Below are 144,179 nucleotides of genomic sequence, written 5' to 3'. Positions count from 1 at the left end.
TGAACATTTGTATTTATAAACTGGTGAGCTTTATTTGACAAATTTCATCGAGGATTTTAATGGACTCTGGATTATAGCCAGGGAAGATAAAGTAGAGGTGACAACCATGTATTAAGTACAGTCATTGTTAAAAAGAGGATGATGAAATTGCTTTTTTAGTTTTACCACTGGTACATGAGTTAAAACATAATTTAGATGAGACTTAACAGTTATTTAAAATAATGAATGGGGGGCCTGGGTGGCTTAGTCATTAAGCGTCTGCCTTCGGCTCAGGTCATGATCCCAGGGTCCTGGGATCGAGCCCTGCATCGGGCTCCTTGCTCAGCGGGGAGTCTGCTTCTCCCTCTCCCTCTGCTTGCCGCTCTGCCTACTTGTGCTCTATCTCTTTGTCAAATGAATAAATAAAATATTTAAAAATAAATAAAACAAAACAATGGAAAGTGAACCAGCCCAGGTGTTAGGAGTCAAACATGCTCTTGTGCAGGGCAAGAGGCATTTCCACATACCCCAGTTAAGATACTAGGCAAGTCATTTAGTATCGTCTTTTCTCTCATGTGTATCTATATCTGTTAAACAAAAGATTCATGCACATAATCTTCAGTTCCAAATTTATTGGAATCTGTTAATGACTATAGAGGAGTCCCCCACCCCACCACCCCTCATCTCCCTCCCCTGGCAACCTCACCATAACCTCAGTGTAGACTGGATATTTTCAGCTGATTCAGAGTTTGCATGTTGTATTATATTGACTTTTACACTGTCAAAAGTGCTAAAAAATTTTAAAGTCAATCTGGTCATGTTACATAGTATGTTAAAGCCGGCTGCTATAACAGGCAAACCCAGAAACAGATGAGAAGACAGTTGATTTTTCATTCAAGTAAAGACCAGTAGTTAGGGGGGAGGGAAAGATTCTGCTCCATGTGGTCATTGAGGGACGCGGGCTAATGGGGTCTCCGCTGACGTCGACATGTGGCTTCCATTTTTGCCCTTGGTTGCCCTTAGTGCCACCATTCAGCGAAAATTTGGAGAAAACAAGGCACATGGAGCATCACATGGGAGTTTCCATAGGCTAGGACTGAAAGTGTTCTGTATAACTTTTGCTCTGCTCCTGAGAGGAAGAGAGGTAGATTTAGGGAGCGGCTAACTAGTTTGTGCCACATACCCAGAAAGTCGTTTCAGAGCGGAATATGATGTACACATTCTCTAAGCCCCAGCTCAAGTCCTCTCTGTTCCATAAAAATTTGCTTCTTTACCACTGGCAACAACTTACTTCCCCCTCTAAACTTTTTATCTGTGTGTTTTGACACTTCATCATTTTGTCTTGATATTTTGATGAAAATATGTCTCCTCTGTTAATACCAGAAACCCTGGATAACAGAGACAGTCTTAAGCTTTGCACATCCTATCTCCTACCCTCTCACTTGTCATCCAGCACAATGCACTTAATTAAAGCCATTAAATAAAATAAATTTGATTCATTAATCTTGGTGGGTTCTTTCAAAATACAGATAAATGTAAGTATATTATAGGAATGGTGGGAGGAAGCAACTATTTTTTTTTCCCCAGGCCCATTGCCAAGGACAGTGCCTGGCATGTGAAGGGCACTCAAAATTATTTGTTGAATGAAAAACAAAAGTTCTAGGATTCTACATTCTGTGATCATCGGGCCCTGCTATTTTTCTTGTGGTCAAATACTTACGACAAATTCTAGTAGTTTAAAATAATAATAGCTAACACTTCCATAGTGCTTACTGCATGCTAGACATATAGAAAAAAATCATTTAAGACAACAATATTTTGAGATAGTTACTAATGTAAGTTCCTTGTACATATCTACCTTTTGAGCCGGTGCCGGCCTCTAGGGAGGCTTTGTGCAAACTAGAAAAGGCACCAGAGGCCGCACCATTCACTAATCTATATTGTCAAAGAACATCCAGAGCAAAGACTTGCTCATAAATGTTGAATGGATGAATGGATCAATGAAAAAACTATACTATTTGAGTAGGTCTGAGTGATAATAATTCCTTTACTATTTTTTTATTGTCTGATTTGTTCTAATTTTTCTACAATGTTAATATGTTATTCAGTGTATAAACTTATTTGATAGAGACAAAAGAAATCTATAAATAATAAGTGAGGACAAAATTCATCAATCTGGGTGAGTATATTTTTAATTAAGAAAGAAAATTAATATAATGCTTATACGTAACAACATCCTTTAGTTTCCAAGATATATTCTTTCTTTGATAGAATTTATAGTTACAAATGGTCATTTGTAAATCTTCTTTTTTTAAGATTTTATTTATTTATTTGATATAGAGAGAGCATGAGCAGGGGGAGAGGGAGGGAGAGGAGCAGAGGGAGAGGGAGAAGCAGTCTCCCTGCTGAGCAGGGAGCCCAACACAGGGCTGGATCCCAGGACCCTGGGACCAAGACCTGAGCCAAAGGCAGAAGTTCAACTGACTGAGCCACCCAGGCGTGGTCATTTGTAAATCTTTTTATATTTCATTTCTGCAGTTAAAGTTCGTAGAAGTTGAGCTAAATGATACTTATAATTAAGTTTTCATTTTTAAATAGTTATCTAAGTTACATAAAAATCTTACAGAGAATTCACTGAATTTCTCCCTGAATCTCCACCAATGGTAACATCCCACTTAACTATAGCACAATATTAAAACCAAAAACTGATGTTGGTACAATCACAGACTTAATTCAGATCTTAGATACTTCAGATATTCAGATTTCACTAGTTTTATGTGTGTGTGTATGTAGTTCTATGAAATTTTATCACATGTGTAACCACCACCAAATCAAGATACATCTAAAGAATACAATCAAAGAGTATTTTAAAATTAAAATACCCCAAAAATAAAATTGTTAAATCTCTTTTCTAATATTGTCATCAGACAGTTGGTGGAATTATAATTAATTGCCAAAGTAATTCGGCAGTATTCTCACCATTTTTCTATTTAAAGGTGTATTGAATTTTTTAGAAAAAAAATCATTTTAGATGCTCTCAGGGATTTCTCTTTTTAGAAAGGAATCTGGTGGAGAAGACGTACACAATGAGTAATCATCTCTTATTTCTTTATCATTTTATAAATAAAGATTAGCAGTTTGAAACTTCAGAATGTTTATGCATCTCTTAATAACAGATGATGCAATGTAAGTACTCTGCCACCAGGTGGTGGTCCCTCCAATATTTGCTTTGAGATTCAAATCAAAACTAGGAATCATTTTCCATTTAACTCACCGAAATATAACCTTTCATGCTCTTTATAGTTAGCTGCTTTAATAATCAGATTTAGTCTAGCATTCAAGGATCTCTATCATCAGTCTCCAATTTCCTTCTCAGGTTCATCTCCCACATTTTCCCTCTATAAGAAACATTTGCCAAGTCCAATCTGACGTATTCACTATTTCTTACATATGTTTTTTTCTCATTATACTTCTGTATCATATTCATCTTTTTTTTTTAACTAGTGCAAGAATATAATGCCTAGTACATAGAGGGGGCTAAATGAATGCTTACTATAAGCCTTTGCTCACTCATTCCTTGTATCTAAAATGCTTTGTCATCTCCTCTATCTAGCTATAAAAATCCTTCAATGAATGCTCAATTTCAGCATCACCTCTTCCACTCTTTCATCATCATTCCAGTAGGAAGTGATCTTCCCCTGCCATACACAAGAAATGCTCTGTGTTTAGCACAAATGTGGCTCTTCCACATTGCCTGAAGTTGTAGCTTTTGAATATTAATCCCATATTTTAATCTTCCATAGCCCTTGGCACAGTACTTGGGTATTCAATGACTACTAGTTGAGTTCGTGCATTTCAATAACATATTTTAGAGAAAAATGTGCAAAAGGAAATCCCTATACCTATTACCTTTTTTTTATCGATCCTTAACTTTCCTTTAGCATTTATTCTGAATTCTAACTTGCAGTCAAATTCCCTACCTTGTAGTTTAAAAGCCATTGAAGTGTCAAGTCTTCAAGAATTGGGTGGGCTGGAATCAATATTCTTTAAAGTATTAACACTTTCTTGAGATAGTCATTCTGTTGGAGCAAGTCTTCATTCAGCCTCTTTACAGTTTACCAGACAGGTAGCTTTCTCTTCTGTCCCACTTACGACTTGAACCAAGTAAAGAGACTCTTCTTTTCTAATTCTAACACCCTCTTTGCTCAGGAGTTTCTCTGCTTACTGCCTAAGCTTACTTTTAATATCTAACACTAGAATCTTTAAGAAAAATATTTTTTTTCTTAAAAAAATATATTTCTTTTCAAATTACTCTTTTTTTTTCTTATTAAAAGGAAACATTACAAGCACTGGCTATGTTTTTCTTTTATTAGAATTAGTAGCTGGGTGACCTTGAATTGTATGTCCAATAGATCTTCTTCCAGAAACACTCTAGTAATAACTTGAGTTCCCAACCTGTCCTAGTACAGAGTTCCCAGAGCTGTTTCCTGAAAGAGTTTATGTTCCTCCTGAAGAAAAGAACATTTAAAATAGAACTACTTTAAAATGAGGTTTGGGGATGGAAATTTAAGGCAGTTTCATGACAGTAACATTGATCTCTTTTGGCAGTTCTGATATTTATGTATTGGGTTTTCTCAAAGCTAGGTCACCTTTCTCTGCAACCATTTGGTCTGTTTTAAAAAGTGATTTCCTAAAGACCAAAGACTACCTTTTTCTATTTAGAATCCAACTTCACACTGTCAGAACTTAAAATTCTCCAGACTCCCATGGCAGAGCTGCTTTAGGTCAAAGTACAGCCAGGAATAAATGCCCAAATGTACCCTCAGAAGGGTCTCAGTTTTCAGAGGGGTTAACGGTACCACTATGACAGACTCCATACTGCTCCATTCAACTGTTGCGACTACAGACCCCCATATCTAGATCTCAGACTTGGTTTTTGTTAGTTCAGCAAGTACTGAGTTGGACAAATATTTACTCAACACTATACCACATACAGTACTAGGCTCTGAGAATGCAGATTTAAATAAGACATGATTCCTGCCCTTGAGAAATTGACTATATTTTGGTCATTTCTTTACTCTGCCAGATATTCTACCCTCACTTCTGTGTTTTTCCAGGTCCCTGACTCCTCACCTAATCTCACCTAAATAATTGATTTCCCAGACATCCTGAATTCTAGAAGATTCCAGAGCTCATTGGTGCCATGACCCGTGACCAGAGGTTTTTCTTATAGTCTTAATCCATTGAAATCTGATACTGACCCAACAGAAGGAATAAAAATGCTTAGCAAATACTAGATAACATTATCTGTGCTCACTCTAATGTTTACAGATTTTCCAAAATAAAAACCCGCGAGAAATCAAAGTTAAAAAAAAAAAAATCAAAGTTGGTGCTCCACATGCATGCATTTTAGAGTGAATAACGATCACCTAGAAAGGTCGCTAAAATGCAGGTTCTGATTCAGTAGGTCTGAGATGGGGCCTGAGACTCTGCATTTCTAACAAACTTACAGCTAATATCCATGCTGCTGGTCCATGGATAAGCTTTAAGCAGCAAAGCTCTATGGTTTTCTTCCCACTTCTGAATGAAGGCAAAGCCATGAGAGATGTTCAGGATCCAGTCAATATGGTTTTAAACTCAGAAAAAAATAATAAACATTATTAAATGAATACAGTCAACCAGTACAAGAATTAGTTTTAAAAAAAAAGTGGAGATGCAGTGTATGAGCGGAGTTCTCTTTACCTAATCAGGACATAAAATTAAAGGAAGTTAAAACTATATGACAGTTTGTTTAAAATTTAAAAATAGAATTACTGTATGATTCAGCAATTCTGCTTCTGGGTATATACACAAAAAATTGGAAGCAGACACTCAAAGAGATATTTGTCCATCCACGTTCATAGCCAAAAGTTGGAAACCCCCAATTGTCTATTGACAAATAAATGATATACTATGACATGGACAAACCTTGAGGACATGATGCTAAGTGAAATAAGCCTGTCACTAAAGGATAAATACGGTATGATTCCACTTATATAGGGTACCTAGGGTAATCAAACTCATAGAAACAGAAAGTAACAAAACAAAGTGAATGTACTGAATGTCATTGAACTGTACACTTAAAAATGGTTAAGATGATAAATTCTATGTTCTATGTATTTTGCCACAATTATATTTTTTTTAATTTAAATGAGGTTGAAAAGGACTTACACGAGGGTGTGAACTAACCAATGGAATAACATTAAAGGTCCCTTTGGAGTCAGAGTTGTCTTTTGAGGGTTCAAGTTCAAACCAGCAGCAGAGGAAGTTATAAGACTTCTCTTTATTCAATTCAGACAGAAAATCAATTAATGGTATAACTCGTACCCAGGATTATGAACAATAGGACTAACTTCTTTATAGCACACCAGCGTTGTGGAGACCACAAACAAGAATTCAATACATCTGTTAGCATTGTAATTAGAATTACCCTGTGTATCTGTAATCCTAGATTTCATGCCCTGGCCAAAATTCCCTGGGCCTAAGTTTCCTGGAATTGATAGCCACAACTTTCTCAGAAAGATAAAATTGTTCACTGGTAGATAAATGTCTTATAACTCTGATAAGTCTTTTTTTTTTTATTCAAGAAGATGTATTAAGTAAATCAAAACTCTGTGAATAATTTGGTAAAGATTACTCTGCAGATTTGGTATTTAAACTATTTGTAAGTTAGATAAATATCTTTAAGATTCAGGCCCATGGTTGAATATGTAAACGTGAATATATAATCAAATATGCAAAATACGTAATTAAATAATTGATTTCAGCTTTCTGATTTCAAGTTGAAAGGTGTAAGTTTATTTAATGATGTTTGTAAACATTCTTGAAATGATAAAAAAAATGTGGTTCACTATATTTATAAGTTTTAGTTGTTAGACGTAATGGCATTTAGTACTTGAATCATCTTACTTGCTAAGTTGAATATTTGAAGTATTTATAAATGAAAGTTGAATATAGGGGGTGCCTGGGTGGCTCAGTCAGTTAAGCGTCTGCCTTCAGCTCGGGTTATTATGTCAGGTCCTGGGATCGAGCCCCACATCAGGCTCCCTGGTCATCCGGGAGCCTGCTTCTGCCCCCCTCCTCGCTCACGTTCACTCTCTCTCTCTCTCTCTTAAATAAATAAAATCTTTTTTAAAAAGTTGAATATATTGAACTTATAAACACAGTTTTAAATGTTTAAGGATGTTAAACTAAAGAACTTTGAAAATGAACTGATTATTAAAAGCATTTATTGTGTTCTATCGAAGTTGATTGAACATTGATCAAAAGCTCCCTTGAAAATAATTGCTAAAATTTACTACATATGAAAATCAAAAAGCTTAAGTAAAATAAGACTTCAAGTTTGATACTGTAATAAATTTAGCACTAACTTAGAAGACTAAGGAAACATCAAAATCTTTTCTGTGCTCAAAAACCCACCAAAATATTTCACATTGGCACTCCTAAACCATGTCAGATAGACATTCAGCCTGTTTGACAAGATGAGGGAAGTTGATTCCAAAAGCTTGTTTGATGGAGTTACGTAACCTTCAAACATTTCCTCATTCCACTTGTGGTGGTCGTGTAGCAGGACAGGTTGAAAGCCTTGAGGCAACACTGGGGCCTGTTGGAGAGGACCCTGGGTCTAGAGGAAATCTGAGAAATTAGTTGTCAATGCCCCACTGAGCGTCAGCAACCATGTAGCACGAAGGATTTGAAAGTCAGAAATCAGTTATGTAAATCATAGCTGAAGAATGGATAAAATATCAGTGTTAGAGCTTGCAGTGGGGATAACAGCCAGGCGGATGGACCAGAAGCCCAAAAGCAGACAACAAGCTCCTCGACAGCAAAGAAAGCCTCGTTCTCGTTCACTATTGGACCCACAGGCCTTCAGGCAGGGATCACATCTTATTTATCTCTTATATCACCTGTTAGCGTGGTTCTGAGCATAAAACTGTGCTCAAATATCTGTTGAATGAATGAAAGATAAGATAACAAGGCTTAAAAAGGATTTGGTAAGCAAAAACTAGTGGAGAGGAAAAAGTAAAAAGAATGTTGTGCATACAAAGACGTTCATAACCAAAGAAATTAACATTCTGCCCCTTGATCTGCCGTCTAGTGTGGTCAGCATTGATTCAACAGGTAATTGAAAATGAGATGATTGGGAGGGTTTGTGGACAGAAGCTATTGCTGGTGGACAGATAATATCTCTAAACTAAATGCAATCATCACTGAGGATCTCTATAGGCCTTCAGCAACCCTGATTTCTGGCATAGATAGTCATTCCCTGATACCAGTATTTCTGGGAATGTGTTCTATACACCATAAATCCTGTGGGATGGTAGTGATTGTAACTTGAGAAAAAGATGTCCATACAAGATTGCTAAGGTAATTAATTCCTAAGCCTAAGATATTCAACTTTAGTTAACTTTTTTAAACTCCCTGGATGAGCCTATATCCAACTTAAAAAAAAAAAGAAAACAGATGTGAATAGATGTTACCCTCTGCCAACTAAAAGTGAGAGGGGGTTCCACTCATCAACAAGTTTAAGAAACGTTGGTTAAACAAAAATAAACACAATGGCTTTTTTCTTTGCAGGACTCCTCAGTCAATAATATTTTTATTTTCATTGTGAATTTTTAAAGAAAGAATACCATTGTTTTCTAAATTTTTTGACCCTTGATTCCAAAGTGACTTGAAGAAATAATGCTTCATAGAACCTGCTTAGGTCCTTGAAACCAAGTTCAACTTGGGTTTGAAAATCAATTAGCAAACAATTCTTCATAAGATCTAATGAAATTTGGCTTTGTGGGATGTAAAATTTTATTTAATGTTTTAGTTCATTGATTTAATTGTTGGTAAAATTCCCCCCTTCAAATATAGCTATCATAGGTTAATGATACAACTTCACAGAGAAATTTTAAATGTAATGCCAATTTTTAGGGACTTTACAGTAATAGACGAAGTCTGCATGTGACTCTCACATTTTTCAAAGAACTTTCCCTCATTTATTTAGGTGTCTCCAGTACTCCTGTGAAATAGTCATGGTGTACATAACATCAGTAGAACCAGAGCTGTGGCATCTTATGGAGAAGTCACATCTCAGCAATATTTCTTGATTTAGAAGCCAGGCTGTGTTATCTGTTCCTGAGTTGGGTTTGTCCATCATCAGCTGTGCAAATGTTTATTCGCTACCCTTAACAAGTATAGTATAAAAGGGACTATGATGACCCACTGAAATGCAGATTTGAAGAATTAAATTTATACTTAAAGAATTTTGGGGGGCAACTGGGTGGCTCAGTCTGTTAAGTATCTGCCTTCGGCTCAGGTCGTGATCTCAGGGTCCTGGGATCAAGCCCTGCATCGTGCTCTCTGTTCATCAGGGAGCGTGCTTCTCCCTCTCCCCCCTGCTTGTGCTCTTTCTCTCTCTCAAATAAACAAAATCTTTAAAAAAAAAAAAAAAAGAATTTTTCACAGGCAGAACAAGTAGGAGAGTGATCAACCTAGCACCTTTGATTCGAATTTTTTCCAAATGAGTTGTTCTCTCACTCAGAATATGCAAAGTAAAATTTCTCCCATTTCTGTGTACTTTGTTTTCTAAATCAATTTTCTCAACTTTTGTGAATGGCACAATCAATTAAACCAATTCCCCTCACTGGTCTATCTCTTGAACATTAAACTAGCCAGCTCGTTCTGCAAAAATACATCCCAACATGATTTAGAGGTTTTCTCAATAATTTCTCTTTCTGAAGTTTGGGTGAAATGTCAAAAAGGCTGGTCAATGCTCACATAAGATGTCAAGGTCAGAACAGAAAAGCATCCTAAATTCTTGATTCTCCAGGTGACCAAATCTAAACCACTCACCAAACATCTCTTTGGGTAATGGATATTGCAGGAAATGTTTCATTCCTAAAGATCCCCCAAATCAAGTTGGTAGTTCCATGCTTTGAGCACCTAAAGGATTCTAAAGTAGTGATAGATACTCATATAAATTCCCCAGCATCTCAATTTCTTCTCTATAGACTATGAATAAGAAATTGTTGATGCTTACAGGATAGGAATCTTGTTTTATTCATTTCATATTTTCCAAGCACTTGGTACAGTGTCTGGCCCAAACTATGGGTTCAAGAAAGGTTTATTATTCGTATTAACTTCTCTGCCTGATAAAAATAAATAAGTTTCCATTGTTTTTTGGCCCAATCCCAGCCGAGGCACTAGGATAAATCCGGCCCCATGATACACAAAATTCCTTTCCCCAAAATATTCAGAACATCAGATCAGCTGATGACACACAGGCCTGAGATAAGAGAGCACCCATTAGGGTTTTGGTGTTTGGATTTTATAAAAACCTTGAGAAATTCTGTTTTGAAGCTGATATTTTCAAAAAAGTTCTTTGAATTTTTTAGAACATTTCAATCACTGCTTTTCAAGGGAAATTTTAGTAATTTTTTCCAACCAAATGGAAAGCTGTGCTATGCAAACAATAAAGATTTTTTTCTTTTGAAAGTTATTCATGTCCTGCTTCTAGGGTTGCCAGGGGAATCGAATTTTCAAAAAAATTTAACCAAGCTGAATTACATTGTGCTAGAAACAACCTAAACTCTAAAGTTCACAAGTTTTATGTTTCCTCCTCAACTTGGAGCCCATGGTTTTCACATGGGTTCTTAAGTTAGCTATATAAGTTTGCATGACCTATAGCAAAATTTGTCTTATTTTTCAGTGTGTATTTGTTTTTACTAATTTCTTTGTTCTTCCTTTAGTCTTATGTGGGTAATACAAAAAGGGTTTGAATTTACACTTGCCCCTCAGCAACAGGGCAAACTCACATTTGGGATAAAGCTATACTCAACATTTTTTTAAGAAATCACTTGTTCACTGCATTTCCTCCCGCACATTAAAAATTTTCCGTAATTGCATGTTTTAAATACAAGAACACTGAAGTTCAGTGTCAAATCGCTTTGTAGAACAACTCTGCCTCAAATCTAGAACTGTTCAGCTCCAAGGCCTAGCTGCACTCTACTTTCCGGTGGTTCTCAAACTTAGGTATGCATAAAATCACCCGAGGTAGTTTCTACACAGATCCTCAGGCACTGTTTCTGGGAATTGTGACAGTGGATCTTCCTCGGGCTCAGAAATCTGAATGTTTTTTAAAGATTTTGTTTATTTATTTGACAGAAAGAGACACAGCGAGAGAAGGAACACAAGCAGGGGTAGTAGGAGAGGGAGAAGCAGGCTTCCCACTGAGCAGGGAGCCCGATGCGGGGCTCCATCCCAGGACCCTGGGATCATGACCTGAGCCGAAGGCAGACGCTTAACCAACTGAGCCACCCAGGCGCCCCAGAAATCTGAATATTTAACAGCGATCCCCAATGGTTCTAAAGCAAGTCATCCACATTCCAATTAACTGGATCACATTCCAATTAACTGGATCACATTCCAATTAAGATTTGCCTACACCTGCTTCCTCTCTTCTGCCCCTAGAGATGAAGCAAGACTATACATATCCATAGTCTCAGCTCTACCACCAGTCACCATACGGTATAAACCAGAGTAAACCACTTTCCCTGTTTGGATCCTGCTTCCTTTAGTCTATTAAATGAGAAAAAAAAAATGTATTCTCCTTACCTCAAAGGATTGATACAAAGATAAAATGCCATGATAGATACCGCACATTTATAACAGCAGAAAATACTATTTAAATGTTTTAAAGATATTCTAATGACAAAAAAACATAAAATGCAAGCTTATTTGTATGTTTTGATACAAGGTTGATCACAATATTGCAAAGAATAGTTAGGCAGTCTACGTTTATAATCACTTCAATCTACTTCCCCTTCATCTATAACCACTATGGAGTGCAGAAAATCCTTTGCTAATGTGTGCACAGATGCACACACGCACACACACACACACACACACACAGGGTTGCCACTACTAAGTTAGTGGCAGATTTTCCACTGTCTCCCCTCTTAGACATCATCAAAAGATTAAAGATATCTCTTTTTAAGACAATGCAGGTGGGTTAACACCCAAGTGTTACTAACCATTACAACTGTTACCAAGACTCCCACCAACCCACACGGGAATTGTAGGACGCCCCCTCCCCCCACCAAGATGACCCCTTTCTCAGGTGTATGGACTTCTACTACCCTTTCAGTGGAAGGAAAGTTCTGAAACAATTGGTATGATAAAAGAGACTGACACCAAACTGACACAGCTTGATTTCATGGCACGCCACATGGAATTTTTCTAAAAATGAAGACACTTTAGCATTTCCTTGTTATTTGGGGCTACAAAGCCATAAGCCTCCCACCTATCCTGGTCGGCTTTGAAATGAGCAGACCGGCTGGAAACAAGAGGCAATTTGCATGTGAAGAATAAACAAACAGAAGTCTGCTGCATACCATGTCAAAAAAACAGTTGATGTCTTTGTTTAGAAAGGAGAAGCAGCAAAGTTTAGCAGGTTAGTAACATAGCACTTTTCTCTTCCTGTCTCCTAATACATATTCTAAATAAACCTGATTTGACCTCAATACATCATCAGTAGCCTTCTCCCAGTCCTCACTGATTCAAAGCTTTTGCCCACTCCAATATCCCAGGCACACAGCATTAAATGTCTTAAATAATGATCTCACCATCTCCCCTGCAGTCCGATCATGAAATCACTTTATACTCGTAGCACCAAGTCTGTATTATTTACCTTCCACAAATTTTTCCTCTGTCAAATTTCCAATTATTCCTCCATTTGCACTCACCTCCCACCCCACCCCACCTTGCATTCTTTAATTGTTACTCATTATGTATCATCCTTTTTATGTATTAGTGAATTCAATTTACTCAAACCAATCAAGAAGTATTCAGTGATGGGGCACCTTGGGCAGCTCAGTCAGTTGAGCGTCCAACTCTTAGTTTCGGCTCAGGTCATGATCTCAAGGTCCTGAGATGGAGACCTGCGAGGCCTCAGCACTCAGCTCGGAGTCTGCTTGTCCCTCTCCCTCTGCTCCTCCCCCCTCATTCACTCATGCATGCATGCTCTCTCTTTTTCTCTCTCATAAATAAATAAATAAATAAATAAATAAATAAATAAATAATCTTTTTTAACAAAGTATTCAGTGGGACTCCATGTGCTTAAGAGATGTGCAAGGTCAGTAGGGAAAGATTGCAAATGGTAAGATTTAAGTTTCTGGTCTCTGACACTGAAAGCAAGACATTTATTCATGCACATGATCACAAATATATGCCAAAAGGACAATTTATATGGTCACTAAAATCCACTTTCTATTTCTCCTGAGCACACACTGCTTATTTTCATGTCCCAGGAAAGTGAGGCTATATGTCTGAGTTCTGGCCAGAAGACTGGGACAGAAGTGATATACATCTCTTTCAGGCCTGGCTCATAAAAGCTTACAATCATCTGTACTGTTTTTTCCATCTTCCAAGAGGATCTCTGGGACAGTACAATCTAACAGAAATAAAACAGAAGCCACATATGGAATTTTAACCTTTCTAGTAGCCACACAAAAAAGTTCAAAAGTAAGGGGCGCCTGGGTGGCTCAGTGGTTAAGCGTCTGCCTTCGGCTCAGATCATGATCCCAGGGTCCTGGGGTTGAACCTCGCATCGGGTTCCCTGCTCGGTGGAGAGCCTGCTTCTCCCTCTCCCACTCCCCCTGCTTGTGTTCCCTCTCTCGCTGTGTCTCTCTCTGTCAAATAAATAAATAAATAAGTCTTTTAAAAAAATTAATTTCACCTTTACTTTTTTTTTTTAAGATTTTTTTATTTGACAGAGAGAGACACAGCGAGAGAGGGAACACAAGCAGGGGGAGTGGGAGAGGGAGAAGCAGGTTTCCCGCTGAGCAGGGAGCCTGATGCGGGGCTCGATCCCAGGACCCTGGGATCATGACCTGAGCCAAAGGCAGACGCCTAACGACTGAGCCACCCAGGCACCCCTGAAGTTAATTTTAATAACATATTTTATTTAACTTATTATATATAAAATATCATTTCCATATGTAATTTTAAAACTATTAATTCAATATTTTACTTTCTTTTTAATTATACTATGTTTTCAAGATCTGTGTGTATTTCACGCTTCCTGTACATCTTTGTCCAACAGTGCATCACATTTCAAATGCTCAATAACCACATGCAGGCTACTGACAACAACGTTGGACAGCATGTCTCTAGGGGATGGTGAAGTCCCAAGATAGAAGGAGCTTTTTCTTTCTTTTTCTTAGCTTATTCCACCACTGGTACTCCCAGTACAATGTTGAATACAAGAAGTGAAAGCTGATGTACATTTATACTTAATGATTTTAAGGGAAAAGCATTTAGTCTTTCACAATTAAGAATGATGCTAGTTATAAGTTGTATATAGATGAACTTATTAGGTTGTGAAAGTTTCCCTCCATTCTTAATGTACCAAGAGCCTTAACTGATGTTAGATTTTATTAAATGTTGTTCTGTAAATAATAAGATAGTCAAATAGATTTCCTCTTTTGTTGGTTAATAAGGTACATTATATTGATTGGTTTTGAATGTTAAACCAACCTTGCATTCTGGAATTGGACCCCTGTTCTCCTTATGTATCATCCTTTTTATGTATTATTGAATTCAATTTGCATAAATCTTGTTTAGAATTTTTCATCAATGTTCACAAGGGATTTTGGTCAGCAGTTTTCTTTACTTCCTATATCTTTGTCTAGTTTTGGTATCAAGGTAATGCCCACCTCATGAAATGGGTTGGGAAGTATTTCCTCCTCTTCAATTTTATAGAAAAGTTCACATAGAATTGGTATCAAATGTTTCGTAATATTCACCAGTAAAGTCATCTGGGCCTAGAGTTTTCTTCATGGAAAAGTTTTTAACTTCAAAATTCAAAATGTTTACTAGGTATAGCGATATTCAGGCTATCTATTTCATCCTGACTAAGCTTTGGTAGTTTGTGCATTCCAAAGAATTTGTTTATTTCATTAAAGATGTCAAAGTTATTAACACAGTTGTTGATAATATCCCTTATTGTTTTGGTCATATCTGGATAGCATTAGTGATATTATCTTTCAGATTTCTGTTATTGGTAATTTGTGTCTTTTCTGATTTTTTTTTCTCATCAGTCTCTCAAGATGTTTCTTAATTGAATTAATCTCAAGAAAGCAGCCCTTAATTTCAATTACTTTCTCTATTGTGTTTCTATACTGTATTTCATCGATTTCCAGTCCAGCCTTTAATATTACTTTTTCTTTGGATTTTATACTTACTTCCCTTTTTCTAGTTTTTTAAGGTGGAAGCTAAGGTCATTGATTTAAGACCTTCCTTCTTTTCTAATTTAAGTGTTTAATGCTATAAATTATCCCTTTAAGTACTGCTTTAACAGTATCTCATAAATTCTATATTTTGTGCTTTTGTTTTCTCTCAGTGCAAAATATTAATTTTCCTTTAGATTTCTTCTTTGACCCATAGGTTATTCAAAAGTATGTTATTTGATTTCCAAATCTTTGGTTATACTCCAGAGATTTTCTCTTATTAATTTCTGACTCAATACCATTGTCACAACATATTTTGTATGACTTGAATACTTTTAAATTTATTTGCACTTGTTTTATGGCCCACCTCTGATCTACCTTGGTAAATATTTTGTGTGCATTTTTAAAGAATAAATATACTTCCATTGTTAGATGGACTGTTCAACAAATACTGATTAGATCAAATTGGTTGATAGTATTCAAAATATACTGATTTTCTATTCATTTTGTCAGTTATTGAGGGGGGATGTGAAATCTCAACTATAATTGCGATATTGTCTATTTTTTCTTGCAGTTCTATCAGTGTTTGCTGTTCTGTTATTAGGTATGTAAACATTAGGATCGCTATATCCTCTTGATGAAATAATTCCTTTATCATTATGAAATGACCTTCTTTATCACTGGTAATAGTCTTTGCTCTGAAATCTACTCCCAAACCACTCTGGGTTGTTTTTTTGTTTAGTTTTTCATTACTGTTTCCACGTTATATCTTCATCTAACCTTCATTTTTAAAGTGGCTATGTCTTTATGTTTGAAGTGACTCTGTTGTACACAGCATATTGTTAGGTCTTACTTATTTTATCCAATCTGACCGTTTCTGCCTTTTATTTTTTTTATTCATTTGACAGAGAGAAAGAACACAAGCAGGGGGAGCAGGAGAGGGAGAAGCTGGGCTTGGTCCCGCAACCCTGAGATCATGACCTGAACAGAAGACAGACAATTAACTGACTGTGGCCCCCCCACAGGCGCCCCCATTTCTGCCTTTTAATTGAGGGTTTAGACCATACTTATGTTTAATGTGATTATTAATATGTTTAATCTGTCATCTTGCTATGTGATTTCTAATTCTCCAGTCTGTTTTTCTCCCATTTTCCTCTTTTCCTGCTTCCTTTTAGTTTTTTATGATTCTGTTTTATCTTTTTTGTTGGCTTATTTGCTGCAATTTTTTATTTTATCATGTTATAGGTGGCTTTAGGTATTTACATCTTTATACATCTTTAACTTATCATAGTCTGCTTTCAAGTGATAGTACACCTTATATAATATAAGAAACTCCAACTATCCCTCTTTCATGTCTCCACTCTCAACCCTGTGCTGTGGCTGTCATCCATGTTACTTTTACACGTTATCACCCCATACAACATTGTGATTACGTATGTTAAAATATTCATGTTTTAAGGTGATTTAAGTAACAAGAAAATACTTTGTGTTTATTCACGTTGTTACCATATCTGATAGTCTTCATTCCTTTATATAGATCCTTATTTCCATCTGATATCATTTCCCTTCCGCCTGAAGACCTTCCTACAATATTTCTTGCAGTGAGGGTCTACTGGTAATAAATTGTTCAAATTTCGTTATATCTGATATATTCAGATACTCTGATTAATGGCCAAGATTAACACACATTCTCAAAGGTAACTTTGTAAAAGTCCCTCCTTCCTTTTTTTTTTCTATAACTTTAAGGTTGAGTTTTTGCATTACAAATATGTATCTTGCAGATCAAGTCATCATCCTCATTGACGCTGGTACCATTTATTGAGCACTTAGTATTTCCCAAGAGTCCCAGTGAGTACTGTAACATACAGGATCTCCATTCATCCTTGTAATAAAGATGAGGCATTTTTATCCTCACTTTACCTATGGGGAAACTGAAACTGAGGTAAATTGTCATTGTCAAGTTTACACAATAGCAGAGAAAAACAAAGCCTTTCTGAACTCAGGTCTCATGCTCTTTAGTCAATATCTTACACTATCATATACTACCGCTATAAAGATGTCTTATTTTGCTGGTTTCCAGAAAGGTAACTGGGTGAGATTCTAATTAACTGAGATAGAGTACAACTTATTAATTTTAAAGCACTAGCAATTGGAATTCATTTTATGGTAGATCTTATAATTTATCTTAGAATTCCAATTAGAAAGTTAGTGGTCATGATGCAACTATGATTGCTTCTGCTGGTGCAATGTTTTTCAAAAAGATGAAAAGAGCACTATAGTCAAAATTTGAAGAATGGGTATCTATACCTTGAAAGAAAATCATAACAATAATGGTAGGATATAATTTTAAGAAGTACTAAATCACCAAAACTCTTGATGACACAGAAGACAGTGTTGTTCAGAAAAACACAAACATTGACAACTCTAAGTTTAAAAGTGATTCCAAATAGGATAGACTCAGTGTGAAAAAAGTTTAAGAGTATCTTGAACAATTCATTTTATTTATACTTCTCCTTTATTTACATGCCCAAGTGTGATAAAATATAAAATTTGTGTCTAAATAGATATCAAAACCTGTTTTTATATATATAAAATAAACATTTAAGCAGTAAGGATGCATTATATCATGTATAATTGGCATATTTTTTCTTTCTTTATGATACATGACATGAAGGGGCATCTTAATCATCAAAGGCATTTTAGATACAATAAAATGTGATACCTCACTGGACAAGATATGGCTTGTGAGTTGTTTTTCCAAAATGTTAATAGAATCAATCGTATCTGTACACATTACAACCCCTGGACATCTTTCAAAAGAGGGCATGTTTTCTCAAAATAAAGAATCAAGATTGAAACTGGGCTGTGCTCTATGACTATAAAACATAATATTGTTGAATTAGAATCCCCAAACTTGGCCTCATTAATATTATATTAACTAGTGATAAAAAACATTCTTCTCACATAAAAACTGTTCTACCAAATTTATTGTTATTTTATTCTTTCTTTTATTCTTGAAAGCAAGGGGTAAAGTATAGACCAGGCTGCTTAAATAATTCATAAATTGACCCCCTTGCCCTACCAGCAAAACCCTTAAGCATGAAACTTTTCAAAACAAGAAGAACAAAAATAAAGAGGACAAAAACCCAGCTAAATGCAATTCCCTAAGGAAAATACCGACCATAGAGTAAGATTAAGATAGGTCTTTCTCTTATTTCCATCAAAATAGTCATCTTCTCATTACTGAATCGAACTCCCAGTGATATACCTCAGTATCTCTCAAGACATCAACTATGCCAAGCTATCAATAGTATGTTGGGGCAAGGGGGATGCAAATGGTATGCCCGGGGTGCCAGCAATAAGAGAGTATGTTGTCTATTGAAAAATCTCAAAACAATGATAAAACCAACTAAAAGTTAGAGTCTGCTTTTCTTTATCATCATGTACCAACAATTCTGAACAATGTGAGTAATACTCCTCCCTGCCACAGTAAAGCTACTCTTACACATCATTTCCCCTTGGTTCCCAACTGGATCATCAGGGAAAGAAGAAAGAAAGAAAGAAAGAAAAAGAAAGAAAGAAAGAAAGAAAGAAAGAAAGAAAGGAAGGAAGGAAGGAAGGAGGGAAGGAAGAAAGAAAGAAAGAAAGAAAGAAAGAAAGAAAGAAAGAAAGAAAGAAAGAAAGAAAGAAAGAAAGAAAGAAAGAAAAAGAAAGAAAGAAAGAAAGAAAGAGAAAGAAAGAAAGAAAAGAAAGAAAGAAAGAAAGAAAGAAAGAAAGAAAGAAAGAAAGAAAGAAAGAGAGAATAAAGAAAGAAAATGTGGAGAAGTATGGGATAATAAAGGATCCTTAGGGGAGAAGCTTGTCAATCAATCACTCCAGGGACCGTACAGAAGCATTAACTGATTTCCGGTATATAGAAATCCAAATATTCACAGAGCTACAGCGTCATGCAGAAGCTTTCTTTAAAGATTTCTCTACCCACACCCAATACAAGAATAAGAAAATTAATATCAAGCATTTGTGTAATTAATGAATTAAAATTGGCACTAACACACTTCCTTCTTGTTCTTTTCTGTCATACACCACACCCTAAGGGGGAAGCAGATCTCACAGAACAGCTTTCTCTGCAGCCTGGAGGACTGCTTGGCACCTGGATAATGAGGCAAAAGCTTTAAATCCAAGGGTTTTGAAACCATACAAACTGAAGAGTAACACAATCATTGGTCAGGACCCAAGGAAAGTGGAAAAGCTGTGATCTTAATACATATAATTTGCATTCTTCTGGTCCCTGGAGTTATGTACACAGTAGGTAATCAATGTAGACAAACTATGTTTTATATACTTTGTGGGCTAGTTGCATAGGGATATGTGTGAGCTTTATTGTTGTTGTTGTTGTTTTTTTAATTTACCCCTCTGGAACCATGTGGGTAGACAGGTGTTAGGGTTAAAAATTCATATGGTATGTGATAGGATTTTGGTGAGGAAATGGAGCAGAAGGGATGGACATTTTAACAGCTTGTGAGGTTTTAGAAGTGAAAAGGGAAGGGGGAGAAGTATTTTGCCTATTGAAAAAAATCATTGAAATATACAATTGTGCATACCGAGGAATCAAAAAGGTCTAACTCTAAAGTTAGAGAAGAAATAAAAAGTCAAAAATATTTTATAGAGACTAAGAGACTATTTAAACTAGGGATTTTTTTCTCCAGAGATTTTTCTAACAATTTAGCCCAAGGACAGATTAATTCCGTTATTAATCAATAAATCAATGTGAGATACAGACAAAAAGAAGAAAACAGATTCTTGTTGGAATTTTATTTCTTAACATAGATCTATTCATTTATTCTAAAAATATTTATTGTGCTCTTCATATACGCAAAGAATTCTACTGGCGACTGAAGTATACGAAGAGATTTCTTTTAATTAGTAATATTGTAATTTATAAATAGGAAATTATGTAATAATAAAAGCAGTTAGCATCTTTGAAATCCTATATATATACCTTTGGGTAAGCATTTTACATGGATAGTTTATAATACTGACAATAATGACACAGGCAGGTATTTATAATTCTTATTTCACAGGAAATTGCAGCTCAGAGAGTCTCAACGATCACAGGACTGGTATATGATAGAATTAAGATTTGAACCCGTATTTTTTTTTTGCGTTTTGCTATATGAATAACAGCAAAGGTATATGTCAGAAGCACAGTATCACAATACAAAGTAATTAAAAGCGCAAAGGAAAGAGAGAAGTGCATTTTCAATCTTCCTCTCTGCATCCTTTTATGTCTTTCTACATCATTGACATCAACTTTTATTTTTCCATGTATTCAATAATTCATTTAACACATACCAGTTGAGTCCTACTGTATATCTGGCATTATTCTAGTTTTGGGAGGCATGGTCCTTGCCTTTATGGAGCTTACATTCTAATGTGAGAGTCAGCCAATAAACAAACAACTATAGTGTCAACTAATGTGCCATGAAGAAAAATAAAGTAGCAGAGGAATAGAGAATCAGTACTATTACAGACCATTTAGGACAATCGTCAGAAGGGGCCTTTCTGGAGAAATGGAATTGGAGGTGCTGTGGTATAGTGAGTCCTGCATATACCTGGAGATGGGCATTTTGAGTAACAAGATATACTAGTTTAAAGGCTGTGGAGAGTTCAAGGACCAGCACGGGGCCAGTGTGTGTGTGTGTGGCTACAGCAGCATGAGTGATGGAAAGAGTGATGGAACAGGAGGTCAGATACGGAGGCAGGTTACCTATGAACCGGGTAATGTGGGTTCTTATGTGTCATGGGATTCTTTAATTTCATTTGTAGTGTGATAAAAAGCTATTAGAAAGGTTTAAGCATGGAAATATCATACAGTGCACAATTTTAAAAAATCACCCTGGTTGCTACATGAAGAACAGACTCTCTAGAAGGCCAAACTGGAGGCAAGGAGACCAGTTAGGAGATTGTTTTAGTTCTGTAGGGAAAGGATGACCCATCCCATGGATCTGGGATGCAGGAATCTATATGGGAAAAGAGTGAATCTTTTTTTAAAAATTTTTTTATTGTTATGTTAATCCCCATGCATTACATCATTAGTTTTTGATGTAGTGTTCCATGATTCATTGTTTGTGTATAACACCCAGTGCTCCATGCAGAACGTGCCCTCTTTAATACCCATCACCAGGCTAACCCATCCTCCCACCGCCCTCCCCTCTAGAACCCTCAGTTTGTTTTTCAGAGTCCATCGTCTCTCATGGTTCATCTCCCCCTCCGATTCCCCCCCTTCATTCTTCCCCTCCTGCTATCTTCTTAAAAGAGTGAATCTTGATCTCTAATATATACCATATACAAAACTTAGTTTGAAAAGGCTCATAAATCTAAATGGGAAAGTTAAAAATATAAACTTCTAGAAGAAAATATAAGAGAATATATCCATAACCTTCACGTATCCAAAGATTTCTTTTAAAAGAACACACATGGGGCGCCTGGGTGGCTCAGTCCTTTAAGCGTCTGCCTTCAGCTCAGGTCATGATCCCAGGGTCCCAGGATTGAGACCCGCATCAGGCTCCCTGCTCAGTGGAGGGCTTGCTTCTCCCTCTCCCTCGGCCATTCTCCCCACTTGTGCTCTCTGGCTCTCTCTATCTCTCTGTCAAATATATAAATAAAATCTTAAAAAAAAAAAAGAACACATACAACAAAAAACATAAATAAATAAATAAGCGAACACACCAAAAAACCTAACCATTAAAGAAAAGATTAATAAATTGGACTTATTTAAAATTAAAAACATCCATTCATCAAAAAGAATAAAATTAAGAGAATAAGAAGTGCGTAGGTGTAATCCAGAAAATACAAAGAATCCCAATATAGTAAAAACAAGGCAAAGAAAAATAATATAATTATAGAAATGACAACCAGTCACCTTTGTCATATTCTGTTGTTGCAAACAAGTCACAGTTCCCACCAACATTCAAGGGCATGAGAACCAGGAGGCAAGGATGACTGGGGGTCATAGTAGAGTCTGTGCATCACATATCTCACCCCTTTCTTACACAAAAGGAAGCCTTCTATACACACTATTCTCACCTGGCCTTTTTTTTTTATGACACTATATATTCTGTACTCACTCCATAACAGGATATAGAAATCTTTCCCATTCCTTTTTACAGCTTCGGAGTACTCTTTTGTGTGAATGTGCCATATTTTTTTAATCAGTCCCTTATTAATGGACATTTTGGTTGTTTCTAGTCTTTTGCTATATAAATACTGTGGCAATGAATAGCCTTGCACATACACGATTTGTTTTTCCTTTTTTGTTTTGTTTTGTTTTGTTTTGCCAGTTTATCTATGAGATACGTTTTTAGAAGTAATTTCTTGGTCACCAGATTAATGCATATGTAATTTTGTAATCCCTTCAGTAATATATGAAAGTGCCCATTTCCCCACATCTTTGCCAACAGAGTGTGTTCTCAAACTTTTGGATATCATATCTCATTGTAGTTTTCATTTGCATTTCTCTTATGAGCAACATTAAACATCTTTTCATACTTTTTTAAAAAAGATTTATTTATTTGAGAGAGCAGGAGAGAGAAAGTGAGATACTTTTCCAGATAAGTAATTATATTCATATGTAGAAAAAAGGTTTTATTTCTTCCTTTCACATTTTTATGCTTCTATTTGCTTTCTTTTTTATTTTTTTATTTTATTATGTTATGTTAATCACCATACATTACATCATTAGTTTTTGATGTAGTGTTCCATGATTCATTGTTTGCATATAACACCCAGTGCTCTTCTCTTAACTAAGTTTGTTGAGTAACATTGTATTAAATAGTACATTGTGGGCATCCTTGTCTTTTTCCAAACTTCAGCCAAGATGAAAAGCCTCTGGTGTTTTCCCTTTAAGACTTTCTAGGGCTAGGGTCTGTATGTGTATACAGGTGAATGTAAATGTAGGTATATAATCAGGTTAAGGTAGTAACTACCAATTGACAATTGATTGTTTATTTTTAATATTAACAATTCTTGAATTTTGTCAAGTGTTTTTTTTTTGTCAAGTAATAAAATGTTTTTTCTCCTTAGCTCTATTAATAATTTGTTGAATTATATAATGGTATTTTTATTATTGAACTGCCCTTATATTCCTGAAGTAAACTCCACTTGATCATTATGCATTTTTTAAAGATTTTATTTATTTATTTTAGAGATTGAGAGTGAGTGAGCGTGAGTGGGCGGGGAGGAGCAGAGGGAGAGAGACCAGCAGACTCCATGCTGAGCACAGAGCCCAATGTGGGGCTTGATCCCAAGACTCTGAGATCATGACCTGAGCTGAAATCAAGAGTCAGACTCTTCACCAACTGAACCACCCAGGTGCCCCAATCATTATGCATTTTTGAGCGCTCTTGGAATCTGTTTGCTAATTCGTGATTTGTAAATTTGGCATTGATAATCTGTAGTTTTCTTTTTGGTACAATTTTTGTTAGGCTTTTATATCTATTTATAGTTGTTTCATTAAAAGAATTAGGAAGTTTTCCTTCTTTTACTAAGCCCCCCAAAATATAATTAGCTTTAGGATAGTCTTATCTTTACATATTTTATAAAATTTTGTATCTTGTAGCTCATACTCATACCTAGAAATTTGAGCAGTTAGGTGGAAAAATAGCATGAATTGTGCTGGCTACTTCAATAAGGTGTTGCTAAAAAAGAAACTTTTTTTTTTTTTTAAGATTTTATTTATTTGACAGAGAGAGAGACAGCGAGAGAGGGAACACAGCAGGGGGAATGGGAGAGGGAGAAGCAGGCCCCCTGCCAAGCAGAAAGCCCGATGCAGGGCTCAATCCCAGGACCCCAGGATCATGACCCAAGCCGAAGGCAGAGGCCCAACGACTGAGGCACCCAGGCGCCCCAAAGAGAAACTCTTCAGACTGATACAGCATCCTTTGAAAAGAAAGAAGGTTAACAGCAAGAATCTTTGTTACAAAAGATCTTTTTTACCCAGACCAAGAAATTCAAGACTACTATGGGTCATATTAATCATGCGTTTTTTAGAATTTGCAAAAGCCTAATAGGCAATCTCAAGACAAATAAAGTGTAAGCAAAAATGAGGTGTAGAAGGGAAGGACATGGGGCAAATTAAGCTGTGATATGGGAAGGGTCAGAGCAATGGGGGAGCATGATCTGACAGGACTCTCCAAAGCCCTTCCTGAAATGTGCTCCAGCCTGACTAAAGTACTAATTATCTACATTATGAAAATCATCTATAGAGAAAAAGCTTAGGGGCAGGCACTATAACCCTGTTCTTTCCTGTTGATTTAAGGATCAGGCACAGACTAAAGCCAATGTTAGGAGGATTAGGGAAATGGACAGAGTTCTGAGGCCAGTTGCTAAAGAACAGAAACTATAAAGGGAGGCCAAAGCGAAGATTATGATGGTAGTCTGCATTCAAGGACCATGACTGGTTAAGAACACCAAGACTGATGAATAGCTAACAGTGTGGAAAAGAAATTCAATAAAGTAGCAAGGCAATTAATACTTTATCTGCTGCCCCCAACAAACCGCACCTCCAGAGGGTGAGAGGCTCAAGGGGTGTAGCTTCTAGAATAGAAATCGTTCTGTGTCTACTTCAATTACGGTCATGGAAAACAATGAACAAGGCAGAGGCTTCTCTTGGGCTCACCAAGAAACCATCAACCCTGCCACAGCAGAGAGATTCCTTGTTCTTCCTGCCCAGGAGAGTGTTAGAGACAGTGAAATTTGTAATTGATTCATTGTCAAATCCTGTGGAGCCAATCTGGACCCAACCTCAAGGAAAACTTATCATCTAGAATTGGGACTAGATGCAGTAGCAAGAAGTGACACAATGTGTCTCCCACTGGGGAGGAGTGAGTATATTTTTAGTTACAATCTGAGATGGCTCTTAAAATCATAAATGGCAAAAAGCACACAGGTGCAACTGTATGTGTTGCAATATGTATGTCTTAGCTTAAGGGTGTAAGAAAGCAGTAAGTCAAATACAGTAGACTGTTACTTTATCTGTCTAGCATCTCTTACCTTCTGGAAAAAAATTCCTCCTTTTCAATGGAGAATCTTTATGTATTGCTTAGATAGGGCTGACCTCACCTTTTCCCTAGCCTAGGTTCTGGGTACTGGGGCTACAACGGCGAACAAAATATATCAAATCCCTGGCCTCTTGGAGCTTTCATTCTAATCATTAGAGAAAAGCAGTAAACATAAAAATTAATACATATCAAATATGTCTGAAAATGTTATATTCTAAGAAAGAAAGAAAGAAAGAAAGAAAGAGAAGAAAGAAAGAAAGGTGATGGAAGTGAATTATTTAATGACTCAATAAATGTTCTGGAAATAACATTTATTGGATTTTTATGTACAATGCACTCAATTTTGAAATGTAGGGAAACAAAAATCGTACATTAGTAACTTTTGAAAACTTTTCTCCTCTTGGGGCACCTGGGTGGCTCAGTCAGTTAAATGTCTGACTCTTGGTTTCAGTTCAGGTCATGATCTCATGGGTCGTGAGATCAAGCCCTGTGTCAGGCTCCTTGCTCAGCGGGAAGTCTGCTTGAAGTTTCTCTCTCTCTGCCCCTCCCTGTCCCCTCTCTCAAATAAATAAATAAATCTTTAAAAAAAAGAAAAAAAGAAAAGTTTTCTCCTCTCTATCAAAAAACTTTAATAAGTTTTCTCCTACATCTGAAGCTTATTTGGTCAATATTGAAAATATTTTGAAGCTGATGTATTATAACCACCAAAATATGCCTTTCATCTCATTTATGAGATAGATGTTGAAGAGATCTGCAGATATTCCAAAACTCACTTTTCTTTGTGTAGAACTGTCAAAGTAGAGTCTGTGACTTTTAAGTATCTTAAATCCATTTCTGCAGACTGTTTCTACTTTTTCAGAAATATATCATTCATGTGTAATCATTTCGTTTCAACCCATGTGCAGAGGAAACAATAGAAGGAAAGATTTGCCATGTAATCATTTTTAAAGAATGCATTTTAAACCATATTCAAAGAAATTCATGAAGCTTTAAGAAGAAAAAAAAGATTGTATGTCATCAGCTTAGCCATACCAAATAAGAAAACTCATGCATTAAACATCGCAAAAGGAAGTAATACAGCTTGAGTTCAATCTGTAATTTGTGAGCTATCACAGAGATTCTGGCTTGGCACCACTCAGAAATGTTCACTGAATATCATTGTAAAGGTTTGAGAGGACTCTCCAAGGACCAATTAAAGGAATGGAGAACTAGGGAAGATTGTTCACCAGTAGGAAAAAGCAAGAATAATGGTGCAAGATGGATGTGGTTTTCCAATTTTCTTGTTTTGACTGTAAAGATGGAAACCCAAGTCAAAAATAAATAATAATAATAAACATCTCATCCTGTTATTTGTTTATGATCATTAAAAAGGGATTTTTTGTACCCCAATCTGTCCTTGTCCCGTCTAACTCCCAGTAGCCTTCACTCCCAAACACCAGACTACGTCATCGACTACATTGTCACTGCTCCTTTACCATGTGTGAGTGTACACACACACACACACACACACATTTTGAGCTTATCTTCATTTTATTAGCAAGCAGTATATGATGCAAAAAATAGAAACCAAATATTCTTATTTAAGTATGTGAACAGAAAATTTTTTTAAGAAATATTCTTTACCAACATAAACTTATGATTAACCATCAATTTTTATGTTTTATGTATTATATGCATAGGCCCCATTGATACATATATGTTAGCTTCCCAAACAATTCAGGGCATATTATAGACACACAAATGTTGATTTAATAGTTAGTCAGCTAATTGAGTAACTGGACTAGTTGGACTATGAGTTTTTACTATGTCCTTTAGGAAAAAAGTCTTTCCTCTTTTTCATACGTCTTGTTTACCCAAACCCAGTTGATATTTTCAGAAATTTAAGGAGAAAGTTGCTGACTAGTTTCATTACACAGAATGCTATGAGTTTCTGTAAGTCTGGAATATGAATGGAGGAGACCACAAAAGGAATAAAGACAGAAAGGACAGAAAAGCAGGTTCTATTGGTCCAACGATTTTAATTTTCTCAAAGGTGAGGACCTTCTTCTGTAATTTTCTATATGCCTGGTGATAAATAATAGACCTTCACCAATTACATGTTGTATGAAGAAAAGGCAGAAATTTAGAGAAAATTTAAATCCCCTGTAGTAACTCTTCCCTGAGGAGCTTTTCACTTTGTTTTTTTCTTTTGTCTCCTTTTCACCTCTGGGTTGCTTTAGTTCTTTTGGAGTTTAGCCTCTGAAATATACCAGAGCAATTTCTGTTCTCAAACCACAGAAGGGTGGAAAGTCTTACAAATTAGGATAGTGCCAATTCCAGTTAGAATAATAAGTAAGAATGACCACAGAGCCTTGGGTTGAGTGAAGTCCTGGTCTGGAGATAATAAGTGGTGAAGTGGAAAGAGCCCTAGGCTGAGTAACCAGGCATGTCCTTTTATACCATTTGCCTTCCTTGTCTGAGATCCAGTTTCTTCATTTGGAAAATTAAGGAATGAGTCTTGTTTCATTCCAGCTCTGATTTTCCATAATTCTAACAATTTCCCTAAAGTGCATACTTTGCAATCATTTACAAATACCACAGATTCATTTTGCACAGACATGCCAAATATCAAAGTGAATAAATATTCCCTAAAGATCTTTTTTTTTAAACTTTGCTATGACCAATTGGTATGTAAAAGACTGAGTTCCATTCAGTGTAAAGTTATGGCATGAACATACTTTGTACAACTACTATAGAAATTGTCACAACACTTTTTTTTATCATCAGTTTACAGGTCCTTTAAATTCAGTAGACTAGGAGCTTCTCTGGGGCAGTACTGTTTCTTCATCATTTTTATATCCCCAGTACATGACATTTAGCATGAAAAAAATTAAATGTTTTTAATAATTAATCTGAACAGCTAATCCAGGCTGGAGAAAAGCTTGTGGAAGAAAAGCACGTTGACTGACCTCACTTCCAAGACATGACCAAGAGCCTTGGGGGTCCTCAGTGTTGCCTGGAAATCATACTATATTTCCCTAGCTCATATTTCCCTACACTCATAGGTGTCTATTTCAGACTTCATTTTCTATCCTCTAATCTTCCAACACTTCCTACCTCATACTTGCTTCAAAAGAGAACATTCACAAGCTCCCATATGCATCCTTATCAGCATCTGTACCATATGGTAAGTTTTCCTGTTGCTATTAGGAATGAACTTTTTATGTTCTTGGGCAAGTCAACAAATCCACCTATACAACAGATCCATCCTCTACATCAATACAAGAATAATCATTCCTTCCGGAATTCCCCTCGCGCTCTATTGAATCACATGGATTCTCTCTCTCCACTGGATCTTTTCCATCAGTGCACAAACATGCTATTGTTTCTCTCATCTTAAAAAAAACTGAAACAACAACAAAAACTCTCTCTTGACCCCACCTCTCCCTCTAACCACTGCCCAATTTCATTTTTTAATTTATTATTGTACTATAATTGCCATACAATATTTTATCAGTTTCAGGTGCACAGCACAGTGATTTGACAATTCTATATATTATGTTCACCACGGTAAGTATAATTATCATCTGTCACCATATAACATTAGTACAATATTATTGACTATTCCCTCTGCTTTACTTTTCATTCCCATGACTTACTTATTTTATAACTAGAAGTTTGTACTTCTTAATCCTCTTCATTTATTTCATGTATCCCTCCTATCCCCTCCTCTCTAGCAATCACCAGTTTGTTCTCTATATTTATGAGTTTCTATTTTGTTGGTTTGTTCCTTCATTTGTCTTGCTTTTTAGATTGCACATATAAGTGAAATCATATGGTGTTTGTCTTTATCTGTCTGACTTATTTCATTTAGTATAATCCCTCCAAGTTCATCCATGTTGTTGCAAATGGTGACACTAAGGTTGCTTCCATATCCATACCTACCTCACGATATTCGTCCTCAACCTCTTTTATGGATCTCTCCTCTTCTTCCCAGACTCTAAATAAACAGTGGTGAACACCAGAGCTGAGGCTTGGGACTTCTCTTTTTCTATTTCTCTGTGTTACCTGAGCCAGATCCAGGGATTTCTAAATCATCAAAATGCTCATAATTCCAAAATTTATACCAAATTTATAATGCAAGGGCCAACCAAACTCCCTATATCCAAACTTGTATATCCAATTGCCTTCTTAACATCTCCACTTTGAAGTCTGATAGGCCTCTGAAACTCAGTACATCCTCAAATAAAAGTCATAAATCTCTACTTCAATCTGAATAATTATAACTCAACAATTCCAATTTCTCAAGCCAAAAATTTGGGAGTTGTTCTTGAATTCTTCCTTTCTCTCATGTCTGTAATCAAATCCTATCTGATACAGCTGTAAGCTATATCGAGAATACAACCGTCTTTCACAACTTCACCTTCACCCGTCCGGCTCAAGCCACCATCTTCTCCCATCTGAACTATTGCAATAGCTCATTCTTTTGCCTGTGTTTGTCTCAAGAAAACTCTCAACTAGCAGCCAGAATGATCCCTCTATGTCAAATTAGGTCAGAATTCTGCAATCTGGTCTCATCTCACTCAAAGTAAAAGCACAAGAAAAAATAAAAAATAAAAGCCTCATCAAAATCGTCAGGCTCCTTGGAACTCCCCTGACTTCCTCCATTCTCCCCTGCTTTGTCCCACTCAACCACAATGATCCCCTTGCTGTCCTCTGAACACCCCTGGTACATTCCAATTCAGGCCTTGGCACCTGCTGCGTTGCACAACCTATCACATTCCTCTCCCATGTAGCTTGCTCCCTCCCTTACTTTAGGCCTTTACTCAGATGTCAACTCAATAAGATCTTCCTTGTCCTACTTATCTAAAATTTCAACCCCTCCCCACCAACCTCCAGCAGTGTCTCTCCTCCTTTCCTGCTCTATTCTGAAACATAGTAGGATCTTACATAGCTAGTGAATGAACTGAAAGAAAGGAAGTCACCATAACACACAGTCAGTATTAGAGATAATTTTTGAGAAACGAAACTTACTTTCAAATGCCTCCAACATTCGTGGAGAGGCCTCTGAAGTCTTTCTACAATTAATAAATAAGAGTTGTTCATAATGAGTACATAAACCTTTTGGCAACAATTGGATATTACTAACATACTTACAATAGTTTGAAAAAAAGTCTTGAGAATGAGAATGTTAACAGATGAAAATTTCACAGAATTAATGATTGTTCATCTTTGCTACCGACAAGCAGGAATTTATTCATTTCTCTGTTGCAGGAAGACGTAGGAAGAAGAGGAAGCACTTTAAGTCTAATTTGAATTTTATCTTCACCAACTAAGAAAATAAAACTCGATAACACACTGAACATATAACACCTACCTCTTACATGCACAGTAGGGAATTAGTAAATGGAATTTCCCTTCCTCTAGTGTATTATATATATTATTATTTAGTAAAGTGTTTTTACAATTTACTATCTAAACCATTTGTCATATCACAATCACAGTGCTTTCTTAAGCAATTGAAAACTTTTTTCCCACATATATAACTTTCTGCAAGAAAAAGATTTGGCCACTAAGTAGAGTAAAACTGAAGACTTTCTTTTTTACTCATTTCATTGTTTTTTTTTATGGAAGGGCATTTGCTACTTCAACACTGTCTTCCTGAATTATCTTATTTAATTACTACTGCGGATATTTAACCTTTTCAATAGTAAAGGGTCCAAAAAACAAAAGTCATGAACACAATAATAGTTGAATTCAAATTTTTAACTGCACCCTGGGTGTTAAGGATTGAGAAGGTGGTCACTTGGTTAGAAGCGTTTCATCATATCTTGTAAGTAAACGTTAAATAAAAAGAAATGCAATCATTATTTTTTTGAGGGAAGGTGTTTGGCCACCTTCTGATGATTTCTTAGCCAGGAAGGAAGCTTCTGAATATAAGCTGCTAGAATGACAGTGGAGAACTGAAGTTCAGCAAAGTCTGGAGAGATTTAGGAAAACAAAGAAAGATGGTTAAACAACAAAAAAAAAAGAACTCTGAAATTAGTTCTTAATCCAGAAGGCCAAACTCTCCTGGTTTCAAATGAGCTCTTGAACTGCAGTCAAGCTGCTCAAAATGGGGGTTGCCAATTGAAATTTTTAGGAAGCAGAAAGTGACTTGCTGCCTCTGTTTGTTTTAGTGATTTACCCTTCCTCCGGACATTGTATTACTCCCTTTCAAAGATGTAGCTGAATCTATTGTTTAGTAGATGGGGGTTTTTCATTTACCCATCAAAGCACCCTCTCTCCTTCTTTTCAGAGTATTGTCCAGGGGTGCGTCATCCAGGAAGATGAAAGGAAGGATATAAGGTCCATGGTCACAGGCAGAAATTAGCAACAGTTATAAAAATAAATAGTAGATATCCAGTGGTTTTGACTTTCTGCTCTTTGAAGGTCTCCCTGGAGAGATGAGGAAGGGAGAAGAGTGTCCCTTTAGTTCCTACAGAGTTTTCCTCTCTAGTTAGTCATAAACCTGAGTGACAGAGAAAAGATGATCCAAGGCCCCTGCTGCTCCTAGAAAAAGGAATCAGTATAAGAATGTTTTTACATACCCTTGCACAAAAACCATCATTATGTGTGTGTAACCTCTTGCTGTACCCAAAACCAGTCCCAATTAAAGTGAGAACAGGACTAAAAATCACCCTGAGAATCATTTCTCCAACCTCCACAGTGCTTCCTTTTCTGAATAGAAGAAATAATTTCTCCTTTCTAGCTTTTGGTAATATCCCTGTGCATTTCCACTGGCAGATGAAGTAAAAACCTTGAACTATTGTTCTAGCCTCCATTCCATGACAAACTGCCATATAATGGATGTCACATCCCCCATATTTTCATATAAGGCTGTGAGCCTTTCTTACGAATATAAAATATTAAATGTAAAAGTTACATTTACCATTAAGATGGATGAAAATGGATTTTTCAGACTTATTAGTCTCTCTGTTTGCACTTCTGATAAGCCAAGAAAGGGGATGAAAATAAAATCTATCTAGAGTAATGATATTCTCACGATTGGTCTTGAGCCCTTGGACCCCACCCAAATCACAAATTTGTGAAAAGCTGGCTCCAAGGAATAAACATCTATATTAGTAGTCCAGTTGGCAGGGAACTCAGGCCAAGTATGTATGAGGGGCTGTGTGTGTGTGTGTGTGTGCGTGCGCATGCATGCATGTGTGTTTGTGTGCGCGTTTATCTTGTTACTTTCTACATTGACACTTTGGAAGGCCTACTTCATCACTATGTAAACTATCCAACACATTCCCACTGAAGCAATGAGAAGTCAGATAAATCATAATTAACAGATCCTATCCTCAACCAAATCCCAGCCCCCAATCTAACCAACAATGTTAGATTTTGCTCTGCTTTAGATTGTATATTATTTTTTTTGATTGGCCTGAGGAAACATGAATCACCTGACTACTACCATATTTATGTGTCCTCTCTTGTGTTTGTCATGGCTAAAAGAAGATTGTAGCCAAGCACACTGTTCACTTTTACTCTACACCTCACCACCACCATCAAACATACACTTTGGCAAGGACATGCTTACAATCCTCCTATTACGTGGCATTTGTCAGGAACGTTTCAAAAGTAGCTGTAACATATATGGATAATCCTTCAATATTTGCATTATCAAGCCAACAAAATCTTGTAATCTAAGCATCCTTACCACAGAGAGAACTGCAAAATGGACTCACTGTAATTTGATGGAAAGCTTATTTTAGGAAAAGTAAAGTACCATCGGTGAAATGTGACCTAAGTGCTGCTGAATAACTCAGAAGGTGAGCTGAAGTCTCTCTAAAGAGTGCACATCCCCGAAGATGATAAGGCCAAGGCCTGAAGGTTCAGAATAATCCTGGAGATTTCCAGAAGGGCAACTGGAAACAAAATTGAAAGTACTACTTAACTCTGATGCAAAATAAGGACTACTCCCTGAAAAAAAAAGGGGGGGACTTAGTGGAAATTGGACAGAAGATAATTAACTAGAGAGATGGAGGAACCTTAGGAGAATAAAATTTGAGAAGGTAACAATGTTTGTAACTTGTGCTAAAGCTATGAGTAAGGTCAATTAGACTTCCACCAAATCTGAAATTTTCACAACCAGGACCTAAACCATGAAATTTGAAGGAGATATTTTTAGGGTAAACAAATCACCTTTGTGAATAGTGAATTTATCAGACAGATTGCATCAAGTAGTTGCATAAATAAGAGATATAGACATATACATTGAAAAGAGATCAAAATAATAAACATATAACTAGATACAGGAAATCGGTTTTATATCTCTGAGTTTTTTAGGTGAAAGTAAATAAAGACAGTGATGCTTTCACACAAAATACTATTTTGCCTTCCTGTCAGTGTGTCAGGATGGGACACAATGGGCTGTTTGTCTCACCCAAAGAAGTGTTTCTTTATCATGTCAATGTCAAGAGATGGGCTTTGAGTCTACTTGCCTCTTCTATGTTTGAATCCTGGATCCATCACATGCCATAAAAGAACTGCAATTGTTTCCTTAGCTCCAAAGTTGTAATAACCTGGCCTACCTCTCAGAGTTATGGTGTAAATTAAATGAGATACTCTGGGTAAAGCATTTAGCACAATTCAGGATATATAGGAGGGGCTCAATTAGTTTTAAATATCATCCACAATAATGTAAAATAAGCAATTTACTCTCAAAATAATAAAATGATACCCCAGTGTCTTCTTAACAATTCAGTTATACCCTGGAAATTCTTTTTCCTTGTCTTGATCAATGACTTTCCCCTCTGTATAATCAGCTATTGCCACAATAATGCTGCATAACAAATAACCTCATATTCTTGATGGATTACATCAACAAGTACTTGTTTTTCTTGTTCACAAGAGTTGAAGTTTCGTTGATTTCAGCCAGACTCAGCCAGAGGTGACTCTAAGACAAGGGCTAGGTTAAGTCTGTTCCATGAGTCTGATTCTGGGGTCGGGCTGAGGGACAGCACCAGGACATATTCTCATGGAAATGGCAGAAATCCAGGAGCCAAGCAAAATTATGAAAGCATGTTTTAGACTTTTATAACAGTCCATGGGCCAAAGCAAGTCACATGGCCAAAGATGACCTTAAATGGGGGCAGTAAGGCATACTCTACCCTCAGTAAGAAGAGAAGAAAGTGAATATATGTTGAACAATAATCTTAACTATCACACCAACTGATATCGAAGGTGAGAAGAATTTTAAAAGAAAGAGTAGTGTGGGAAGGCAATCCAGCTATTTGCAATAACATGGGTGGACCTTGAGGGCATTATGCTAGGTAAAATAAGTCAGACAAAGGCGCATACTATGTATCACTTATATGTGGAATCTAAATAACTTGTAAAAACAGACTAGACTAGAATGGTGGTTACCAAGGGGTAAGGGGGTGGCAGAACTAGGGAGGTGTAGTTTAATGGTACAAACTTTCAACTAGTAGATAAATAATTTCTGGAGATCTAGTGCACAGCACAGTGATTACTGTCAAAGATACTATATCATAAACTTAAAGTTGCTAAGACACTTTATCTTCACTTCTCATCACAAAGAAGGAATGATAATCATGTGACATTATAGAAGTATTAGATAATGTTAGCATGGCAATCATATTGCAACATATAAATGTATCAAACCAACACATCACATACCTTAAACTAACACAATATTATATCTCAATTAAAAAAAAAAAAAGAATAGTGTGGGGAAAGACTCTCATTGTCTCTCATAGCCCAGAAATCATACTCAAAATCTGCTTTTCACAGAGTCAAATTTGATAAATACAGAAGGAAAGTATAATGGGAACATCAGGCTATTCCCAAGGAGATCCAATAAACCCCAGTATCTAGAGTTTCCAAAAGGAGAGTGGCATGATCTCAAAAGTGCACATCACATTGATATCACGAAAATGGTCATACTGTTACTCACTTAAAGAATATGCTCTGCTCAACATTGTGTTTATGTCTTTAAATTAATACTCATTATAGGAAATATCTATACTATTCAAGTAAATGTAATAGAGCTTGAGGAACCATGGCATGGCCTAATTTGTCTTGACTATAAAATACCATTCTAAAGTTTGTATATCAATAATAGCAGCAACACAAAACAACAACACATAGCCCCCTCTCATTAAAAAATATTGGAAAGAAGCAAGTCTTGAAAGAGATCAAAGGATAGAGGGATCCCGAAGCAACTGCATCACGCTGGGCCCTCTGGTCAATGACATCAGTTACTTTGTAAATGAATTGGAAGTCCTAATTCTGCTTTAGCTTAGAAATCTGATTATCCTAGAGCTTGTAAGAAATCAGCTTTAATCCTCTTTTAAATGTCATTCAACAGGTTCTCTGTTGTACATGGGATGTAAATGAAGTTCCCTTATCAGATCCTTTCTAATTCATTTTTCTTCCACAGGACATTCTCAGAAATAATTTAAGACTGGACTCTGAAAATTGTTCCAATCTTGAATAACATGTTTGAAGCATATTGTCTCTCCAATCAGCAAATCACTCCCGAATCATTATTCAAAAGCAGAAATCCTTGTTACTCTACAGGAAAATTAAACACGAAATTTTTCTGACATATTATGTCCACAATTAAGCTGCTCTCTGTATTTCAGTGTCAGCTCAAAATGAAATTTAAAAGTCCCAGCATTGTCTACCCTATTCAAAATACACCAGATTTTCTTATTATTGGTGTGATTATAGCCAATATTGCAAGGAGATGGGGGATGTAACTCAAGTTGTGCCTTCTTCAGACAGAGAAAAATTGTACTAATAATTACTCTTCAAACAAATCAAAAGGAAAATAAACACGGACATGGAGTCCAAGTCCTGGTTTCAGTCCCAAATCTGTAAGAAAACATGGGAAAAGCTACATCTTCGTAAATTATTTTGAGTTGGAAAACAATGAAATTTTGCTGTTGTATTGATAATAAGGTCCTTTTAAGAGGCATAGCTGCTGAAATGTCACATTAAACAGTATGAATTTTATAATGTGTTTGGTCTAAAACTAAATCCATACAGTTGTTGAATCTAATTTGGAGATTTAAGATGAAATTTATAAAGTGTTATTAATCATATGTTAGACCTTCTAAGAAAGCCTTGGGATGCATGATTTGTATTTCTCTCTTTGCTTAGATGTAAGCACTCATATAAGTGTTAAATGATTTCATTTACTCTACACCAGTGTTACCTTTTTGATCTTTTAAATAAGTTATCTTATCATTGAAGATCAATATTACATTTAGAGTTGGGAGAACATCAGTCAATAATTGTCAGTGTCCTTTCCCCCTAAGACAGAGTTTTTTTGTATCACCCATTTTATCAGTATATATGTATATAAATATAATATGTATATAATAGATTTTATTATATATAAGATATAGATGCAAAATGGATACCCAGGTGAAATTAACATGCATGACCCCCAATATTTTAATCTTATGTCTAGATTTTAAGAATTCCTTATTTTGCAGGTCCTGGTAGGAGGAAGAATCTGTCCCCTGGTGGGGGCGGAGAACTAAAAATCTGGATACTTGCATTTTTGGCCTCTGTTACAGCTAAGTAGGACACATGTACTAGTACTGGCCAATCAGACACAGCTCTTCCAGGTCTGATTCCCAGAACGTCTAGTAGAAGAAAACTCAGGAGTGGTGGAGAATGCATGTTGGAGGTAGTAACAATGGTTCAAGATAGGCTCCAGTGTTTAATAAGCAGAGGTAGTCTTGCCCTCAGCAGAATGGTTCTAAGCCATGATTTGTGCCTGAGGTTCACATTTCTTGGCTCCTTTACCTTGCCTGTTCTCCAAGTCAATTTACCCAATCTTCTGGCAATTCAGTGAGCCACTCAAAATCTTTTTAATAACTTCCTTTCTGCATAGGTCGCTACAATCAGTTTGGGTTGCTTGTTACAAGGAATCTTGACTAGTTGCACCATTCTGTGAACAATGAGAAACTTGGGCTTTTCAGGAAAGATATCAAGGTATGACATATGCTAGCTGTGGTATCTGGCAATCTCTGAGGGAACCATGACATACAAACTCCTAGTTGTAACTACCTTAATAAAATAGTAATAGTTGGTCATCTAACATTAAACTAAATAAGTAGTGGATAGCTCTCCCTTGACATGCTTCTTCCACCATGACTTACTGAGTTCAATAGGCCACTGGAAGCCTGTGTATCTATTTTATGCAGTAATGAGGGTAGATTTTAGGTAAAGTTAAAGACTTAAAATACATTTTTAAAATTACATTCTGTCTATCAACACATTTGGTCCCTGCCCCACTCCCACCTCTTAAAATAGACTATAAAAGTCCTGTGCTAGTTTTTCTCAATTAGCTTCCTCTGGTAACAAAAAGATTATTCTCCACCCTTCTATGCCCTTCTCTGTACCCCAGTAGGCTCACCCTATAATCTGGACTCTGTGGCCATTTATTTTTCCCTTTGGATTGGTCAATGGGTGGCAACAATGGCACAATGTCTTCATCAGAAGAAGCTGCAGCTCAGCTCCTGCTCAGAGCCCCCTTCTATCTGACTCAGCTCTCACCAGTCTCTAATAACACTAGTTCCTTGATTTTCCCCTTCAGTCTTAGCAGTGGTCTCCTACTATTATATCTACTGATTGTTTTCCCTTGGGTAACTCAACATCCTTCATTCCTTTAACCCTAGCCACAACTCTACAAATAGTCCCTTCATGAAAGTCTCATTATTTGCATCACCTTACCTGAATTTCCTTTCCTGCCATAACCGCGACTGACATGGCAGTCCAAAGACAGAGGCTGGATCTTACTCACCTTTTAATCCCAATGATCAGCAAAATACCTATCACACACAAAGTCCTCAGAATATGTTGATGGGTCTGAACTAAGTATACAAGAAAAGCTCCCAGACAGCTTCTACATGGAGACTATATATGTCTGATTTTCAGCAAGCTCCCAAAATCTATTTCACTGTAGCTCCTAGGACTCTTCCCATTGTGTCTGGAACTGGTATGCTGGAGTAGAACAAGCATGGAATTTGAAGATAGGCAGATAGATCTGTGTAATCTTAGAATAATCATTTAATTCCTCTCAATCATTTAATTTCTCAGTAATAAAACTGACCTTAAAGGACTGAATTGACTATTTTATAGACTAAACCATGGTGTCAAATAAATATAAAAATACAATGGCTTTGATGAGAGTAGTTTATTTCTTTCACACATAATAGTCCACATGAAAAGTGGCTCGTGCTATTGGAGCAAGTCTTTCAGTGTGGTCATTCAGACCATGGTTTTTGCCATCTCATTGTTCTTTCACACTTGGGATAGTGTTTTCCTCTGCTTGGTAGAAGCTAAGTGATGACTACCATATGAGTGGTTAAGCAAGAATATGGAAAATGTACAATTTCTTTTTAAAATGTTTTCTTCTTTTTCCATTTTTTTATTGTGGTAAAATATGCATAAGAAGATTTAGTATCTTAACCATTTTCAAGTTTACAGTTCAGTGGTATTAAATGCATTCATATTGTGCAATCATCATCATCTATCTCCAAAATACTTTTCATCTTGCAAAACTAAAACTCTAAACCCATTAAATCATAACTCCCCATGACCTCCCCACCCCAGCTCCTAGTAACCATCATTCTACACTCTGAAACTATGAGTTCTTCTTTGTTTTTTTCTTCAGATACAATATATAAGTGATATCATACAGTGTCTGTCTTTCCATGCCTGGCTTATTTTACTTAGTATAATGTCCTCCAGGTTTATCATGTTGTCACAAATGGCAGGATTTCCTTCTTTTTTAAGACTGAATAATACTGTATTACATCATATTATATTAATATAATAATTATAATTCATACAATGGAATATATACAATAAAATTCCATATATACATATATATACACTTTCTATACACACATCCTACATTTTCTTTATCTATTCACCCACTGATAGACATTTAGGTTGTTTCCATAACTTGTTATTATGAATAATGCTAAAACATGGAGCTGCATATATTTCCTTGAGGTAGGATTTTATTTCCTTTGGATATATACCCAAATGGTATTGCTGGATCATATGGTAATTCTATTTTTACTCTTTTGAGAAACCTCCATGCTATTTTTCATAATGGCTATACCAATGGCTCTGTGTGTGTGTGTGTGTGTCTGTGTGTGTGTGTGTATGTGTGTGTTGCTTGACAAGATTCTAAGAAAATGAAACAATCCCAAACTCTGGAGTAAGACAGGTTTAAATCCTGGCTCCTGTCTTTACTATACAGGTCACCTTGGGCAAGTGACTTAATCTCTTTAAGCCAATTTCCTCATTTATGAATCATGGAAAACAATAATGAATACTTCATAGAATTTTGGTGATAAATAAAAAGACTATATATATAGTTAGCACAGTATCTAGAACATATTATGTGCCAAACCAATCATTATTAAGAACTGCATTTCTGTGGGAACTGAGTAAGGCAAATATAGGTCTGTTTATTTCCCAAGAAAGGCACACTGGAGTGGGACACCATGGCAGTCACCACCTCAGTCAGCTCTTAAACCAAATAGCTTAAAAGTAGTATTAAACCTCATAAAGATAGTCATATTGTTATGTTCACCTTCACCTAGGCTGAGGATGGTATAAGGACTTTAATATATCTAGGGAAGGGCATCAAAGGAAAGACAGACATACAAACATACAAAAACAAGAAGAAACAAAAAAAATGACCACCTTAAACTATAAAACTTTGTCTGGAGAATACTACAAAACTCTAGCATCACTTATAGCTTCTTCCCTACTTTAACTTTTTTTTAGAATAATATAGGAATTCTTAGGCTGAACAAGAAAATAAAAAGCTCCAAAGTGGAGTGCCTGGGTGGCTCAGTCAGTTAAGCTGGATGACTCTTGATTTCAGCTCAGGTCATGATCTCAGGGTTGTGAGATCAGATCGAGCCCACCTCAGCTCTGCACTGGGCTGGGCATGGAGCCTGCTTAAGATTATCTTTTCCTCTTCCCCCACCTCAACTTTCTAAAAAAAAAAAAAAAAAAGTTCCAAAACAAGAATCCCCCCCACCTCAACTTTCTAAAAAAAAAAAAAAATGTTTCAAAGCAAGAATCCCAGCCCACAGACAGGATGGAAGCTTTTCTGGTTTTGTAAGTCATGCAGTATCTCCTCCACAGCATTCTATTAGCTGAAAAGAATAACTAAAATCAGCTTAGATTCAAGGATAAGTAACACACACAGACTTCTTGATGGAGTTTTAAAATCTCTATATGATGTATTATTACATTTTTGGACTCAGGTCGTAAGTTGTTATATATGTATTCTGGGTCTATACTGAACATTCCACATACTTTGAAATTTAAGACTACAGCTCAAACATTATTTAAGCAAAGCCATTATATAACACATAACGTATATTTTTAAATTATAATGGCATCTATTACCTTAAATTCTCTTTCCAGAGTTTGTAAATATGTATCAAATGTAATGGACAGAATATATTAGCAAAAAAAAGTGTTTGTCATAGCAAGAACTTTCTCAAAATGATTGTTAAAAATACAAATTAGATGTAAATGCTATGTATTTTTGTAGACAACAGATGATATTAAATAGTCTTGTAGATGTTTCCCCAAAACTTCCCTCCCTAGAACTACCAGTGCATTAGAAATGATGCACTTGCTAAAAAGCAGTATCCTTAACTTAAAAGCTCATACAATCAATTTTATGGTTCACGTATTTGAATTGTCATTAATTTAATTAGGAGTTATTTATCTCAATTCATCCCAGATCACATCTAATTCCTGAGTGGGTGGTACTCTGCTAGATTATTGTTTTAGAAAAAATTCAATTTATTGTTCAGTGGCAAGAATATTATCCTTATCTGAGGAAGACTAAATAGTAGAGCTGGCCTGAAAATGATCTGATACAAGGAAAATTCACCAAACTTGACTCTAGCCTCATGTTTTTGGTTTGATATGGTATGACCCACACTTCTACCCTAATGTAATTCTCTTATCCAGTTACCATCCAAGCAGTCCCATGGGAAGCTGGGGTTTATGCTTTGAATGTGAGTATAATTTCCCTCCTTAGAGCAAAGAAAACATGAGATTTTCCTGGAAAGAGAAAGGCTTAATGTAAAGGACAAAATAGAAATGATACCCATGTTCCAGTATAAAAATGGGAGAAAAAATTATCTGTCCAATAAGAGTTAGAGGTAGAAAATGTGAATTAATTATTATGATTCTTTATTATGATTTATTTTGATTATTATGATATGTAACTTTGATTTTTAATGCCATATATCAATGCTTAGGCTATGACCATGTTGTTTTAAAATACCCCTCTTCACCAAGTCCCAGAAAACTAACCTAAACCATTCTGCCCCATGTTATTATGTCACATCTGTTACATTTTGCCATTCATATAATTGACTGCCATTCATATAATTGATTTTACCTGTGAGTATTATTTCCTCAACTGGATTGTAAGTTCCCCAGATTCTGAAAATTATGCTTTATACACTTCCTCATGCCTTCCTACTATCTAATGAGGTATTAGGTATAAATAAAATAGGTGTTTACTTAATTTTTTAGAATTTGATTAAACTATTGAGAATTAACATGTTAAACTTACATCTAATAGAGGGCAAAATACTAGGTTTGAGTACCAGAATCAGTTTAATTTTATATAATCAGTCTCTTCAAATAAAAACAAAACTTTGATGATAAATAAATCATCAAGACCCTGAATAACTTTAAGAAAGCAAGAATAATCATTTATGTTTTGACAAAGAATTCATTATTCAGTAATAATACAAGATAAAGGAGATGGGAGTAAAAATAACAAATAAACCATAAATTGTCAGAGAAAATAAGTAAAAGCTGAAATAATCTGATGATTTCAGTTCTGATTGTTGACCAAAATTTCCATATTATTTATCCATATTTGAAACAAACTAAAAAGAGTGACTCAAAGAAGACACCATGTTTTTAAGATTTTATTTTTAAGTAATCTCTACACCCAGTGTGGGACTTGAACTCACAACCTGGAGATCAAGAGTCGCATGCTCCTCCAACTGAGCCAGCCAGGCATCCCAAAGAAGACACCTTTTAACTTAAAAAAGAATGTCATGATAGGACATGGAATGAAAACTTCAGAAGTTGAAGATGTTCAGTTAGACTCATAGAAGGTCAGAACATGAAGAAATCTTAAAGATATCTGATATACCTCCTTAACATAAGAGATGAGGATCAGAGACCAAGAGATTTGCTATGGGTGTGAAAATTAGTGACTGAACCAGGAACAGAAAACACTTCTAACTCTGTAAATGAGCTTTTTACCACAATGTGCCCTTTTTATCACAATAGACAGACATTCACTCATCTATTATATATAATAATGCACATTGGCTCAATTTTAAATGCTGTTATTTTGAACCCCCTAAAAAACTTCTTCTGTTCCAAGGAATGCCTCAAATTGTGCATTTATCTTCTTTTTTTCACCACCTGTGTAATATATCAATAGAGTCTTTACAGCTAACCAATTGTCGATGTCATACAGTACGTCATGGACAAAGGGAAAACCTAAATTGAAATGGACTCTTGTCTAAGGCTACTTTTTCCCAGTAGATAAAGTTTGGGCAATCAAACGTTGACTTCATGTTCGAGTATCTTGTTGAATTCTTAAAAATGAATTCTACTAAAATTGATGCAAAGTGATTTTTTTAAAAAAAATGCATTTAATAAATACAATAGCTTGTATTCCATGAGCATTCTGGCAAAAGAAAGCAAGAATTAACCCAAATTAAGGGCTTCTTTTGTTAATTTGGGAGGTGTCCCAAATATGTAAACAAAAAATAATTTCAGAAAATATACTATGAGTAAAAACCAGCAGAGGGCTCACACAGAGTAGTTAATCAATAAACATGTATTTAATAAATAAAATTATTTTTCTAGATAGTGTTGGGGTTTTGATCCCTTTTGCCTGGGGACTTACTGTCCAGTAAAATTATAAGAACTGTGTACAAAAATAAGTAGGAGCACCAAAAGGTAAATTATCAGGGCCAGATGCAGATGCATAATACAGACAACAGTGCATGCTCTAGTAGTTCAGTGAAAGAAGAAATGTTTGGCAGGGGGTGGGGAAAGGGATGGCTCATATAACTGGACTGGATGTTGTTGCTACAACAGAAATGTCTCAGAAGAAAATAAGAATGATTCTGCAATAAAATCCCTTGAAGAGTTGTTTCACTGTTTCCATATAGACAGCTTTTGAATGCAATATGTAAGACAGCATACCAACTGAAGTGCGAAAATCCTTCTCAAAAAAAGCATTTTCCTTATTACCTGAGGATCAAATAATAAATAATAATAATAAATGCAGCTTGAGGAGGAAAAGCCACACTTACATTTATTCTTCTTTGTGTTTTACCTTAAAAGAAGCTTTGATATTTTTATACATCAGTCAGCATGAAGCTCATTTCCGTGCTGGTGTGTTAACCTTCTCCCTCTGGACACTTGGGATATTAATATTATCCTCTGTAACAATCAGCAGAAGAAATAAAGCATTTACGCAAATACTGCAAATTAGATTAAACTGCAGTTCTGATGTAACCCTGTGACATACAGTTTCTTGCGAATTAAGCCAAATGTACAAGCATTTAATGACTAATCCTTTTAGGTATTTTAATGCCCACATGAAGATTTATTGAGGAGAAAGGGAAAGCATATGCGATTTTCCGTTAGAGCCTGCCTGCGGGCGGAGGATTGAGCAGATTGGCTTTTTTTAATTAATATTTCAGTTCTTTGTGTTTTGGCGGGCAGCTTGCACGTGGTCCTGGTACTGAACGGACAGCTCCTTTCTCTTAGGCTGTGCGCTGGGGGCTAGCAGTCTGAGGGCAGTGGCAGACCCTGGAGAGAGAGGAGAGAAAAGAGGGCGGGAGAGTGATATGAAGTGCTGACTCCCCCCTCTTCCTTATAGCCCACACAGCCATAGGCTTGCCTCCTTCAGAAATTAACCTACTGATCTATATTGGTAAAATTAGTTATACTAGAAGCCTTCTCGGTTCAGCCACAAAAGGGGAGGAGAAAGCTTGTCAGACCCTCCTCCCTCCCCTGGGCTTACTACAAACAACTTTTCTGATGCTAGGAGGAAACCTTTGAAGATAAAGGCAAGTTCGCCTGCATTTTAGGAATCCCTCCTGCAGATGGGAGGATTCTAACTAATGAAATCTCAAGGATCACATTTGTTTTTAATGTTATGAAACCTTGTTAAATAAAGTAATACATGCCTGTGTGTATGTATGCATATATACATATGTGTGAGTGTGTATATGAGTACACATGTATGTATATACGAGTATGTATATGTATATGTATATAAAGAGAGATGGAAATAGATGCATCGATATAGATGGACAACCAACTTAAAAATATCAATGATCTTGAAATTTTTCTTCTATTTATTCCAATTGCACACTGCTTTCAAACAAAATTTGAACTTTGTTTTAAAGTTCATCTGGGTATAAGAAAAAGATGTAAGGAATTGTGAGCTCTCCTTGCCCTGTAGTTAACCACAGCCATGTGACTAGATCTGGCCTGGAACATAGAACTTATTTACTTGTGCCAGAACCTCCAGACCACTCCCCAACATAACCTTGTGATAATGCAGAGATAAAGATTTCACTAGATCCCTGAACCTCCATATGGAGAATAGCAGCCCTGGTGAGGTGTCCAAATCCACAATGAATTGTATATTTGAGGGAAATAAACTTTTGCTGTGTTAAGCCACAGAGACTTGGGAGTTATTTGTTACCACAGTGCAGCATGTCCTAATCTGACTAATAAACTCCTTTAAAGAAAAAAAAAAAATAGTAAGCTTCCCATGGTCAGAATTGCCAAGGATTGACCTTTCTTGGGACATTATAAACCAGTGTTGTTCAAAAGAAATAAAATGCAGGTTACATAAGTCATTTTAAATCTTCTAGTAGTTACAGTTTTAAAAGAAAAAAAGAACAAGTAAATTTCCTTTTAATAATATATTTATCAATATATCAAAGTATTATCATTATGATCAATACAAAAATTATGATATGCTTAAAATTTTCTTTTTCAAATAAGTATATGAAAATCAGGTGTGTATTTTATACTTACAGCACATCTCAATTTGGACTAACTTTATTTCAAATTGTCAATGCCTTCTAGCCAAAAATCACCAAACACACACCTGTTGAAGAAATTGGGTTTATAACTTGTATGCACCTCATAGGGAATCATGGAACATCTTAATAAAGGGAGTTAGAAAGGATTGATTATATGAGTTGAACTTTGGTTGGGTTTTTTCAGGAATGGTCCAAGGGAGTAGAGGTTCACACTGGATTGAGTGTTCTCAGAAAGAGGGGAAAACTTTGTGATTGGGTATCACAATAAACGTTTTACACTGAGGGAAGACTAAAGCAAAAGCTGTAATTAGTAAAGAAGCAGCGGTCCCTCCCATTAGGCAGGAAAGGAGTATGTTGGGTATTTTCAGGTGTGAACAATGTTCATGTCTTGTCTGTATTGACATGATTGCAGAGTAGTCTTGTTTTCATCTAAATCTGTCATGGTCACAGAGTGGCCCTGTGTAACGTTGATGTTCTGTGAGATGGTTTGTACACCTGGCTGTGAGTTAGGCCAGCCTATAGCAACACCATGGCCTAGCTGATAATACTAGTTCAACTCCTGGATGTCAGAAGCCATTTGGGCCGGGGGGGAATGGGGCAGAAGGTTAGTTTAGTTTTTTTCTCAAAGTTCTTGTATTAGTCTGCTAGGGCTGCCATAACAAAATAGCACAGACTGGAGGCTTAAATAACAGAAACTTATTTTCTTACAGTTCTAGAGGCTGGAGTCCCAAGATCAAAGGGTCGGGAGGTTTGGTTTCTTCAGAAGCCTCTCTCCTTGGCTTGCAGATGGCCACCTTCTTGCTGTGTCCTCACATGGTCTTTCCTCTGTGGGTACACATTCTTGGTTCCTGTTCCTCTTCTTCGAAGGACATGAGTGATATCAGATTAGGGCCCCACTCTTTTTTTTTTTAATTTAAATTCAAATAGTCAACATATAGTACATCATTTGGTTTTGATGTAGTGGTCAATGATTCATCAGTTGCTTATAACACCCAGTGCTCATCACATCACGTGCCCTCTTTAATGCCTGTCACCCAAATACCCCATCCTCCACCCACTTTAGGGCCCCATTCTTATGACCTCATACAACCTTAATTACCTCCTTAAAAGCCCCATCTCTGAATATAGTCACATTGGGGGTTAGGGCTTCAATATGTGAATTTTGGAGGGAACAATTTGGTCCATAATGGCACTCCATAGCCACATGTAGCTAGGCACAAAACAGTACAATTATAGACAATTTGAAACTGATTGTGTCTATGTGCTAGAGACTCACATTGACTGGGGACATTTATCAATGCAATAAAAAGTTTTTGCAAGTTTCACTGCTAAAAGGAACTCTGGATATTTTTGGTCCCTCTTTTTATTATGTCCTTTCCCCATAATGTAATGTACTGACTTCATGGTAAAGAGCTCTGTAATTAGGTGTCAAGATGACCCAATTTTTCACATTAAGGTGAAGTTCCATGAACAGTTAAATAAAGTGGGTGAAACATCTCCCTATCCTTTAACATTTCCTGATTTCCAGTCAATGAATCACTTCTTGAGAATAGATTTTATAGTGTCATAGGAACCCTAACTCTGTCATTCCAAGCCACCCAAGTGGCATTCTTCCCAACCTAGCAAGAATCATAAAAGAGCCTCTGTCTCATGCTAGATATACCACCTTGGGAAGGGACAGGATGAACTTTCTATACTTATTTCCTAAGAGGCCAGTAGTCTTACTTTTCTGTGGAAATATGAGTAGGTTCCATGTTCTACAGAAAATCACAGATTTTTGGGGTGATCTTTGGTTTTTTGATTTTGAAAAGGGAGAAAAAAAATGTTAGCATGAGCAATTTGAAATCCCAGACCTTTTAAAATAACCCTTTTGGGTTATTCTGGCCACCGTGATCTATGTAATGGTGGTAAATAAGCACAATGTCAGGGTATACAATTTCTACATCTCAAGGATTTTGAATTTTACTGTCAACTGTACCTGAGACACACTTGACCTTGTGAATGAAAAGTACATTAAAATGATGTCTCTAACATTCTGAATTGCTACTCCTCCTCCACAGCCAGAGTCCAGATAATTAGTGGAAGAGAATCTTCCTCTAAGTCAAAACTGGATGTGCTAGTGCAAAGCATCTACACGTGCTTAGTTTTGTCACCATCTAAATCTTAGCATTCAGATTGGAACACACTCCTAAAAGACTAATGCTGTTTCAACGTATTTAACTAGGGAAAGAAACCTGTTCTCCTTAACTCCTGGCACATAAATATACGAGAAGTAGATAGTGTTCAATCATACAAAGAACCTTACACTGTATTATTTATCAGAATGTCTGCATTCATTACAGATATTTCTAATATGTGGTACATATTTAATACATCACAGTCTATACGTATTTCGGGTGTCTTATACCAGAGAGAAGTCTCAGTGCTAGATTTAGTCTCTAATTTTCCAAAAGGAGGGCTTGAGAGATGTTATTTTTACATCTGAAGATTTACATTAACCCATAACATCCCCACTTCACTGAACTTCTTGAAATGGACATTCCATGACATGCCCTCTTCCCAGCCAGATTGGCAGGATACTCCCAAGGGGACAAGACTCCAAGAATCATTAGAATGGGTTGTCTTTTTTTCCGCAGTAATTTCTTCAGTAAAGATGCTTTATCTGAGGACAACGAGAGAGAAAGGGAGTGATTGAGAGCAGGAAAAAATATTAATAGTGAGAGGATGACCAAAGGGCAGCAGTGGTGATAGGTTGTTTCCGGGATTGCTACCTCCATCCTTTACAGAGAACATTGAGAGACAAGAGGGGATTTGGGAGTATGCCTGCAGGTTCCCTCAAGGCTTTTCATAACACCATAATGGAGAAGAGGCCTGAGCAAAGTTGTCTCCTCTGAATCTAGACTTCAAAAAGATAGTACTCTGACATGGAAATCAGTAGAAATGTTTCCAATGAAGACAGACAAACCAGAATTTAGTGTGGGAAAGGATGGATCATGGAAGAGAAGCCATACGCTTCATCACTATTAGGAATTGATACAAACCCATGAGAAGGGTCAGCCTACCAGCAGGAAGGTAATTTGAGAAATAAATCTTACCTAATCATTTGAAAGCGCACTATCAAATACAAAGTTGCTTTGTATATATTTACCCCCATTTAATATAAACTGGCCATGAAAGAGCAGAGTGGTTAAGTGACTTACCTGATGTCATAGAGCCAGTCAGTGGCAGAATCTATGCATCCTTCATTATCCTCCACAGGCTCAAAGGGAAATCAAAAGAGATAAATTTATGCTAGCAATTGTCTAATGCCCATATGATGCCTATAACCAGAAGTGACTTGGGAGGAAGGGGCATTACCTCAGGCCACCAAAAATGGCAGGGCCAAAGTAGAGGGAAAAAATGTAATGGAATGTCCTACTAGGTAAGATACATAATAAGGCAGAACTGGTACACATTTCTGGACAATGTCCCTGAACATTCCAGGCAGCAGACAGATAGCAGGAAACAAAGGAATAAGGTAAATATGGATGGACCAGGAGTTTCAAAACAAAACTATTCAAGGGTAAGTAAAAGACAGACGTGAGGTCTAAACTGCATGCGCAGAGCGTGGAGATTCGGCAAGATTACATAACGAAGTCAAGAAAGTGTAAAGGCAAACACTAGCACAGCCAAGTTGAAGAATAAAGGGCGATTGCACCAGAGATTAAGATAAATAAAATAATAAGGCATTGTTCCAGTACATAAGGAAGAAAAGGTCAATGGAAAAATAAACGGGACCTCTGAGAGGCTTGCTGAGGTAATTGACAGAAGAGGAAGACAAAGCTGTTTCAGGAAGAAAAAAAAAAAGTAACTGGAGGCCTTGATTGCCTCAAAGCTCCTCAAGGCTACTAAGAGGGAGAAGAGGCAGGGGCTTAGGGTCAGCCACCAGACACATCAACAGGGGTCAGTTAGAAGGTAGACAATGAGATATATACTAGGGTGACCAGAACATGAAGTATTACAAATGGAGAAGCACACCCACACTCTCCCAGCCCCCATGTTACTGAGAAGATGCCCAAAGAGAGACGGAAACCTGTGGACACTGGAAGGGAGGGAACTAAACCAGAGCAGAATCCCAGGAGGGCGTATGTATGGGGGTCCTGGGGCAAAATTGGGGGGAGAGAAGGAGGAAAAGAATGAAGAAGAGAAAAAGGGAAGGAGAGGAGGGACTGGGAGGGAGAGGGAGGAAGGGAAGGGAAGAAAGAGAGAGAAGAAGAGAGGAAGAAATGAAACTCAAAAATTGAAAAGACCAAAATGCTCAGTAATCCAGGAGCAAATACTGGAAATAATTAGCCATAAAGGAAAAAGAATTGGGGTGTGCAGAAGGAGGACTGAGCTGTCCTTTCCCTGGATCCTGAGTGAGAGGCTTTGGACTGAGCGGATGCAAGCTTCTGAGTTCTAGCCCCAGCCCCGGCCTTGTCACTTGCTTAGCTGTGTGACTGCAGCAAACGGTAGGACCCGATGACCCCCTGCATCTCCCCCAGCTGGATTTTCTTTGGTGCCATCTGTCCAAGGGCTAGAAAACCCAACTCTGAGGAAGCTAGTATACCCTGCTAACAATGTCTCTCTTAGTTACCTCCTTAGCAACCACCCTCCTTCCAAATAATAATACCCAACATTTCTTAAGAGCTTCCCTCCGTCCAGGCTGATCAAAGGGATATATATATTTATATTCATATATATATATTCACTTGAGCCTCACAATGTCCTGATAAGCTAAGTGTTCATAGTCTTTTTCCCATTTTACAGGTGAGAAAATTAAGTAACTGGCTGAGGTAGACTCGGGATTGAAGCCCCAGGCGCTGTGGTTGCAGGGGTTAGGAGGGGGTCCCAGAGTCTAGCGCTGGATCCACAGAGAGGCACTCGCCACCCTGCCGGGAGCAGGTGCTGAGGGAGACTGGCTGATCCTCCGGTTGGCCCAGCGGCCTGGCTCCGTCTGCGTTCGGCACTCCCAGCAGGTCTGAGCCACTGACTCTCAGGGGTAGGGCCCGAGGCCCACACACCAGGGCAAGGGACAGGCTCTGGAAGCCCGCACACGGTCGCCACCAGAGAAGAGAGGGACAAAATCAGGGAGGCCGGATTTGAGGCCTCGGGAGTCCGGAAAACTTCCCCAGGAAGGTGTCAAGGTGGCACATCTCTTACTGCAAAGGAAACTTGGACCGGGCCTCCAGGTGAGTGGTTTCTGTCAGGAGTCTAGAAGGGAAGGGAGACTAGGGATACAAAGGAGGAAAAGTTTCCACACAACAGCAGGGGCCAGAAGACGTAGCAGTAGGACACCTTGGCGATCACTCCTACCCTTTTAAGCCTCACTTTCTGGAGGCTTGCCTACCTGCCGGGGGCGGAAAAGTCCTGAGCAACTGCCGAGTGCTTCAGTTTCCGCCTCCCCCGGGGTTGGGGGAGCACTTACACCGCCTTACCTCCAACTAATATTAGTACACACTCTACCTACCTCATCGGGTTGTTGTCAGCATAGAACGACGTAATGCTTGTGAGGAGTCCGAAGATAGCAAGTGCTCAATAAAAGCTAGCTCCGGCTATTACTTTGTTGCTATTCTTTGCTCTATAAAAACAAAGTAATAACTATGCAAATCCTCCCTCCTTGCGTCGTGGAGAGGGGAGTGTTCTCAGGATCTAATGAGTCAATACTTGTAAAGGTGCTTAGCAAAGGAAGGCTCCAGAGGCGACCCGAATGCCTCAAACATCCTTAGCGCCCCGCAAGGTGAAACACTGAAGGAAGGGGGAGAGGACAGAGCGCGGCCCTCTGTGAACTCAGCAGTTCTTTGCGGAAAAGGAGCAAGTTTCCCCAGGGGAGAGAGCAAGGCCTTAGCTGAAGAGCCGGCTTCCCGCCTCAAAGAGCGCAGCCAGCCAGGAGGCCTCCGGGGCGCCGCGCCCTCCCGGGCTCGCGCGGCTGCCAGGGGTGAGCGCCCCCAGACGCCGCCGGGCTGGCGAGGCCGGCTCCCCCCGCGCCCCGGTCGCTCGGAGAGGGTACGCGAGCCGGTGCCCTGCCTGGGTCCAGCTCGGCAGCCGAGGCAGAAGGGCGAGGAGGCTGCCCTCTCACATGAGGGCCTCGGCTCCAAGTTGCACTGTTACGAAAGAGAAGGCTTCAGACGAGAGTTCCTCTATTTAACTTTCGACTAATACATTCGCAAGGCTTTTTAATTGCTTGCAAATGCATCTTCTCTGTACGATTATGGGATCCGTGTTGCCTGTCGGCTGCAAGGCTGAAGCGGAATACAGATCTGCTTTAGGCTTTTGACAAACAGCGCGGAGGGCGGGGTAGGGTCGTGCGGGAGAAAGTTTTTTTAAAAAAAAAAACAAAAACAAAAACAAAAAAGTAAGTAAGAAAAAAGAATTTAGAAAAATCAATGACAACCCTAAACTGAAATGACTGGAGAGTCTGTCAGAAATGTTAATTTCCCCTAAATATCCCAAAGCTCTTTTTAAAAATGGTCTGCCTTTTCTCGTTTGGAATTAGGTAACATTTTACGCAAAGTGGCCCTTCTGTTGTTGAAAGTGGAATCGGGGCCGGGGAAGAAAATACCAAGAGAGAAGGTAGAAGAGTTATCACATCCTGACTGGACGGGAGGGACCTTTCCAAAGACACCTGGGATCAGCGTCAGCTCAGGCTAATAGAAGTAGGAAAGGCAAGCAATTCGTTCTTGGCTGGGAGGGGGGTCTGACCTGGAGTGCTTATGCATGCCGGTGCTGTCCAAGGCTTTTCTCTTCAAATATCCTAGCCCTTGTAACTGGGCCAAGTTTTAGCTGCTTGGCTCCTGACCAGAATTTTCCCTGTATTTGGAACACTCTTCTCTCTCCATCTTGCATTCATTACTAATGAGGAAAAATATGAATGAACCAGGGATTGGAATACTGTGGTGGACCCAACACGTTTGCCTTTCAAATGACTTGAAGGATTGTCCCCACCCACCTACCTATCCACAGCATCTGTAACTGGGAGAGATTAGAGGAATCACATCAGAAGAGGTCCTTGGATAAGACCTTTCCATTATCATTAAAATCCTGAGAGATTGTGAACCTTGGACCCCTTCCCCAGAGGGCCCTGAGATCTCCCTCTGTTGTTGGCTCTTGGAGACCCCAGGCTGAGCTCAGAAGCTTATCCAGCCAGGGTGGAGGCACTCGGAGGGCAGGGAACTCAAGAGCAGGGGGAAAGGTGCCTGAAATAGGGTAGAAGCAGACACCACTAAGATAGGACAGAGCAGGGGTGCCTGGCTGGCTCAGTCGGTAGAGTATGCAACTCTTGGTCCTGAGTTCAAGCCTCACGTTGGGTGTAGAACTTACTTAAAAAGAAAATAAGACAGGACACAGCAGTCATTGGCTTTCTTTAGGCTCTCTAAAGGTCCCTCTGCTCCCTATGTGCATCCAAAATAAAAAGTGGAAGGAAAGGATTGGAAGGGTTATGAGAGGTACTGATATTCAGATCTACACCCCTTGTTTTGCTTTGTGGAAAGAAGGTCTGCCTACTATATTGGATCTTTAGTGCTCTGCTCTTTCCCCATACTAGTACCCTTCCAAAGCTGGGTCTTTGTAATCATGAAAATTATCTCCTATTGTGCAAACTTATGTCTGGGTTATGGAACTGTATGCCCCACTGGAGCAGAAGACACTAAATTTCATTACTAGATAATGTACACACATGCCCTGATAAGGCATAAGTTTAATGGATTCAATCTCATCTCTATCTTCCTCTAAAGAGGAAGGGAGGAAGGAAGGAAGGAAGGAAGGAAGGAAGGGGGGAAGAAGGAAGAAAGGAAAGGGAGAGAAGAAGGAAGATACTCTAGTTGATTCATATGTATGAATATATCCAAGGAAATAATTTTGGTTAAAAGTGTCCAAATAATTAGAATAATTACAATCTTTATTCCATTTCACTTAGCATTATTTGTGGGGGAAATCTATTTAGGCAACAGGAAAATGCAAAAAATCTGTTTGGAGGAGAAAAGGAAATCCCAAGTAGGAAAAAGAAAAAAGAGGAGGAGTGGGGGGAGGAGGGAGAGGAGAAGGAAAAGGAGAAACATGTGTTTAATAAAGTTAGGGTAGCCACCTGTTTGCTGGTAATTGTCCACCAACTTCAAACATACAGTGGGTGGCAGGCCCTTTCAGGGGAGATGTTTGGCATTGGATGAAAACTGTGGTGACTTGTATGATACCAGCCCAGAAGCTCAGGAAGGGACCTGAGCTTCCCACACCAACATCTGAAATGTAGGAAACAGTTCATAACCTCTCTTTTCTAGCTCTAACAACCAAGACAGTAATGATAGATATAAAGATTGCAGATTCCTAAAAAGCGACTGCAGTAGAACAATCCCTCCTGGGGTGTGGAGCATGGAATCAGACGGCAGAACAGAAGCGCTGAGTGCTAAGGGAGACCCTTCTTCAGCTTCTAGGGTGGGAGGCTGGCGGGGGTTCTCCGGTGCTTTTATGAGCTATCTCGAGTGGGCGGGATCTGCCCGGCCTTGGGCTCAGGCTGGGATGCTCACTACCGGTTTCCCGAGGGAGGGAGCCCCAGGCGATTGTCACCGTGTCTCCAACTCGCCGTGGCCAGTTAATTCAATTATGCGCCCGCTGGAGAATGTATGGCCAATCGCTCTCCCGGAAAGGGGCAAAGCAGAGAAAGAGGAATTAGCTTTGCTGAAAAGCCCAGCCTTTGGGTCAAGCAGGATGGCACTTATTAATTGCTCAAGACTATTAATTGGATGGGAAAGGGAGATGGTGTGGGGTGGGGGGGACTGTCTGACAGAAACAAATCCCGAGCGCGCGCACATCACACACACACACACACACACACACACACACACAGACACCAAGCACAGCCACACACCTGCCTCGATGAGTTTCTTTAGAATAGGGGCGCGCCAAGCAACCCCAGAGCAGATGGAAGGGAGCGTTGACCAGTATGTGCATATGGCGCGGATGATTTCCCCAACTTTTCTTTCAGGGACAGACAGCTTTTTTTTTTTTCTTTTTGTTGGGATGAGGCGAGAGGGAGCAGTTGGCCAAATGGAGTTTCCCTACAGTTCAGACTCTGGTGTGGGAAGCTGGGACACTGGAGTGGGAGGAGAGCTTTCCAAGGCAGATGTGGGTCCTGGCAAAGTAGACCCTTAAGCCAAGAGACACACTTTACCCTCCCTGCTTCGTTTCCTTTAAATATAAATGCAAGTTTGTTTGTTTGTTTGTTTTCTCATTCTGCAAGATCTTTACTTTCCTCTAATTCCACGGGGGTTCCAGAAACAGTAAATGAACCCTGGAAGCCTTTTGTCTTATTATCCAGAAGTCACTCAGGAAGATGAAATGGGGATAGGGAGTGGAACGGAGAGTTAAGATTGCCCATTCTTCCGTGATGTCCAGAAGGATTTAGAGGGAGGAGACAACTAGAGGTCGTTAGGTGGATGTACTCAGCTCCAGGCCAGAGCTCATTACCAAGAGTATCAGTAGTGCGGGGCCTGCGTGTGGATCTTCTCCCGGATGGGGACAAACACATGGGCCAAACGCACTGGCCCAGCAGGCAGAGCAGGCGGCCACCACGTCCTGAGCCTCCTGGTTGTTCCCAGGGGAGAGGATTTTGCGTCTGCTGCCTGGACCTAAGCTGGGGAGAGAAGGTCCCTTCACTTTCAATGAAGACGTATCTGACAGTAGGGGAGTTGGGGGAGGGGTTTGCAGCTCGTCTGAGAAGGGGCCATCCTTTTCTATTTGAGCTCGGACATGCAGGGAAACCAACATCATCCACCTAGAAAAGCGCGTCTGGCAATTCCCAAGATAACCTGCGGGCTCTACCCATTCTCAGGGTGGGGGTGGTCATGGTGAGAGGGGTGTTAAACCTTCGCAGAGGCGGGGGTTCCTGGGGTAAGGTCGTGGGGGCAGGCCCCAGCTCCCACAGACGGTTATTTTTTCCTCTGTGGGTGGAATATAGAGGCCTCACTCAGTCCTGACAAACAAAAGATTCCGCTGCAAGCATTTTGGGATTCAGCCCCTCAGTGCCAAGGGCACTCATCTTACCCCCTCCTACTTAAAGATCAAGTTGGGCATTCTTTCTTTTCATCTTCATTGGGCTCTCATTCTCCTGACTTCATTAGACCAAAATATAAAATTTCAGGAAGGGGGGGAGCTTGCGCACCTTGAAAAAGGGAGCAAGTGCTGGCTGCTGACCCTTGTGCAGGACTGAAGCATCACGGATCTCCATTTCAGACAGTGCATTTCAATTCTTGTCGTGTGCCTTTGTCCATTTATATAAAGCAAAGAGCGCTGAGTGACAGCCCCAGTTAGCCTGCATGAGCAGATCCTAATAAACCCTCCCAAACCCCGACCTAAAAAAAAAAAAAAAAAGCCACATGCCTGTTTGCCTGCGGCTTATTATTAAGACACCTTCTCAGCTTAAACACTTAAAAGCTAACCAAATGAAATGGCAATTAAGACTAAATTACCCCTTCTATCTCTGAGATGAGTCTGTGGGGCCAGCCAGTTCTTATGAGATAGACAGGGCTGGAGAGCGGACCTCGCAAAGCCTCAGTATTGCGGGCATGTAGCCACCGCTACCCCCTCCAGGTGCTAGAACACTTGGTGCAGGAAGCAGAATTTTGAACGAAGTAAAGCTCAAATACTGTTTGAAAGTCGAGAAATCCACCGAAGAGACAGAGATAGGTGTGCACTGCCTCCTTTCTGCCCTCTCTTTGTAAAATATAACTTTCAAACATTTAAGGATTATTTTGGGGTAATAGTGTTCAAATATCTGGTGTCACTGCTAAATGGTCTACAATCCCCCCCACCCCCATCCAGCACTGTTTCAGAAAGGGAAGAAGGAAAACACAAAAGAGGAGGAAAATGGGCTGGGTTGGAGAGTGCAAGACAACGTTTTACCTAAATGTAGAATCTTGTCATACATCTTTATTCTCTTGTATTTTTCTTAAATATATTGCCAGTTACACCATTTCTTTATGATGAAAAGTTGGGGCTGTCCACCGTGGCTGTTTATTTTAAAAGCTGCTGAAAGTGTAAGCAACCGCAGGGTGTTGCCTTTCAAAAAAGGGAAAAGAACCCAAATTCGATGTAAATATGGAAAGAGCAGTATTGTTTCCACTTGGGCAAAGGCAGACACCCCAATCTGGGTGAAATTGATTTGGGTGCTTGTTGGAAAAAGCAGCTTTCAGCATCTAGGGAGTGGAACCAATAGGAATGAACACTTACTCATGTAAAAGGGAGCTTTAATTAATATATATTTCTATCTCTAATATACACATATCGGGGCTGGATCTTTATCTTCACAATAAAATGTGTGCAAATGCCCTCTGTAGAGATGAGTCCCCACCTCAGTCGGTATAGAAAAGCATGATAAAGGTTGGAAAAAATGGATAAAAATGTTGAAAGAACCTCCAGTTCCTTATTAGGCGAAGATACAATATTTATTCCTTGTCTCCTGGGATAAATCTCTTCTGCCTATTGTCCTCCCAGTTCTCAGTGCTGATGCTTAATTTTCAAAACTTCTATATTACCAAGGGACCTACGACATCAGCCAAAGAAATACTCAGCAAGTACAAAATCTGTTCCAGGGAGCTGCTTTTGTGCAGAGGGAAAATTTTGTTCCTACAGGTTTTTAAGTGGGTACGAGGCAAGGAGCTATCTGATCCGGGCAAAGCCATTACAATTTAGATCTCTATCTATAGAACATTTTTTTTTCCTTAAAAAAAATTGGAAAATACAAGAAGTTTGGATTTTTTTCCCGATTCTTTTTTTGGAGGGGGAAATTGCATCGTAAGCTTTCGGAGAAACCCAACATGTCAACTACCTTTCCGGGACTAGTCCACGATGCCGAGGTATTATTACTTTTTTTTTTTTTTTTTTTTTTTTGAGCGCGCGTGTGTGTGGCGGCGGCGGCGGCGGCGGCCGCGGCGGCAGCTCTCCCTGTCTCTAATCTATATTGGACCGTTACGTTTAATTATAATCTGGCTTTCGGGGGAAGTTAGGGAAGGAAAGGGGAGAAAGTTCGTTATGACATCTGTCGCCAGGAAGGGCAACTCTCTGCCACGTTAAGAAACATTTGCCATAATGAGGGGGAAAACATAATCCTAATAATAAAGAAAGGGAGGAGGGGGGTGAGGAGAAAGAGATAGAGATGGAAAAAAGATACTCAGAAAGGCAAAGTAAAGAGATTGATGGGGGGCGGTAGGTGGACGAGGGGGGTGGGGAACAACGCACCCCTTTTGGAATGGGCTTATTCTAGGAAAGTGAAGCAGAAAGGGGGGTCGGATTCCTTGCCTCAAATGGTTCAGGAAATGAGCGAGTTGAACGATTTGCACAGACTGGATTTTGTAAATATATGGATAATGATTTTGAGCAGCTCTGGCGGAGCAGCTTGGCATGGACAACCGCGGAATCCCGGTGTTGTGACCTGGTGGCGGTGGCGAGACGCCGGCCCGCGCTCTGTGCGTGTGGACTCTGGTTCTGCTCCCCGCCGCCCCGGAGTCGGTCGTAAACCTGGCTCCCGGCGCCCAGCTCCCCGTGCAAGTTAGGCAGGGGCTGTGTGTGTGTGTGTGTGTGTGTGTGTGTGTGTGTGTGTGTGGTGTGGTGTGTCACCCGCACCTATATAGGGTGGGGGATTTTTTTTCCGCCCTCTCGACTGTGAGGACGAGGCCGCCCACCCCCAGTTCGCCTGCTCGCAAAGGCTCTCTGGCAAAGGCGCTGAGCCGGGGCTGCAGCTCGGCCCCAGCCCTGCGTGCTCACCCTCCTTGGAGAGCCAGAGAAAGCTCCTGGCTCCGGGAGAGCGGCGCCTCGGTTGCAAAATGACAAACCTCAAGTTTTTCTGCTCTCCCTTTTCCCCCTCTTCCTTCCAGATACGTCACGACGGATCAAACAGCTACCGTTTGATGCAGCTTGGCTGTCTGGAGTCCGTAGCCAATTCCACTGTCGCCTATTCCTCCTCCTCTCCTTTAACTTACTCCACCACCGGCACCGAGTTTGCGTCCCCCTACTTCTCCACTAACCACCAGTACACCCCGCTCCACCACCAGTCCTTCCATTACGAGTTTCAGCACAGCCACCCGGCCGTCACCCCCGACGCCTACTCTCTGAACTCGCTCCACCACTCGCAACAGTACTACCAGCAGATCCACCACGGGGAGCCCACCGACTTTATTAACCTGCACAATGCGCGGGCGCTCAAGTCGTCCTGCCTGGACGAGCAGAGGCGGGAGCTGGGCTGCCTCGATGCCTACCGCCGCCACGACCTGTCCCTCATGAGCCATGGCTCTCAGTATGGAATGCACCCAGATCAAAGACTCCTGCCAGGGCCCAGCCTGGGGCTGGCCGCCGCGGGAGCAGACGACTTGCAGGTAAATAAGCATGCAGCGAATTTGTCTGCGCCCTCCCCTCTTTGCCCTCCCCCTCCCGCTCGATTAAAGCTCTGACTGTAAACCTCCTCTCCTCTCCTCTTCTCTCCTCTCCTCTCCTCTCCTCTCTCTCTGTCTCTCTCTGTCTCTGTCTCTCTTTCTCTCTCTCTCTCTCACACACACACACCACTTATTATGGAACGTTATCAAAACAATTAGAGGAGGCGTGTGCCATTCTGTCACTCTCATTGGATCAAGGCATTTCACCTGGTCGCCAGGGAGTCTGGCTACCTGTGGGCCCCACTTTCAGTCCCTCTGCACAGAAGTCAGTTGTGAATCCTCATTTCTGTCCCTGAAGGGATGGGGTGGAGGAGATCATGGAGGCTGGGTTGAGCCAACTGGACTCAGAGTAAGACCCGATAAGATGATGACCAATCGCACCCTCAGTCTCTGCGTTTTGCTGGGTCTACCCACCCGTCCCAGGTGTTTGTCCCAGACTGAGCTTGTGGAAACTTACTAAGAATTGGGGGGCTGGTTTGTTCTGTAACTTTGTTGAGCTCTAGCAAAAGTTTCCCCGAATATACTAGATTGCTGTGGATAGTAAAGAATTGCAAACGAAAGTCTCAAAAATTTACACCAATCAAAGAATCTGCACAATGCACTTCACCAGGTTGTGGAGTTGAGCCTAATTCTAAGGAGCACCCAATCCCACCACCCAGCTGGGTAATTCACAACTTTATTTTTCTCACCAGGTTATTAACTTTTACACAAGATGCAACTTCTTTAAAAGAAGGAAATGAAGAAATAAAGGAAGGGGAAAGGGGAAAGAAATAAGGGAAGAAGAAAGGAGAAAAGGAAAGGAGGGATGAGGGAGAGAGCAAAAGGAGAGAAGAAGGAAGGAAGGAAGGAAGGAAGGAAGGAAGGAAGGAAGGAAGGGAGGAAGGAATCCAGATACTATGGAGACCATCAATCAGAGGATCTCTCTCCTAGTTTCTTTCTTAATGTATTTTTGCACATTCTTTGCCGACAATAGAATTTATAATTTTGCAAACATATTGTCACAGCCACATTTCAAACAAATAAACCCACAAATATCCAAAAAAAGAACTCAAAAGACATGAATTTGTAGCTTCCTTTGGCTGAAAGGACAACTGTAGCTGAGTCCCCACTTTTTCAGTCTGCACAAAGCTGGCTACCCTCTCCACAGCCTCCATAACGAAAGGGAAGATACTCCAAGAGCACAAGTTGGAGACGTAAGAGATCCCTTGTTGCGCACAGAAAATCTTTGCCCCTCATTTACCTCCGAGCAAGGGATTATTTTAAAATTAAAGTGAAAGCCCTTACAGTCCCAACAAAGAGCCGTGGGCGCAAGATCGGCACACAAGAAAAAAGATTTGGCTCCATAAACCTTGACTTTCTACATTTACATTCACAAAATAATTTTATACGCTCAGAACATTTTTACATTTTTCACAAGGATCCCCTTATGTCTCAAGGGGGAAAAAATCTGCCATTCAATGCTTAGCTCAACTAAAACCTATTTACTCCTTTTAATAGCCACGTCTGCTGCTGATTTTTTTGTATCTGTACAAATTTTTTTTCTGTGCTAGGCACAAAGCCGGGCATTTTTCAAAAGAGGGGATTAGAACATTTGCAAGCACCAGACAAAGAGCGAATCCCGTGAAAAAGAACACCGTAGTTTATCCAATTTTCGACTTAGTGCCATTCAACTGGTCATTTATGCAATGTCATCCGACCAAACAACATGTTTTACTTATGAGGGGGAAAAGTTTGTTAAGTGTAGAGACCAAGATTCATTTCTTCTAAGAAAATAAACATCTTAACAGTGCGCCAGAGAATGGGAGGGAGAGTGGCTCGCTCCCTTGGAGAACTTCGAGACCCTTTACCTTCTACATTTCAAATATTTTGAGACCTTTTTTTTTCAGTCTATGTCTTTTTTATATTTATAGTATTTTTTTTAGTTTATTGCTCATACTGAAGGAATATTCATACTGAGAGAAACACTCCAAGATCCTAGAAGAAATTGAGGAACATGATATGTGATATATTTATGTATCTATGTCTAGAGACATATCTATATATGTACATATCATTGTGTGTATATATATATACACTTTATATATATATATATATATATATATATATATATATATAAAGCCAAGTTGTAAATGTGGCAAGTTATTTTCTTGCACTCCTCCTGGACTTAGTTGGCAGAATGAAAAAGAAAGAGAAAAAAGTAATAGCTACTTTTAAAAAGAGAAATAGGGAGGGGATGTGTGGGAGAAACCCGTCTCTCTCCTTTTATTTCTTCCTTTTTAAAACATTCATCAGCATATGCCTCATTTCAAATGCAACAAATGTAAATATACTTTTCCCTGCACAGAATTTTAAGTGAAAGTCCAATGGTTTGCAGGGCGGTCTAAGTCTGCCTAACAGATGCAAACAGTCTTGTGGCTTCAGTTCCATCTTTGAGTCCCCTAAAAAGATTTGCTATGGCCAACAAAGGAAACTGTCACACCTTTTCCCATCACCGCTTTAATTTATGCTCAGTCTCCAAGTTTTTTTTTTTTTCATATTGATTTGATAATCACTTTAAGGCAGAACATTTAAAATAAGAAAGAGCTCGTGAGTAGGTTGAAAAGGGGGGTCTTACAGGCCTGCCTCAATATGGTGAAAATGGGGAAGCGAGAGGGAGCCAGGGCTGTAAAGGTTGTTTTGTAAAGTGGGTTTTTATTATGCACCGACTCTCTCCGCATTTACTTAACTCTTCACGGGCTGTTGGGTAGGTTAACACCCTTCAAGGCCTCTTTCATGTCCAATACCTCGTTTGTTTGTAAAGGAAAATGAGCCTTTAACACATTTCAACTCATGGGGAAAAAAAGACAGAGAGAGAAATTTTTATTTTTCTTAATCAAAAATCAGCAAACCCTTTCCTTCTTCCCAGCCCAAATGATCCCTCAATCCATTAGGAGCATGAAGATCTACAGTGAGTGAACCTGAAGGTGTTTCCTCTCTAAGGCATATTTTGGGTAGGATACTCCTACTTCCGTGGTAAAGCAGAACCAACATCAGATATCTTGAAGGCTGCACTTGTAATGGCTCCTCTGAGCTCCCAGAAACCCACAGTGCCAGACTTGACACTTTTAGTGTAATTTACTCCACGCAGAAAGTGCCGTGGAGACTGTCTGTATATATGCTATGTGCCTTGATGGGGACTCAAAGGGCTTCTCATTCCCTTATGCCAAGATGAAAGGCACTCAGGTGCTTTGAAGTGTAATATTGTGTGGTGCTGCAAAATGCATACCTTAAGATTTATACAACTTTTAGATTGTGGTTTTTCTGGCACTTTTTTTCCTTAAAATCATGTGTGCTGCCAAACTTGCTCCAGCTCAATGGTTGCTTTTAAATGTCTACTACGGGGATATGGGGTTCAGGAGTGGGGCAGATTGAAAGACTTAACTCATGTGGTCATACCTATTAGAATCTATTTGAGTGATTTTATTTATTTTTTCTTTTATTAAGGGCTCCGTGGAAGCCCAGTGTGGGCTTGTTCTCAATGGTCAAGGTGGAGTGATAAGAAGAGGTAAGTGACATGTTAAAACAAAACATTCTTCTCTCATCTGATACTTTGTTTTGAAGATCTGGTGGTGTTTTAAGTATCAGATTCCTTGTCTGATGATTAAGAAAACAATTACTCTTGGTTGATTACTTTTGTCTTACACAGGCTTACTCCTTTCCTTCATTGAGGCTTGAACCCAGCCTGTGCCCCAAAGAACTATGATAGAAGAGATTTGCTGTTCTTCATGGAATAGTGACCGAATAAAAGTTGGGGGGGGGAGGAGAAAAAGAAAAAAGAAAAGAAAGGGAAAAAATCCTTGTCACACCTCCTTTCCCCATCACCACATCCTCAAGCAGAATTTCTGGTCCCTTTTAGCCCTGAATGTGCCAGCCACAGCCTGGGTGATTGAGGTGATGGTGTTAGCTTGAGGCTTTGAAGGATTCTATGAAAGACTAGATTCGTTGAGGCTTCAGGGAAGGCTAATGAAACACCAATATTGTAGCTGCCCTTATTTTTCTAAGTGTCCAGAACATTTCTTTCTTTAAGGGAGGTGGGAGGAGGAGGTGGTGTTAACTGTACCGGATAAAGCTTTCTTGTTCCCATCTGTTGAGGAAAACATCTGAATCCAGAGTTACCCATGGAATTGGAAGGTGGGGGGAAGGCAAGAGTCGAGAGCTGTTGATTTTGGCTCAGACACTGAAGGGGGCTGCATCTCAGATGTTCCATTTTGACAAAAGGTTTTGAACTATGACATTTTAAGGGCCTCAAGGCGGTGCAGATTTTGCTAGCTTCCCCAGTTAACTGTACCCAGAGCCTCTGAAGCTTATTTTCCTAGCAAAGCTGAGTAACCCGAGGAGCACACAGGCAAGGGGACCAGCTGTTATCCCAACTTCATACGAATTAATAAGATGTAGCCTATTCACCAGGACTAATTCCAGCTTGAGGGCCGCAGTTGTCTTCAGTAACTGAACGACTAAAGACTGAGTCACTTCTGATGGAACCAGATAAATGTCCTTCAGTCCCTGTCCATCCTTTTCAAAGCTTATTGAAAGATTCCAGTGCTTTTCCAAAGAAAGCAATGGATTCTTTCATGTTTAAACTTCAGGTTTTACAACCCAGTGTTCAATGTGAAATTCCATTTAAATTGAGGAGTAAAGAAAACAAAGATTGCCTCTCTTTTGGAACTTGACCATTGTCATAGTGGATACTTGGAACTTCCACTAAATGTAAAATAGCTATTCGGCTCCATGGAGATTTGAAACTATTTTTTCAAAAAAAAAACCCATCAGTGTTGCTCCATAAGGATTTTTTTAAATGAGTAATATTAGGCTTGTCAGCCAAGCTAATATTCAGCCATGTTGAAGTGACATGAAATAGGCCCAAGACTAGTGAAAATTGAAATAAAATACACATACTGTTGAAGGGAGGGGTTAAAATGCATGGTGAAAGAAGGATCAGGTGTGATCCGGGTCTGTTGGGGCGGTCACGCTAAAGGTGAGGCTGAGTACTCAGGGCGCACGGAGATTTCGGTGGTGCTGAAGGACAGCGCCACTAATTAGCGCCCAGAGCCGGCTCCTCCCAGAGCGCGACTGGCGCTACTGCGGTCGACGCGTTCACTTCCGCACTTGCTCCAAGATCACCTTCTCAAATGCTTGGAAATTGCATCAGATCTTACAGTAGCTGGCAGAGGGTGGGAATTATTTGAGACCGAGGGCGGGAGCTGGCAGGGAGGTGGCTGTGTAATCAGTTGACGTTTTTGGAGAGAGATTTAGGGGACACCCGCTCAGCATTCCCCCAAGAAAGGCCTACGCTCTTGGGTAACTACAAAATGGGAACTGCGGTCCTGTCCTATTAGAGCCACAGAAATGGTCTTCCTTAGGTGATGTTTTATTGTTCTTGTAGAATTTGGTGTCACTTCGTTTCACCTGAAAATCAGCGTGGAGCCTGTGATTTTTAAACCAAATATTGATCTTTTAGGAGAACAGCATAGCTCCAAAGAGAAAGGGGTGGTAACTTGGGGCTTCTATCTGTATTGTTTGACTAAATCCCAGTCCTCCCCTTCCCCCCCACCCCGCCACCCCCTGCGAAGGAATTCAGAATTTAGCTGCTGAGTGTATTCCATTTCCACATGTCTTAGAGAAAGGCCAATTAACTTGGTTGAGCCCCGGAGACCAAGTGTATGTCTGTTACTCTGAAATAATCAATGTTCATGACAATTTACAAATGGATAGCAAGGAAGTCTTGCTTAAAAGGTTTTGTACATCCTGCTAGAGTCTGCCCAGCCCCTCATCTCAGGACTGCCAGCCCCTCATCTCAGGACTCCCCGTGTTTGAAGAAAAGCTAAGGAAGCCCCTTCTCTCTCTTGTCATGGTAGTGCACTGGATTCTTAATATAAATAGCTCATGTCACCTTTGTTCATCAAAAACCAGGAGGGCACTAAGTCAAGCACTCTGCCATATCGCCATATTGTGCAATGGTTTTGTTTAGATAGGAATGTCTGTTTCTCTTCTAATCCATGTTTACAGGCGACTCTCCACGGGAAACATGATTTCTTGAAAAGCACAACTTTTTTGCCATTTTTCCTCCCGTGCTAAGTAAGTTCTCCGATAAACTTACGTTTCTAATGATTTCCAGAATTTACTGTGGGAGGAACAAAACAGATTTCACTTCCAAAGACTCCTGAGTGCTCTTCTAGAAGAAAGATCCCTACGTGCCCCATATGAGTTCACCAGGGAGAGGCTGTCCTGGTTTGCAGGGTGTGTGTGTGTGTGTGTGTGTGTGTGTGTGTGTTTGGGGGGGGGGGTGTTGGGGAAGGCGTTCAGTTCTTTAAATTTGGCCATCTCTATTTGCAAAGAACAAAATACCATTTCTCTGACTCACTTCGGTAAGTGGCAGTTACATTGTTTTTGCTTATAATGAAGGCCGTGTAGCCAAAGAAAGCGCGGAAGAGGGGCAGCGGCAAGGTAATTACCGCCCAGATAAAATATTTGCCCCTGCCTCGGAGGTGCAGCTCCTGCGCGCTCACTCTGCGCGCTCACTCTCGCTTAATGGTGTGCACGATTTTGCCCGCAGCTCCGCCACTCCAACCATCAGAACCAATAATCTTTACTTTACCCTGTGCTCGCGTATCGATAGCTTCTCTCGCCTCCGGCTTCGGCTTTGATATGTTAATATTTCTGAGTAGCAAATTCTGCAGAGATCATATTAATGTTGTACATACAGAGTGGAGCTTTGCCTTCGTTGAATATTCAGATACTGGCTTTCAAAAGGCGCCTCTTGAAGAAATGAGGCTTCTATTTACAGGAGTCGTCTGTGTTTTTAATCATTAAAAAAAGAAAGGAAACCCCACTCTTCTTTTCCCCATGAATCTTCTGAGGCTCCCTCATGGCCCCCTCCCCTTTGTCAGGCGCTGGTCCCTTTCATTTCTCTCTCTGAGAATTTAATAGTAGGAGAACAATGTTGATGACGATGATGATGATGCTAATAATGAATGGATCCAGATTGGAATGGCAGGGGTAGGGGTTCAATTGGGTAGGGGGCTGTGGCCTTCAGACGAGGATGGAGATGAGATAAGAAGACCCAGCTTTTCCATATTTGGGTGGGAAGTGACATTTTGGCCCTGGTCTTTTTCGAGAAATCGGAATGGCAAACTCAAAAAAAAAAAAAAGAAAAAAGGAAGAAAGAAAAAAATGAAAAAAGTGAAGAGGGGAAGCGCCCTTGTTTCGCTTTGTGATCACTCTGCCTTGCAGCCCCAGGCTAATTTCAGACGCTTAAATACCGCCATAGCCTCTGGGCCACGCGGAGAGGGAGCGGACCCGGCCACGGGCAGGCAGGAGCACTTTCCGGATTGCCCGTGGCTACACAAAATACAAACTACTTTGAATCAAAACATTTTTGGGGAATTAATATGATCTGAACTCTGCACGTTTTAAGAGAGCTGGAGTTTGTCAGATCGCTTAGAGGTGACTGGCACGCCAAGGAGGAGGAATTTACGCTGCGGTACAAACGTTGTCAGATCTGATTTAATTTTTTTAAAATGCTTCTGTGAAACGGAGTTTAGCATCAATCGCCCAGTCTGCCAATAACTGGGTGGATGGACCTGGCCGCTCTTCCCTTCTACAGCCCCCACAGCTGGCTGCCCACGGGCTGCTTGGGCAGGAGGATGAGCTGCTTCTGCTTTTTCAGTTTTGCGAGGACCCTGAGCTTTGGAACTCGAGTTAGAAAGAGGCTCTGGCCCTTTCAGCGGCTTCCAGAAGGAGTAAGATTGGAGTGGGGTGGGAAGGCTTTTTCCTCTACTTTTGTCAGGGCCCCCAGAATCTCTCTTTACTAGAATCGCCAAAACTCATCTCTATAGCTCATGCATTTTGAAAATACAGCCAGAAACACACCTCTCCCGCCTCTTTAGTCCACAAATACACATGCTGCAGGTTTGGAATTCTATCTCCTTTATATGAAGACTAAAATTCATATACCAAAGTATCTATAGGCATGGTTTCTTAAAAATCTTTTTTTTTTTTTTTGCGGGGGAGGGGAGCTCCTTTTCCGTAGCCTACTGCCTTCTCTCTAATTTCTTTATCGCTGTTAAAATAACCAAAAACTAAAGCACTCCCTGCATTGAGAAATGGGGATTAATTCACACACACACACACACATGCACACATGCACACACACACACAATTACACACCCACCGCCACATTAAAGCAGTGTCTCTCCGTGCAGACCTCCCTTTCTTTTGTTCTGCTTGGAATCTGCACACGGAGGAGCGTGTTCAAACCTGGTAATCCACTTATACCTGTAAGGGTATATCCTCCCCTCGAACAGCGCAGTTAGCGGCTGATGCATCCTTTGAGGCCTATTTGATTGCAATTAAACCACTATCCCTTTGCTGTTTGATTACAATTAATACCTGCTGGGGGGGGTGCGGAGGAGCAAAGAGGGGATTACCCGAGGGGTTTGGGATGGAGAAGGGCGAGGGGCTAGAGAGCAAGCAGCCGAGAACGATCCTATCCCACCCAGCTTCCACGCGCACCTCACAGAAATGCACCCGCCAGAACAAACAGGGACAGGAAACTCCTATAATCGCTTACACATTTTTAATGTGTCAGAAAAAACGAGCGATCACTGGAGATGAAGAAGGGGAGAAAAAAATCCCTGCCGTTTGTATTTCTTTCATTTGAATTGTAAACATCTGTTTGGCTGTAAGGCGAACAGAACATTTATTTTGCTCTCAAGATTTGGTCTAATTATGTCAACACCGAATCGGCGGGGAGTGGGGCGGCGCTGCGGCTTCGGAGAGGCTGCGCGCAACGGCCCCGCGCCCGGAAGCCAGCCAGGAAGTATTGATCGCACCTGGAGAGCGCGCAGGGCCTGTAGCCATCACCCGCCCACTTCTTAGAGAGGAAGGCACCCAGAGGGGGCGCGTGGCTTAGAGGCAGCTTTGGGGGCGCCAGGAGAGCCACAGCCCCTTGGAGACGGTCGCGGCTGTTTCCTCTGCCCTAATTGCCTGTGTAAGAAGAGGAAAAGCGCACTCATGCGTCGGCGCTTGTCTTTCTATCCCGTAGCCTCGCAAAAGGTGGGTGGGGATATTGTGGCGCTCCACAGCTCGCACCCGTGGGCGGTGGTAGTTTCCCAACACAGTGGTGGAGTTGGGCGGGCTTTACTCAGGTTGCTGAGCACGTGTGAGTCCATTTCCCGTTGCATTTCCCACGAGCTGGGGAAATAAGTTGAGCAGGCGTGAGCATCCCCATTTTTCAGATGGACAGACCAAGGCCCAGAGTTACTCATCAAAGGTCCTATGGGTCGCTAGTTGGCCAACCTCTTACTTGCAGCCCAGTACTTTTTCCGCTCCCCCCACGCTGTGCCTGCCAACACAGGGCCAGATGTCTCCAGCCACACCAGGAAGGACACAGCTCGACCCGTTTTTCTTTGGCTTCATGGGATCTAACAAGGTCTGGCAGCTGAAGGATTTGCATCTGTGTATTTCATGCCTAGTTTTGTTCCCTGCACAGTTTCTTTGGCTGACTTTTCCCTGTAGCTATGGCAAAGTTATCCCTTTTATGATAGTCATGTTCTAGACAAGTGACCTTAAGTAAATAGACCCCGATTTCTTATGCTGTTTCTAGAGCTACAGATCTGAGTTTGAGCATCACTGGAAATGGGAAGCCCCATCTCCAAATTTCAATTTTGAAAATAGTGCCCTCCATAGAAGTATTACTTCAGTGCACTATGAATGGAAAAGAGATGTACTCTAGAGAAGTTCTGCATGAGTAGCCTGGTTCTGGCACCAGAGGCACCTTTAACTGGAGTGCTGGATCTAGAATGAATGTTACATAATTTCAGTAAGAGCCCACATGCAACACAGGCACCATGAAGAACTTCAGCTGGTAACACTGGGGATGAATACTGTAAATGCCTTGGCATGGTTGACTCTCATGGCTTTCCTTTGAAGTCTCATCATTGCTATCTGTAGTCTGGATCCCCTTAAAGAAGTCCCACCTCCTTGGGCCTTCATTGTAAATGCAAAAATCTGGTTATGTTGACCTATTACTCTTTTTTTTCCTCCCCCCAAAATAAACTGCTGGGAAGAAAGAGATCAGGTTCCCCATGCTGCTGTAAACTCTACAAGTTGCCAAATCTTTAGCCAGGACGAGAGAGTTCCCCAAGGCTGCAGCAATGCCAACTATCAAAGCAACAGAAATTCCCTTTAAAGATGCTGTGACATAAAAAATAAAAGACTCTAGAGTTGATGGCTAATCCTGAATACAAAATAAATCCTCCAGGCAGTTTGTGTGTGCATAAAGCATACTCTTAATATGCAGCCTGTGTAACTTACCTAATAAATGCTTATTTGAGCATAAGCCAGAAGCCTCACCTGGATGCAGGAGAGAAAGACCCAGAGCCCAGGGAGATAGCACTTGGCTGGGTAGCAGATCCAGTGACTTCCCTGGGAGCAGCTGGCTTTCACCACATGGGGTTCACTTTGCCAAAAGGGGGCAATTTTCCAATTGGAGAAAGACTGATTTAACTCCTTTCTTTTTAACAAAAATCTTTTATAATCTTCTGTGTCTCCCTAAATTAGGTTTCTGACCCACTGTAGATTAGTAAATATAGGAAAGGTCTAAAGCTGTGTCGTTTTTCCCTTGGCTTGCTGGGAAGGTAACACATGCACAAACATTCTTCTCTCATAATTTATTTGAGACCCATTGGGTGAGATTCCTTGTGTCCTCAGTTGCATGTTGGCTATTGTACAAGAGAAGAGGATTTATGTGAGAATGTAAATTTGCGTATGATTCCATGACCATGGGTGGAGGCCCATTTTCAGAACAGGGCTCTGTGAATTTTGAAGATAGATATTATGATTCTTTAACATTTTTGCTTCAGATGACCCCACAATGACCTAAGTCCTAAAGTTATCAGGGTCCTGATTCTGACAAAATGATGCTAAAAGCCAGGTTCATTGATATCCTGTTCATCTCAGTTTTTGAGAAGTCACTTAAGAGCTTATTTATAAAATGCATTTTGCATCTATAGGTATAAAGGGAGAACATTAATGAATGGATAATGATAGTTCCAGGCCCCCAAATCTGGGAAAACTATGATGATGATGATGATGATTAGTTTTAAAATTCTCTATGATGATGCAAAGTGGGGAAGTGCAGGTGAATTTGTATTTGGGGCTCTGAGGCAGACATTTGCATGATTTTCCACTATGTTGACCCCAAGTTTAATGCCAGGAAAAGGATTTCGGTTTGACAGTTGAGATTGTGACCCCTCAGATTTCAGACTGAGGGCCAGTTTCCAGACATTAACATTGAGAACTTAGCCAAGTGTACAGGACTCATCTTCTAGTCTAAAGAGGGCTGGCTACTCTAATGATATCAACATCCTCTCTTCTGTTTTGGGGGGTCATTCAGGGTGATCACCAGCCTCAGAATGCTTAAGGAGAAAGACATTGGTCCCAGTACTTTCGGGGGAAACTTGGATGACTCCAAGACAGCCTGGAAGAATCCCAGATGGTACAGGAGTAGAAACACTTTAAGAGTAGGGTAAAGTTAACCTGTTCTCTCAATCCAGGACCTCTTCGCCTTTTTAAACATCCTCCCAGGTTCCTTAGCCACTGTGCTCAGAGAACACACCCAAATCTGAATGCCAGAGACGTCAGCAACACAACATTCTCCCTGAGCACTTAGTAAAGGAGGGGAGGATCTATGTGGAAGGCAAGTGGTGAGTCCTAGACCAGGGCTTCTCAAACTTTACTATTCATGAACCACCTGGGGATCTTGTTAAAATGCAGATTCTGATTCAGAAGGTCTGAAGTTGAGCCTGAGATCCCACATTTCTAACAAGCTCTCAGGAGATGCCAGTGTTGCCAGTTGAGGACAACCCTTTGAGTAAAAAGATTTTGGACAACACTCTCCTGCTTGTTTTTCTTCTTCCACCTACTTTTCTCTCTTTTCTCTCATAGAAGACCTTTTATGGAGAGGAGTCTTAAGATCTCCCATAGTTGAAGAAATTAGATGTATGCTCAGGAAAGCAAGCCTTGAATTTGAACCTGCCAGTGAACCCCATAAGCTCTGTCCTCAGTTTGCTCAATGCATGAGGAGGCAGCCTTGAATGCCAGGGCTGTGTAGCCACCATGTTAGCAGTATGGACATTGGCTCAGGATTTTTGCAGTATGGAAGGATTGGGCAGCAGGAAACTCTCCTCAATGATTATCATCTTGGGTCCTCAGGTCTACTTCAGGTGCCTGAGTTTAGGGAATGTACTCTTGTTGCCCTGGAGAAGAGCAAAGCTCAAGGGGCTTTCTGGAGCTTGGAGACCAAAGGCTTCTGCTTCAGGAGCCCCAGCATGGCAAAATTGCTTTGGTGATTTTGCTATTAGCAGTTATTTTTGCTTTGTTCCCTAATAGTAATAATGATAACAACAACCCAAACAATAATATTATTGGCCACTAACACAATGTGACTCTTACTATGTTCTAGTCTTGTGCTATATTTGACTGTGTGTGCCAATCCTGAGGGCTGACATGTGGTAGAGAGATGTGACCTATCATCCACCCACATGGGTTGAAAGTTTATGACAATGGGTAGATTATTTTTGGTAGTACCTGGGAACTGAGTGATTCCAGTACTTATAGTTGGATGAGAGAAAGGAGATGGCAGTTTTCAAACAATTTGGAAAAGAGTTTTCAAAACTTTTGTCTATATAGTAAGTCATGGATAAAATATATCCATCCATTGTGTCTATTGCACATACATGCACACACATATACAGAGCCATGGAAAAATAATACATACCCTCTGTGGGGGTAACTGGTGGAGTTTGGGGTTTTTAATTAATTGAAGTGGTTTTGGTGTGTATGATGTCAAAATTAGCACTGATGGGCCAGCCAGCTCTACGTAGGATGATAATTTTTGCTTAAATTAAAAAATTGTACCCCCACAAACATGTTCTATATGATATTTGAAAGCTAAAACCTGTATTGTTATTTGAAAGGATGTCTTCAGAGCAGCTTTCTGAGATGATCCAGGTGATGTATATATGAGAACGTTTGTTGCCATGTATTCCCAAATCCTAAATAGTGCCTTGATGTTAACTGTCTTTCGTGCAATTATCTTCTCTCACTGTCACTAATATGTAATATACTTTCCCCCTCCCTCAAGGTGGCACCTGTGTGGTCAACCCCACAGACTTGTTTTGCTCTGTCCCTGGCCGTTTGTCCCTTCTCAGTTCAACTTCCAAATACAAGGTGACGATTGCTGAGGTGAAGAGGCGCCTCTCACCACCTGAATGCCTCAACGCTTCACTCTTGGGAGGCATTTTGAGAAGGTAAGACAATTGTCTTCTGGCATGTCGTGTCTTCCAACTGTACTGATACCATACTCCTCCACCCTCAGCCCTGAAGCCTTCGGTCTCACACTGAATTCCCCGTCTGGTCAGGTCTTCTCGTCATTTCCCTCAGGATGTGAACTTTCAAAACCTAGTTTTTCTTTTGTTTTGGGACAGAGCGAAATCCAAGAATGGGGGTCGCTGCCTGAGAGAGAAACTGGATCGGCTTGGCCTGAATTTGCCAGCAGGGAGACGGAAAGCGGCCAATGTCACGCTCCTTACTTCCTTAGTTGAAGGTACGATTTTTCAGCTCTGCAAAGTAATGATACAAGGTTAGCAGTTCTTTGGACCTCAGGCTTGTTAGATTATGCTGTTTCATTTTTGTCTATGGTATTAAGCAAGACAGTCAAGACTTACAGGTGCATTTCCCAATTAATCATGATAAAGATGATGACATTAGACAACATCAGGTTTAGATAATTCATAAAATGTCATTTAATATACTAATCTTGGCAATAACACAGAAGAAGACAGTGCAAGATTTAAGTACTTCAACCAGTATTTCCTAAATAACAGCAACAAGAAAACTGGCTATGCTATTGTCATTTTTATGGTTGTTTATTTTAGAGTTCAGATAAATCTAGCTTAACTCATTATTCAGTGCAACATGATCTATAGGATAAATAATCACCCTTTATATAGGGTTCACAGGAGTCTAGCCATGATACCAAGCCTGAGAGCATAACGTGTTAATCCAAGTATGTATCTCTTAAAGTACAGTGATGTTCCATGGCTTTCTGAGTGGATAAGCTGAGTCAAAGAAGGGTTAAGGTTTATCAGTGGTATAGAGACAGAGGTAAAAATATATTCCCAGAAGTTATTTTTTTCCCAACTCACCTTTTCCTTTTTGTTTCTTCTGTAAGGACTAAACTACATAATTTTATTCAAACTTCTTTTAAGAAGAGGTATTATTGGAGACTTATTTTTCACTTTGTGGGGGAGCTTTTGAATGCCAAAGGAGAGTTCTTCCATAACCCAGAATGCTATTGTTCTAAATCTGAACAAAGGGGCCTTTTTACCAAAACTCACCTGAACACACCTGTGACACTTTTCTTGCATTGGTTACTCTCTTGTCTATAAGGCACTATAGGAAGTGAAAAGTAAGGGAAACACAAAAACAAACATCTTGCCTTTATCCAGATTATCAATTCATACTATTTACTGTACAACTTTGTGAAGTAGTGTGTTCTAGACATTGGGCAAAATTGCTTTGGTGATTTTGCTATTAATAGTTTGCTTTGCTTTGCTTTGTTCCCTAGTTGTAACAGTGATAACAACAAAAATATTATTGACCACAAACATCTAATAAGTGTTACTATTACTATGTTCTGTGTCTTGTGATGTGTTTGCCTGTGTGTGCTAATACTGAGAACTGACAGATGGCAGAGGAAGTTGACCTGTCATCCACTCATATTGATTGGGGGTACTGGGGGAAGGACGAGGTAGAAAAAATGACACATGGGGTTGATTCTAAAGGGAGACAGATTCCTGCTCAATTTAAGTAAGAAGATAATTATGATTATAACTATTTAACAATAGAACAAAACACTTATTCAGTATATAATGAGGTGGATTTAAGAATCATATGGGTGGTAAGACTTGACTCCCAACTCTGCAGGAGAATCAACTCAGGAGGTTTATTTAAAAATGCCTGGGCCCCTTCCCTAAACCAGCTGAAACTCAATCTTTGGGAGGGTATGACCCAGGCATCTATACTTTTTTTCAACATCCCCAGTGATTCTGATGTATAATGAGGTTTAAGGATCATTGGTCTAAATATTTCTCGAGATCCTTATCACTTCCTAGGATGGACTGACTGTGAATTCTCAGGAAATGTGTAACTGGTGTGAAAATTAAAGGCCCTAAGAAAGACTGTTTTCTGTGGTGTCTGTGAAATACTGGCCAATAGAAGCTGAAGAGCCTACATAAAAGGGTATATTCACAAATCTTCTTACTGATTTTTATGGTAGCCAAACACTAAATTATCCTGTGTGGGAATCATCAACTAAATTATTCTGTGCTAACAGAAGAGGTGAAAGTTAAATATGTGAACTCCTATGGTGATCTTTGTGGTCTTGCCATCTACTCTTCAACATACCTCTCCTACCACAGAAGTATCTAACTGTGTTCTATTCATTTGGCTTGTGTTCATGGAGGAGTTACATCAGCCTTGGCTGATAAAACCTAAGATTTAATTCTTTCCAGATACTTTAATTGGATGCTTTTGAAATCCCCCAAATCTTCATGATGTAGAAAAATACATCTTCTTTAATTTCAGACACTGTGATGGAACTGAGAAAAAGACATTTAGAGGCAAAGGGACCTTTTGCATCCCTTAACTCCCCACATATTATAACCCTCAAATGCACGTGTACACTTTCTCTCTCTCTCTCTCTCTCTCTGTCTCTCTTTCTCACACTGAAAAGTTTTATTACCATGTGTATATTCTCTGATTTTTATTCTATTCCATATTTTTGTGTTCTTTTTAAATGCTGATGATAAACCTACTAAATTCATTTCAAGACTCACACTGAGTCATGACCCACAGTTTAAAAAACTAGAAGTTGTCTTAGGACATGAAGAGAACCTAATACTTGAAGAACAAGGACATTCCATCTAAATTAAAATAGGCTTTATTTTATCTCTGGCTGACAAGAAGAGCAGTTTTATTGTTGAGGACTCTCCTATATATTTTTATTCCTACATTTTGGTTACATTGGTGATGACAGCTGATGATTCCTTTCCAGCCAGCAAGATGCCATTTTCTGCATTAGGCTCATAGTCTTCGGAATCCTGTAGATGATGTTGGTTGCATACAAAATAATGGTGACTCAATTCTGATTTATCAAGCCCCTGGAAAATTGACATAGTTAATGCTTTTCTTCAGTACTTTTGGAAGCTTGATCCTTTTTGAACTGATTCAGTTCCTTCAGGTTTGTTTTGCTTGTATAGTTTTAAGTGGTAAATTAAAACTTCCCCATATTTACCAGTTGGTGTTGGTAAGACTTTGAGTTGACCATGTCTCTGGGTGATACTTTTCTTCTTTTATCAAACATATTTTGTAAGAGCCAGCAACATTTCAGATTAATTTTTTCAGAAATTCCAAAACTAGATTCCTAGTCATCAAAAATGGTTCATCAACTTTCTTATAGATCTGTGGTCTTATGGAAAGGAATAGTATTTTTCTTACCATTTTTATTGCTATCTCCCCTTTACCTCCTAGATTTTCTGCAATAACCCATATGTATATTTGAATACCAGTACCTAGTAATTTAGCTTCTCTTAAATGGCTCTCTTTTTTTAAAGTTTTTATTTTAATTCCAGTTAGTTAAGATACAGTATAATATTAGTTTCAGGTGTACAATATAGTGATTCAATCATTCCATACATCACCTGGTGCTCATCACAACAAGTGCACTCCTTAATCCCCATCACCCATTTTACCCGTCCCTCCACCCCCCTCTCCTCTGGTAACCCTTGGTTTGTTCTCTAGTTAAGAATCTGTTTCTTGGTTTGTCTCTCTCTTTTTTTCCCCTTGCTCATTTGTTTTGTTTCCTAAATTCCACATGAGTGAAATGATATGGTATTTGTCTTTCTCTGACTGACTTATTTCCCCTAGTGTTATACTCGCTAGCTTCATCCATGTCATTGCAAATGGCAAGATTTCATTATTTTCTTTGGCTGAATAATATTCCATTGTATATATACACAGCTTCTTTATCCATTCATCAATCGATGGACACTTGGACTGTTTCCATGTTTTGGCTATTGTAAATAAGGCTGCTATAAACATGGGGGTGCATGTATCCCTTTGAATTAGGGTAAATACCCAGTAGTATGATTGTTGGATGGTAGGGCAGTTCTATTTTTAACTTTTTAAGGAACCCCCATACTGTTTTCCACAGTGGTTCCACTAGTTTGCATTTCCACCGACAGTACACCCATGTTCCCTTTCCCCTATGTTCTCTCCAACACCTGTTGTTTTTTGTGTTGTTGATTTTAGCCATTCTGACGGTGTGAGGTGGTATCTCACTGTGGTTTTGATTTGTAACTCCTGATGGTAAGTAATGATGAACATCTTTTCATGTATCTGTTAGTCATCTGGATGTCTTCTTTGGAAAAATGTCTACTCAGGTCCTCTGCCCATTTTTTAAATTGGATTATTTGTTTATTGGGTTTTGAGTTTTATAAGTTCTTTATATCTTTTGGATACTAACAATTTATCAGATATGTCATCTGCAAATATCTTCTCCCATTTTGTAGGTTGCCTTTTAGTTTTGTTGATTGTTTCTTTTGCTGTGCAGCTTTTTATTTTGATGTATCTTAAATGTCTCTTAAGACTGTTAATTGAGACTCTTATAGAGTTATTTCTCAAACATCCTGATGGCCCAATATATTATTACTATTCAATCACACACCCCACCCCCATTTTGCGATAGGACTTAAGCATAAGTGAGATAGTATCTAATTGATTTTATTTCTCATACACCAGACTTAGAAATAAATTTCATCATGATGTTACAGTACTTGTCAGGGCTTTTCTGGGGAAGATTTGAATACAGACTTGCCAATTGTTTCTATTTTGATAAAAATTCCAAAAAATAAAAGAGTAGTACGTGGAAACTCTGGTAGGCATTCCATGAAGAGATGATATAACCTTTGTAAAGATCCAATTGGTGAACAGCAAGGTGCTTTTTATAATGAGGATTGAAATTAGCAAATGAACATTTGTTTTTCAAAAACTACCCCTGTCACTGACATAACAGTAGTTTTGTTATGATAGTCCAAATTTCCATGCTTGCCTTGGGCTTTCCATCATTCTGTTTTTAATTGTTTTATAATAATTTTCCCCTGTATTTCTTTTAAATGGAGTCACTCAATTAATAGTGCCATCCTAACATTGTTCTCAAATCAACATATTAAAGTAATTATTTGGGGATTATTTTAGAAATTTAAAGGAGAGGGCTATTTAATGCAAATTTATATTTAAGTAATTCACAACATTTCTGTTACAAATATCATTGTACTTAGTAACCACTGGGATGAAGTGGTTCACTTGAAACTGATTTCTTTCACCTCACAAAGTTGATTGAAAAGTGAACATTTTGGTAAGGCAGATATTTAGAGTGGGGATTTTTTGGGTCCGTATAACAGACATATTTGAGCTAGAATGAGGTATGAATGTTTGAATCTAGAGTCCTCAGAATGTAATAGTAGATCATTTCCCCCTTTTTATCCATATTTCTTCATCTAATGGGTTTTAGATATATAACTAATGGTTGATACAACTTCTTCTTCCCCACTTTATCATAAACTTTCTTTTTGTTTCCCCTTCTTTTAGTCATATTGCTGTGACTTCTTTTTTGTCTCATTCTGCTTATATATGACATCAAAGAGATGTTACTCTCTGGAAAATATGGTGGATTAGAGTCGTTTAACCCAATGCACGTATCTTCCTGAGATCTTGGGATAATCCCAGCCTCTTGTATAGTGGTGATAATTCCATCTTTGGAAAACATTCAAAGAATTTGGCCAATATTATTGTTCTGATTCTAATACTCTTACTATATATTTATTATTTATGAATTAGCACCTTCTGTTAGCTGTCTTCTCTGTATTTTATTCCAGAACAACCTTTGCAGAGTTGGTGGTTGTTAAAACAAACATGAGGAGTCAATGATGGAGTTATTCCTACCCATTGCTCCCCCCCTCACTTGAGGTTTTCCAAGATGGCCAAAGTTGCAGAGTGTTGCTGGAGGGAGGTTTTGTTCACCGGAGTGGAGTGCTTTCCTGGGACAGTTCTGCTGAATTTGCAAAAGCTCATGTAACGTTCTGAGGCTACACCAGGAGTTCTGAAAGCACCGTTGAAGTCCTTAAACATAAATACCTTGACTTGCAGTTTGTTGTGACAGGGGGTCAAATCCTCTGTGTGTGTGTGTGTGTGTGTGTGTGTGTATTCCAAAACAGTGTGGGGCAGAGAAGGGTGTGAATATACACCAGCAAAAGAAAGGGGACCATTTACAAATACCTCATATGATCTCTATTCACTCTTTTTGAGTTTAAATCCTTCATTACTATTGTTTCATTCTTTAGTTTCAAAAAATGTAAGCTTCCAGACCTTGCCCTGCACGTCTTACTTCATATGACCTAGTTGTCCCACTTGCAAAATGTATTTTCCCTTGGGCAAGTACGCCTCCCCTGTCCTGAATAAATTCACCGTTGAAATTTTGTCAGACTTTGAGCTGGTTACTTAAACTGACTCAGCTTCATTGTCTTAGTTTATAAATAAAGATCATAATATCTGTAATGGTTAGGACAATGTTAGCTGTTATAACAGTTAATTCCCAAATTTTCAGTGGCTTACCATGATAGAAGCTTATTTCTCAGCATAGTTTGAGGTGGGTGTTCCTCACCAGGGGCCTTTTCTCACGGTTTTAATCAAGGACCCAGAGTCCTTCCATCTGTAGCTATTCCCTTCTCTAGGTCCTAGGAGCCTGTTCATTGAACTCACAATAAGGAGAGACAGGGTGGCAAAAGTACACAGCTTCTTACCCACCTTACTACTGTTCACATTCCAAGAACTAGTCATGTGTCCATAACCAATTCCAGAGGTGGGTGTGGGGGATACTAGAAAATGTAGTCTCTAGCTGGGCAGAGTCTTCTTAGCAGCAATGCTATATGGTATGTAAAGAAAGGACAAATCTTTGATGGTCCCTCACTCAACTCTGCCACATCTGTCTTGTACATCTTTTTTTTTTTTTTAAGATTGTATTTATTTGACAGAGAGAGAGACAGTGAGAGAGGGAATACAAGCAGAGGGAGTGGGAGAGGGAGAAGCAAGCTTCCCGTGGAGCACGGAGCCCGATGCGGGGCTCGATCCCAGGACCCTGAGATCATGACCTGAGCCGAAGGCAGGTGCTTAACGACTGAGCCACTCAGGCACCCCTGTTTTGTACATCTTATGTAGGATTAAATATACTCACATAGACAAGGACAACTGACTTGGCAATGAACTCTTTCCTAGAGAGGAGGTATAGTGAGTGAGTATAGGTATATCAAGTTTCCCTGATGTGATTAGTCCATGGCTTTTTATTTTAGGAAGAAGTATTGTTCACTGCTTGAGACTCATAGGATTCAAACACCAAAATCCTTTGCCAAGTATTAGTGGTAATACATGCACAGGGCATGCTCAGCTTTAGATGCTCTTCTCATGAAATTTAGAACAAAACGGATATTCTCATTACCTTCACGTGGTACCACAGTGGGTTTCTATGGGAATCTGGAGCTGAAAGCTAGCCTTCAGGGACTCATGGCATGATTGTAAGTCTGAAAGGACCTTCATCCCATGAGTCTGGCCATTCCAGACTCGCATTCCCACGTTAGTCCCTCCTTCAGGATAAAGGTTTCCAGCTTCCTTCTTAAACTGTGTGTGACATAAAAAGGCTAATAAATTGGCCCTTTGTAATAATAGCTCTAATTGGTGCTCACTTTGGTCAGACAGTCAGATGGAAGAGCTCAATCACTAGGAGAACCTGGTGTTCCCTTTTGCATACAAACACTCTGTCATGGACAATGTCTTGAGCACAGTTTTTGCATTTCAGAGCTGTCGGTGGAATTGGGCTCAACAAAGTAAATGCTAGTAGGGCCTGTGTGAATCATTTTAACATCTGTCTTGGAAAAGCTTTCTGACCCCCCCCCCCGCCCCGCAAGGTATCACGTTATTTGTAAATTTCTTATTCTAAAGTATGGAAGAGTTTCTGAGAGACTCTGCTTTGATAATTGGTAATTAGATAACAATTAGATATTATATCTGGGAACTAGCACTTACCAGAATTTTCAAGAATTGATCTCCATGAATGAGAGATTGTATCAGACAACGCTGTGGACAAATAGACACCATCTTAGGAGACGTGTTCTTAAGTCATTTGTAATATTACTCCCCTGATCTGCATCTTATGATTTCATTCATCTTCAGGGGAAAAAGGTATTTACATGTAGGGGTAGAGGAAATAGGCTACTACCCATATGCTTTTGGGTCTGACTGTGTGCTTGGAGCGTCCTTAAATTCCTGCTTTTACTCATTGCAAAAAGGCAAGTGTCTCCAAGCCTGTTTGGCTGAGTCCTGCCTGCCCTTGCCCGCTTTGGTCCATCTCACTGCTCACTCTTGCAAATTGTGCTGCTCACTTAAAAACACACGTCTCTGCATTACTTCCCTCGTGATTTTATTTTCTTCTTTCCATTATTCTCTCTTTCAATGTATATGTCTCGACTAATGTGCTTTTCAAACGCGCAGTTTCTGCTTTATTTCCATGATTTACATTTATCAAAATCCATAGGTATTTTAGTAAAATTATAGACTGTAGTTCTTCCTATTGATGTCTACATCCTGCTAAATAACAGTGGCAGGTTTGGAATAGCTTGTGTTTTAATTTACAATAAATATTTGAGTTTAGATTTAAATCTCTCTAAGAATGGAGTCAGAGAGTAATTTTACTTTTGAATTAATATAACTTTAAATAGATAATTGATTCAAATGGTAGAAAATTTAAAAGTTACAAAAGAGCATCTTGTAAAATATCTGTTTTGCACTCTATTCCCTTGTTGTCCAGTTCCCCTTCTGGCAGAAAACAAATGGTGTCTCTATTTCCTTCCAAGGATATGTGTGTGTATGCATTGGATTTTTTAATTTTTAAAAGAAATTATAGTATTCTATACACACTATTCTGCTGTCAGGTTCTTTTTTTCACACCTTATAATAGTGTTTTTTCTCAGGGCTTACAAGTTGTCCATTCTTTTAAACACTCATGATATTCCCTTGTTTGAGTGTCTCATAATTTATTTAACCAGTTCTCTACTGAATATTATATAGATGTTTTCAATCTTCAGCTATTACAAATCATGCTACAATGAGTAACCTTACACTTACATAAATAACTCCATAGAATTGCAACTTTTGGATCTTTGCTAATTTGATGGGTAAAAAAAAAAAAAAAAAAAGGCTACCTCAGTCATGAAGGAGGTTGAGTTAGGTATTCCTAGAAGAATTTAATGAGCTTCGCTGTCTATTCTTTTACTTTGCCCTTATGGGATATTTTCAAATGTTTTTCTTAATGATTGGTAAGTGTTCATTATATAACAGAAAACTGGCTGTATGTCTCTGATCTGTGTTGCAAAGCCTCCCCACCGCTAGCTTTGGTTTGTCTGTTTGCTGTTACAAGTTTTCTGTTGGTTTGCTTATTTGTTTAGGTCTATGTATTACAGACTTTTTGATATGAGTATAATCATATGTCTCATATATTTTATGTCATGGTTTTTAGTTTTAACTGTAATATTTTAAAAACTTTTTTATTCCAAGACTATAAAAGAATTCTGCTGTGTTCTAATTACTTTGTGGTTCTATTTTTTATGTTTAAATTGTTGATCCATCTGGACCTTGTTTTGTTGTTAGATGCATGGTATAGATCCAATTTTATTTGTTTATTTCCAGATGGCCACCCAGTTGTCCCAGCACCTTTTCTTGAAAACCCATCTTTTCCCTGCTAGTATGAAAAGCAAGCTTCATCTCACACTATATCTCTCTGTACAAATGCACTTTTTCAGTAGACTAATGACTTCGTTTCCTTAACAGTGCTCTCTGTCTCTCCTTCTACCATTACGTTTCTGTTTTTTGTTTTTATTTTATTTTATTTATTTATTTATTTATTTATTTATTTATTTATTTATTTTAAGTAGACTCCATGCCCAATGTGGGGCTTGAACTCATGATCCTGAGATCAAGAGTCACATGCTTTACCAACTGAGCCAGCCAGATGCCTCTCCTTTTTTTGTTTCGTTTTGTTTTGTTTTTAGAGTTTATAGTATGTCAGCCAAATAAGGCAGAACTCTTTATGCAAAAGCCCTGATAGACAGAGGTCTTTATGGTTTATAATTGACTTTATAGTGACTGCCTTCCTTTTGTATAAGCCACAGAATTCTTTTATTTCATGAAGGTGTACAATTAATCCCTACATAATGCTTTCCCATCACCTTAGGACAGTAGTTCTTACTGTTGGCCTGAGATTACTTCAGGAGCTTCAAAACAGGCACATACCCAGAGATTGATTGTTATGGGTTGACACCCTTACATTAAAAACAAAAACAAAAAACCCCAGGTTACGGGAGCAGAAAGTGTTGAAAAATATAGGTATAGTCTATTTTATAAAATGCCTCCACTGATATAAGGATAGACTCTATTTTTATGGATTTTCTGTATAGTTCATTCTTTCTAGCAATTCTTTGTTCCGGTTTATCACCATTTTCTTTAGAAGTCTTCACAAGACTATTGTTATAATTAACCAATAAGATCTTTGAAAGCTTTTTCATGTGACAGATGTTTACTGAGTACCTATTATGAATCAGGTGCTGTGCTAAGTGTCTGGTGTGGAATGGGGAACAAAACTATTGCTTTGAGAAACAAAGTGTTTGTGTCTAAACAAAATCATCATTAAACTAGGGAACTACCACATTATAAGGCAATGGTTTATATCATAGACTCTATTATATGGAGTGCTACAGAGTACATTCCTTTCAGAATAGTTTGGGAAACCTATAATATATTAATTTTGTCCTTCAGCTCTAGGGCTTACTGTAGCTTGATATTACAGTTTATTTGATAGAATATCTTATCCAGGTTTGAAAATATTCTCAAATTTGCTTTTTTTTTAAGATTTTATTTTTAAGTAATCTCTATACCCAGTGTGGGGCTCAAACTTACAATCTTAAGATCAAGAGTCGGGTGCTCTACTGACTGAGCCAGTCAGGTACCCCTCACATCTGCTTTCTAATAGGTACTCCTTGGAATAATCCTACAGATAGATTTCAAAGTGCTGGTTTCCCATACATATAAATAAAATTGAAATCATAGATATGGGACTAGAAGTTAACACATATGAATTGTTGCTTTTATTTAATAACATTGGGTATTGCAATACTAAGTTAAACAAATTGTTTTTAAGGCAATATTGTTACATTGACAGCTGGTAAGAATTATATGGTGATAACAATATAGCAGTATCCTTTAGTGCAAATTAGTGTACTAGATGTTGATTTTTAATTGTCTGAAGTACACTTTTCCCTAAAATACAGTAACTCTAAAGGAAGGAAAAATCCTTAATGACTTATAAAAGGTTGAAAATCTGGTGTATTTATTTCTATTTAAAAATACATTTAGATCTTCTTCCTGTAAAATAATGTAGGAACCCAGAAACTCAGTAAAACAAGTGATCCAGAAAACATTTTCCCATTAACTTTCCACTTCTAGGCTGTATCAGTGATGGACATTTAAACTTTTCCTAGTATTTTCCCCTAGTTGTTCACTTTTTGCTTTTGAGTGTGAAAAATGAGTGTCCCGACATCAGGGAGAAAATTCTTTTTTATGCTGTTTTCATATTCTGTAATTTTACTTCTGCTAGCTTTTTGAGAGAGTTACTCAGTAAGAGTCACCTACCACTAATGTTATCACTGAAAAAAATGAATATTTCTTAGGGGTTTTTACTTTTTTGGAAGGGGGGTAAGCACTATTTGGCTTATAGACCCTAAAGCCTTGCACTTAACATACTCCTCTACAAGCAATAACCCTAACCCCCAAACATCCATCCTAATTCTAAAATATGTTTGAAATGACATGATATAAAATGGCCATCCATGCTAAAGTTAGTGTATTGCTTCGGTTGTGTAAAAAAGAGGGGAGGGTACCGGTTTGTCAAGTGGCACAGTGCATTAAAATGTAAAAATGACTTAAACCTATTTTGCAAACAAAGAACTAGGGCATCTTGGGGCACCTGGGTGGCTCAGTCGTTAAGCGTCTGCCTTCGGCTCAGGTCATGATCCCAGGGTCCTGGGATGGAGCCCCACATCGGGCTCCCTGCTCCGCGGGAAGCCTGCTTCTCCCTCTCCCACTCTCCCTGCTTGTGTTCCCTCTCTCGCTGTGTCTCTCTCTGTCAAATAAATAAAATATATATATAAAAAAAAAAGAACTAGGGCATCCTACTTCATCTCACAAAGATATGAGGTGACACAGCAATATTTGCCGTATGGAAATAGAAGGAAAAATGTTCTCGGCCTTTCCTAAATCACTCTTCCACCACAGGTTGCTGCACCCTCTTCTTGTTCACGTGGGAATTTTGTCCCACCACAAAGACAGAGAAGCTCATTGATCTCTATCTTCATGAATCAGTCAGATCCCCTAGAATCTTATTCACATGCTTTAAAAAAAAAAAAAAAATTAAAGGGTTTATTTATTTGAGAGACAGAATGCGCATGTGCGTGCAAGCATGTAAGTGTGGGGCGGGGCAGAGGGAGAGAATCTCAAACAGCTTCCCCACTGAGCGGGGACCCCATTGTGGGGCTTGATCTCATGACCCAGGAGATCATGACCTGAGGGGATACCAAGAATCCGATGCTTAACTGACTGAACCATCCAGGCGCCCCTTCACATGCTTTTTTGATCCTAATATTTCTATTTTTCTTAAACTTGTTGACTCTAAGATACCTGCCGTACAGGATTTAAATACAGAGCTGTCCTCCTTACTGAATATCATGTGTATTTTAATTCATGGATTCATTTATTCATTCATTCTTGGGCCCTCACACACAAAGCTTTTGTGGCATGATACACACATTTTAACTACGTATCAGAGTGTCTTCACTTGCCACTTCTTTTGATGTAGCATCGCTGTGCATCCAGTAACAATGTTACATTGCAAGCAAGAGAAAGCAGTAAACAGAACGAAGGGAAGGAAGGATCTGGCTGTCAGTGTAAATGTAAATAGCAGCTGTTCCATTCAAACTGTTTTAAAAACTACCACACGGTGAGAGCTTTGCATATAATGGGCCAGAATCAGGTTTTAGCATAAAATTTAGGGACATGCTGCCACCCTCCTGTTTGCACTGTTTCACTTCTCCCACTACTGCACAAGCGGTGGAGGACAAATATATATGTAATAGTGTCTGTGAAAATGTTACCCAAATATCTTTCGGTGACAATATTGCAATATGCAGATATATCAATATACATAACTCAACATAATGTACAAAGATGACACTGTGAACGGGTTATTGTGTTAGGGGCAAGATACTTGTAGTCTCAAGATCACATGAGCTTATCCTCAGTCATGTGCTATAGCCACTGTTTCAGATTTTATACCTCAATTTTGAAATGTCTTGAATTATCTCCCTTCTGTCATTTTTCTAGCAAAAGTGGCCATCCTATATGGCATTACGATGTCTTTTTTTTTTTTTTTTAAAGATTTTATTCATTTGCCAGAGAGAGAGAGCACAAGCAGGGAGAGCTGCAGGCAGAAGAAGAAGGAGGCTTCCTGCTGAGCAAGGAGCCTGATGTGGGACTCGATCCCAGGACCCCGGGATTATGACCCGAGCCTAAGGCAGATGCTTAACAGACTGAGCCACCCAGGCATCCCACAGTGTCTTTTTTTTTTTTAATCTTTGTGCCATTTTTCTGCCAAATATGCACACATTTTCTTTCCTAATCAGTTAGGGGGATAAACTACTGGTAATAAGCACTTTAAAAATATTTCCTGTACATTGCAGCTTTATCTAAAACTGTGACCCTTCAATAACTAGCACTACCCAGACTCATCAATATAGGGACCCTTTCCATGTAGTTATGTCCTCTTCCTATTTAGAATGGATGGCTAACAAGGATGTTTCCTACTACATGAATATGAAAATCTTAACTAAAAACCTGCCACTGCTTTGAAATGGGGGAGGGGGTTGGAAATCATTGATCTGTAATTCACAAGACATTATCTGATCTAATTGACCCCCTTCTCCCCCTTTGAATGTCTGTAAAACACTTTATCTGTAACACTCATGTGATACTTGTAGTACAATGGCTTCGTTATGTATAATAGCAACATAATGTCAGTAAACATGAGCAGATGATAGTGTTCATATAGGTTGCAATGTAAATTAGAAAGTGCTACTAGGGTGTTTTTTGCTACTATTATGGGGATGATTGTCATTGTCCTAGAAACAGGGACAGCCCTTTTATATCCCTCATTACTCCTACATAGCACTGCACCTTGAGCAAAGTAAGTGCTCGGTATATGTGCAATGAGAGCTTGCTTTTTTTTTTTTAAGTTGTCATGCTCAGGTGAAATTTGGCTTGAGCTTTAAAACTACTATTGTTTTCAAGGTTGAACTATATTGCCAAACCTAACTTCGCAGATAAGCCATTTTTACCTCACTTCTTACCAATTTACTCAGATTTAAGATGTTTGTGAAAGGCTAAAAGTTACTTATGATTTTATTATACTTAAAAAGCATTGTGTTTTTACTAATGTACGTAAGAAGCATTGTGCACTGTGCCAAGAGGTACTGAAGCCTACCGTGAAGCCTGCTGATGCTGGTACTATGATCACACACTAGCGTCCTTGCAAACGTAATGGTACGAAATTGATAACATTCACTGCTCTCCCCTTTCCAAAGTGTTTCAGGTTCTTTGGAAAGTTACTTGGACCCTTTGTCAATATTTTGATAGATCCCCTGGGAAAGATATCTGAATATTTCAAATATACTAAGGATAGATTGTAGGTCGATCAACAACAGAATGGCAAGCCCATGGAGCTTTTTCCCTCGGGCATTAATGTATAGGATCTGAGAAGCCAAACTGGGCTCGAGCCTCTAGGGAAGTCAAAACTCCTAGATCATTGTTCTTGTTTTCCCCTTCAGCTTTTCACATACCTCTGCCTGGTAAGTAACTTCTCTGTTCCTCAATTTCTCCTCATCCTACTCTATCCCCCACCCCAAAAGTCCTTTCCCTAGGATTATTTAGAATAAATAGGAAAGAATGATCCATCTGACCACGAGGAGGGATGAGGCTTGAGGAAAATATAAAGTGCTACTCTTACTGAGTTTAGACATTTGTGGAAAACTGACTTTTATTGTCTGCCAACAGGAGAAGCTTTACACTTGGCTCGGGATTTTGGCTACACTTGTGAAACAGAGTTTCCAGCCAAAGCTGTAGGAGAACATCTTGCCAGACAACATATGGAACAGAAAGAACAGACAGCAAGAAAAAAGATGATCCTAGCGACCAAGTAAGCAGAATGGGAAGTCTCTATATGCCTTCTCTCAGGTTTTCCGTTTTCTTTGAGTGAGGGAGAGTCTAGAAAGTACCAGTTCTCTAAAGCAGAGGGTCTCAAGCTTCAGCAGCTAGATGTACTACACAAGGACATAGCTTCACCCCCGGCCTTGCACCCATAGCAAGATTTACAAACTACCTTTGTTTAGTGATGATGAAAGTTTTTAGAAAACCTCTCCAGAATATGCAGGAGTTCTTAGGAGAAAAGTATGTTTAGGAAATGTAGATTCCAGGCAAATGTGTCATTAGCTGCTATGTGATTCGGTCGAAACCACTCACTGCGTCTTAACACATGAGGGTGAAGATCTCAAAACACTATGAATGTTTGGAGAATATGACAAAAGAGGACCCAGGTGTGTGAGAGGTAACATGGAGACCTCTGGGGCCAAGAATCACCATCAGTGTCCCTATCTTTTCTGGTGTATAATTAAGCAAATAATCCCTATCCTGTCTCACCTCCTGTGGTGATAGTGTCGAAAAGAAAAGGTATAATGTATGTGAAAGCTTCTGAAAAGTGTAAAGTTCAACAAAAATGTGAATTAAAATAATGACAGAGATGACATAGGAAAGGGGAGCTTGCATAAGATGAGTTCAGATTCCCTCAAACTTGAAAGTTCTTTGATAAGGAATGGAAGAACTACCATTGAGTTTGTAAAAACCCAACAGAACAGTAAATGCTGCTGCAAGTCATGTTCAAATTTTTAGAGAAAAATTTTTCAGGCAATAGCTAATTCTTGCTCTCTTTATTAAAATAAGTTATGCTACATAATAGACTATTAATAATCTTATCTAATTTCCTAACTGTATGTTCAGAGTTTAGAACTAATAGTCCCAGGTGGGTTAAGTTATTTTTTCTAAATTAGTTTCTTATTTGGGGAAAACTTTCAAAGAGACAATATAAAGTAGATAAGTGTTAAAGACGTTGTTTCTCAGAAACTGATGGAAAAGGACTTCACAACAGGTTGGCTAAAATTTAAATGGCCTCAAAATGCATAAAACCAAAACTAAATATTTCTTCTACCCACTTCTAATGTCACATAGGTCTTTTTTTGTTTTTACAAGTTTAAGGGTTTAGATGGGAAACCTACCACCCAACAGTTTTGCCCACGATACTGAGTCCCGTTTTGGGGATTTGTGCTGCTTGTGGCTGGCACTCTTTGGGTCTGGGATCTATCTGTGTAGTGCTCTTCTGAGAGTAACTTAGATGATTCATCTTGCCCCAGAGAGAAGGAAAACAAAAGATGGTGGCAAAAGGAGAAAAAGGGTAAAACAATGAAATGAAAGGGAAAGGACCAGCGGAGAAAGAAAATGAAGAACAAGGGTTAGAGAAAGAAAATTAGAAGGCAGGTATAAAATGTGGATTTAAGATTTCGGGATAGACCTCATTCTGTGCAAGCTCCTAAAAACTTGCTGGTAGAAAGAGCTGAACCTGGATTTTTTGTGTGGCTAATCTCCTGGGGGATCTTTCCTTCTGTTTTGCTTCTACTCTTGCTCTCTTGCAAGGCAAGACCCAGAGGGGTCTTCATCAGTAACATTTTAGTTTCTCCAGGAGAAACTGAAAGTACACGTAGTCAGTTTGAATCCTTAATACCATCTGGGGAGAACTATAAAGACCTGTTACAGATCAAGAGAAGAATACACTGCTAGAAGTTAGGTAGCGTCCTCCAGGTGTTCCCAAAGCATAGTCTCCTTCTAGCTGGCAGGATTATACAGATTTTCCCAATATGTGTACCCATGTGACACCTCTGAATGACACTGTTATCCCCAGATACAAATTATCCATGAAAAGACACCTTTATATTTTCTACCTCGAAAGTAGTTGGTTATAGTTTCATCATGCATATTCTAAGACTTTCACTCCCTAATCCAGAGAAATCCTTCTTTTTGTCCTCCTTTCCCCAGGATGGTTCCATAGCTGCCCATCTCTACCACCCACAGCAATGCCACCATTAGCATTCAGAACACAAGTACCCACTTTCTGGAGAGTTCCCATACTCTATTTAAATGTCTGTGCGTTCAAATTGATGCGGAGATTTTGTTTTCACCCAAGTCCAGTGTTAGAAGAACTTGAGGGGATTAAGAGAAGTACTTCCATATTTGTCAAAGTTATGCTGAGACGTCTATTTTAGAGTAGTGGATTCAACTCAGGAGTAGTATTTTCCTTTTACCTAGGATCTCAATAATGTCTATTTTTAGATGATATTTGGGACATTGGTTTCATAAAATATTGTGAGAACATGTACTTTGATCCTTCTGCCCATAGCTGGACATTTGCAAACCATTAAATAATCAAGAATTGGGTTCACTGATTCCAGTTACCTTAGTTTATATGAGTAAATAGGTCATAAACATCTAGAAATTAAGAGACAGGCTGTATAATTTTTTTTTGTCTTTTTGGTTGTGTATATCCATCCATCTTCTTATAGACAATGGGAAACAAGAATGAGAGACTATGTAGTCATAGCAAATATATACAAGACAAGTAGTCATCAATGTAAGTGGATAAATTAAGGAATGTGTAGGAATAACATGCTTTTTCTGCAATATATGAATGGATCCAACATGTGTTCTGAGAAGTTTCTAATTTTCTAATAGTAAAGCTTTGGATATTTTCAATTAAAATGCTCAATGTTGAAATTAAGTAGCCTACATGGATACTCATTACATTCTAGTTAGCTCATCTTTGTTCACAAGACTGTGACAATTGCATCAAAAATCATATGAAATTCAAAATCATTGGATGAGAGATCCAATAACTGATCTGCATTGTTGGATTGGCTTACATGTTTCTCTTTTAACTCTATGAATAACAGATTCAGTTGTATTTAATTATTTTGCCAACTGCATAATTAAATGAAAGGCCCATTGACTAAGGGTCGAGCTTCCTAATTCCTCTTAATTTCTTGTGTTTTGTTGATTAACTAAATATGTTGGTGTAATTAGACAGTTATATAGGAGGGACAGAAACTGAATTAGACCATTTTTGAATTCTAAAAATGTACTGGACAAAACCTTTGATTCATGGAAAACACATTTAAACTTCTTCATTGAATTTAGGACTAAATATGCTTAACATTTGATCTGCATTAGGGTAAAGCAGAATCGTTAACATGTTTTAATTGTTACTATAACAATAATTGTCAAAAGGAGAAACACAGAACTTGAAATTCAGACATCAGCTTAAAAATTATGTCCTTAAGGACAGTGATGTAAGTGATAAAGTTAGAATTTATGATTCACCGAAGATCATCTTGTGTTACATAATTCATAAGGTGACATTTTGTTTTGAGAAATGAGTATTTCTTATTGTAGCCTTATAAATAAAATTTTATTTTTTTTATTTTTATTTTTTTTAAAGATTTTATTTATTCATTTGAGACACAGAGATACAGAGAGAGAGAGAGAGAGGGCATGAGTAGGGTGAGAGGCAGAGGGAGAGGGAGAAGCAGGCTCCCCGCTGAGCAGGGAGCCCAACGCGGGGCTCGATCCCAGGACGCTGGGATCATGACCTGAGCTGAAGGCAGACGCTTAACCATCTGAGCCACCCAGGCACCCCTATAAATAAAATTTTAAATGAGGACGAAACTAGTCATAAAAATAATATCTCTGTAACTGTCATAATGAGATGATGATCATAATTGCCTAAGGGGGACTACAGAATTGTCCTCTGTTTTTAAGTCAAGAAGCTGTCCTAAGTCAGAATTAAGAGCAGCAGAATCAAATACCAGAGGATGAGAATTCTGCAACTTCTCCAGATACATCTTCCTGTGTAGTGTAGCTGAATTGCTTAGCACAAGTTAAATTTTTCCACATTTTGTCTTTTCCTCATTTCTTCATCCCCTTTAAGTTTATTGTAACTTGCTGTAATGTTTATACAGTAAGGAAGTTGATTTACCAGCTTATAAACTAATTTTTTCAATTACCCAAATAATTCTGATATCATACCACAAGAACTAAAGCAACGTTTCAACCTTTATTTGAATTTTTAAATATATTTTAATCTGGTATAAAATTAAAAGACTCTAAATAGCCCCAATATTTTTTTTTTTTTTTTTTTTGGTAGTAATGGAGCATACTGATAGTCTACCAAATAGTAATTTATATTACCAGTCTGAAAAATGATAGCATGAATCTGGATTTAAAATTTTAGTTAGAACTTTCCTAAAAAATAAAGATAAGAGTATATTTAACTCTATTCAGTAACACAAAGGACAACAGATAATGATGCCCTACCAAATGGCATCACTTGATGCCACCGACTGGCATCAAAAACTTAGTTTAAATTGCTATTAAAACATAGGCAATACACCTGCAAGTCACTCAACTAAGTCTCTAACTCAGAACAGAAAAAGTGATAAATTCAGATCAAATATTCTCAATGAAAGTATACACATGCAGTTGTTAAAAGCATGCATTTAGATGCTATATCTCAGAGACTAAAACATTAGCTGGAGGATATGGAGGATCCTGTTTGATTTAGAGCAGATAAGGGCCATCTCTGGTTTTTTGTTTGTTTTTCCTCTCCTTATGACCCACTTTTACTTTCAACTGTGTTCACAAAGAAAAGGGCAAATTCTATAAACTCACACAGTATGAAAATAACACTGGCAATAAACCTGGGGATTATTGCTCATTTAAAAAAATCACAAATGATCTTTAGAAGAAATTTAGGCACCTAATTATAAAACTCTACTGGCTTTAACTCACTGGTAAATTATTTGTGATTCAAGACATTTTGTCACTTTTTGGTAGTTATTTGTTAATGACACAAATGATTTGGAGAGAAATTAGTGGCTGGGTCCATGGAGTAACATTCACTTGGAATGATTTGACTCTCTTGTACTTACTTGTCTTTGGCTAGCTACATTGATAATTATAATCAGGGCTAATGATTAGATTTTTATGACTACCTGTTGTAAATCCAGACCAAAAAAAACCCTAATCACTATCACATTATCCCTTGACTATGGAGTGGCCTCATATTAGATGATGTATTCTTTTGAGCAATTCCTTGTCTGTCCTTTATTTCACTCTTCAATTACTATATTAATCTGGTAAGTTTTGTTGTTGTTTAAAAAAAAAACTGTTTTCTTTATATGTTTTGCTTCTTTAGAATTGTATCATTTAGACTATGTATCACAAAGGCTTTGCTGTTATTCAATATATATAGTAATGTGGTAATTAAAACTCATCAGAAATCACAATTATTTAATGTAAGAAAAGCAGCAGATTTTCTCTTAAGCATACCTTTTGCAAGAAACCATATTACATGGGACATAACAATCATTTTTGTGAGGCTAATGGGCTGAATTGTGGTAAATGATTATGTACTTTAAATATTAAAATATGAATTCAGTTCACAAGAGTCTGAATTCTAATGAAATGCTGGGAAACAGGATTTTCCAAAGCCTACTTGAATCACCGCTCTGAAAGAAGCCTATATACTTGATTTAAACTTTTTACAAATGTGATATCCCCTCCAAAAATCATATTTTAATATTTTAAAAAAACAATGATTAAGTGTGATCCTTTCATATAGATTTTTCCTTGTGCTGAGGTTGATCTGTGAATATTCACCTTAAAAATGAACACGGTTTTATCAGTGCTCGTGGGCTGTTGATCACTTCCAAAGTTTTACAATTTTCCTATAGTACTTGGGAGCAAAGTTGCTGTTGTGAACCTCATCTGTATGTTGTAGATGGAACTTTGGAGGTTGATTTATGAAAGTTGACCTCGTCCTCTTTTATTTTATTTATTTATTTATTTATTTTTAATCTAGTCCTCTTTTAAATGAGAAAACAAACCTTTGGTAAAATATCATGGGATGAAATTAAAGCCCCATGTTAAGGGTTCAACTTCAATGATGAATCTTTCATTTTAGACAAATTTGTAAAGAATTCCAAGACCTCTTGAGCCAAGATAGATCACCACTGGGATCCTCCAGACCCACTCCAATTCTAGACCTTGACATCCAGAGACACTTAACACATTTCAGGTAAGACTGGCTTTCCAATCTCCTCAGACTCTCTTTTAAATTCTTAAACCATCTTTATTAACCCAGACATTTTTGTATTCCTGTCGCAGTTCCGTTTAGAGATATTGCTTATATATTCATATAGTGACTGACTGAATCTTTTGAAATTGCAAGCATCTAAGATCAAATTATAAAAATAACTAATGCATGAAGCACTTTAGATCAGAAAGTTTAGTGTCTTTGTGCAATTTTCAGGAAATTGTGACTTTGAAAGTGAACACTATTATTTCAAGTAATGGCACTTTTGAATCAGGATTCTGGAATCATTCTTTATCTTGGTGAGGCACGTTATTGAATGGACAGATATGACACAAATTAATGGGATATCATACACTGATTTTACAGGCATATGTTAATAATTTCTGCCCAATTAGAAGCTGCAAATGGTTCTTAAATTAGACCACACAAGTATATTTTAAAGCTCCTGGAATGTGTTATTGAAAGCATATTTAAAATTTTATTTTCTGAGATGCTTTGGAAAAGAATAGACTACTTTTTTCTGGTTAATTTATGCCCTAGAGACAATGTGGGAAGGAACAAGATAATTACTCAGGTAACTTCCAGTTTTAAAGCCCTAAAATTCTAATGCCTTACATAATATTTCTCATCAATGTAAAAAATATTTTGTCCTCTTTTAACTATCATCATTCAGTTTAAAAAACAATGTTAAGCAGGGGTTTCTGGGTGGTTCAGTTAGCTAAGCATCTTGATCTCAGTTCAGGTGTTGATCTTAGGGTCTTGAGTTCAAGCCCCACATTGGGCTCCATCCTGGCTGTGGAGCCTACTTAAAACAAAACAAAGCAAACAAATAAAAACAATGTTAAATAAAGACTATTATACATTAAATTTTAAAATGTTTTCAGTACCTCTCACCAATGATAATGCTTTTGAGGAGGATACTCCCTTATATAAAATAATGGATATTTCAATGAGTTGGAATTTTATCTGCAACATCAGAGATTATTTAAATAGAATATTTTATTTTGCATCATGCCACAAGACTCCTTCAGATGTAGTAGATACATCTTTGGAGACTAAATTTAAGGTTTACCTTCTAAAAATGTACCAGATATACCAAAAATATATCTCACAGGACTTTTCTCCTAGCACTCAATTGGGTTAGTGAAAGTGAGTGTAATAAAACTGGTAGAAATTACAATGCCCAGAAGTTAAGGGGAAAAGGCTTTGGAGTCAATAGAACCATCTTCAAATCCAGACCGTCATACAGCTGAGCTGGGTAGTTTTGGGGTAACATGCATTCTTTCCAACCCTCGATTTCCCTAGCTTTAAATGGAATAAGAACCCTTTTATTATATGGTGGTAGTGAGCAAACATGACATAATGCATATAGGCTGGCTCAGTCAGTAGAGCATGTGACTCTTGATCTTGGGGCCATGAGTTCAAGCCCCACGTGGGGCATAAAGCTTACTTTAAATAAATAAATAAAAATAAATAAATAAATAAATAAATAAAATGAGATAATGAATATAAAGTAAGCATTCAGTGAATGATGGGTTGTTTACTCCACCACCGATCCAAGTTTAGAAGGTATGGTTTGTTCCACTGTCATATCTGTACAAATGTTTTCCATATTTTTGTATCCACACTAAAGATATTTGTAATTTTTACAGAAGTTCAATTCCAAGCTTAATAATTTTTATACAAATTCAAGTCTTGATTTAAGGAAGTTTGTTAAGTTACAAATACACTCTAAGGAAGAATTTATTGTTAAAACATAGAGAATTCAGATTTTATATCGTAGCTACCAGGTTATTTCCAATTACAGGTGCTGCAGCCTTCATCAGACAGTGAGCTGTCCTTTTTCAGGCGCAAAACAAAATACGGCATCAATGTGTAAATTGAATATTGGCGACAGTGTGAAATAAGTAGGCAAACCATGTGTTTGCTCAGCATAGGCACAATCTGCTAATTTGTTGATACTTGAGTTAGTTGCCAAATCAATGCCACAGAACTCCTTAGAGAAAACTTTCACTTCTAAGCTTGAGCTGTATGTTTCCTTCCTGGGCTTTATTTGCTCTCATTTACCTCCCCCCTCTGCAGAATATGGTAACAAACTAGTCTGGTATTGTCCCGAAAAGAGCTACATATATTGAAAATTGCCCCGCCCAGTTAAAAAAGAGCTTATATTTTGGATATACAACTCTCAAGATTATGCATGGCTGCAGATTCTCAGTCACAACCATTTGAAATAGACAGCCATACCTTAAACAATTTAAAACTACATGGTATATCTACTTATAAAAGTATCATCTATAAAAATTTTGGTATTATCATTTATATATTAATATACATGGGCATAAATATTGTATTGTTATAAATATTATTTATTAAGTGTTTTGATATCAGAAAGTTATGATTTCCTATTTCTATGCCTTTTTAATATTTTCCAGATTTTTTATTTACTTTGCTTTAACTATATTCCAGATTATTTATTTTGATGAGATGTTCTGATTTCATAGTGGAAGGTAGTAGGATGATAGAAATCACTTAACTGGTGGAGTTTTGGAATATAGGTGAGGTTCAGTGGGATGGAGTCCGGAGCTGATGACCAAGAAAGAATTCTTGAGGCGTCTTTAGTACAAAATGGTGGTTTATTAAAGCATGAGGACAGGACCCATGGGCAGAAAGAGCTGCTGCCCTGTGGTCTTGAGGAGTGGCTGATTATATACTCAGGAGTTGGGGAGGTGAGCACAAAGGGGGTGTCCAGAAGGACTGCCATATGCTAAAGACTCTCAGGATACTGGAGGCCTGGTTACTGTCAAGCCAAGGTTGTTTTTCCCTCTAATGAGGCACGAACATGAAGACAGTTGGGAGTTTCCTAGAGGAGTGTTACATTCCTCCTATCACACGTCCTTGTCAATGGGCTTCAGGTTCAAAAGAAATTCAATATTATTTACATTTCCTTCTGCCTCAGCCTCCCTCAATTTCATGTAGGGGAGGATGTTAGGGCTTCAGGAAACTGCATTATGGGTCTCTGGAAGTTAGGTTATTGATAAGAAAGCTCTTCCTTGTAAGTCACTAGGACATTTGTAAACTGAGGGAGACTTCTGTCCTGCAGGACTGTGATCTCCATCAGTTAACCATTTGTTTTTCCTTTAGGGCAGCCAGGAGTGCCTGAGGAATGTCACATATATCCCAAAGTGGGTGGGGGGGGGTACCAGCTTCTGCTTTGTCCTCAGCTAGCCTTCTGCTCCCTCATCATAACTAAAATTCACTTTATAGCAAACTTCCTAAATTATATCTTTTTCATTGTGATAAAAAGCACTTAACGTAAAATTTACCATCTTAACCATTTCTAAATGAACAATTGAGCACTGTTAAGTGTATGCACAATGCTGTGCAACCACTCTCCAGGACTTTTTCATTTGGCAAATCTGAAACTCTGTTACCATTAAAAAACTCCCCATTTCCCCCCTTTCCCCCTGTCTCCTAGCCCATGGCAGCTACCATTCTACTTTCTGTCTCTATGATTTTAACTACTCTAGATGCCTCCTATAAGTGGAATCATACAGTATGTCTTTTTGTGACTAGCTTATTTCACTTAGTATAATGTTCTCAAGGTTCATCTGTGTTGTTGCATGTGTCAGAATTTCCTTCCTTTTTAAAACTGAATAATATTCCATTGTATGTATATGTCACATTTGCTTATCTATTCATTCATTAATGGATACCCCTTGGCTGTTGTGAATAGTACTGCTATGAAAATGGGTATGCAAATATCTCTTTGAGATTTTGCTTTCAATTCTTTTGGATATATACCCAGAAGTAGAATTACTATATAATATAGTAATTCTTTTTTAATTTTTTGAGGAACTGTCATAGATTTATAATACATGAAAGAGATTTTACAGTAGAGGATTAAGCAGAGTACAGGTAATTACCTGGGATAATTAGGAAATGCTTTCGTCTTTCTATCCACAGTACTTGGCACATGGTATGTACCCAATAAGTATGTTAATTGTTTTTCATAGTGGCTGCACCCTTTTACATTCCCACCAACAGGACACAAGTGTTCTCCTTCCCCCACATTCATGCCAACACTTACTATTTACTGTTTCTGTTTTTAATTGTGGCTATCCTAATGGGTATGAAGTGATATCTCATTGTGGTTTTGATTTGTATTTCCCTAGTGATGAATGATGTGAAGCATCTTTGCATAAGCTTGTTGACCGTTTCTATGCCATTTTTTTGGAGAAAGGTCTAATCAAGTCTTTTACCCATTTTTAATCTGGTTATTTGCTTTTTTGTTGTTGAGTTGTAAGTTCTTTATATATTCTGGATATTAGCCTCTTTTAGACATAGGATTTGCAAATACTTTCATTCTGTAGGTTGCCTTTTTATTCTGTTGATTATCTCCTTTGATGCATAGAAATTTTTATGTTGTTCAACTTGCCTTTTTTTTTTTTTACTTTTGTTGCCTGTGCTTTTGGTGTCATAGCTACGAAATCCTTGCCAAATCCAAAGTCATGAAGATTTCCCCCTCTTTTCTTCTAAGAGTTTTATAGTTGTGGGTCTTATGTTCAGGTCTTTAATGCATTTTGAGTTAATTTTTGTATATAAGGTAAGGTAGGTGTCCAGCTTCATTTTTCTTCGTGTCTTAAACTATGTCTTTTTAAACAAAAGATACATGGTTGACATTTCCAATTAAAACCCAAATCGAAGTCTCCTGATACAGATCAAGTTTAAATGTATGTCTTTTTTTTTTTTTACTGTGCATTTATTAAAAGAAGCCTCAATAGAATAACTTAATAGGACTATAAATGTCAGCTTGCTGCCTGACCTTGAAAAAGACTTCACACTTTTTTTTTTTTTAAGATTTTATTTATTTATTTGACAGAGAGAGACACAGCGAGAGAGGGAACACAAGCAGGGGGCGTGGGAGAGGGAGAAGCAGGCTTTCCGCCGAGCAGGGAGCCCGATGCGGGGCTCAATGCGGGGCTCGATGTGGGGATTGATGTGGGGCTCGATCCCAGGACCCTGATCATGACCTGAGCCAAAGGCAGACGCTTAACGACTGAGCCACCCAGGCGCCCCAGACTTCACACTTTTTAAATGTAGCCCTTAAACCTGGTTTCCCAGCTCCAAATCTCTCTTGGAGTTTTTAAAAAATCTCAAGGTCAGGAATATACTTTAAAAGATCTAATTTAATAGGTCAAGTCTAGCATTGGACTTGGGCTTCTGTGTTGTTTGCAGAACTCTGAAGTTGATTCTGGTAGTTAGCTTTAAGAACCACAGCCCTAGGATGTTTCTAGACTATTAGCTTTTATTTATTTTTTTTTAACTTTGGAAGAAAAACCATTCTGATTCATTTTTAAAGTGACACTGAGAATTATATAAAGTTCTGTCTTGTATACCAACGTATTGAAAGCCTTCTTACTTATTATTCTGCTAATAATCTGGGTAAAAACATGTCAGCATGGAATGTGGCTCTTTCATAATTTCCTACTGACAGCAGTAACTTTAATTTTGATAGAAGCATAAGCTCAAGAGAAAAATTAGTTAGAAAGGAAGCATAACACATTTAACTTTGAAAACAGTCCATTGGCAGAGTCTGATATTTCTACTGTTTTTGCTGAGTTCTGGCTGGGAAAGAAGTAAGGAGAGAGTGTGATTGGATAGGCATAGAGAATGCTCTAATTAGTAACATCGACTTTTGCTATTATTTTACTTGGTCAAAATACCCTTCCCGGTGTAGACCACTTGAATTACTCCTTACAGGGTGGTTGATTTGGTACCTTGAGGACTGTGGCTTCCTTTCGGCCCACTGAATATGTCCAGGTAAAGCTAGGGAATGATCTGACCTCATAAAGCACAGATAACTACTTCCAGTTTCCTGTGGTAGTTGCCATATCTGTGTGCTTTGGGAAACCGTATAGCAGTGACTCTTCTCACAATCTATAGCCTGAAAAGTTGTTTGTTTCCATCAAAATGACAGCAGTCAGGCTTATTCATTATTTATAATTTACTGAGTACCATCAAAAGTGTAGAGAACACAGCAGACACTGTAACACCTACTGGAAGAGGGAAGAGAATTGATTGAAATCTACACAACACCCCACAGATACAATTCCCAGGAACAATGATGGCAATTAGACCAAGGTGGCATGGGGCCTCACAGACAGAACAGACTCAGCTCAGACAGAGGCCCAGGGGCCTCATTTTCTGCAATGTTAGCAACTCCCCTCTTTGCGATCTCAAGGAAGTCTTAGAAACTTTTCCCTTCTTGGTCTCTTACGTTCTCCTAATCACCTTGAATCTGAAGTCAAGGGAAAGCACGTCTGACAAGGGGAGGGAATTAGACTATCTTTAATGTTCCATTCAGAAAAAGCAGTCTAGCAGAAAAATGAGGATGTTTTCTTTCCTAGCACCCATCTTAGGAGCCTGAAATGTTATTATTTCTTGTATTTTACAGTGGTAATGGCCAGTGGTGCAAAGATTGGGACTCAAGGATTGTCGCATTCTTTAGGAACTTGTAATGCGGAGGAAAATTACTTACAAAAACTTATAATATATGAGAGATTTTGTAAGAAAGGATTAAGTACAATACAGGTAATTACCTGGGGTAATTAAGAAAGGCTTTCATCTATCTATCCATAGTACTTAGCGCATAGTGTGTACCCAATAAATATATTCATCAATGTGGATTATGATAATATCTCTATTAGGTCTTGGATGTATTCTCCACTGGGTTATTCCCAGGGCCATGGTGTTTTAATCGAACCATGGGCTAGGGAAGTAAAATGATCAATATGCTTAATTCTTCTGTTGCAGTCAAAAAGTGAATTGACATCACACCTCCTTAGAAATAGACCCTCCCATAGAAATGGGAGAAATACTCCTCCCATCATTCCTGGAAATAAGAAATGTATAGGCACTTCCCAGATACCTGTATATTTGCTGGTGATGACATCTTCTTCATTGATTCTCAATGTTGGAAGGCCCCTTACATTTCCCACTCTCCTTCAACATTTGGATCTTCTCTCCAGCATTCTTGTCAGGTTGTCACCCATTCCAGGCTCAAAAACTTTCAATAACAGACTCTTTTTTTCATTGCCCAGACATCCCTTCTATCTCTGACAACTCTATCTGAAATGCCTGCCTTCCATGGAGGCAACATCTGTCTCCCTAATGTCCCACTCCCTGGGGGACTTCCACAGTCAGTTTAATTCCGTTTCCCTCCCAATTTCTAAAGACAGCTTTGGTGTCTGGTTTTCTCTTGCTGGGCTATTCATCCCCCTTTTCTTTATGTTCCACATATGACATGAATTCCAGTCAACTCAGCTACTATCTTCTGAGCGCCATATGCTCGGCAGCTCACTCAGGAGAGCATGTGTGTCTCTACTTGAACGTGACCTGTTTGGTTGTCTCCAAGGAGCCCAAAGTGTGTATAGGTTTGTTTTTTGTTTTTATTTTTCTCATTTTGGGGGAATGGGAAAGTGGTAGGGAAGGTAATCAGCAGTGGATAGTTTTATTAATCCTGTGAAATCACTCATTAGTGTCAGAAGAGAAATGAAGAAATTTCAGTGCAATCTCTAATCTCAAAAGAAAACATCATGAAATAAATCATACAATGAGGCTTAGCATGTAAGAAATAAAATTATTAAGCCTCCTTCAGGATGTTCTGCCAATTCAAGAGGACTTCTGGGACCATTTTGTTTAAGAATATTCAAAATAATGGGCCTGAATTGTGAAGAAAAAAAAAATCCTATATTTCCCACTTAAGCTTCTTTATGTAAGGTTCAAATGCAACTTTAAAACTTAAACTTCAAAACCTGTGTGCCATTCCCAGTTGCAAAGAAAAACATACCTGTAAACGGTCAGGTCTTATTCACTAGTTAAATATGGACAGTTTCTATTTACATAAGAGTAAAAATAGTCTCCCTTGAAGTAAAATTTTCACTAGTAAAAATGTAGACTAAAAATAAAACAGGCAACAGTTTTCATCCCCTTAGCAGACAAGTGGAATTATGATGAACTTCTTGTATGAAGCTACATTAAATTACATTATTTAACGTTCATTTAACATTAAGCAGGAAATTGAATAAATAAATTAGTTGCCAATATTTATTGTACTTCCCAAGTTGCATGGCACCAAACCAAAGGCTGCAGGAGATACATATATAAAAGCATCCCTTGAAGGTCACTTGATGACATCTTAAATGATTTTTAGGTGCAGCACTTAGGAGACTAGTAATTCAAACAACAGAAACCAGAGGCAACTATTTCTAACAAGTTCCAAACATGGCACCCTAAAAACAACATGTGTGAATAATTGGGGAATGCATAGTTGGTAAAGAAATTTGGGAATTTTTATTTAAATAATTTCTATCTTTGCTGAGCTGAGGATTGGAGGACAGTCTGGGTAGACAGCACAGGATTGTGGGAAGCACTCAGGATGGGTTTCAGGGACCTAACTCGGTCTCCTCTTGTTACAGCTGCTGGTGTGGATTTAGAGGAGACATTTTACCAGTCTGGCCTCTGTACATTCATCCATAAATTGATACAGTTTAGCTGGATGATCTCTAAGGCTTCTTCTAGACCAATGATATTTTACCCCATTTTCCATTTACCGCTCCATGTTAAATCATTACTTATGCTGTGTTTCCATATGATGATGTCATTTTTCTCTTTATGTTTTAGAAATTTGTTCATTTTAAAAAGTCAACAATTGGGGTACCCGGGTGGCTCAGTCGGTTAAGCATCTGCCTTTGGCTCAGGTCATGATCCCAGTGTCCTGGGATCGAGCCCCGCATCAGGCTCCCTGCTCAGCCAGGAGCCTGCTTCTCTCTCTGCTCCTCCCCCCTGTTTGTGCTCACGTGCTCTCTCTCTCTCTCTCTGTCTGAAATAAATAAATAAAATCTAAAAAAAAAAAGAGGAAAAAAATAAAAAAATAAAAAGTCAACAATTGAATAAAATTCATCTAAAATAGCACAAGACCCTAAGCTTAGCCATTCCATTCCCTTATTCTAAATAGAAAATATGAATTGCCTGATAGAAATATAAGGAGATGGTTCATTTATTCCTAAAATCTCTATTGCTATATGCAAAAATAGGGTGCAGATGTCAAATATGTCTTTACCTTCAAAAAGTTGACTTGAATGTGATTGACTTTGGTGTTTCCTAATGCATGTGCAATGATTATATCCATAGCCTCCTTTGCTAATGAGCTGGATTGAAGTAAAATGGAATCACAAGGACTCAATCCCCTTTGGGACCTGAGTAAGTGGCTGAGAAGAGCAGGAGGAACAGGACCTTAGGACAGTAGATGGGCAACACATGTCCCAATCCGGCAGAGATTCAGGGCAGTCATAAATACACTTCTCCAAAGGGAGTTTTTGAGTTTTGTAGAACTCTAGCCCCATGAGATGCTCCTTGAAAGTGTCTCATGGTCAAGTGTTTTATGGTTCGGGAAACCCTGCCTCTTATAATGTGCTTGAATTATACCAGTTACACATTAGCATATCAAAAGCTCCCAGAACCCTTTCTGAATGGAAGAAATACTCAACCCCATGTTTCTAAAACATGATCACAGGAACTCTTTTTTTCTCAGAGTCACTATTAACAGCCCATGAAACTAAGGTTCTACAGAAGTTCTTGGGGGAAATGCTGAAGTTCTTCATTCTCTTTTTCCTGGGAAGGATAGCAGACATGGTAGTTAGGTGTTACTTCTTGGCCCTAAGGGAACATACCCAACTCCCTGGCTGCATTTAAATTGAATGAGTACTGTTTAAAAAATACTGATGTCGTGGAACCCCCCCAAGCGAATTAAATCAGGATCTCTGGAGTGGGACCCACACGTTGGTATTTTTTTAATAAGCTCCCCGGGTGACTTTTCTATGTATCTGAGGTTGAGAACCACTAGCTGAAGGAAGCACAGAATGTTTGTGAGTGCTGTCAAGGCCTTGCTAATGAGTAGATTTCAATAATTTCTCACCACCAGAGAACTGTATACCTTAATTATACACTTTAATGAAACTCCATTTGAAAAGCACTTGGGGCCATGGGACAATATAATCTATGTAGAAAATAAGCACAATCAGACAGTTTCTCTTTTCCTCTATGTCCACGGCCGGTTAGGCTACAAAGGATAGATGCCATCAAGTTTTGGGAGGATAAGCCCCAGCTACTTTCCTCAGGGTGAGGTCTCTGTCCATGGCCTATACTCAGGGTTTGTGCTGCTTCCGAGAGATGAAGTGCCTTACCCTCACAGCTCTGAAAAGAAGTAAGGTTCTGCAGAGAAGCCCCACAATCCTTTGTTGGCGTTCTCCAGAGGCTGTTCCCCAGCCTGCTGCCCTCACCACTGTTCTCACGCGTGGAAGAAGGCATTTTTCTGGCTGCCACCTAAAACCATAGTGGGGAGTATAGACTGAGCCTCAGGCTACATTTGGACCTAAGCCTGCAGTAGCTGAATAATCCAGGAGGTCAAGAGAAGGAGGCTTGTCTTCCCCTTAAATCTTGCTGCCTGCATGCCTCCCGGAGGCCAAAAAAACAGAGCTGAGGTTGGTGACAGTGGCATCTGTATGCGATTCAGGAAATCAAAGATGCATGATAGCAAACACCCATTGGAATGATGCAACAGAACAAAATAATGAGAATAATAACCCCAACTATTTCAGTCTTTATACACACTGAAAGAAGTAGAGGAAGAGATGTTTGCTTGTCAAACATTTTCCAGGTAGAAAGTTGAAATTTGACAAAATGAAGTCAGCTTTTACTCTGATTACCTAAATGATGACAATGGGCTATTTTCTTTTTTCTTTTTTTTTTTTTTGCATAACATATTTTATTTTATTTTATTTTATTTGTAGTTTTTAATTTTATTATATTATGTTAGTCACCATACAATACACCATTAGTTTTTGATGTAGTGATCCACGATCCATTGTTTTCGTATAACACCCAGTGCTCCATGCAGTACGTGCCCTCCTTAATACCCATCACCGGGCTAACCAATCCCCCCTCCCCCCTCCCCTCTAGAACCCTGTTTGTTTCTCAGGTCCATAGTCTCTCATGGTTCATCTCTCCCTCCAATTCCCCCCCCCCCCCGCCATTTTTCCCTTCCTTCTCCTAATGTCCTCCATGTTATTCCTTATGTTCCACAAATAAGTGAAACCATATGATAATTGACTTTCTCTGCTTGACTTATTTCATTTAGCATAATCTCCTCCAGTCCCATCCATGTTGATGTAAAAGTTGGGTATTCATCCTTTCTGATGGCTGAGTAATATTCCATTGAATATATGGACCACATCTTCTTTATCCATTCATCTGTTGAAGGGCATCTCAGCTCTTTCCACAGTTTGGCTATTGCGGACATTGCTGCTATGAACATTGGGGTGCATATGGCCCTTCTTTTCACTACATCTGTGTCTTTGGGGAAATACCCAGTAGTGCAATTGCTGGGTCATAGGGTAGCTCTATTTTTAAATTTTTGAGGAACCTCCACACTCTTTTCCAAAGTGGCTGTACCAACTTGCATTCCCACTAACAGTGTAAGAGGGTTCCCCTTTCTCCACAACCTCTCCAACATTTGTTGTTTCTTTCCCTGTCCATTTTTGCCATTCTAACTGCTGTGAGGTGGTATCTCAGTGTGGTTTTGATTTGGATTTCCCTGATGGCTAATGATGATGAACATTTTTTCATGTGTCTGTTAGCCATTTGTATGTCTTCTTCAGAGAAATGTCTGTTCATCTCTTCTGCCCACTTTTTGACTTGATTATTTGTTTTTTGGGTGTTGAGTTTGAGAAGTTCTTTATAGATTTTGGATACCAGCCCTTTATCTGTAGTGTCATTTGCAAATATCTTCTCCCATTCTGTGGGTTGCCTCTTTGTTTTGTTGACTGTTTCCTTTGCTGTGCGGAAGCTTTTTATCTTGACGAAGTCCCAAAAGTTCATTTTTGCTTTTGTTTCACTAGCTTTTGGAGATGTATCTTGAAAGAAGTTGCTGTGGCCGATGTCAAAGAGGTTACTACCTATGTTCTCCTCTAGGATTTGGATGGATTCCTGTCTCACATTGAGGTCTTTCATCCACTTTGAGTTTATCTTTGTGAGTGGTGTTAGAGAATGGTCGAGTTTCATTCTTCTGCATGTGGCTGACCAATTTTCCCAGCACCATTTATTGAAGAGACTGTCTTTTTTCCAATGCATGTTTTTTCCTGCTTTGTGAAAGATTATTTGACCATAAAGTTGAGGGTCCATATCTGGGTTCTCTATTCTGTTCCATTGGTCTGTATGTCTGTTTTTGTGCCAGTACCATGCTGTCTTGGTGATCACAGCTTTGTAATATAGCTTGAAATCAGGCAACGTGATGCCCCCAGCTTTGTTTTTCTTTTTCAACATCTCCTTGGCGATTCGGGGTCTTTTCTGATTCCATACAAATTTTAGGATTGTTTGTTCCAGCACTTTGAAAAATGTCATTGGAATTTTGATCAGAATGGCATTGAAGGTATAGATTGCTCTGGGTAGCATAGACATTTTAACAATGTTTATTCTTCCGATCCATGAGCATGGAATATTTTTCCATCTTTTTGTGTCTTCTTCAATTTCTTTCATGAGTGTTTTGTAGTTCCTAGAGTATAGATCCTTTACCTCTTTGGTTAGGTTTATTCCGAGGTATCTTATGGTTTTTGGTGCTATTGTAAATGGAATTGTTTCTTTAATTTCTCTTTCTACAGTTGTGTTGTTAGTGTATAAGAAAGCAACTGATTTCTGTGCATTGATTTTGTATCCTGCCACATTACTGAATTGCTGGATGAGTTCTAGTAATTTGGGGGTGGAGTCTTTTGGGTTTTCCACATAGAGTATCATGTCGCCTGCGAAAAGAGAGAGTTTGACTTCTTCTTTGCCAATTTGAATACCTTTTATTTCTTTTTGTTGTCTGATTGCTGTTGCTAGGACTTCTAGTACTATGTTGAACAACAGTGGTGAGAGTGGGCACCCTTGACGTGTTCCTGATCTTAAGGGAAAGGCTCTCAGCTTTTCCCCATTGAGGATGATATTCGCTGTGGGTTTTTCATAGATGGGTTTTATGAGCTTGAGGAATGTTCCCTCTATCCCTATACCCTGGAGAGTTTTGATCAGGAAAGGATGTTGTATTTTGTCAAATGCTTTTTCTGCATCAATTGAGAGGACCATATGGTTCTTCTCCCTCCTCTTATTAATGTGTTCTATCACATTGATTGATTTGCGAATGTTGAACCACCCTTGCATCCCGGGGATAAATCCCACTTGGTCGTGGTGGATGATCCTTTTAATGTATTGTTGGATCCTATTAGCTCGGATTTTGTTGAGGATTTTGGAATCCATATTCATCAGAGATATCGGTCTGAAATTCTCCTTTTTGTTGGGGTCTTTGCCTGGTTTGGGGATTAAGGTAATGCTGGCCTCATAGAATGAGTTTGGAAGTTTTCCTTCTGTTTCTATTTTTTGAAACAGCTTCAGTAGAATAGGTATTATTTTTTCTTTGAATGTTTGGTAGAATTCCCCAGGGAATCCATCAGGCCCTGGACTCTTGTTTTTTGGGAGGTTTTTGATCACTGCTTCAATCTCGTTACTGGTTATTGGCCTATTCGGGTTGTCAATTTCTTCCTGTTTCAGTCTTGGCAGCTTATAGGTTTCCAGGAAGGTCTCCATTTCATCCAGATTGCTCAGTTTATTGGCATATAGTTTTTGATAATAATTTCTAATAATTGTTTCTATTTCCTTGGTGTTAGTCATGATCTCTCCCCCTTTCATTCATAATTTTATTAATTTGGGTCCTTTCTCTCTTCTTTTGGATAAGTCTGGCCAGTGGTTTATCAATCTTATTAATTCTTTCAAAGAACCAACTTCTAGTTTCATTGATCTGATCTACTGTGTTTCTGGTTTCTAATTCATTGATTTCTGCTCTAATTTTAATTATTTCTCTTCTAATGCCTGGCTTAGGCGTCATTTATTGCTTTTTCTCTAGTTCTTGAAGGTGTAGACTTAGTTGGTGAATTCGGGATTTTTCTGTTTTTTTTGAGTGAGGCTTGGATGGCTATGTATTTCCCCCTTAGGACCACCTTTGCAGTATCCCATAGGTTTTGGACCGATGTGTTTTCGTTCTCATTGATTTCCATGAATTGTTTAAGTTCTTCTTTGATTTCTTGGTTGAGGTTCCATGGTGTAATGGTTAGCACTCTGGACTCTGATTTCTTGGTTGACCCAAACATTCTTGAGCAGAGTGGTCTTTAGCTTCCAAGTGTTTGAATTTCTGCCAAATTTTTTCTTGTGATTGAGTTCCAGCTTTAGAGCATTGTGGTCTGAGAATATGCAGGGAATAATCTCAATCTTTTGGTATCGGTTGCGACCTGATTTGTGACCCAGTATATGGTCTATTCTGGAGAAAGTTCCATGTGCGCTCAAGAAGAATGAGTATTCTGTTGTTTTAGGGTGAAATGTTCTGTAAATATCTATGAGGTCCATCTGGTCCAATGTATCATTCAAAGCTCTTGTTTCCTTGTTGATTTTCTGCTTAGATGATCTGTCCATTGCTGAGAGTGGAGTATTGAGGTCTCCTACAATTAACTTATTGTTATCAATATGACTCTTTATTTTGGTTAACAGTTGGCTTATGTATATGGCTGCTCCCATGTTGGGGGCATAGATATTTACAATTGTTAGATCTTCTTGTTGGATAGACCCTTTAAGAATGATATAGTGTCCTTCTGTGTCTCTTATTACAGACTTTAGTTTAAAATCTAATTTGTCTGATATAAGAATTGGTACCCCAGCTTTCTTTTGAGGTCCACTGGCATGGAAGGTGGATCTCCATCCCTTCACTTTCAGTCTGGATGTCTCTTTAGGTTCAAAATGAGTCTCTTGTAGACAGCATATGGATGGGTCCTGTCTTTTTATCCAATCTGCAACCCTGTGCCGTTTTATGGGAGCATTTAGGCCATTCACATTGAGAGTGATTATTGAAAGATATGAGTTAATTGTCATCATGTTGCCTGTGAAGACGTTGTTTTTATAGATTGTCCCTGTAAATTTCTGTTGTAGATCACTCTTGGGGTCTTTCTCCTTTTATAGAACCCCCTTAATATTTCTTGCAGGGCCGGCTTAGTGGTCACATATTCTTTCAACTTCTGCCGGTCGTGGAAGCTCTGCATCTCTCCATCCATTCTAAATGAAAGCCTTGCCGGATAAAGTATTCTTGGTTGCATGTTCTTCTCATTTAGTACTCTGAATATGTCTTGCCAGGCCTTTCTGGCTTGCCAGGTCTCTGTGGATAGGTCTGACGTTATTCTGATGTTCCTCCCTCTGTACGTAAGGAATCTCTTCCCCCTAACTGCCCTTAAGATGGTTTCCTTGGTTCTAAGATTTGCAAGTTTTACTATTACATGCCGGGGTGTTGGCCTGTTTTCCTTGATCTTAGGAGGGGTCCTCTCTGCCTCTAGGACTCGAATGTTTGTTTCATTCCCCAGATTAGGGAAGTTCTCAGCTACGATTTGCTCAACTACATCTTCTAGCCCTCTCTCTCTCTCCACTCCCTCCGGGATTCCAATTATTCTGACATTAGAACGCTTCATGGTGTCACTTATTTCTCTGATTCTATTTTCATGGATTCTGAGTTGTTTTTCCCTGGCCTCCTCTTTTCCCTTTTTATCTATTATACTGTCTTCCAGATCGCTTATTCTCTCTTCTGTCTCAGTTACCCTAGCTGTTAGATTATCTAGATTGGATTGGATCTCATTGATAGCATTTTTAAGTTCTGCCAATTCCCCTTTTATTTCTGCCCTTAGAGACTCTATGTTGCCATTAATTGATTTCTCCATTCTAGCCATTGTCTTCACAATTGCTAGCCTGAATTCCATCTCTGACATCTTGGTTATGTCTGCATCCATTTGTAAATCTGCAGCATAAGTCATAATCTCTGAGTCTTTACTGTTTTGGGGGCTCCTCCTCCTAGTCATTCTGTTGATGGGTGTTTGAGGGAATGTATAGAGTCCAAATTATTGACCCGAACCCAAGCAAGATGCACCTGTTTTCTTGGGACCTTAGGGTTGCTGGCCTCTTGTTTTCCCAGCCTATCTTCTGCGGGAGGGGCTTGCCGCACTGTTACTCAGGCAACCCTGTTTGGGCGGAGTTGCCCTGCGCCCCTGTGGCGGGGGATGGGCTCAGTGGGAATCAGTCTTTGGGGCTTTTGTTCTCTGGCTCCTTTCCCTGGCGGCTTTCCACGTCTCTTCCGCAAGTCAGAGCAGAAGAGACCGTTTCCAACCCTCTGCCTCAGAGCAGAGAGATCGCAGTCTGTTCTTCAGTGAGCTCTCCAGGCCACCCTGTCTCCGTTTCTGTCTGTGCTGCTATAAACTGCAGCTCCTGGGTTGTGCGCCCCTCCGCAGCGCCCCCAGTCCTGCCTCCAGGTCAGGGCACATCTCTGCCCTTTGGGCTTCTAAAACCGCCAGCCGCTCCCAGCTTGAGCGCCCGCCACTCCGCTGCTTGGGGTTTCCACCCCCCGGGGTTGAAGTTCACCGGCACGACCCCGGCGCACGGGGTTTCCGTCTCGGAGGCTGCAGTTTGCGTTTGCGCGACCGTCGCTCCGGTTTCTGTCCGGGGGGCTACAGTTCGCTTGCGCACGACCCCGCCGGTCTGGTCCTCCACCCTGGGGGCTGCCTTAAAGTCCTTTCCCGACGCTACCGGTCTGCGAGTCTGTGCCCCGTCCACAGCACGCGAGGCTGTCGCTCACCGGCGGTGGGCTATTTTCTACTGATGTTCAGTCTACTAGTTTGTAGCTCAATAGTATCTAATTATGTTCAGCTTTTTGTATCCCAAAAGAAAGCTAGAAAATGCCATCCATTGTTGTCAGACACACCTGAGTGACCTAGTTTCAGTAGGAAATACTAATGAGGCTGCCATTTCCTTTTCAATATATTTTATTTATTTATTTGTTATTCCTCACTTTTTTTTTGTTTGTTTGTTAAATTGGCTCCACACCCAATGTGGGGCTTGAATTCACAACCCCAAGATCAAGAGTCACATGCTCTACTGACTGAGCCAGCGAGGTGCCCCACCTTTTCAATACGTTTTAAACCAGTGTTTCCTTATGAGTATTTGGAAAGGATGTGCTGGATCCTAAGCCCAGCTCTTTAGATAGGAACAGTTCAGCGGAAGATTCCATAGGCGTTTGCTTTAGGCTATGTTTTAGAAAATAGCTTTAATGTTTTAATTTAAATTAGTTTAGACAAATCAATTAAAAGTAATGATAAAGCATTTCTGAAGGACAGCTCGAACAATATGGAAACAGCTTTGTAACAATTCTCGAGCATACAACAAAGCTCCTGAAGTATAAACCATATTTACTTAGATTAAGGAAAGTAAAATAGCTCTTGTTCCTTAGGTAGTTGTCTTTTCAGAATCCTCTATTAATTTGAAGCTTTGGAGATTTTCTCTTTTTTTTTTTTTAATAAAAGATTTTATTTATTTATTTGACAGAGAGAGAGAAAGCACGTGGGCAAAGGCAGGGGAAGCAGCAGGCAGACGGAGAGGGAGAAGCAGGCCCCCCCATGGAGCAGGGAGTCTGATGCGGGGCTCCATGTGGGGCTCAATGCTGGGCTTAATCCCAGGACCCCAGGATCGTGACCTGAGTTGAAGGCAGACACTTAACCGACTGAGCCACCCAGCCACCCCTGGAGATTTTCAAGATGAACTTATAAGGCCTTAGCCACAAGTAAAAAATGTACTTAATGAGAGATCACAAGGTGTGAAGAGAAGTTTGTGAAATTTCTATTATGCAGAAGTTTCCTGATAGATTCTTATCTTTCATGGCAAGTAGTTTATAAGCATAAACGCTGAGTTAAACCTGGATTGTTCCTAATGTCTTATTAGCAAAATCACACAGGGAAAAAGAAGAGAGGATTATAATTTATTCTCTTTCAAATAGCAATTTCTTCTTTTCCACCTTCTGTTTTTACCTCTGTCATTTCTGTCTCCATTTCTTCATTTTTAGCCCTACTGATAGAGAATACAGTTTGAACTGTTGCAATACATTTCCCTTAAAAAGTTGAAATCTATAATCTTACTCAGGTCAAGCCCATTGGTCAAGAAGAGATCAGAATGTCACCTTATATTTTATTTTATTTTTATTTTATTCCTTCCTTCCTTCCTTCCTTCATTCATTCATTTATGTATTTATCTTAAGTAAGCTCCCTGCCCAACGTGGAGCCCAACTTGGGGCTTGAACTCACAACCCTGAGATCATGATCTGAGCTGAGGTCGAGAGTCTGATGCATAACAGGCTGAGCCACCCAGGTGCCCCCAGAATGCCACCTTATAAAAAGACAAAAAACAGTGTAAGTCCACAGGTCCATGTGCACACACAAACATACCCTCTCCCTAAAAATTGTGGTTCTGCTCTAAGCTATCCCTCCAATTGCTGAAATGTGAACATATCCTAACACTCAGGGGGAAAGTCAAAAGTAGAATTTCACCTTTTGGATCCAGCATAGTTACTGTCTTCCTGAGCTCAGCCAATTTGAAAAGATGGTTTATGTTGCACAAAGATGCTCTTGAGAGTGTTAATTGGGGGATCTGGCAGAATAAGAGTTTATAAAACCATGAATAAAATTAAGACCATGACTATTAAATAGAAGTTGCATTTTCTCTGACATCGGGTGCCATAAACTATAGCAGTCTGGATTTTCTCAGTGGGTAATTGTGTTGCTCATGGTAAGTTGTCAGAACCTTCCTGCTCCTCAGTGTGAAATTAGTAATAGGAAAATGAAATCAATGAGCTGGAATCTAGTTAGAGAGAGAGAGAGAGAGAGAGAGAATAGTTTAAGGTGAATATAACTTCTAAGCCTGACTAGCTGTGATCCAAACCTCAAATTTTGACCCTTGCTTTTTTTTTTTTTTTAACTTAGATTTACTGATTTGGTGAGCCTTTCCCTAAGAATTGCTCTTGGGTCAGATCTCTCTGTCAGCATACTGCAAATGGATAGGTTTTCCTTAATCTCCCCTAAATTTCACACCTTTGTTTTTGCCCACCACCAATGCTTTTTTACCACAAAAAAATTTTTTTTTAATTTTGGTTCCATTATCCAATGTAGGAATTTTCCTCTCTATTTTAATGCCAGCACTTAAATCTAAGATGCCTTCAATCACATTGTCAATTAACATGGCAAGCAGAGTGGGATGCATGGGAGAGTCTTCCAGCACTCCACTGGAAACACACTTCAAGGTTGACAAATGCCCGAGGTCTACACTTCGGGCATCATTGCCCAACCAGCTGTGAGTTTCCCTAAGTCGGCTCCCATCTAGTTCACTTGTCCTCTCAACTTATCACATGGTATTTGGGGAAATTTTTGTCAGATGCATTGCTTAAATCCTATAGTAAAATGCATTGTTAGTCCTTTAATAACACTTTGTTAAAAAAAAAATACAGTTACTGGGGTGTTTGGCTGGCTCAGTCAGTGGACCATGCAGCTATTGATCTCAGGGTTGTAAGTTGAAGCCCTACATTGGGTGTAGAGATTACTTAAAAATAAAAAAAAAAATCTTTTAAAAAATACAGTTACTTTATTGGGCTCCTTACTAAACACCTCTGTGGTCACTTCCCTTTTTAAAATATTAACACTTCAGAATTGTAAGGACCCATTATATGAACAAATGGTAATAAATCCATTCAATGGAATACTTAACCAGCAATAAAAAATAATCTACTGATAAACACCACAACATGGATGAATCTCAAAATTATTATGCCAAGTTGTAATAGTCTATAGACTTGATTATTCAGTTTATAGGACAATTGGGAAAAAGTAATAACTACAGGGATGGAAATTAGAGCGCTGATTCCCAGGAGCCTGGGGAGAAGGGGTTGACGGACAAGGAACATGAGAAAATGTTTTGGGTAATCATAGTGGTTACACAACTGCATGGGTTTGTCAAAATTCAACAGTCTGTATTCCTAAAAAGGATAAATCTTACCTTATGTAAACTTACATTCCATGTACCTGATGTTAAAAATGTCCCGTTATAGGAGTACCTGGGTGGCACAGTCAGTTAAGCATTCCCCTCTTGGTTTCTGCTCAGGGTCGTAATCTCAAGGTCCTGAGATCGAGCCCTGCTCTGAGTTCAGCTTAGCGCAGAGTCTGCTGGAGATTCTCTCTCTCTCTCCCTCTCCCTCCCCCTCTGTCCCTCCCTACTCTCTTTCTCTCTCTAAAATAAATAAATCTTTTCTTTTTTAAATGTCCCATTGCAAGGAACTTGTTAAGGGATGAATTAAATGTAATTTAATAAACTGGAGTTCCTAAAATCTGTCTCTTTCCATCCAACAACCCCCCCCCCCCGCTTTGATTATTAAGGCAGTTGCTCTGTTCTATTTCACAACTTCTCTCCATCTTCCAAGATTTTTCAAAGATTACCTAACAACTCCGGTGTCTCAAAAACACATGCCTGTTTTCTTTATCCTGAATTAGGAGTTTCCTATACTTAAAAAAAAAAGTCTCAACTGCATTCATTATATCATTGACAGTTTTAAACATTAAACTGTTTGAAAAGAAAGCAAAGTATCTTAATTACCATTTAGTCTTTCCTCTGCTGAGATCGCACCATCGTCCCTCCCTTCCCCTCCCTTCTCTGCCACGTTCCTCTTTCCCATTCTTGGAACCTAACCTTACACTGAATCCTACTACCCTGGGCTTCAGAGACTCCCAAATGAAGCCAGGGAAACTTTAGCCTTTTGGTAAGCCAATCATTCCAGACACTGAGGTACCCCGCCCCCTACCACCACTCTCCCCTGAGGCTCCTGCCTCAGTAACTGAGTGCTGGCAACCGACAGTGTCAGGAAGAGTATAGGTTGATGATAGTAGTGACCCATCTCAGCCCTGTTTGTTTTTGTAGTTGCTGTTCCTTTGTGGTTTGTTTTATTTTAACAACTCTTGTGTATTTTTAAGATGGGACTATAACTTTAGATTACCAATTTATAGTAAGAGCTCAAACCGCAAACTTTTAGAGACACATACAGCATCTTATTTGCCACTCTATTAAGATCTAGCGTACTTTGGTTATCACTGGGCTGTGAGGCCAAGCATATGGCTTCCAGTCCTCCTCCTTCTGGTGACTGAGATCTTACCCTCCCCTGTCTTTGTCTTCCCATTGTCTTTCCAGGCTCTAGTTTTACAATTTGGTGGTGGTAGGGGGTGGAGGTGGGGGGGAATGTTACTCCTTTCTCCTAAAAAGTCTGTTTAAGTTCTCTTACCATTTTGGCAAGTTTCTATCCTTTGGCAGGAGCAAATCTTTTTCAGTGTCTTAAAGGACCAGGAAATGAACACGTTTTTTTCAATATCATCCAAGGAGACTTGATGGGTCAGTGGACTTTAGATCAGCTGAGAAGAAAAGGGAGGACAAACAAAGGTGCCCAAATAGGAATGACCATCACAGGTTTGGGGATAGAGAAGAGAGGAGCCTGAGATAAGCTTTTCAAAAATAAAGAAATAGAACACATGATTGTAAAGGGGGGAGGCAGGAGAACTGAGAAATGCAAATATGATAGGAAATCTGATAACAGCATTCATACTGGCTGCCAACTTCAGGAACGATTTTGAAAATGTGGCATGAAGAGGACACATTGAGCGCAATGCTAGTTGTCTCTTTCACTTGTCTCATTCCTGAGGATACACTTTTAGATGAATTTGAATTTAGAAAAACTTCTAAATTTTGACTACCTACTTCAACTGTTCATGGCTACTATTTAACCCAGGTAATATTTGCCTGTGAAATCCCTCTCCTGTTAATCTGATGAAAATATATGCAAATGCCAAGTATAATGTCAATGTTAAGTCTGTGGCTGAAAAATAATATTTTCTAAAGGCAAAATTGATCTCTGTTATCAAAGATTTTGGAGATTTGACTAACAGATGACCTCAGTTTATTTTCTGTCTAGGACTGAAAGTCAGCCTTATTATTTCTGTTTTTTCTTTTATTTTTCTATAGATTCTACATTATTCCTTTTCACCTTTTTGTATGTCACTATGAATGAGATATACACCTATTTTTCTGGAGTGGTTGGGGCCAACAGAATAGCATGATATTTCTAGAAATTCCTTTTAATCATCCTGTGATTTCACACTTTTTTTCTGTGCTATTCTAATACAATATTAAATTACTTTAATTACTTAGATTAATAAACCTCACTGAAAACTGCTAGAACAGAAGCTATCTTTTGTACTTATTATCATCCTATGCAGTGTGCCATGTATGTTTTTTGATGTGCAGGTAATGTTAAATGAAGAAAACTAACAATTTACGTGATGTTTCCCGTGTTGAAAGATAACATTTCAAGCAGTTACTTTACTTTTTTTAAAGTTTTGTTTATTTTTATTTAAGTGTAATTAACATATAATGTTATATTAAGTTTCACGTATACAACATAAAGTTACTTTTCTCGTGTTGAAGATTCCACAATCAATTTTAGACTTCTCTGTTCAGCCCAGTGGTCTTCCAATATCCATAACCTTCTCTCCATGTCCTGGGTTTAAAAAAGAGCATTAACACCTGTGGATTGAAGGTTAGGGTTGGAAAGAACTTGCAGATGTCCTAGTCAGACCACTGTCATCTTACCAAGCTAAATAACTTCTTCCAGATCACAAAGTGCCTGAAGTCAGAGCTGGTGTGAAGACTTGGCATGCCTGGTTCTCAGTGCAGGGCAGAGGTGACAGGGCATCCTGCTGATAGTGCATTGTATAGAAGCAAGCAAGGCCATCAGCCAAGAAAGGAGACCAGCTTAAGAATCTTTCATTATGGGGACACCTCTTCTCCACATGGAGAATTAAAGCATTTCTATAGGCCTACTCATTTTGTACTTGATTTTTCAAAACCCTGATCTTAGAAGAGTAAGAAGAATTCTCACCTTCCGGGCCTACAAGTCTGCCTACAGAACAAAATTTGAGAAACTAAGCTAAAACTGCCAACAGAATGTGACTTTCCTTAAAAAAATAAATAAATAAATAAAACACACCCACATCCTGAGAACATAAGCACAGAGGCAATACAGAATATTAGATTTCTCAGACAAATTACTTACCTCTGCACATTAGTGTCTTCATCTGTAAAAATGGAAATAATACCTAATTTTTAGTGTTGTTTCCAGGATTATAGAAGGTGATGCAGAATGAAGCACATAGAACAGGGCCTGGCATATGTTCAAAATTCAAATATTGGCTTATTAACTTTAATATTTAACCTAGTGAAACTAAATTCTGCATACTCTGCCATAGATAAAGAGGGTGGTCCCCACCAAGAGAACATGGCACTATAGAGGAAAATAAAATTCATCCAGTGGGTACAAGGAGCTCGAAACAGGAATAAAGCATGAGCAAGAAAGGCAGTTTGTAACCAGAGCCAAGCATTTCGACATTGATGAATGGCTTCACTCAGTTGTCTTTGTGGATGCAGCCATGATTAATTCTCCCACCACACCAATCAATTCCATTTGTTGTCCAGATTCCCTGATAGATCTTAAAGCATATGGATTCCCTTCTAGTTATCTCATTGAGAAATGGAGCTGAGGTCAGTTTTCCGGCTCAGCAATGCAAGATACTGTAGCAAAGATATGCAGATGCTTGAACTATGATGATGTTTTATACTTCAAATTTTGGCGAGCATAGTTGTCTAAGCACTAACCATTCTTATTTTCTAAATAATTGAAGACTGAAGACTTTCCTTTGTAATATATGTTGATTATGACCTAGGCACAGAGCAGGCTTTGTAAAATGTTCAGATGAAAGATGCTAGCAACCTGTGGAGTATAATGTGAGACATGCAGAAAATTTTACTCCTACCATGAATATCCCATAGCCAACAATATCTACCATTTATTGAACACTTACTATAGGTCTGGCATCATCCTGAGCCCTTTTTATGGACTAATATAAGCAATTCCATGTGATAGATCCTATTATTATCACCACTCAGGCATATCAGCAGGCTACCTTGGACCGTAAATCCTTCATTTGCATTGTTTTAAAATCTCCTTATTTTTGCTCCTAAAGATTACATACCTTACGAAGGGTAACAAGCTAGTTAACATATTATGGAGGATGATTAAAAACTGCAAATGTCATAACAATGATACTAGGACTTGTGAGCAGTTAATAGCTCTGTTTATTGAATGTATAATATATATACTATGTTGTATACATTATAACATATGCATAATATATGTCAAGCATATCTTTCTATATTATTACAAGGTATTAATTATGGGGAGCAACCTGGCAGAGTTTCACTTCAGAAACAATTGACCAAATGAACAAGCTGGGGTGGGGGGGGGGGTCTGTTCACAAGAGTGAATCTACAATTACGCATTTGCTCAGCTAGAGATGGTATTTGTCATGACTGGAAGAGTTACCTGTGCTGAAGTTGCCAACAACACTCCCTACATTTTCTCATTATTTCTGATTATTAGTTAATTAGTTAGCTGTTAAAACCCAAACATAGAGTGGCTTACATAAGATAGAATTTTATTTTTCTCTCACTGAGGACACTGAAGGTGAGTGGGTTTCTTCAGTCTTGTTCTATCCTCCCCCTCCACTAAGGTGATTATCTTCATCTGCAGAGCTGCTTAAGTATTTTGAGAGAAAAATAAAGGGCACTCAATTTCCTTTTAAGCAGGTGGGAATCACATACAACACTTCCTCATGTTCTATTGTGGGAAGTTTGTCCCATGTCCAAATGTAACTGCAAGGAAAGCTTAAAAATGTAGTCTCCAGCTAGATGACCGTGTACCCAGATAAAACTTTGTTACTACGAAGAAGAGAAGAACGAAGTTGGAGGAACAGCTAGCCGTCAAGCCTACTCAGTCAGCCTTTACTTCTTGTGCGATCTGTGCTCATACCAGCATATATGCCATTCTTAAAAATGAGATGATCCCCACATACAGAAAGTTGTAATTTTGGGGCTTTTTTAATGAGAGAGAGAATCAGAGCCAAATCATGTGTTAATTACTTAGGCTTGCTGATCATTAGTGTATATCAAGTCTATCAATGACAAATCTTCTAAATGCATCCTGAATTTCTTATGGTCAAAAGCGATACATTGACTTGTGTTCTATCTTTTCTAATGCTTGACACCACTTAGGAACACAATGAAGGCCTGTTTCATTGAATGTTCTGGATCAAATGCTTGTTCTGTATCATACTCTAAGTTGTTCATCTCTTTTTCCCTACCACTTCTCATTTCCAGTTTGATCACTCATGGCTTTGGGACTCCAGCAATATGTGCAGCCCTAAGCACTTTCCAAACAGTCCTCAGTGAAATGCTGAACTACTTGGAAAAGCACACTACCCACAAAAATGGCGGAGCGGCAGATTCTGGCCAAGGACATGCCAACTCGGAGAAAGCCCCCCTGCGGAAAACTTCAGAGGCTGCCGTGAAAGAGGGCAAAACAGAAAAGACAGACTAGCTACATCAAACAGAATCTATTTCTAGAGAGTCTTGCTGCTGATATTTTTTCTAATATATATATCATTGAGGGTGATTAATCTTCAGTGGACTACATCTCTACCCTCCCCCAACCCTCCATAAAAAACAAAAATGGAAATGAAAAATGAAACAAAAAGGACAAAACTTCCCCAAAAAAAAGAAAAAAAAGGAAAACAGCAGTGTAACCGTGTGATGAAATTGTCACTTTTCAGTTTTATGTTATGATAAACTCTTTTTGTGCACGTAACTTATTGTTCCGGATTCTATACATCACAGTTTTTAAGCACTTCTGGACTCTGGAGGGGCAGCACATGCTTTTTCACGTCTAACTGATGCACTTTCTTATCCAACTATGTAGTTAGGGATTAGAAAGCATGACCAACTGGAATCTGCCACCAGTGCTTACAGCTCCAGTGTTTCTTCACTTAATCCCCTGGTAACAGAAGAGTGCCTCTTTCCATTAAATAGACCAGTCTGGCAATCCATCAATAAATGCTTTGGGAACTGAAAAGGGCAGTCACGAATCTTTATCCTATGAATTGACAGAAATCCTAAAATTTTGGTCACCCCTAGCCCACTTAACTACCAGTGCCTTGGTGGTATTTAAAAATTCCAGAAAAGTCTGCCCTCTTTATGTATGAGCATTCCCACCCCACCCTAGGACCTTCCCCAACCCATAACTAAGAAGAGACAGCATAATATGGAAGAGCTAAGAGATGCACTCTTCTATTCATTTTCTTCACGTCCCCAACCTAACAGTTCAAGGAAATAGACTTGCACTTAGTGGCTTGGGGCAGGATGGACACAGGAAAGGGTAGCTTTGCCACTCTCGGGCTCCCGAAGGAAAGCAGTGCTATTGTTCTGCCTGGAAAAGCACGGGAATAGGAACAGTGATGTTTCCAGGAACCCTTGCCCCTCAGAGACAGGAGGGGAGCCCAGGGGACTTGTGGAGGCTCCTTGAAGCGCTAGTGGCCAATGATTGTGTGGTTACAGTAAGAGCCGTTCTTTTTCTACCTTTATGCTTCTTCAACATGCCTCATGGCTGTGTTCTAAACCTTTAGATGCACAGAAGCATTGGGGTCTGTGTTCAATAAAGAAAACAAAACCAGGATGATCAGAGAAGACTTTTGCTTTTAAGATCCTTCCTTCTTTTATAGCTTGTTCTTATACCTTCCTTGTCCTTTAGTTAAGACACTGAAAACAAGAGGTTCCTGGCTGCAAAAGCCCGGGGCTAATTGAATGAAAGTTTGGTCCATTTAAACCTGAATGTGTCAAGAAACCTGATTGGTACCACATGGTACTGACCTTTCTATTGTTAACAATTTTCAGACTTCTGGGCAAATAAAGATGTAGGTCATCATCTATGAAAAAAATTATTTTAATAATATCTGGACTCCTAATACAAGTTTAGCATGAAAATATTGTCCTCTTACTAACACATTTCAATAACTTTCAAAAAGTCTGCCATATTATAATCCCATGGAAAATATTAGTATTATTTTTAATTGAGAGGAAACTGCTCGAGATTTTTCATGGAGAGAGCACACAAAATATTTGTACCTAACAATAATTCTTAAAATTATTTGATCTTTATCTTCAATCTTGTACAGAAAAGAACCAGAATCAATGAAACACTAAATTTTCTAAACTAAATTCAATTAAGAGAAGACACTGCTAAGGAATTCTATGATAAAGGGGTTTTATAGTTATACCATAGAAGAGCTTAAAATAAATGTAAAAGTAATGAATTGTGATTTCATGTGTTTATCTAGTTCCATTTTTTAAATTTTACCATTATTCATGGATTAAAAAGTTTTTGAAATAAAATAGAATAAAGCAGGGATTCTGCTGCAGTTCCAAATTTCATCACAAAGTAAATGATTCCATTTTACATGAAATTTTCCATGTTGTAAAATATACACATGAAACAAAAATGATGAATATTTCAGTTTAATAAATAGTAGGAAGGCTCTATACAGATAATATGGGCTACTAATATTTCCTTAATGAAATTTCCACATTAGCTTTCTTTTATTCCTTTTATTATTAACAATTACATATGTATTTAATATGGCATTTTGATATGCATATCTGCTAGATATTTAATGTAGTTATATACCATGTCAAATGTTCACCAATAATCAGATGAAAAATTAGATCTGGCTTATAGTACCACTTTCTCCACCCATAGTTGTGACTAGCTGGGGTTCTTAACACCTCAATGGGGTGTTATTATCTATTAGCCTTCGAAACAAAAGTATAGCTATAAATAACTACAGTGCATATTATTTACCAAGATTCTGGGTGTCTTAAGAGCCTTAAAGGGACAGCACCCATTGTTTAACTTAACCAGCCATTAGGCCATAAATGAGTTGATGGACTGGTCATGTTTAGAGTCATTTATTATCATATTCTAACAGACATTGTTAACATACCAACTTTTGCCTTGTATATAATAGGTACTCAACACTTTTTAAATAAATGAGTAAATGAATGTGTGTGTGTTCTTTGTCCAAAATGGGCCAAAGGACCTACTACTTTTTTTTTTCCCCAATACTCAGTGTTTCAATCTGGCTTGCTTTTTCCATAGTAATTTATAAATAGCTCTTTTTATTTGAATAAGATAACATTTTCACTATATCACATTAGTTTCAAGTAGATATACTCAGTATAGAACGATAAAGAACACTAGGTAGGTATCCGAATTTTAACAAAAGTGAAGTTATAATCAATACCATAATTTATAGTAAAGGAAGGCAACTCATAAAAATTTGTTTGATTTTCAGTGTTATAAGAAATAATAAAGCAATGGAAAAGTTTTTCAGGTTAACTATTACTTGCCCAGAAAAACTGTCCAAATTTCATACTCAACCACAATTAATAAATGTACAATTTTTATATTTAAACTTGTGAAAGATTAAGCCAAATTCCATGAAAATAAATGTCTAAGGCTGTTTCAGTAACCAATTTAAATGCCATCTCCATGGCTATTTCATTAGAGTTACCATTTGACTTAAGTTTAGTGGTTCTAGAAAAATAAATGAAACTGAATTACTCTATATTTATCTCCTCTGGAAAGATCAGAGCCCTTGGCAAGATTCCTAGTCTATTCTCCTGCTCCCTTCTTTTCAGATGCTTTTAGAATAGGGATAATTCTTTCTGGCTTTGCAGTTCCTTTTTCCTTTTCCTTCTTTGAGGGTATATTCTCTTTAATGTCTGGGACAGAACATGACCCTTTAGCACACCTATGAGCATCCTGACCCTACTGTGACAGTGATAAGAATTTGACCTTCTGTTACCTGGTGCTTTTAAGGTAAATGTATCAGTAAATTATCCTCGTTAATGGTAAGTAAAATAATATAATTCCATTTCCCTATATGTTCTTCCTTTTATGCCTCATTGGAGACATTTTAGAGCAGTGCAATTTAAAAAATGTATCAGAATCCTTTACACAAGGAGCATGCCGTGTCCTTATAAAAGCCAAGTCAATAAGTGTGGCCTGGCCTAGTGACTAAGAGCTTAGACTCTGAAGCCAAATAACCTGGTTCAAATCATGGCTTTCTCCACTCGCTACTGCGTGACCTTGGGCAAAGTGCCGAACCTCTCTGTACACCCATTTCCCCATCTGTAAAGTGAGGACAATAATAGATCCCTACTCTCATATTTACTGTCAGAACCAAAGAGTTAATGCATCCCATCTGCTAAGAGCAAATAGGGACATAGTTAGTGCTATGTGAATGTTAGCTATTGTCTCTAATACTTAGTTTGGACAAACAATTTTTAAAATCAAGAAATCAGTTTATCCCCAGTTTATTGGACCCTTTCTATATGCCAGGCTCTGTCCTAGAGGCTGTAAATACAGAGTAGAATAGAACCTTTTTTTTTTTTTTTTTGCAAGCTTCTCACAGTCTCCTGTGAAGAGTCCAGCCATTAGAATATGGTAAGTGTCATAGTGAAAATGGGCACATGTTGCCCCAACACAAACTGGAGCACTGTCCAGGAAATTGGGGAGGAGGGGGAAAGACCAGAGGGGTGGGGATTACGATCAGGGACAGGGAACAGTGCTCAGGAAAAGAGTGAATTAAAAATATCTGGGGCAGGATGCTGTTTTGAAAACTGACAGACGCACCTTGTATTTCCGGGTATTCCTGCCTTCCGCCCCCGTCTTTGGGCAGCTGACATTTTGCCGGTACCGCCTCAAGGCAGGAATGTGACCTGATGGAATGCAGGTAACAAAAGAGTTGAACTTTTGTGTAAGTTTCAGTTTTAAAATCTTAGGCCCTAAGGAGGAATTGAGGTTTAAAAGCATCTCAGTCAGGAGCTTTTTCTTTCCTACACACACACACACACACACACACACACGCACACACGCACACACTGGAGACCAGAAAACAGTCCCTATGTTGGGGAAAGAAGGACACAAAAAGTAAGGAAGCTCAGCTATGATTGATTTCTCAAAGAATGGACCATGTCCTGGGGGTGAGGTTGGGGGCAGAGGGAACTATGTCCCCATCCCAGAGGAAAGGCCAGGGAGGAAGAACTCCTAGCAGAGTGCAGAAACAGCAGAGCTGTCTATGTGGTGTGTGTGTGTAGGCAGATGGGTCTTAGCCCCGCAGGCTTTCTCCCAAAGAGTTTCTCTTTAACATGGCGCAGAGGTACCAGGACGATGTGGGTGCAAGCAGGCAACAAAGCGGCAGGAATTCCCGCACCCCAAGGGGATGCAGCAGCAAGGGGATATTTTAGGTGCCCTCAGGAGCAACCCAGGCAGCCAACAGGCATACAGAGTCCTCACAGGTTGGACACGAGCATGCCCAGGAGAAACCTGAGACGTGTGCCAAAGACCAGATGGGAATTCAGGCACATCCTTAGCGTTTGTTTAGGAGAACAGAAACCTGCTAGGGATTTCAAGGAGAAAGGATTTATTAAAGAGAATGGGTTGGACAGGTGTTAGAAGGCTAGAAGAATGAGAAATGAGACACGGAATCACCCAAATATTATGAATTGAAAAAAGCAGTGACCACCCCTATAGATGGAAGGACACAAGGAAGGAGGTGAGGTTACCTGCCTCTGGGAACTCCTGAGACATCCCTCCCCTCCACGGTTGTTATTTGAACCCCAGAAACTGATGCTGGTGGTACCCCTGAGGGGATAGAGCATGGCTAACTCTAGGAATACAAAAGAGGTTGGGGGCTGGAGCCAGAACCTTCTGCTTCTACTCAAGGGAAGTTGACAGAAACGAGAAATATATGGAGCATTCTTTTTACCTCCTCCTTCCTTTGAATTCCTACCAGTGTCTCCCATTGTCAGAGTCCAATTAGAAGCCAGCTGGCAAAGGGTTGTGAGAAAGATGGCTTGCAGACTTCCACCCCAGCCTCCCACAATACACAAGAGTGGGCTTCTCTGCAGGTGCCAGTAGATGAAGCATCAGTAGACAAAGATACAGACCATATGCTCCTCCACACAACATGGTTCTCCATAAGCCCTCCTCCCCCACCTGTGGGACATCGATGCAACCCAAGAAGACCCTAAATGGACTAAGATTAAATTTCTGCCACATTTAAAATGAAGGCTCACATATAAAAATTAGACCCTAAATGGACTAAGAAGACCCTAAATGGAAGAAGATTAAATTTCTACCACATTTAAAATGAAGATTCACATATAAAAATTACATCACGTCACAGAAAAAAGTGACATTTCTCATATATCCAAATTGGCAGACAGACATTCATAACTACTACACTTAAAAACTATACTTGAACTACTTCCCATCTGCATCACAGAGAATTCAAAAGGAATAAGACACGTAGGAAAATTTGAAATAATAATCCCCATAAGAGGCAGAAAAGAATAAAAACAAGTAAACGTGTACATGTGAGTTATTGCCAAAGTCTGATGTAAGTTTCAAAGCTATTCTTCCCTTAACATTGTATTTCCTCAATTATTTCATTCATGTCAAGAGGTATTTGGAGCAAGGACCTTACAGTGATATTTCTGTTTAGTGTTCCAAGTCCAATCAGGATGTTCTTGCAGTCAATAATAAGGTGCATAAACACTGGGATCTTTTATCTTCTCACCTCACACATTCTCTCTGGGCAATAGCACCTTGTATTATGTATTATGCATTATGTCTTTACTTGTGGCGAAGACCAATAGCCATCTAACAAAGTCCATTTTACCTTTATCCAGGGTAAATGTCTATCCAGGGGTTCGTAAACTTTTTCTGTAAAGGGCCAGGTAGTAAATATTCTAGGTAATGCAGGCCATATGGTTTCTGCTGTAACTAATCAACTCTGCCATTCTAGCCTGAAAGTAGCTATAGACAATCTGTAAACAAATGCGTGTGACTGTTCCAAGAAATCTTTCTTTACAAAAATAGGTATTGGGCCGGCTTGATCCTGAAGACTGTAGTTTGCTAACTCCTTTCTTAGACTATATTTCTCAGCATTTCTTGCTGTTTGTGGCTATGTGCTTAAGTTCTTTTCAGTGGGGGAGTGGAAGTGATATTTGATACAAAGACTTTACAAATGAAAACCAGCCATGTACTTGCCTCCATGTTATGTCCTCTTCTACCAGCTGCATGAGATGATCATGAGTCCCTAGGGCAAAGATTCTCAACCTTGGCATTACTGACATTTTGGGCCAGATAATTCCTGATTGTGAGGGGTTATCCTGTGTGTTGTAGGATGTTTAGCAGATCCTTGGCTTCTATGCATTAGATGCCAGTAGCATCTCTCCTAGTTGTGACAGTCAAAATTATCTTCAGACATTGCTCAATGTCTCCTGGGGGACAAAATCACTCTAGTTAAGAACTACTGTCTTAGAGATGTCAGAAACACAAGATAGAAACACAAGATACCTGGATCCCTGAATGACCATGTGGAAGAGAAGTACATGTTACTCCAACCTAAACTTCTAGTATGTTAAGCCACTGAAATTGTGGGTTGGGCAGGAGTGTCTATTTGCTGCTATTCATTAGCCTAGCTTAACACAATGCTGGTGAATTACAAATCCATATCTTCATCCCAGACTACTGCTGTGCTCCAGATCCATGTAATCAATTTTCTATGGGTATCTCCTTATGAAAAACAGTATCTTCAAATAGACAGATATAGATATAGATATATAGATATATATCAACATATATCAAAATAGGGATTTCTAATCAATCCCCTCCCTCAATCTCAATCAATCTTCCTCCTTCTAAGTTTTCCATTTCTGTTAATGATGCCCTTATACAGTTGCCTAAGATGTAAACCTGTGAGTTAGCTTAAATATTTCCCTATCTCTACCCCTTCCTACAGTTGATCACTAGGTTCTGATAAATTAATACAATAATATTATAATAAATTAATTTTTCAGGACCTAATGATCAGCTGTATGAAGCAGCCATTTTCCTAGTTCAAGACAACATCAGTTCTTGATTGCGTTATTGCAATAGCCTTCTAATTGGCTTTCCTGCCTATAATCCTGCTCTTCCTTAGAAAAATCATTCTAAAAAGTAACTCTGATTTGCACATCCTAAATAAAACTCTCCAAGGCTTGCTGTTCCCTTCAAATAAAGTCAAACTCTTTTGGAAGATTTGTAATATCCTTCTTACCTGGCCTTTGCCCCCTCCTCCAGCTTCCTCCAGCTTTATCTTACTTATATCCAGGCTTCCCTCATCATATTCCCTCCTCTGGCCCACCACATACACACTCCATGGTCCAGTCACGTCAAGCTTCTTTGAATTCCTGAAACTATCCACAAGCTAAGCCTGACTATGTAGTCGTCTAAGCCTGGAACATTAGGTTCTACCTAACCTCCTTAACCAAGCCAGCTTCTACTTATGTTTTAGGTATCAGCTTAAAAGTCACTAATTCAGTGCAACTATATGAGTTTTCTATTGCTACATAACATATAACTACAAACTTAGTGGCTTAAATTAGCATCCACTTATTAGTGCCATTTGTATAGGTCACAAGTCCAGTCAGGCCCAACTGGGTCTCTGCTTAGTCTCTCATTAGACTGAACTCAAGATAATAGCCAGGCTGGGCTCTTATCTAAAGCCTCTAGGGAAGAATCCACTTCCAAACTCATTCAGGTGGTTGGCAAAATTCATTTCCTTGTGGTTGTAGAACCAAGGCCCCCTTTCCTTGCTGGTTGTCAGCCAGGAGTCACTCAGAGCTCCCAGACTCCTCTCAGTTCTTTATCACAGGCCCCCTCCATGTTCAAGGCCAGCAACAGCGCATTGAATCAGCAGTGAATTTGACTTTCCCGGGCGCCTGGGTGGCTCAGTCGTTAAGCGTCTGCCTTCGGCTCAGGTCATGATCCCAGGGTCCTGGGATCGAGCCCCGCATCGGGCTCCCTGCTTGGCGGGGAGTCTGCTTCTCCCTCTCCCACTCCCCCTGCTTGTGTTCCCTCTCTCACTGTGTCTCTCTCTGTCAAATAAATAAATAAAATCTTTAAAAAAAAAAAAAAAATGACTTTCCCTTCAGCTATCAGGTGGAGAAAACTTCTGCTTTTAAGGGGCTCACGTGATTAAGTTGTGTCATCTCCCTTTTGATTTACTTAAAGCCAACTTATCAGTAGCATTAATTACATCTGCAAAATTCTTTTATCCCCTAAGTTGTAACGTAATTATGAATGTGATACTACATTATATTCAGAGTCCCGGGGATTAGATGGGAAATCTTGGAAGTTCATCTTTAGAATTCTTCCTACTAAAGAGGCCTTCTCTCATTCTCTAAACCAAGTTGCTTTTCTCTCCTTTGTGCTCCCCTACTACCATTTATCCTAGGCATGTCACTTATTAAAGTTTTTTTAATAATCATTTATTTAATTATCTTTCCTATTAGATGATCCCCAGTTGCCTTAACTGTAAAATGAGGATGATTATAGTATTTACATCATCGGGCTGTTACAAGAATTAAATTAAATTTTCAATGTAAAACAATAATAACAGTGCCTGAGACATAGTAAGGGCCCAAATGATGTTAGCTGTTAATATATTACTGCAAATAGTCGAATTGTGTTGCTTTTTTTTTTTTTTTAAGATTTTATTTATGTATTTGACAGAGAGACAGCAAGAGAAGGAACACAAGCAGGGGGAGTGGGAGAGGGAGAAACAGGCTTCCTGAGGAGCAGGGAGCCTGATTCGGGGCTTGATCCCAGGACCCCGGGAATGATCTGAGCAGAAGGCAGACACTTAATGACTGAGACACCCAGGCACCCCTGTGTTGCTTTTTTTTTTTTAAAGTTCTATTTATTTAAGATGCACCACATGTGGTGCTCGAACTCACAACCCCGAGATGAAGAATACCATGCTCTTCTGACTGAAGCAGCCAGGTGCCCCCGTGGAATTGTTAATACTAAGTATCATTAGGTTTTGAAGAGGGAATCCATGTATCTTGCCAATCTTTGTAATTCCAGCAACTAGCCCAGTACCTACCTGGCAAATTCCTATCTGGCAGGAATGACTGAGAGACAAATGAATCAATATGAAATTCAATGCCAGTCCAAGTTCTATAGAGAAAATATGTCATATGCTCTGGAAGAAATGGCGACAGTCATAAATTACTGGAAGCCTAGGAGTGTTTTCAGATTCACAGTGCCAGAGTAGAAAGTGATCGGCGCAAAACATCTCATGCATTAACACAGAAAGTCATTATCACACTCAAGTCTCCAGTGTATAAATCCTGGAAGCACATTGTTAAAACTACAATTTTAAATAAAAGAGTAATGGAAAATAAAACTGACAACTTATTGTCTCATCTACAGCAAAGCATTCTTTGTACAAATTATATCCTCAAACAGCACTGAAATCGGTATAAATGCTTATTGTTCCTAATTATCCTAATTATCTATTTGAAGCCTATTTACTAACACAGTAGAGATTTTTTTTTTTTTTTTCTGAGGGTAGCTGAGGGGGTATGGAAAGGCTGCATTTCCTTTCTGGCTTCATAAATGTTTTCTCTAATTAGTTAACTTCCATTTTAGAGTGGATAAGTTTTTGTTTTCTTAATGAATGACAGAATTCCACTGGAAATTATAGTCTTTTATCCTAGAGGTTATAAAGCTATTATAATGACTTTGAGACAGAAGACTTTTGTAATGGTTTTACGGAAAGGGATTTGGAGAAGATTGCCTGTGACTTCCTTAGGACATGGAGGAAAAAGCACCCCTGGGCTCTGGGCACACTGTGTATGTTTTCCCCCTGTTGTCTGGCTAAACTTGCATTATATGAAAGCGTGTATTTAATTGACATATGGACATGTAACTCCTGGAATGCATAATGATAACTTTGGAAATTCTGGATTTCCTTACAAATGGGTTAAGCTAAAATTCTAATCATCAGCAACAAATCATATTTAATCAACAAGACTTTCTTGAACCGAGAAATTTTTAAAATAAAATCCTTTCACAGCCTTTATCAGAATGGAGACCAATTAAACTCATTCGTTCGTTCAACAAATTTTTTTTTTTTTAAGATTTCATTTATTTATTTGACAGAGAGACAGTGAGAGAGGGAACACAAGCAGGGGGAGTGGGAGAGGGAGAAGCAGGCTTCCCGCTGAGCAGGGAGCCCAATGCGGGGCTGGATCCCAGGACCCTGGGATCATGACCTGAGGTGAAGGCAGACGCCCAATGACTGAGCCACCCAGATGCCCCCATTCAACAAATATTTATTGAGAACTGGTATATGCCAGTCACTATGCTAACTATATATTAGAAGATGTTCCATACATTGGGCCCTAGAACTTTAAATCTTTTTCAGTCCTTTGTTTTTATTGGTCTTGTTTTTTCAAGATTCGTATTAATTTCAAGTCCTGGATCTGAGATCTCATGCTCATTTCCAGTGGCTCTAAGAAGCAATTCTCATTATGTATTTATTGTTAAGTAAGTCTTGATCATAGACTAGAAGTACTTTATTTTATTTTATGCATTTATTCATTTATGTTTCTAAACTCTTCAAAACTAAGATTTAATACAGCTTTCAGGAACTTTTTTTTTTTTAAGGATTTTTTTTTTTTTTTTTTTTTATTTGACAGAGCGAGAGACAGCGAGAGAGGGAACACAAGCAGGGGGAGTGTGAGAGGGAGAAACAGGCTTCCCGCTGAGCAGGGAGCCCGATGCGGGGCTCGATCCCAGGACCCTGGGATCATGACCTGAGCCAACGGCAGACGCTTAAAGACTGAGCCACCTGGGTGCCCCAGCTTTCAGGAACTTACGCAAATAATAAAATACTGTAAATTAGAAATAGCTGAGAAATAAAAAGGCAAATAAATGGTAAAGTATAAAAATAGAGTCAGAAATGAGGCTAATAAAAATAAATTATGAGTATTTGCTACATACAGGTGTATAACAAACTTAACTCTGAGCTTTCTTTTTTTGTTGTTTTTTTGTTTTGTTTTGTTGGGGGGGGAGGGGCAGAGGGAGAGGGAGAGAGAGAATCTTAAGCAGGCTCCATGCCTAGCACGGAGCCTGGCACAGGGCTCGATCTCACAACCCTGAGGTCTTGACCTGAGCTGAAATCAAGGGTCAGACACTTAACCGACTGAGCCACGCAGGCACCCCTTAACTCTGAGCTTTCCAGTAGCCATTGAAAAATGGAAAAGTTGATCACTGATTCAATTCACTGTATTTGTGTTGAAGATTAAGCCAAAACATTTGCTCAGCAGAAATACAACTATTTCTGACACTTAGAGGGCAAAAAGAATTTTCAAATGAATCCTTGGACAGTGGTCCAAGGACAACATTCTTTCAGCAGGCTGGAGTTTCTCAACCTTAGCACCCTTGACATATTGGCTGGGTAATTCTTTGCTGTGCGGGTATGTCCCATGCGTTATGGGGTATTTAGCATCAATTCCTGGACTCTCTCCATTTAATGATGGTAGAACTGCTCCCCCAGCTGTGATAACCAAAAATGTCTCCAGACATTGCTAACTGTCCCTGGAGGCCATGTCCCCTGCCATGCTTTGTCCATTAAGAACCACTTTAATAGGTCCCAAAAAGGACTGTTTCTTAGACAAATGGCATTATATCAAAACATAGTTCAGTGAAAACAAGACCCTTTTTGGCCAGTTACTCAGCCCTCTACTGGACTGACTTAATCCTGGGTTAAAATTAGAGTAACTAACTGACATCCATCAGTCAGGACTTTAAGAAGACTATTCCTCTCACCTGAACTTCTAACAGATACTGGGTTGCAGTGACTTTAAAACTGTCCTTCTAGGTAAATACTATTTGACATTTTGCTTATTGACATACTGATGGTTGTAATTTTTCCCACCTTCCTGTACTCACAGCCTTTGGTGGTGCCCTCCCACACCAACTCTGGGCTTAGCCACGTGGCCTGCTTTGGCTAATGAGAAAGTAACAACCTCGATGCAAGCAGAGCCTTGAAAAAGCACTTGCCTGTTCTCTTTCTCCCTTTCTCCCTCTCTCTCCCTCCTCCACCCCTTCAATTCCTGCCTCTGTCTAGAGGACAAATCCAGACTAACTAACTAGAAAAGAAGGGACTTTGTGGAAAAGAGATGAGCCACCAGGCAACCTACCAGGTGATCACCTGCTCATGCCTCCCTGCTCAAGCCAGATGCATGAGCAACAACAAAGCACAATGGAGCTGAACTCAGGTCATTGGGTTGGCCCCGGCAACCCTCAGACTTATAAGAAATAATAGTTGCTGTTAACATCCACTAAGTTTTGGGGTGGTTTGTTACCCAGCAGTATGTAACTGATACAGTTGCCAATTCAAAACTGTTAACAGGTTGACATCCTTTTTGAAAAACTGAGGGACCAAGGAAGGATGCCTCACCTTTGCTCTGAGTGAGAAGATGATTTTGATTTGTCTATCTGAAATGCTCCATAGAATTGTCAAAAGCATTGGACCAGTGGTCAAATGGGGGAAACCGTTCCAACAGCTTAATATAACAAATGTATTTGTAAATTTCTGGAGAATAACTTAAGCAAACAAAATTTCCAACCATGATTCAAAAGACTAACACCGTCTTTTCGTTCATAGGACAAATACACGTTGATTTACTCCTCCGACCTTAGCATTGTGCTGGGTGTGTCGTGCTAAACGAAATTACACCCATGGAGCCAGAGTCAGAGAGCAGCACTGGTGGCCGTATACAGGACTGGTTTAAAGTAGAAACTGGAGTCAAGTTGTCTCGATGGTAACCTTGGCTTGGCCACTTTCCAGTGAGGTCTTTTGCTTGTGCAAATATGCACTTTCAAATTGGGTATAACCTAAGGCAAATTAGTTTCCAGGCCTTGTTTTTTTATCTGTGATATAAAGATGATTATACTAATAGTACTACCTTCCAGGACTGTGGTGAGGCTTGACTAAACAAGTACATGTAAATTGTTTACCAGAGAGCCTCACACAGAGAACATTATTCTGGAGGCAGTTTTGCAAAGGGTTAGGAGTGATGGGGGTGCTGGAGTCAGACTGCGTCAGTTGGAATATGGGCTCAACCACTCCTAGCTGTGTGCCCTGGGGAGTTCCAAAGCCCTTCTAAATCTTGTAAGGTAGGATAAATAATAGAAGGAGAATTAAAAGAGATAAATCTTGTATAGTACTTAACATATACCTGACTCACAGTAAATATTCATTTATCTAAAACTTTATAAAATTAATAAATAAACAAAATGACAGAGATTTGATGTAGACAAAGAGAGAGAGGGCAAAACTCTCTAATGGATGGGAGAATGACGTGAAGGTTGAGTAGTAGTTAACCAGTCCAAGGGGGAAAGAAAGAGCATTCCTGGTGGAGGAACAGCATATGTGGAGCCCCTGAGTGGGGAGAGAGCTTGGAGTTTATAGGAATGGTCAGAGTCAGTGAGGTGGCCTTACAGCAAGCCAGTGGCAGGTGAGCTAGGAATGGGGGTGAAGATGAGGCTGAAGAAATGTTCTGGGCTTTGTGGCCCCACAGAAGATCCCATATTTCATCATAAATACAATAGGGAGCCATTGAGGGTTTTAAATCCAGAAAGTGGGGAAACCAGTTGAGGTTTTCAGTCCTTGAAGTCTCTTAACATCTACCCTTTGGACCTCTTATCCCACTCTTTCTTTTTTCCTCCAGCTTGCTTCTAGTTGGAAAGCAGATGGGTGATATGGAGAGCTTGGAAATAAGTGTTTTTAAATCCCTTTTCAGTAATAACACAAATATAATTTTTTTCTGAGAATATCATCATACTAAAAACAATTTGGGTGCCAAATTTAAAAATCTATGGAGTAGAAATGGATTTTGAATTGGTTGTGATACAAGTGTAATTCACATTGGGTCCAAACAAATTACAATATTCTAAAAATCAAAATAGAATTTGTATATACCTGAACATAATTTTAAAAATAAAATAAAATCTTATTAGGAAAGCAAGTATGTGCCCGTGGGACCAGGTAGACAAGGAGCATTGGCAAGGTCCCAAGGGGAAACTCTAGTATTTGCCCAGCCCTCAACACCCACCCTAACCCTCAGACACAGGGACACAGATGTGAGCAAGATGATGCTCCTCTTCAAAACCCAGGGTTGCTGATGCCCTCAGTGTAGACACCCAACCAAAGATCATCAAGGAGCCATTCCTTTTGGTGCCCAAGTTTTCTAGCTCCTGGGAGGATGCTTGTTGATAGTGGCTCTGGCAATCAATTGATTTGCAGACATTAGCAACATCATCTTTTATCTTCAGCGTGGATTTCTTAGAAAGTGAACTTGAAATTTTAGACATATTCGAAATATTTCTGGAAACAATACTCAAGTGTTTTTTTGTTTGTTTTTGTTTTGTTTTTATTTGAGATATAATTGACATATAACATTATATGAGTTTCAGCTCTACAGCATAATGATTCCATATTTGTATATATTGTGAATGATCACCATGATAAGTCTAGTTACCATCCATCACCATACATAGCCAAATGTTTTAACTGAACTTAATTTTCCATACAGACAAGGTCAGGGGTGCCTGGGTGGCTCAGTTGGTTGAGCAACCCACTCTTGAGTTCGACTCAGATAATGATCTCAGGAACATGAGACTAAGTCCCAGGTCCAGGGCAGCTCCACACTCAGTGTAGGGTCTGCTTGGCTGCTTGGGATTCTCTCTCTCCCTCTCCCCCTCCCCCCATGCATATGTGCGAGCACGTTCTCTCTCGCTTTCTCTCTCTCAAATAACTAAGATCTTTTAAAAGAATTCCAACCCTATCATCTTTGAGAGAAAAAATGGAAAAGCTACACCTGTTTAAATACTTCAGGTAAAAGTCTTCTGGATTTGCCATGCAATTGTTTTTCAAAAAAAAGAGAGTGTGTAAAGTTGAATGTTGCTTTGGATTGAGCAACCGTTTTAAACAAAATGAATCTTTCAAGTGTGATTTTTTTTCCTAAAAAATCCTATGCCTACCTAAGTACATCATTGGTCTTGTCTCCTATAGTATTTTGAAAATACTTTTATCCAGGCAACCCAAAAAGTTGGATGTTTCTGTATGTTTCACAATTTTAAAAATTCATAATAATGGGGCACCTGGGTGACTCAGTTAGTTGGGCATCTGCCTTCAGCTGAAGTCATGATCCCAGGGTCCTGGGACCCCGTGTCTGGCTCCTTGCTCCTTGGGGAGACTGCTTCTCCCTCTGCCCCTCTCCCTGCTCATGTTTTTTTCTTTCTCTCTCTCTGTCAAATAAATAAATAAAATCTTTAAAAAAGAATAAGAAATAAAAATTCATAATAATTATTGCATAAAGAACTAAATATGTTCTATGAAAATACTGTAATATTGAATTTCAAATTAACTAGACTGCTAGAGTTAAAAGTAATTAGTCATAATTAAAATACTATATATAAGATTGAAAATCATTTAACAGCACTGGCAAGTAGCCAAAGGACCCCCAATCTTAAATATCTATTAAAAGTTTGGCCAGGGGCTCGTAATATGATGAGCACTAGGTATTATATTCAACTAATGAATCATTGAACATTATATCAAAAACTAATGATGTAATATACTTTGGCTAATTGAATTTAAATTTTAAAAAAAAGCTTGGCGAGAAAATTCTTCATGACAATTTCTTGAGAGCTGCCACCTTGGGGCACCTAGGTGGCTCAGCTGGTTAAGTGTCCAACTCTTGATCTCAGCTCAGGTCTTGATCTCAGGGTTGTAGCTCCAAAAGAGCTCCCGCCTTGACCATTTTACAAATTAATTTTTGAGGAGAAACTTATTTCTGAGCACATTTTATGATACCTAATTCTTTTCATTTTATATAAGCACACAAATTCAACATAAACAGAACAGGCAGCCTTGAAGCGTGCTAAAAGGTGTTAAAAAAAAAACAAGCAGTATAAAAGGGAGTATATAGAACCCTCAAACCTCTTAGCCTCTCTGAGAAAATGTCTGTAGACAGGACTAAACCATACGGATCCAATGCACTGAAGCCGACTATGCAGCTCACCTTTGTAGGCCCACTAAGGATATATCCACATATACTATTTCTAATAAAAGAAGCAGATGAACTTTCGGTCTTACTTTGGCCATATGATAATTCTGTGGCCCATGCTTTGAGTTGACTAAAACAAAGACAAACATGTTGGGAGACAAATCTGCATGGGTCTCTCGTGTTTCCACACATCTTTTGCACTGACTACTTTCATCTGAACTAGCTCCTCAAGGATGTTCATATGGTGAACAGGCCTGGAAAATAGAAATAGTATCTCCCTCTGGAGCAAAGAGCAGGTTTGCCAAGTCTTGGAAAACAGAATCTCCTGCTAGAGGACAGGAGAGCCATGCTTTTTTTTATTGCACTTTATAAAAGATTTATGTTTCATTAACTTAGATTTCCTCTCTTATAACATGACCCACTGTATGTATAGGTATCAACTGGCTCTCTTCACATTGTCCTGGGGTCCTAGGAACTGACACAGATGCTTACATTCTGGCTACAGCTATTACCACAAATAATAAAGTCTTTTGTCTCTGACCTAGAAGTCTCTTATCTTTTGCCAGCTTCTGTGAAACTGTCTTGGGCTAAATTGTTAGCTTCCAAATAAAGTAAAATTTCAGATCATTTACAGTTCTTGACAAAACTATCCCCTAAGGAATTCTCTTCCAATTTATCCCTTCAAATGAAGTTCCACGTGTGGGGAAATTTAAATATTTTGCTCACTGATGTATGTATCCCCACCACCCAAAACAATGCCTTATATGAAATATTCACTTAAATAATGATGAATAGATGAATGAAATTAAAAGTGTATTTTGGAAAACCGATGTTTAATACAGGGTTCTTACCAAAAAAAAAAAAAAAAAAAGTTTCTGCCAATCCCAAAGTAAGAGTTCACAAGGTAGAAAATGGCACCCTGTACCAAAGCATATTTGGAAAATATTTCTTAAAACTTGAAGCAATTCCGTTTCAATGAATATTAGTTTCCCATGACTCTTGTGACAAGTCCAAATACCTAAACAAGGTATAGAGACCACTGACTGCTGTTTTTGCCCTGCCAGCTTCCCCATCCGCACCGCCCACCACACTCATCAGAGATCCTGGGAAGATTTCGCACATTTTCAGCAACCTGAGAAGGCAAGTAGTATGACCTAGATCTTGCACATACTGAAATGCTTTCTACCCACGACCTTCCCTTTCCCTCTCCCACCTACGAATCCTTTGGGCTTCAATTTACATATCGCATCCTTTGGTAAGCATTCTGTGATATCCCTCACCACTACCAAAACTATCCTCTAAACCAAATTAGATCCAATCAGGACACATTCTTCTCCCATTCAATCCATATTATGTGACTGTATTTACTTTTGTCATAGCACTCGCCACTATCTGAAGTTATTTGTTTATTTGTTGAATGCTTTATTTCCTGTCTCCATGGAGGTGGGGTACATGGCACAGAGTAGGTCATCAGTAAATGTTAGTCAAATAAATAAACAAAAGCTAAATGGAGGGGCAAAATTATAATTCTTTTTTTTCATCAGAGGGTATTTGCATTTTCTTCTATTTTTTTAAGTATAGTTGACATACCGTATTATATTAGTTTCAGGTGTACAACATAGTGATTTGACATTTATATATGTTATGAAATGATCACCATGATAAGTTTAAGTTGCCATCTGTTACCATATAATTCTTTATTTACTATTCTCTATATTCATTTATGATCTCTACTGGACTGTAAAGTCTACAAGAGAACAGAAACCTTATCCCTGCAATGCCTGGGATGGCAGAAAAAGTTGTTGATGAAGACTGTTACATCAAACCGCTCAAACACTAAGGTAAGAGGAGTTACTTAGAGAATTTGAAGTTGGAATGAACCATAGATGGAATATGATCCAGTCCCTTAGTCCTATAAAAAATAAGAATTAATACAATGTTTAAGGTGGGGCACCTGGGTGGCTCAGATGGTTAAGCATCTGCCTTTGGCTTGGGTCATGATCCCAGGGTCCTGGGATTGAGCCCCACATCGGGCTTCTGGCTCAGCGAGGAGCCTGCTTCTCCCTCTCCCTCTGCCTCTCTCCCTGCTCATGCTTTCTCTCTCTCTCTCTCTCTGTATCTCTGCGTCTCAAATGAATAAATAAAATCTTAAAAATATATATATATATAATGTTTAAGGTGATACTGCCTTTAAATCTTATCCAGGACAGAAGCTGCTGTGTATATGACTTTGCTCAGCAAACCCTTCTTTCTCTCCTGTTGTGGCCCCTCTTTCCCCATTCATTTGTTCCCCCAAATTACAGTTTCACCTTCATGGTGGCCAAGAAGCAGCTAAGTGTCTCCAACACCAGGATACTTCAAGGAGCTGTGATCGGCAGGAACGTTTGGACCTTCTTACTTCTTTTACTTTTTATCTTCCTCATTGAAAATTGGCACCGACACTGATAACCACAGTTGAAGGAAGGACAAGGGAGGTGTGGGTATTTGTGGATGATGGAGATATGTACACGTGAGTGAAAGAATATGAAAATATGTCATGATCCCTGGGTTCTGGGATCGAGCCCCACATTGGGCTCCCTGCTCCGAGGGAAGCCTGCTCTCCCTCTCCCACTCCCCCTGCTTGTGTTCCCTCTCTCGCTTTGTCTTTCTCTGGCAAATAAATAAATAAATAATCTTTAGAAAAAAAAGAAAATATGATCTAACAGGTAGTGAGATCAAAGGGCAAGGACTGAGAAAACTTTCTACACATCACATTGACAGGTTTGGCATGAACAAACAAGGTTTGGGAAAAAAACTATTTATAGAGGTGGGGCTCTGGAAAATTATCTCTGCCCTAAAAATGTTTTTTAAAGGTATTTTTAAATGTTTCTTGAATAACTAATAAATAAACTAATAAAAAACAAATAAATGAACTTATCCACTAGATATTTTAGTAACTATAAGGCACAGTTTTACTTTATTAAATAAACTGGTAACCATAGGGGCAGATTTATATTCCCTATAACCTATTTCACAGGGAAATACAATACAGGTAAATTACCTAAATATAGAAGATAATTAACAAAGATCCTTGAAAAGTACAGGATTATGTGGTGATGAATGTTTTAGAATGAGGCACCAATTACCAATTCCCTAAAGAAGAAAGTTACAGTGAGAAATAATTTTTTATTTTGATTCATAACCCCCACTTTTCTCTGAATTTGTTTTCAGCAAAACTCTCACATTACTCTTTTCTTCAAAACGTATCTGAACTCCGTACTTCTTTTTAAAGTATCAGCCATAGCTCGAAGGCCTCGATGAGCTAGAGAGCGTATTCTACTGCCCTCTGCTGGAAGATGGGGCGAGTTTTCACCCATCAACCAGATGCCGGAGCCGGCGGAAGAATGGCTACTCTCTTATTTCATTTAACAAGTTGTTATTTACCACCTGCTAGCCATTGTATCATTTGATATAGGTTATAGATAGGTAGATAAGAATATTATTTAGAGGCAATACTGAGTATCTATATTCTGCAACTATATTACATGTATTTACAGAACTAAGCTAAACTTCTACAAACCTGCAGAATAAAGCTGGGATCACACTTAAAATGATAAGCATTTGACGAGTAGAGAATGCGAAAGAAGATGATCCTACACGATGTCCAGATAACTGATAAACTGAAGCTCCTCCACAGAGGGAAAAGATCTAGGGTAGAACACAGGGAAATTGGTGTCAAATAATAAACAAATAATAAATGTGTGGGTAAAGACCTTATCACAACAGTTCTTTAATACATTTCTTTATTTAATTATAAGCCCTACTAGACTATTGAGTCCAAGAGAGCACTTAACATTCAGTAAATAGTTACATGGTTTTGTGCCTCAGTTCACTGACCTTTAAAGTTTTTACTCCAACATTACACACAGACTGAAGGTGACAGTGTGTTTATGTGTATGTGTGAATTTTCTTAAAATATGATTTTTAGATTTAATCGCATAATTTTATCTGAACCATGGGTTTCATTCAAAGTTTCCAGAAGGTTTATATGAAATATAATGGCTTAAAATTTTAATCAGTCCTACTTGGGGGACAGTTTGTATGCTCCCTTGCCGGCTACTGTTGACGTTCACCTTTGAATGATGCATCTTGACTCACTGGGGTTGTGTTTGGGCTTGGACACTCGCTCGGCAACGTTATTCCAATCACTGGGCAAGGAACTAGCATGGGTTTCAGATTCAGACAAACTTGGCTTTGACTCTCAACTCTAACAAAACATTTAATAACCGTTAAAGCAAACACTTGCATAATATGTATCATGTACAAGAGCCCCCTGGGGGAAGCGCCATTATAATCCTCATTCACCAATGAGGAAACTAAGGCTCAGAGAGTGTTAAGTAACTTTTCCGGACTTAGTCCCTGAGTCAGTACGTGGTGGAGTCAGGATTCGAGCCCAGGGCTCAAGGTTCTAGAATCCTTGCTTTCAAGCCCTACATTATGCCACCTCTCTTCCCTCAGTCGTATTATCCTAAATCACAAAATGGTAGTGAAGAAACCCAGCTCACTGGATTTGGGGGAGAATGGGGAAAACACACATCAAGGGTGAAGCTCTGATCCTGGTACCAGGTAGAGGCCTAGTAAAATTGTTGCTAGTATTTTGTCTTTTAACAACTTGGTGCCTATGGACTAACCTGACATCCAGTTTTTAAAAACAATGGATCACTCAGTAAGGCCACTATAGAGCCTTCCTGCAGAATTCAAAATTCAGTGCTGGAAGAGAACCAAAAGACCATCTTTCCCAGACTCTTCATTTTAGAGGTAAGAGTAATGATGCTAGAGAACAAAAAATTTGCCCCCAGCAGCACCAAAGCTGGACCCAGAACTCCGCATTTTCAGATCGGTATGTCATTTCTATCACTCTGTTTTCTCCTAATATAGCTTGTTGTCTGAATGGCCCCACCAACCGAAAGTTTTGTGAGGAAGCCTAGGCTACAGTTTTGGTGAGCTCAGATCCTAAACCTCATCACATCACATATGTCAGTTGAAAAAGTACAACAGAAAAATAATTACACTACATCTCCCCTATTTGATAGATAAAGTTTTCCCTTTCCTTCTTTGATTTGGACATCCCCCCCCTTTTTTTTTTTTTTTTTGGTCAAAATAACTTAGCCCTGAATTTCCAGTATGTTCACATTTATTTCAAATAAGCTTTCTCTCTCTCTCTCTCTCACACACAGACACACACACAGACACACACACGCACACACTACCACCTACAAACTTTCACCTGAATCTGAATTTTCTGAAGTCTTTGTTAAAAGGAAAATCCCTAGGTCCCACTCCTGATTTACAGAATCATGATGTTTAGGGGTGAGCCTGAGAATTCATATTAGCCGTGCACTCCCCATTAAAGCACCTTCAAGTTTGGAAATTACTACCTTAGAACAGGGAGCTAAGGTTAGAACAGAGAGGGCAGCAAAGTACACCTCTGATCCCTGCATCCCCAGGACTGGGTCTGTTTTGATTCCCTAATTTTCTTCTCTTCTCCCACCATCCCTCCACCCCCATCCACCATAATCTCTCTCTCTTTCCCTCTCTGTCTCTTTCTGTTTCCTTTTTGCCTTTTCTTGGTAAAAATGGGAACTGTGAGACTAGAAGAGACCTCTGAATTTCAGAGCAGTATTTATGGATGTGTATGAGTGTGTGCTAAGGATTGTTGGTTTTAATCCCATTTCTTAATTTATTGCAGCATATTGAGATTCAGTATCATAATACCTTTCCAACACTGGCAAAATCTCCATGGAAATCACTAGGCAGTTTGGGGTGAGTTAATCGCATACAATGAGGTCACCTCAGGACTTTGTAGGGCCAGTGGGTTTCAAGGACTCCTCTCTGGCCAGTCTGCTGAGGACAGAAAGAAGCACAGAAAAGCATACCTGTCTCCCTAAAGTAGCTCAAGCACTGCCAGAGAATCCAGGATAAAGGAAAGATGGGGGGCAGGAGATGGAAGGGCTAACTGAGAGCATTGTGGAGGTCCGTGAGACTGTGACAAGTTGAGAGAAAATGGAGTCCCCATGGGGCATTGGAAAGGAAGAGAAAAATACCCTTCACTTCACATGTGCCATGACATCCCTGGCTCTTCCTTTCCCCTCACCTATCCATGACCAAGATGGGTAGACACAGCCCTAAGATGGTTTCCCCTTCCCCTACTTGAAATTTTACATACAACCACAGTGGTTGTAAAAGTGACATTTTTCTACCTCCAGCACCCCCATCTTAACTACTAGGGCAATCCCATGATTCACCTAGGTCGGGGCCAGTTCTCTCTAATTGAACTAATTACTTCTATTCTAAGAATCTACATGTCCCAAAGGCATAGAAAAGGTGAGAATCCGTTTATTCTCTCGAGCTGTTATCTAGAAGCAACGTTAAGATCCGGAGCCCACAGTAGAGCTGTATTCATTGCCATTCCTGACTCATAGAGCACCCTTGGGCAACGCGGGTGTCCTCCCAGAAGTTTCTGTGGTGTTAGGAGAACGTCTGTTGTTTCCTGGCAGTAAGTCTTCAGCCCTGGTTACTCCAGTGACCCTTCCATAATGTCTCCTCCTGTAGAGAATGTTTACACTCCTTGGTTGCCCCCACCATTTGATGTGGTTCCTCCAAAGGATCAAAACGTTAATTTTCAGATCTTTCCTCAGGTGTCTGCTGCTCCAACCTGTAGAAGTAAATACCAAATGGAAAGGTGTCATTACTATACCTTACTTGTGAGCCACAAAATTACATGGTTCATTTATAAACCCTTCGGTGAAACAGGCTTTTATGACTCTAAGTTGGGCAATTTGAGGGGCTTTCCATTTAACTTCAGGTGAGTTTCCATGGTACTAATCAGTGCATCCCAGCTGCATGTGATACCGCTATTTTAAAAAATACTCTAAATTCCTACCCCTGTAAATATTTCTATCTAGGAGTCCCACCATCTATCAATAAGGATAACTTTTTTTTTTTTTTTAAAGATTTTATTTATTTGACAGAGAGAGACACAGTGAGAGAGGGAACACAAGCAGGGGGAGTGGGAGTGGGAGAAGCAGGCTTCCCGTGGAGCAGGGAGCCCGATGCGGGGCTTGATCCCAGGACCCTGAGATCATGACCTGAGCCGAAGGCAGACGCTTAACGACTGAGCCACCCAGGCGCCCCAATAAGGATAACTTTTAACATGGGTGGGATGTTTGTGGAAGGTTGATGGGTGAAAGAACCTGGTCCGCATTCCCTCATCATCAGTTTGCTGCTCTTCAGGAAAACCTGTCATATGATTAGACAAATTTATATAGTGATAGAGTCACATGTATAGAGAATTATTCACTTCTTAAATTATTAGCTTCCTTTTTAATGAAATGATTTCTCTTCATGTTTCAAAAACATGCTTTTTTTCACAAACACAAAAAAATAGCAAATTTACTAACCTATTTATTGAAGCCTCATTTAATCAGCTAAGAACATGAAAGAAACAGGTGCTTCATATATATTTATGCATACTTTTCTTTATTATACATGATACCTTTTTTAAGATTTTATTTATTTGACAGAGAGAAAGACAGCAAGAGAGGGAACACAGCGGCGGGGGGGGGTGAGAGAGGGAGAAGCAGGCTTCCCGCAGAGCAAGGACCCCAACAAAGGGCTCGATCCTAGGACCCTGGGATCATGACCTGAGCCAAAAGCAGACGTTTAACAACTGAGCCACCCAGGTGCCCCAACACCTTCTATTATTTGTTTCTTGCAGTCAAACAGACTAAACTTCTTCTGGCACCTTCTTGAAGAATATGTCCAAGTTCCTTTTTAATAATGAGCCGAATTCTTGTCTAGGCTCAAAAGCCCCCATTCAGTTAATCAATGAATGTTTATTGAGGACCTACTATGCTCTAGACACTCTTCTAAGCACTGGGGATCTATCAGCAAATAAAGTAAACTACTGTGCCTGCCCTCATGGAGCTTGCATTCTAACATGTGTTATCTAATGGAAGAGGAAGATCTAGGAAGTAAGTTTTAATTCTTATTTTCCAATTTATTTTCTATTAATTATTTTGCTTTTGTTAGCCTCACAGCTTTCCTTTCCATTAAGTGATTGTCTTTTTAAATACCTTTTACTTGCTTCATTCAAGTGTTTTGAAATCTAATAAAACAGCATGGATACAGAAAGCCATGTATACAAAAGAATATATCCCATAGGTCTATGGGATATATTGAGAGATAGAGCCGTGTTGTCCACCCTCAAGGAAGTGTTAATCTTGTCCAAGGAGATGGCCACGCCATGAAAGATATAAGGATGATTAATTACTAAACTGTGTGCTGCTGACCCCACTGCAATTGGAGAAATCAGTGAGCACTCAGCTAACTGGCAGCCAACTCAAGGAGAACATGAAACTTGGACTGGTTCCCAAATAATATTAAAGTTAGGGAGATTAAAAAATAAAACCTGAAGTAAAATTAGGCAGAGAGTAAGAAAAGTCTAGTGATGGGAAGTGGAATGATGTAGCTGATTTACAAAGATGAGAATTTCTTGATAAGATTGAGAGAAATAATCAGCCAAATAAAGGGCATGGAAAAACATGTTGGAGGTCTTCCAGTCCAGACAGAGGGTTTGATGCACTAGAGGGCCAGTGGGATTCTTCAGCATGAGGGAGGGCCATTGACAGTGCTATCTTGGGAGGATCTGTGCTGGAGACTGGTTCTACTGTAAGTTTCTCCTAAGAGTGGGCATGTCCTGACATTGTTGGCCTCTCCCAATGATTGGAAGCCTTCCCTTTTAAGACCTCGTGCACTTGTAAAGCCTTGGAATAAGAGAAGAAACATATGTACCC

The 144,179-nt window shown here is 39.0% G+C and overlaps 1 protein-coding gene across 1 annotated transcript; it reads left to right on the top strand.

The window, feature by feature from the left end:
• Positions 1-58,344: 58,344 nt before the first annotated feature.
• Positions 58,345-120,202, top strand: TFAP2D (transcription factor AP-2 delta). The gene is made up of 7 exons (XM_078054412.1): positions 58,345-58,832; positions 62,373-62,433; positions 72,073-72,238; positions 72,416-72,534; positions 87,255-87,396; positions 93,322-93,435; positions 118,696-120,202. Exons 1-7 carry the CDS (start codon positions 58,368-58,370, stop codon positions 118,913-118,915), a joined length of 1,287 nt encoding a protein of 428 aa, XP_077910538.1. The 5' UTR covers positions 58,345-58,367; the 3' UTR covers positions 118,916-120,202.
• Positions 120,203-144,179: the final 23,977 nt, after the last annotated feature.

The sequence above is a fragment of the Halichoerus grypus genome, chromosome 9 (genome assembly GCF_964656455.1).
Source record: "Halichoerus grypus chromosome 9, mHalGry1.hap1.1, whole genome shotgun sequence".
In the NCBI taxonomy this organism is placed as follows: domain Eukaryota; kingdom Metazoa; phylum Chordata; class Mammalia; order Carnivora; family Phocidae; genus Halichoerus; species Halichoerus grypus.
Note: the sequence above shows the minus strand (reverse complement) of the source record. Positions and strands in the feature narration are given on the sequence as shown.

What these genes read in the sequence shown, in the direction of transcription:
- TFAP2D (XM_078054412.1), top strand. Translation starts at nt 58,368, where the DNA reads ATGCAGCTTGGCTGTCTGGAGTCCGTAGCCAATTCCACTGTCGCCTAT. An exon ending in TTGGGAGGCATTTTGAGAAG is followed by an intron (nt 72,239 to 72,415) that starts GTAAGACAATTG and finishes GTTTTGGGACAG; the next exon opens with AGCGAAATCCAAGAATGGGG. An exon ending in AAGATGATCCTAGCGACCAA is followed by an intron (nt 87,397 to 93,321) that starts GTAAGCAGAATG and finishes CTTTCATTTTAG; the next exon opens with ACAAATTTGTAAAGAATTCC.